Below are 130,343 nucleotides of genomic sequence, written 5' to 3'. Positions count from 1 at the left end.
GGGGAGAGCCTCCATTTTGTCGATTTCTAGAGCTAGGTCTTCACCCACCCTAATACAATAAACTGCACAATCAATTGAAAAACGATCAACACTTAGTTTCCATTAACGTAACCACTCGATGTTCATAAAACACGGAGGATCACCTTGCCGACTCTCAAGACGAGAGAAACCCGACGAACCCAAGAACAAGTTTTAAAGAATTGTTTATAAGATTATTCGATAAGATTGAAAACGAGCTAACAAGTGCTCATATAAACAGCTAAGATCCTCCAACGGCCTCTTGCTTCCAGCCAACCACGTGTTGAAGAATTGTACCACATAAACTATCACGTGGGAACCGCACGTGTGGACTCTGCAAAATATCTATCTGTATCATATCTCCCGCCTTTGCAGAGCTTTGTCCACAAGGGTCTCAAGCCTCAAAATCAGGGAACTTTCGCTTCAAGTCGAACATAAACTCCCAAGTAGCCTCCTCCACTGGTTGACCAACCCACTGAACCAAAACTTTTGATGCAGCCTGACCATGTCTGTTAACTGATATATCATGGTTTTTAGGTGTCTTTAGCCATGATATAAGTCTTATTTATAGAGTCTTTTTGGTATTTTTAGAATCTTTTGAGTCTTTATAGGATTTAGCATGGATGGGAGCATAATGGAGCTAAATAGGAATATTTGGAGCATAATCAAGCATTGAGGCTGATCAACGAAGGTCGGAGACGAGTTCAAGAGTATGCATCGGTCGATGCACCATTAAGCATCGATCGATGCAGTGCCCAAAAGCCGAATCGAAAGTTTTCTCCACAAGCTTTAGAAGATTTACAAAATTTGCCCAAGTTTCCCTTATTTGCAATTAAGGCCCAAGACGTGTTTTAGAATATATTTAGGTTTTTTATGGTCATTGTTAAGACCTAAGTTATTTTTTATCAAGCTTTATTTTTCCTGCAACTTTTGAGAGAAAATCCTGAGAGATTTTAGAGAGTTTTTGGAGAGAAGAATCAAAACTCCTTCGAGAGAAGATTCAGAACTCCTTTTCTACTTATTTTAATCTCTTAATGCAATTTATTCATTGATTATGTCTGAGTAGATCTGCTTGTTAGGTTTAGGATTTCTCATTAGAGATTTCATGGATTGTTAGATTGATTAATTGTTTGGATTCATTATCTTTCTTGTTCTTCACCATAGGTTGTTTTTAATGCTAGATCTTTGATTAGTCATCTGGATTTAGATCTTAGGATTATTGATTGATATGAGAATATAATTGATTTTCCTGATAAAAACCTTTGGTGGGCAAAATTACTTTTTACAAAGAGATTTGAATTATTGATTTTGTGAACTTATCTAAACTTGATTTTATTGCTGATTTTAAACCTAGAATTTTACAAAGAGATTTGGATTTTCTGGTTTTAAATTTAGATAATATTTACAGTGAGAACTGATTATTTTACAGTTGTGTTTAGAGTTCAAGAACAATGCTTAATTGTTGAATCCTGCTTGTTTAATTAATTGATCTAATTTCCATGATTTCCTGAGAATTTCCCTAGGCCTAACGTTAAATCCATCTGAATTTACATCTCTTTTATTTTCTGTTTAATCTTGCAATTTAATTACAATATTTTGGTTTAACATAATTAAAAGATTATTAAATCTATTGTGTGAATCTGAAGTCTTTGTGGATTTGATCCCTAAGTACTACAATTGATCTCTTAATTTGAGAGAGTAGCTCTAAGGTAAATTTAAGCATATCAAATTTTGGCGCCGTTGCCGGGGCTCTTTTGATTCACCATTAGATTAAAGTCTTTGATTTTGTCTAAATTTTTTCTTTTCTTATTTTACTCACACGCTTTTGTTTCTTTCTCTTGTGTGTTTCAGGTACATGCCTAAGCCTAGCACCAGGAAAAATCCTACTGGTCCAGTTGTTAAGCTTACAAACCAAGAGTTAGGACAACTAGAGCGTGAAAACACAAAAGCAGCCAAGTCAACAAAGATGGTCAAAACAATCATATTGAGACCTGATGAGGCTGGAGTTTTGAGGGATCAAGAGGGTCATGTGTACAACGAGCAAGGCCAAAAACTTGATGCTGAAGGACGAGTTATTCAGGAAGAACTCGTCGTGGTTAAGGCAGATGCACGCGGCGTCGAGCGACACAATGACAGCATCGATCGACGCAACCAAGACGGCATCGACCGACGCAACATTGGCGTCGATTGACGCAATGCCAAAGCTGGTGCGAATGGTGCGGATTTGGATGGTAACGACCAGCAGAACCTTCAGGGCAGAAGGGATAACAATGGAGAGCTTGTCAAGACTCTTGCGGACTTCAACATACCAGACTTGTTCTATGAGAACCGCTCTGCAATTGTCCCTCCTCCATTTCCCAGGAATGATTTTGAGTTGAAGCCTGCCTACGTCGCTCTTGTTTGACAAAGGCCATTTCAGAACTTGCCGCATGAGAAGCCTCTAGACCACATTGAGCATTTTGAGGATATAGTCACCAGCATTAAGGCTAATGGAGTCACAGAGGATTATCTCTATTGCAAGCTCTTCCCCTACTCTCTTGCTGGGGAAGCTTCTCATTGGCTAAGACAACTCAAACCAAGATCTCTAAAGACCTGGATTGATACCAAGGTGGCATTCCTCAACTGCTTCTATGATGATGCAATTTCCGATGAGCTGAGGATTAAGCTCTCCACCTTTAGACAAGGACCTGCTGAATCTTACAAAACTGCTTGGGTGAGGTTCAAAGCATACCAGAGATACTGTCCGCATCATGAGTTCTCAGAAGTGCAGTTGATTAGCATCTTTTTCAGCGGTATTGACTGGAGGTATCAGATGGCTTTGGATGCAGCTAGTGATGGGAACTTCAAGACAAGGTACCCGGATGAAGCTGAACAGTTGATAGAAAGGCTAGCCTCAAGCAACATCACTAAGAATGCAGACCTAGAACGGAAAAGAGCACATGAAGGCAATGGTCCAAATCAGTTTGCTGCGGTGAATGCTAAGTTGGATACAATGCACAATCTTCTTGTGGTAAAGAAGTCTGTCCATTTTGCTGAAGATGTTGAGACTTTTGAACCAAAGCCTGAAATTACAGAAGATGTCAACTATGTTTATGGAGTTGGGTATCAAAATCAAAGATTTGGTCAGAAGAATTCATTCTCAGGAAATCCAAACAACAAGTTCACTAGGAACTATGGTTCTTCTTCTTACCAACCCCTCCCTCCACCCAATTCAGAGAGCAAGATGGAATCAATGATTGGACAGATTTTGGAAGGTCAACAGAAGTTAACAGTAGACTTCAATGGGAAGATTGATTCTTTATACAAAGAACTCTTTCCAAAATCACTTGTGAATACTGCATCACGATCACTAACAATAGAAGTTTGACAACCATGATGTTTAAAGACATTATCCAAATAAGCTTGAGCAACCGTTAGAGCACTGTAAGGATGAGACAGAGCAATGAAGTGAGTAACCTTGCTCAACCTGTCCACCACTACCATAATCATTGACATGTTTGCTGATAGAGGAAGTCTTTCTATGAAATCCAAGGATACTTCACTCCAAAGAGCCTCCGGAATGGGTAAAGGTTGCAAAAGTCCTGGCGAGGCCGCATTGTCACTCTTGCATTGCTGACAGACCTGACAACTCCGAATGTAGGTCTGAATATCACTCGTCATACCTTGCCAATAAAAGACTCCTTTAACCCGTTGATAAGTAGCATCCCTCCCAAAGTGGCCACCAACACCAAAACAATGTAACCACTCCAAGATAGTATCACAAATCTTCACATCCTTCGGAACAACAATCTTATTCTTGCGTCTAAGAACTCCCTGCATCCACGAATAATGTTTCTTACCATCAGGTTCATCCTTAAGAATGGTGATAATCCCCTGTACCTCCACATCAATCGCATAAGCTGCCTGAATATCCTTTAATAAATCACATTCAACCACTGACAAAGCCATATGCAATGCTTCAGAACCCTTCATCCTTGATAATGCATCTGCGACCAAATTCTCATTTCCCTTCTTGTATTGAATTTCATAATCAAATTCCAACAATTTAGGCAACCACTATTGCTGAATAAGAGTGTTGAGACGCTGCTCCAGTAAATATTTCAAACTCCGCTGATCCGTTTAGATGATGAAATGGGCAGGAAGCAAATAGTGCCACCATTTATGGACAACAAAGATGACTGCCAACAGCTCCTTCTCGTAGATAGATAAGTGTAACTGCTTACCCTTGAGTTGTCGGCTTATATAAGACACCAGATGACCTTCCTCCATAAGAACATCACCAATTCCCAACCCACATGCATCAGTCTCAACCACAAATATCTTGGTAAACATCGGAGCAACACAAAGAGCCTCCTTTAAACTGTCAAAAGCATCCTGAGCCTCTGAATTCCATTCAAATGCATCAGTCTTTGTTAGAGCGTGTAATGGACTGGCAATGATCCTAAAATTTCTGACAAAACAGCGATAGTATCCAGCTAACCCTAAGAACCCTCGTAGTTGTTTAAGAGTGGTAGGTTTTGACCACTCAGCCACAACCCGTATCTTGGTCAGATCAGTAGAAACCCCTTTTGCACTGATGAAATGGCCCAGATACTCCACTCGATCCTCTGCGAATGCACACTTACTCATCTTCGCAAATAACTTCTCTTCACTCATCACCTCAAACACTTTGCGCAAATGTTGAACATGTTCTTCAATTGTGCTACTATAGATGAGAATATCATCGAAAAACACTAACACAAACTTCCGAAGAAAAGCTTTGAACACCGAGTTCATCAGACTTTGGAACGTAGTCGGAACATTCGTCAAGCCAAATGGCATCACCAAGTATTCATAATGTCCCCCATGTGTTTTGAAAGCAGTTTTTGGCATGTCTTCGACCTGCATCCTCACTTGATGGTACCCTGCACGCAAGTCAATCTTAGAGAAGACCATCGAACCCCCAAATTCATCCAGCAAATCCTCAATCAACGGTATTGGAAACCTGTCCTTGACAGTGACACCATTTAATTCACGGTAATCAACACATAATCTCCAAATGCCATCCTTTTTCTTCAGAAGAACCACTGGGGAAGCAAAAGGACTTGAACAAGGTTGGATAGTTCCACCAGTCAACATCTCCTCCACTATTTTTCTCTATTTCATTCTTCTAATGTATAGCATACCGATAGGTCCTCTGGTTCACCAGATTAGCTCCCTCCACCAACTGGATTTTGTGGTCATGGTTCTTTCGAAATGGTGGCAATTATTTTGGCTTAGCAAAGACATCTGGAAAACTCTGTACCAACTTATCAACTAGAGGACTAGCCTCAAAGACTTCAGTGATAGCACTCAATGATAACCCTTCGGAAGCAACAACATCGTCAGTCTCCTGCACATAAATCATAGAAACTTGCACATCTTCCTCATCCATTTTTCTTAACCTTTGAGCCTTCACATCTCTCACAGAGCCATTCTTTATGCCATATAACATCACCTTTCTCTTTTTTTTTTCCAGTAGAATGACATTTCCAACTCCTTGAAATCCCACGTAATAGGACCAAGAGTTGCTAGCCATTGAACTCCTAATACCGTATCACAACCTTGTAAAGGAATCAACATAACATCAGATTGGAAAAAAGTTTTCCTGACCCGCCATTGAAACTCATTAACCTTCCCTTGAACTGCTAATTTACGACCATCAACCACTGCAACACGCCTCAACCCCGAGACCTACACGTCACATCCCAGTTTAGCTGCTACTTTTGGATCCACAAAGTTGTGAGTGGACCTTGAGTCTAACAACACGTAAATGGGTCTCTTGCCAAACAATCCCTTCAATTGCATTATCTTATGGTCCGATATACCAGAAACGCATTGAATGATACTCGAGGTAAGTTTTCGTCATCCAACTCTGTATCCTCCAAATAATCCAGTTCACTCCCAATTCCTTCTTCCATCTCCATGGAAAACAGTTGAGTTTTCTTATGTTGTTGGTAATGCTCGGGTGTGAATTTCTCATCACACCAATAACATAACCCCTTGGCCCTGCGATCACTCATCTCTTCACGAGACAGGAACTTCTTAGGTGCTAGTTCAGTCGTCTTAGCAGTATTGCGGAAACCCTGCTGACCACTCTCTTTAGCCATACCTCCACGTCCACCTTGACCAGTATTACCACCCTTATTAATCACCCCAAATTGAGGATTCTGTTTCCTAGGGTGAGCTCTCTCGTATAACCTCCCCAACAACAAACAATGACGCACTGTACGGGGTTGAAACATCTTGACATGCATTTGAGTATACAGTCTCAAACCCGCTAAGTACAAGCTCACCAAATATTATTCTGAGAGATTCACCCTTGTCTTGATAAAATTAAACTTTTGGTGATAATCAACAATACCATCTGTTTCTTGCAATGCCTTAAGCTCCGCCATTGGATAATCACACTCATCTTCGAACCTCTCCTTGAGTAACTTCACATAACCATCCCAATCATAAAACACCTCAAGGCCTATTCCTGATTGCACAAACGAGAAATGCCAAGTTGCAGCATGTGCGGCCATCTTCACCCTCATTTCCCTAGGAGTATAATCAACACCAAAAAATTCTTCCACCTTAAACAACCATTCTTTGATTTGACTCCCATCAAACCTGGGGAAATCGATCTTACCCAGCCGAGTGAGATTACCGTAGTGATAGTGAGCATAAGGTCTAATCGGATCAGATCTAACCACCTTAGGAGGATCCATGTGATTTAATCGAACCTTTTGAGACGAGGAAGCCCTCGGATCAGTCCGATCGTTGCTGAATTCACTCCGATCATACCAAGATTCTTCCCGATCAGTGTTTCCTTCTGAATTTCTTTGCCTTGATTTGCTGTGGTGCGACTCAAAGCTTCAAACATTCCATTAACGTAACCATTCGATGTTCATAAAACACGGAGGATCACCTTGCCGGCTCTCGAGACGAGAGAAACCTGACGAACCCAAAAACAAGTTTTAGAGAATTGTTTACAAGATTATTCGATAAGATTGAAAAAGAGCTAACAAGTGCTCATATAAACAACTAAGATCCTCCAACGACCTCTTGCTTCCAGCCAACCACGTGTCGAAGAATTGTACCACATGTGGGAACCGCAGTGTGGACTCTGCAAAATATCTATCTGTATCACACCCACTTTTGACGCTTTATATCTCGTCTAGGGTTACCTCTTTGATTTCTGTCCAGTTTCCTCAATTGTGAAGCTAAGTAGCACTCAAACGGGTACGGAGTCAGGAAACAGGGATGGGAACGAGGACCAAAAACGACAAACATAAAATTTATGGATACGGAGATGGCATGGGTATATCAATAAAAATACCTATAGGATACAAATATATAAGAAACCACACATATATAAAACTCTACATAAAAAAATACAAGTATATATTACTATCCTCTATACTTGTGTACATGCCCAAGACTGATTCTAGCTTAAGTTTCATGGTTATCCATCAAACACTAAACTTGAAACATATTCGAAGTAAAAGAGATGAGGACTAAACAGAGGATATAGGAAAATGAACTTGTATAGTAATGATATTTCCTATTCTTTTATGTTTTATTTGGAAGAAAAATAAGTGAATAAGTCGAAACGTTTCTGAAACCCTATTACCGCCGTCCCCAAAACTGCAGCCGTCCCTGCCCTGTTAGAAACGTCTCAGAGACGTTTTTTTGGCCGTTTCCGTGAAGTCTCCGTACCCGGGACGTTTCCGATACGGGAGACGTCATCAAACTGCCGTCCCCGTGCATCATAGTTGTGAAGGCCATGGGAGATCCATCGGCAATCGTTGAGTGGCCATCGAAGAGAGTAAGAGATACTTATATCAATTTGTTCCTCACAAGGATCCAACGCTTCTCTTCACTAATGCTGGTACGAAAAGTCGGCGGCCAAAGTCTGCTTTTTTTTTTTTTTTTTTTTTGCTCTCTTCGTCTAAGTTGAAAATTGTCAGTTAAATATGCACTGATCTCTCACAAGTCACAAGGGATGATGCTATTGATATTTTCTTTGGGTGAAAGGGTTTACTATGTTTTCTTGAATTGAAATTGGTATTTTTAGCTAAATTGTTTAGTGTTTCAGATCTCCTAGTTATTATGTATTCTAGCATTCTTTTTTTTTTCGTGAAGCTTATTGGCATATCTGGTAAAAGGTTGAAACTTGTTATGTAATTTTCTGTATTTCAAGGAATGAACCAGTTTAAACCAATATTTTTGGAGATGGCTGACCCAAATACCGAGCTTGGCAAGTTAAGGCGTGCATGTAACACCCAGAAGTGTATTCGTGCCGGTGGAAAACATAACGATCTTGACGACGTGGGGAAAGATACTTACCATCACACTTTTTTTGAAATGTTGGGCAAGATTTCAAGAAGGAAGCCATCGAATGGGCTTGGGAGCTTTTAACCGAGGTAAATAAAATAGCTCTACTGCAACCTTTTCTTTTTCTTTTTTTTTTTTTTTTTTTTTTTTTTGTATATACAGTGAAGCATTTTTCTCATTGTGTCACAATCCTATAGAGTTATTCTTCTCTTTTCATTGCCTTGGATATTATTTCATTGAGAGCTGATCAAATAGGCCTCCCTGTTTTTTCTGCCTCAGGTCTATGGGCTACCAACTGATCGAATTTACGCTACCTATTTTGAGGGTGATGAGAAAGCTGGCCTTCAACCTGATTACGAGGCTAGAGATATATGGCTGCGATTTCTCCCATCTAAACGTGTCCTGCCTTTTGGTTGCAAAGTCTGTTTGCTTCCTCCTTACTGTTTTTACGAAATTGCTTCCTTTTCTCAATGATCCGATCCATTTGTTCTTGTTTTGACTTTTTTAACCTCTGCAGTTGTCGTTTTCTAAATGCTAGCCTTCCTTGTCATTTCAATTTGCAGGACAACTTCTGGGAAATGGGAGACACAGGTCCATGTGGACCTTGTACTGAGATACATTACGATCGTGTTGGTAACCGTGATGCCGCATCCTTAGTTAACAAGGACGATCCAACTTGTTTAGAATTATGGAATCTTGTCTTTATTCAGGTACAAACTCTCTCTCTCTGTCTCTTTTTTTCATAACATAGATCATGTAACTGCAGCTCTATATTACCTCGTCCGCTACTTGGAGCTTTTCTCTTGGCCTCTTATGTGTATTTCCCAAATAGTTCAACAGAGAAAAAAAAGCTGGCCCACTGAAACCTCTGCCTTCTAAGCATGTCGATACTGGTATGGGTTTCGAGAGATTGACATCTGTTCTTCAGAATAAAATGAGCAACTATGATACAGATGTCTTCTTGCCTATCTTCGATGACATCCAAAAGGTAATTTGAGGGAACCTTTTATGACATTCTGTTTGTATATTACGGCTGTGCAAGTCCCAGAGATCATTCTGGTCTATCTTTTATCCTCTGGTTTATGGGTCTTGGTAATCCTGTGAATTTGATTGATAGTCTCTGGTTCTTTCCTCTGTGATAGAATACAGTTTATTCTGAAATTTTTGTAGTAACATGGTTACGGCTTTATTGTATGCGTTTCCTGGAGATCAATTCCTTACTAACAGTATCAATTTTCATGCCTTTTTCTCTGTATAAGAATTATAATTCTCTAGACTGGTCCTTTCCCTAATTATTCTGAATCTTAACTTGTGGTTTTTAGGCCACGGGAGCTAGGCCATACTCTGGAAAAGTTGGTCAGGACGACGTTGACAGAGTTGACACAGCATATAGAGTTGTCGCTGATCATATTAGGACTTTATCAATTGCTATTGCTGATGGATCTCGTCCTGGTACTACGTTTTTTTCATCTCTCATTTCTAACATTTTTCTTTTTGCCCCTTCAACGTTTGGCATTTTTATTATTTGTTTTGAGTTCAGACCTCTACTCAAACTTAGCTGATCACTCTACATTCTTAGGAGAAAGTGTTTTTGATTCGTTTCTAAGTTGCGCATAATGATTTTCTTAAAATTTTCTTACTATCTTAGTCAATGTGTTCAAACAAAGATTAAAATGCTTTCTTGTTGTTTAGCGAATATTTCCTAGTATAACACCCTCTTGCAGGTAATGAGGGCCGTGAGCATGTTCTGAAGAGTATTCTTCGTCGAGCAGTTCGCTTTGGAAAAGAGATTTTAAAAGCTGAGGAAGGGTTTTTCAACAGGTAAGAATTTAATACATTAAATTGTTGGTATATTGTTCAAGTATTATTGTTTATGGGCTGGAACATGTTTATTTCGGTCCTGTAATTATGTAAATGCAACTTATATGTCCTTACACATCTCAACTTCTTATGTATGACTGTGTCTGTCACTGATCAGTTTTGTGCTTAACTTGTAGACTTGTTGGTTCTGTTATTCGGGTGATGGGTGATGTCTTTATCGAGCTGAAGGAGCATGAAAAGAAGATCACAGAGATAATAGAAGAAGAAGAAACAAGCTTTTGCAAGACCTTGGAAAAGGTGCATTGATGTTTTGGAAACAACTCCTACCTCCAATTTATCTCTTTGTATAACATTTCATATTCCAACATCACTCTGTTTAATGGGTGTTTGGACATGGGTTAACAAACACTCTTTGTTGGACAAGTGAGTGCATGAACAGTTTCAGATAATTGACTTTTCAAATTCTCACTGCAGGGAATTGGAAAGTTTCGTAAAGCTGCTCAAGCAGCTCAGGGGAATATACTGAGTGGAGAGGCATGCTTCTTAAGAATTCTATTCTTTTTCATTTTGAATGTTGCAGTAAACAGAAAACTCATTGCCTTCTCAACATACTCGTTTTGTTGTTACAGATTGCTTTTGACTTGTGGGCTACATATGGTTTCCCAATAGATTTGACTCAGGTATTTTAAATCATTCGTAGTTCTTTGTGACAATTGTATGTGCTCTTTCTTAAACCTCGTTCCTGTGTATCAGTTGATGGCTGACGAGATAGGATTGATGGTTGATATTGACGCTTTCAATAAAGACATGAAAGAGTTCAAGGATAGATCCAAAAGTGCCCAGAAAAATGTATTCCAATTATATGTGCTCTTTTCACATTTTTTCCTTTCTATGACTGTTTGATTAGCCACTGACGATGTCAATAATGTTGCACCAAGCTGGTGTTGAATCGTCATGGATGTTAATGCTACATCAACGTTGCTCAAAATTGGCGTTACCGCAACAGATGATTCTTTTAAATACATTTGGTTTAAGGTTTGTCTTATTTAAACTAAACTGTTATAGTTTTGTTTAGAAGGGAGAAAGAAGATGCTAGGGCGTGAAGTGTTAAATAACCCTTCCTGATTTTTGGTACAGGATCACGAGACCGAAGTAAAAGCTATCTACACTGGCTCTCTCTTACTGGAAAGTTTTGCTAGTGGGGATGATGTGGGGCTTATATTAGCATCTACTAGTTTTTATCCTGAGCAGGGTGGTCACGTAGATACTTGTTATGTTATTCAGTTTGATACATGTTTTTCATTTCCAATCACATAAATGTAAGCATTAAACTGTTGTGCCGATCATGTTAATCTTGAGTGGACTGCATTATTTCATAATTTTATATTTTGGCTTTATGTATTGGTCCGTAAATGCTGAGATGTTGTTATTTTGCCGGATTTGCTTTCTAATTTATGAAGGTTTTGTTGACAGCTAGCTGTGCATATACTAACTATGGTTCTTTAACCAATTTATATGAACTTGGTTTTGATACATTTTCCATGATTTATCTGTATATGGAATCTGTGCACCTTACATTTTACTCTGGCAAATAGATTTTTGATACAGGTCTTATAGAAGGCTCATTTGGTACATTCAAAGTATGCAAAGTGAAAACAGTTAAAGGCTTTGTTCTGCATATTGGTTGTCTCTCTACCAAAACTGGAAAGTTATCGGTGGGGGATAAAGTGACCTGCAAGGTAAACAGTTCGCCTCATACGGTGGTTTGTCTCTTTTTTACTTTTACACGGTATTATCTAAAATATAAAAGTTTAGTGTTTTCCTTATCTCTGATTTCTAATGCGTGCAGGTTAACTATGAGAGACGTAAGCTGATTGCTCCAAATCATACCTGTACACATATGTTGAATTTTGCCTTGAAGGTATGTATGCGTTAGCTAATACAATGTTACCAAAAAGTTACATTAATTTTCGAATGGTTCTTACAACTATGTATTTCTCATGAATCCAGACAGTGTTTGGGGATCACATTGAACAGAAGGGATCAATAGTTCTACCTGAAAAATTTCGATTTGATTTTTCGCATGGTACAGTATATATTAATAAAATTTTGATGTTGATTGTCTATTTCGAGAGTCTAATGGATTGCGTGATTGTCGGTAGGCAAGCCAATTGAGCCTAATGATTTGAGAAAGATCGAATCTATAGTAAATAAGCAGATCAAGGACAAACTCGATGTATTTACCAAGAAAGCAGTGCTTTCTGAAGCCAAGCGAATCAAGGGTCTAAGAGAAGTATTGGGGGAAGTAAGTTAAATAAATTCTCTTGCTAGGCTTTTTTAGTTTGTTTTTACTAATTCTTATAGCATCTTCTCTTGGCTCATCTTTTTCAGGCCTCCTACGATCCTGTCAGAGTGGTGGCAATTGGGAGACCGGTAGATGATCTCTTGGCTGATGCTGAAAACAATGAATGGTTATCAATTTCCTCTGAGTTTTGTGGAGGTGGGTTTGCATTGGTGGTTGTGACCAAGATATCACTTCTCTGGAAATAAATATTGAGTATGGCTATTTTGACAAACTATTCCAGGAACCCATATAACAAACACTGGTGAAGCCAAAGCGTTTGTTATTGTATCGGAGGAGGGAGTGGCCACAGGTACTCGTAGGATAACTGCTCTGACCGGTGAGTGTGCTCTTGATGCGATGAATGTGGCGTCCTTGCTTGAAAAAGAAGTAAATGATGCATTTAAAGTGGACGGGAGTGCATTGGAAGAGAAAATTAAGTCTTTGAAAAGACACTGTGATGAGGCAGTTATCCCAGCTGCTAGAAAGGCAGATATTAAGGCAAAGCTTGCTCTGCTTCAGGTGATGCCTTTTTTTTCACCCCTGCAGTTCATAAATTTGTCTACTCTTCGATCAACAGAATACTAAAATGGTGGTTTTCTTTTTTTTTTCTCCTTGCAGAGTAAAGTGCGAAAAGCTCAAAAGAAAATTGCAGAGCAAAACCTGAAGAAAGCTGTCAACATAGCAACAGAGGTAGCCGCGTCCGCAAAATCAGATGGGAAGACCTTCTGCACTGTCCAGCTTGATGTGGGTTTGGATTTAGTAGCTGTGCGAGAGGCCGCTTTAGTAGTCATGGAAAAAAAGGCACCCCTACTCTCTTAACGTTTCACTTTTCACTTTTAATAGTTATACATGGAAACTAGTAATAGTATGCTAAATAAGGTTTTGGTGAATCTGGCAGCGGATGGCTGTAGTGGTTTGCAGCACAGATGAAACCATGAACAAGGTGGTTGTGTGTGCGGGAGTTCCAGACAAGATGGATCATTTCAAGCAATTGGACGTTATTGAATGGTTGAAAACTGTCATGGTCCCTCTAAACGGGAGATGCGGGCAACGGAAAGGAAAAGATGGTCTTGCATCAGGACAGGTATGACTATTTGTGAACATGTCTTTTGTCTTTCGTTTCCTGTGGGTCTTATTAAGACCCTGGCATCCTTAGCAGCAAACAGTCACATTAAGCCAATTTTTATTTTGTTTTTGCGTGTCAGATTCTTTTACTTTGACATAAAATTATATGTAGATAAAACAGGTGTCATGCCCAAAGTTATATTGTTTGTACTTGCTTTAAAGTTGTCCAGTCTGAACATTATCCTTTAACTGTATTAGAGAGTTTTGCCCATTATCCGGAATTAGATTTAAGACAATCCTATTAGAGGTCGAACTGCCATAGTAATTGTAAAGTCTCTGATTTGGCTAAGGCATCTACGGATTTGTATTAATTTGCAAAGTTTATTGAGTATAGGCCCTGACTACTCGAGTTTCTCAATGTAGTTTTTCTTGGGATCTAGTACAGTTCACGGATGTTGTAGATTTCAGCTTGGTCTCGAATTTGACAATGGCACCCTGACACTAGTTTTGTCTTACAATCTTCAATGTGTTTTGGTTTCAGGGAACGGATGCTTCTCAAGTCGAAGTGGCTTTGGATCTGGCTGCATCCTTTGCATCGTTGAAACTGAAAACTTAACCGACTGGTGAAGACATGATAATTTATTGGTTTTGAGGATTAATCTCTATATCTATACTATTAACTAGGATCTATTAACTAGGGCAATTCTTTTTATTTTCTTTTCTTTTAAAATTGTCAAATTTAGTTAATTTAGTGAAGTTTTAGTTATTATTTTGTAGTTTTGAAGAATAGAGCTATTAGGGTGCTATCTACACATTGTTGTATTTGCAAAACTTTCAAATTCTTTTGTATTGTTTGATTAGACTAACTATATATATTTGCAAAAGCTCAGTTTGGTAGAACTATATATATATATATATATATATATATATATATATATATATATATATATATATATATATATATGAGATGGTATACATAAACTCAGAATTGTAGATAAAGTCTACAATTCTATAGTGCTATATATATAATTGTTATAGTGCTGATTTTTAATTTAAATAATATATATATATATATATATTCATTTAAATGTTATTTATTTAGTACTATTTACTGGGTCTATCTTCATTCATTTTTTAAAATTGAGAATTTAATTTCTGATTGTAAATATTATTGTTTTTAATATTAGATATATATATATATATATATATATATATTGAACTACAATACATTATAGATTTTTGTTTTTTTATTTTTTCCTAACATATTTCTTTTCCATATTTATGTGGCTTTATTTAATTAATTTTAAACAATTAAATTTCTTGTTTTTGTAATACACTAAATATAATATTTGGAATGCTATTTTTTAATTTTTTACGAATACAAAATATAATGCGTCAATTTTCTATATATTTGTCACTATAGTTTAGATCAAATGAAATTTAGTGTATTACAAAAACACATTTTAAGAAAACAATGATTGTTGAGTTTAAATATATTTTTTTTTTGACTAAAGAAATATTATTTAATTTTAAATAAATAACAATTCAAAATTTTAAATATTTAGAGTGATTATTTTTTGAAGTTTACAAAACATCAATTTTTGTAGGATAAAAAAAAATATTTCAAAACATCAATGTTTGTTAGACTGAGGAAATATATGGAAGATGTATTATAGTAAAGATTAGTCAAGGTAAATATATAATGTTACCGTAAAAAAAGAATTAATAATACAGATAATATTTTAATCGAGTATGTGGAATGTTTGATGTTGTTTCAATTCCGATTCATTCCCAACGAATCGCTCTACAATTTTGATAAATTAAGAATCGATGTATGAAAAAGCTTTCTGTGTGTTATTAGATCTGTTGAGATCGAGCATATATACTGTTGTACAAAACTTAGTGCACAAGTTCTAAGTCTAATTGAATGGAAACTATACAATATACACAAATCTGAAATATACCATAAACTAGAATTACCGCCTCCCACGCTGGAGCATGGAGATTTAAAATGCCTAGCTTGGACTGAAATGAACTGAATTCCCGTTCTTCCAAAAACTTGGTAAAAATATCTGCGAGTTAGACTTTTGTAGAGATGTAATCAGTTGTGATGACGTGATCTTTTTCTGAATAAAATGACAATTTTTTTCGATGTGTTTAGTTCTCTCATGGAAAACAGGATTTGCACTGATATGCAAAGCAGTTGATACTAAGATTTTTGTGTCTCTATCCTAGCAGGTTCAATTAACCTTATGCAGTTGTAATACTTAAGGTGTCAATCCAGTTGGAAAACTTTACTAACAATTAAGATGCAATCAAGAAATCACAAGTCAAGCCGATTCAAAGAGAGTGTTTGTCTAACAGTCCTAGAACGATGGCAATGCAAAACGAAAATGAGTCACAGAACTAGAAACGAGAATGCATGACAAGAAGCGAAAATGAATAAAAACATAAACGAGTCTAAGCATGAACTAAAAAGGCAGGAAACAAAATAGTCTCAGGAATGTAATAAAAATCAGAAAGAAAGAGGTCCTAAGGATGGGAGTAATTGATGCCGATGGAGTATCCTAGTCCATAGAGTATTTAACATGCCACAAGCAAATCATCCCTAAACAATGAACATCACTTCTTAACTAATCCAATCTCTTGACAGAAGCTACTCAAACTCAACCACTTCCAAACCTAGCTCTCGCTAGAGAAACATGATCAAGCATGGCATGAAAAACAAGTTCATTCACGTCAACAAACATCCTAGACAACTAATCTCTTAGGATAGGAACGTAAGTTTCTGGCACTAGTTGGTCAGCCATTTCATCGAACACCTTTTGGGTGCGGAAATGTCTAAAACCTAGTTCCAATTGATCAGAGAGAAACAAGTATTTCTAACTCTAGTCCATAAGGGAATCATACAAATCAAAGCTTAAACACTCTACATCCTAAGATCCTCCACCTAATCTATCCCATCCTCAAGAACTACCACACTACTCAGATCCAAAAATCATCATCAATGATGCAAACATAGAAAACATTGAAACAAGCATTATTAGGTAGATAAAAATAAGATGAACAACTTTGTAGAAGGAATCCAATGCAAAAACTGAATAATCTCAAAGATATCGGAATACAAAGTCTCAGAACGTATTTGGTGGCTAGGTTAACCTTAAGGAAAAGAAAACAATACGATCTAAAAGATAAGATGTCTCAGCAAAGACTTAACAAAATATATATATAGTGGTCCAACATGGAAGGCACTAAAACTTAAAACGACAAGGTCAAGCGTCGGTTCGGTGATCTCTTGAAGCGTGTGAAACCAAACGTCTTTCTTCCTCACATGTGTGATCGAGTCCGTGCGCGTCGAATGTAATCCTGGCTCAACCTGGGTGGCTTGAGTGAAGTGGGGCATGACTAGAACGGAGGCGACTCGATCGAGTGTGAGTGAGGATGGCTCGATCGACGGTGAGTGAGACTGGCTCGATCAAACAGCTCGGAGGAGGTGCTCGGAGGTTGACTCGATCGACGGTTCGAGTAACGTGTTCCCGACGTCTCCTAGATACTTGAAATAATCCGAAATGCACAATGCATGCTAGGATGATGCAAGAACTACCTAGACATGCAAAATGTATAGAAAAGACTAGAAAATGATGTAAAACAATTAGTTATCCTAGCTAAATGCATGATAAATATATGCTAAAGAGAGACAAAATATAGACTTATCAACTCCCCCAAACTTATTCTTTGCTTGCCCTCAAGCAAACGATCAAGAACAAAATATGGAGAAGAGGTGTGAAGATGGGGTCTCAGAACCTAAAACATGCTGAATAGAGTAGTTAGAATCAAGGTCCTTGTTTTCATTTCTATGATGTATGGTGAAAGAACTTTATTTCTTTAATCTACGCATGCAATCCTATCAATCATTCCCCATAACATTCATTAACAGAGAACCATGAGTCAAGCTAAGCAATGTCATTGAACTCATTTGGCTAGGGTAAAAGGTCAGAGACATAGATGGTCTCCTTCTCAAGTGGTTTTATCAATACAGAACAAAGTTCTCTCACGAAAAGGAGTTGAGCTTAAGAGAAGGCTAAAGGTTGAAACCAACTGATACATACAAGAGCAACGCCCTGTCTACCCAAAGAACATTCCAAACCGAAGTTGGTCCTATCTCTACCCTTCATCAGAAACTTCATCTCAAACTCATTCTTTCATTCTTTAGACTTGGTCTTAGGAGGAGTTCACTTCTTATCATTCTAGCGGATTGGGAAATCTTTATTATCAGTAAGGTTCTTTTTTCTTTTCTTCTAAGGACTCTAGACATCTTAAACATTTTACTTTCTTTTCTTTGTCTAATCTTTTCATATTATGCCCAGAACCAGTAACTCATTATTTTGCCCAACCCAAATCTTTTACTAGACTTGTAAACTTTGAAAACACATCCCCCTCCTAAAGAATTTCTACCCTTTACTTTCTTTTTTACTCTTCACTTTTCTGCACAAATCCATACCCAATGCCCAAAATCGAGTTCTCACCTAGTCCTACTAGTCTGGATAACGCGAACTAGAACTACATAGGATCATACTCTTGTCGGTTAGAACCTAACACTTTCTAACAAGCTCAACTCGGAAAAAGGCCTGACACTCAAGAATACAATTGACTTGAAAGAAGGGTTGGTTAAGGGTGCGGGGAACTGTTCCAAAGATGGGAATCAACTACTTGGATTAACAAGGGTGGTAAAAAGGAGAAAGATAATCAAAGTATGTATGTGGTATCCATGAGTTCAATTTCTATGCATAACAGGATAATTGCAAGTCAGGATTAGGTTCAGGTAGATAGGAAATGATATCAATTCAAAACATTCTTCAATCTTACAATTTCAAGTTCAATCAACAAGCATCAAAGAACTAATAACAAGGGCCTTGATCCTATCCTATTGAATCTAACATGATAAGAAGGTTACAATCATCATCAGCCCTATGCTAAATGCAATAACCCTATATGAATAAACCTAGACTCAATCCTAATATGCAAGTGTAAACTACATGAACACTCTGTTTTTTTGGAAATTTTCGAGTTTTTTTTTCAAATTTTTTTAGTTTTTCTATGCAAATAGATGCATGCAAACTCAAACATGATATGATGAAAAAAATTGAAATAAGAATCACATAACACAACATCAGATACATCATCTCAAACCCTCCCCCAAACTTAAATTACACAGTCTCCTGTGTAAGAAAAATTTGCAGGAGGATTTAAGAATCACAACAGAAACAATGCATGAATGAAATGGTATGTACAAAGGGAAGGTCGGAGTACCTCAGTAGTAGAAGAAGGAGTCTGTGCTTGCCCACGGAGGGGCGTGAAACTGACTCTGTCCTTCGCCTTGTTTGGGATCCACGGGTGTGACCTCAGCTGGTTGGTCGACTTGCTGCTCAACCGCTTGCGTGTTCTGATACATGTTTGGCTGCTCGTCACACTCCATGTCATCGACTCTGGACTCACCATGGTCCGATTCTAGCACAACTACCTTGGTAGGTGGATAATCGCCTTGATGTTTGACCTGCTGCTCAACCTCTTGCTTACCTTGAGCTGCAGAACGACGCGTTGAACGACGACTGGAGGAGGCTCTGGAACCTCGCAAACTGCGTCTCTGTCTCTCCCTAGACTCGTGTGAAGAGTGGCGTGAAGGAGCGGGTGAGGGTTGACGCTCCCGAGGCACATATGAAGATTGACGTGCTGGAGATGGAATCGGGGAAGGTGTTCGCTCTAGGGTTGCGGAAGGACGTCCTGGCATTGGTCTGGTGTCCTCGGGGATAGACCTAGGGATGGTGGTTGTAGAAGTCGAGCAGCTAAACTTTTGCATGAAGTTCTTGATAGTCTTGGTGAAGCTGCTGAGCGCCTTGTCTCTGGCCTTCCCCCATCGCTGAAGCTGGTTGAGGCGTTGATGAGCTGCTTTGACCCCCTTCGCCATTCTTGGGTCTGAGTACTCCTCGAAGTAGAACTTCTTTGGGCGGTACTCCTCGGTGTCTTCCTCCATTGGCTCGACTTCTGCTTCCGCAACGCCTATATGTTCCTCCTCAGCGTCAGACGGCATGGTGCACAAACTTGTAGAGCAACCGTCCATGCTTCAAACCCCAATCCAAAGTGCGTAGCTGTCGTAAGTTACTGATGTATATCCAACGTGGTGGGTGCGACTCAGAGTGTAGGGGAACGCCATCAGCCTCAAGAAACCAAGTCACTACGCGTACCATGCACATCACTCCGAGAGTGTGGTTGCTGCTGAGCCTCGAGACACAATTCTTGTATAACATCATGTAGTTGATAAGGTAGAGCGAGGCGGAAGTGTTGGATATGTCACCTTGCAGCGCGGTGCAATCCATGGCAGTGAATGAGAGTCCCTTAAGCGCCAGATCAATCATCTCAAGCTCGCCGTTCGTCATGTATCCCTTAATCTCTTTGGCGTAAAATGCATTGGAAACCGCCTTCTGGAAGTAATGCAACACTGGGCTTCGCAGGTTCAACGCTTTTGTCTTCGATGAAGTGAATGTGGGCGCGCTCCCAATTGTTGCCCAGAGTGCAGATATCTCATTTCGATCAAACTGCAGCGTAGTCCCCGTTCCGCTGGGAAATCCAAACATCTCTTCGACGGTTCTGAAGGTGAGAGTGTAGAATTGGCCGTGAACGCGAAATGTAATGTAGCGCAGACCTCCATCAGATATCATTTCTGGCTCATCCGCATATAGGTGCATCTCCAGAGTACAGAGGAACTGAATTGTCTCCTCCCTATATCCATTCTTGGGTGTGTTCAAGATTCTCTCCAGATGGCACCGCCTAAACAGATACTGAACATCCTCCGCAATCACGAGTTTCTACCCTTTACTTTCTTTTTTACTCTTCACTTTTCTGCACAAATCCATACCCAATGCCCAAAATCGAGTTCTCACCTAGTCATACTAGTCTGGATAACGTGAACTAGAACTACACATGATCCTACTCTTCTCGGTTAGAACCTAACACTTTCTAACAAGCTCAACTCAGAAAAAGGCCTGACACTCAAGAATACAATTGACTTGAAAGAAGATTTGGTTAAAGGTGCGGGGAACTGTTCCAAAGATGGGAATCAGCTACTTGGATTAACAAGGGTGGTAAAAAGGAGAAAGATAAGCCAAGTATGTATGTGGTACCCATGAGTTCAATTTCAATGCATAACAGGATAATTGCAAGTTAGGATTAGGTTAAGGTAGATAGGGAATGATATCAATTCAAAACATGCTTCAATCTTACGATTTCAAGTTCAATCAACAAGCATCAAAGAACTAATAACAAGGGCCTTGATCCTATCCTATTGAATCTAACATGCTAACAAGGTTACAATCATCATCAACCCCTATGCTAAATGAAACAACCCTATATGAATAAACCTAGACTCAATCCTAATATGCAAGTGCAAACTACATGAACACTCTGTTTTTTTGGAAATTTTCGTGTTTTTTTTTCAAATTCTTTTGGTTTTTCTATGCAAATAGATGGATGCAAACTCAAACATGATATGATGAAAAAAATTGAAATAAGAATCACATAACACAACATCATATACATCATCTCAAACCCTCCCCCAAACTTAAATTACACAGTCTCCTGTGTAAGAAAAATTTGCAGGAGGATTTAAGAATCACAACAGAAACAATGCAGGAATGAAATGGTATGTACAAAGGAAATGTCGGAGTACCTCAGTAGTAGAAGAAGGAGTCTGTGCTCGCCCAAAGAGGGGCGTGAAACTGACTCTGTCCTTTGCCTTGTTTGGGATCCGCGGGTGTGACCTCAGCTGGTTGGTCGACTTGCTGCTCAACCGCTTGCATGTTCTGATACATGTTCGGCTGCTCGTCACAGTCCATGTCATCGACTCTGGACTCACCATGGTCCGATTCTAGCACAACTACCTTGGTAGGCGGATAATCGCCTTGATGTTCGACCTGCTGCTCAACCTCTTGCTTACCTTGAGCTGCAGAACGACGACTGGAGGAGGCTCTGGAACCTCGCGAACCGCGTCTCCGTCTCTCCCTAGACTCGTGTGAAGAGTGGCATGAAGGTGAGGGTGAGGGTTGTCTCTCCCGAGGCACATATGAAGATTGATGTGCTGGAGAGGGAATCGGGGAAGGTGTTCGCTCTAGGGTTGCGGAAGGACGTCCTGGCATTGGTCTGGTGTCCTCGGGGATAGACCTAGGGATGGCGGTTGTGGAAGTCTAGCAGCTAAACTTACGCATGAAGTTCTTGATAGTCTTGGTGAAGCTACTGAGCGCCTTGTCTCTAGCCTTCCCCCATCGCTGAAGCTGGTTAAGGCGTTGAAGAGCTGCTCTGACCCCCTTCGCCATTCTTGGGTCTGAGTACTCCTCGAAGTAGAACTTCTCTGGGCGGTACTCCTCGGTGCCTTCCTCCATTGGCTCGACTTCTGCTTTCGCAATGCCTATATGTTCCTCCTCAGCGTCAGAATTGTATAGGGTGTCCACGGGAGGGATGCACTCGATTTGCTCACCTCCTAAGATTGTAGTCAACTCGATGCAAGGGAGGAGTAATCTCGAGGGACAGACGACAGGGTGCACAAACTTGTAGAGCAACCGTCCATGCCTCAAACCCCAATCCAAAGTGCGTAGCTGTCGCAAGTTACTGATGTACATCCAACGTGGTGGGTGCGACTCAGAGTGTAGGGAAACGCCAACAGCCTCAAGAAACCTAGTCATTAAGCCTCCCATGCACATCACTCCGGGAGTGTGGTTGCTGCTGAGCCTCGAGACCCAATTCTTGTATGACATCATGTAGTTGATAAGGTAGAGCGAGACGGAAGTGTTGGATATGTCACCTTGCAGCGCGGTGCAATCCATGACAGTGAATGAGAGTCCCTTAAGCGCCAGATCAATCATCTCAAGCTCTCTGTTCGTCATGTATCCCTTAATCTCTTTGGCGTAAAATGCATTGGAAACCGCCTTCTGGAAGTAACGCAACACTAGGCTTTGCAGGTTCAGCGCTTTGTCTTCGATGAAGTGAATGTGGGCGCACTCCCAATCGTTGCCCAGAGTGCAGATATCTCATTTCGATCAAACTGCAGCGTAGTCCCCGTTCCGCTGAGAAATCCAAACATCTCTTCGTCGGTTCTGAAGGTGAGAGTGTAGAATTGGTCGTGAACGCGAAATGTAATGTAGCCCAGACCTCCATCAGATATCATTCCCGGCTCATCCGCATATAGGTGCATCTCTAGAGTACAGAGGAACTGAATTGTCTCCTCCCTATATCCATTCTTGGGTGTGTTCATGATTCTCTCCAGATGGCACCACCTAAACAGATACTGAACATCCTCCGCAATCACGAGTTTCTACCCGAGTTGCTGCATCATCTCAACATGGGGATATCTTGTTCCAGCGAACTCCAACTGCTGGAACAGCTCGTAGTATTCCTTGGGAGTTAGTTTCGTCTCAGCGCTCTTCCGTCTGACCGATTTTCTGGGAGCTTGTTCTGAGCGCAACACAGGTTCCTCTTGTTCGAAATCACTCCCTTCCTCCTTGGAGTTTGAAGCTCGTGCTGGTCTCTTCCTGCGGCTCTTGCTCTTGGAGAGCGGTTTGTCTGGTCTGCTTGACCCCGCTGCCTATGCTGAACCCCCAACAACTTCGTCAACCATGTTCTTCATTTTCAGAAAACGCTTTGCCATGGATTCAGGTGATGAGCGTTCTCCACCAACACAACCATACGCTTCTCTCATCTCATGTATAAGCTCAGTACTTTTTCTGTTTCTCTGAGACATGGTGAACTCAAAACTTAACTTCAATATGTTAGTGAGCAACTTATAAAAACAAGTAACAAACTTGGTACTTAGTACGCTAAGAGATGAGTGTATCAAACCGCAAAGACGAGTATGGGGCACGCTGGTGTACGTACGACTTGAGAGAGGCGGTCGAGCGGTGTCGTGATGATCTTCTCCGCCGGTAGCGCATGTGAGTGGCTCGATCGGATTTTTGAAAGTGGCTCGAGGGAGGTAGCAACACAGCAGTGGTTCGATCGGATTTGAGTGGCTCGATGGTGACAGTGGCTCGATCGGATTTGTGCGGAAATGGCTCGATCGAGAGTAGATTGCAGGATGGCTCGATTGACAGGTTCACGGGAATGACTCGATGGACGGGAGTGCTTCGTTGGCGCGAGTGGAGGTGAGTCTCGGTTTCGGTTTTAACTAAGGCTCAAACGGAACAGGTGAGTGCGTAGACGTACGTGGCTTGACCGGGGTGCTTGAAGACGGCTCGAACGGGGGTGGAGGAGATGACGGTGAGAATCATGGGTGAGTGGCAGTTACTGTGCTTGGGTTTAATCGGAATTGCTTCTATGGCTTGAACGGAACAACACCAGGAGTTCGGCAGGAGGCAGAAACGGCTCGATCGGGAGTGGCTCGAGACTCCAGTGCACAGCTCGATCGGTGATTTCTGATGGTTGCCTCGAGCGAGAAACAGAAGTGGCTCGATGGAGTGGTGAGACCGTGGGTCGAGAGTCAGTGAATCGCAGGACAGCTCGATCAGGAGTGTGGCTCGATGGAGGCAGCAGTGCGGCGGTTCGAGCGGTGGAGTTGTGCTTTGCGGGCTCGAACGGTGACTGGCTCAAGAGGGCTCGAGCGGGACGACAATGACGGTGACAGGAATGGCTTGAACAGTGGACAAATAGCAGCTGGTCTCGGACTGAGCAAAGGAGAGAGAGTGGAGTTGAGTGTCTTGGTTGGTGGGTGTAGAGGATGAAGGGAGGAGGTAGGTGTAATTATAGGGGGAGTGTGCTTGAGTAAGGAGAGGAAAAAAAGAGGGGTAGTGGAGTGATGACGGTGGAGTGATGTGGGAGGATGAGACACAAAGTGATGTGTTTGTTGGGAGGGAACAAGAAAGGAAGAGGTTTAGGTGATGTGTGAGAGAGTTCACGTGGGGGGAGGTGAAAAGGAGGTGAAAAGGAGTGGGTGAGGATTAAATGGAGAGGAAATGAGTTGATTTCGTGGATAGGGAGAAAGAAAAAGGGAGTGGGGTTGCAAACACTGAAGATTCCCTCTCTAGATTTTTTTTTTCTGTTCCCACATAAAACCAGTACACTCTGACTTTTCTTTCCCATTATTTCCTTTGTATCCTCTACCTCTTATGTAGAATTCACCATACTCGGTTTTTAACTGCTACCCCTTATATATATATATATATATATATATATATATATATATATATTTTCGTTGCTCTCCCTTCTGTAGATTCCTGAACACAAGAAAACCAAAAACAAAAATTAAAAACACAAGGGTCCTAAAAAAAATATTTATAGTGATACCTTTGGGACTTCCTCCCAAGTGAGCTTGTTTAAAGTCTCTAGCTTGATTTTTTCAGCTTTTTATGCTTTTTGGGGTTCATAAAGGGGCACAGAAAACCCCTCTGGTCGGACTTGATCAACTAAATATTTCTTGACTCTCTGACCATTTACAGTGAATTCACTACCATCCTTGTTCAGAAGAGTGATGGCTCCGAATGGTAGAACTGTCTTGACGTCAAAAGGTCCGGACCACCTAGACTTAAGCTTTCCAGGAAATAACTTAAGTTTGGAGTTGAAGAGCAAAACCTGATCTCCCGCCTTGAGTTCCTTGACAACAATTTTCTTATCATGAAAGTTTTTTGTTCTTTCCTTGTAAATCTTTGAGCTCTCATGAAAGGCGCTTTGGGCTATCAAGTCTGATTTCGTCCAACTCATGTAGATCAAGAGTCCTCTTAGCCTGAGCTGTATCAATATCCAAGTTCAGCAACTTGATAGCCCAAAGCGCCTTGTACTCAACCTCCACAGGGAGATGACATGCTTTACCATATACCAACTGAAATGGTGTTCTGCCTATTGGCGTCTTGAACGCTGTCCTGTACGTCCAGAGAGTCTCGTCCAACTTGACAGACCAATCTTTCTTCGAAACCCCAACAATCCTTGACAAGATACTTTTGATCTGCTTATTCGAGACTTCAACCTGTCCGCTGGTCTGAGGGTGATTAGCAGTAAACACCTTGTGCTTGACCCCATATTTTCTCAGCATACTCTCAAACACCTTGTTGACGAAGTGTGTTCCACCATCACTGATCACCGCTCGGGGTATCCCATACCTTGGAAAAATTATACTTTTGAACAACTTCAAAACAACCTTGTGATCATTGGTAGGACTGGCAATGACTTCGACCCACTTAGATACATAATCAACTGCCACTAGAATATAGACATTACCATTTGATGGACGGTTGAAAGGTCCCATGAAGTCTATACCCCAAACATCAAATATCTCCACTTCCAGGATCGGATTCTGGGGCATCTCGTTCCTCCTTGTGATGTTGCCCATCCTCTGATAAGCGTCACACTTGGTGATGAAGCTGTGAGCATCCTTGAACAAGGTTGGCCACCAGAGATCTGCTTGAAGAACCTTATGGGCTGTCTTGAATGTGGCGAAGTGACCTCCATAGGTGGAGCCGTGACAGTGCTCAAGCACTCCCTGCACTTCCCTTTCTGCTATGCATCTCCTGAACAGACCGTCAAAACCTCTTTTGTACAAATAGGGTTCATCCCAGAAGTAGTGGTTGACCTCCCTGAAAAACCTTTTCTTCCTGTAGGGATCCATGTAATTCACGACATATGCATACCATGGTGCAGTCTCAGAAGTGATCGCCATGCATCTGATTCTGAGATTGTCAAGCTCTGTGTCATGCATCTGCTCACAAACCTGGGCGACCAGAAGTTGTTCCTCATGCATTGAATCATCTATGGGTACAACATCTTCAATCCTCATTCTTGACAGATGGTCCGCAACTCCATTTTCTATGTCTTTCTTGTCAACAATTTTCATGTCAAACTCCTGAAGAAGCAGAATCCATCTTAACAATCTTGGTTTGGTATCCTTCTTCGAGTAGATGTGTCTCAGAGCAACATGATCGATATACACTATGACCTTCGAACCCACAAGATAACTCCTGAATATTTCAAATGCAAAGACAACTGCTAGGAGTTCCTTCTCTGTGGTAGCGTACCTCCCTTGAGTCTCGTCTAAGGTGCTAATTGCGTAGTAGATGACATGAAGCTTCTTGTCAATACGCTGTCCCAGAACGGCTCCAACTGCGAAGTCTGAAGCATCACACATAATCTCAAACGGATGATCCCAATTTGGAGCTTGCACTATGGGTGCTGAAACCAAGGCCTCCTTGATCTTGCTGAAAGCTTCTAGACATGATGCATCGAATTCGAACTCAACCTCCTTGCACAACAACCTTGTTAATGGTCTTGCAATTTTTGAGAAGTCCTTGATGAATCTTCTGTAAAACCCAGCATGCCCCAAAAAACTTCTGATGTCCTTCACTGTCTTAGGCGGTTGAAGCTGAACCATGACCTCAATCTTAGCCTTGTCAACCTCACTTCCTTTCTTAGAAATCTTGTGTCGTAGAACGATCCCTTCTTCAACCATGAAGTGGCACTTCTCCCAGTTCAGCACCAGGTTCGTCTCCTCACATCGCGTCAATACCCTGCACAGATTCAACAAACAGGAGGAGAAAGTGGAACCGTATACAGAGAAATTGTCCATAAACACTTCCACTGACTCCTCAATCAGATCCGAAAAATTGACGTCATGCACCTTTGAAAGGTAGCAGGAGCGTTGCACAAATCAAATGGCATGCGTCTGTAGGCAAAAGTGCCATAAGGACAAGTGAAGGTTGTCTTTTCCTGATCATTTAGGTAGATAGGGATTTGGAAGAATCCACTATACCCATCAAGGAAACAATATTAGGGGTGACTAGCTAATCTTGCCAACATTTGATCAATGAAGGGCAGAGGAAAATGATCCTTCCTAGAAACGGCATTCAACTTCCTATAACCAATGCACATCCTATGTCCTGTGATGGTTCTAGTTGGGATTAACTCATTTTTTTCATCTTTGATCACAGTTATGCCTCCCTTCTTAGGTACACAGTGCACTGGAGATACCCAAGTACTATCAGAGATAGGATAGATAACTCCAGCATCAAGCAGTTTTAAGATTTCTTTCTTTACTACTTCCTTCAGGTTAGGATTCAATCTCCTTTGGGGTTCAATGCTAGCATAAGACTCATTTTCAAGATTGAACCTATGTGTACAAACACTAGGCGAGATTCCCTTGATATCATCTAAAGAATAACCTATGGCTCTTCTATACTTCTTAAGCTCAGTTACAAACCAATTCAATTCATCATCACTCAACCTAGTATTCACTATGACATGATAAGTAGAATTGGTTCCCAGAAAAACGTACCTGAGTCCGGAAGGGAAAGTTTTGAGTTCTACCTTTGGAGCCTTCAGTTCCGACCAGTCGTCAGCATGAGAGTCAGGAGTGGTCACGGTCGAGTGGAGGGTGTGTGGCTCGATCGGTGGCTCGATCGAGTGGGACGTTGGTGTCCCAAGTCGGGTACTAACGTCCATCGAGCGGGAGATCTCATGTTTTGAAGTTTCTGCCTCAACTGCTCATACATCTTCTGCGTCAGATAGCTGTTCGAACTCCTCTTGTCCATCTGTTTCTCTGTGGGTGTCTAGCAGATTCTTGTAACAAGTGGTCTCCTCATGCAGGAACCCTTCTTCACTATCCTTGGTTAGAGCAGTTTTGAGATGATCCTCCTAAGCTAGTTCCTCCAACAACTCATCAGCCAACTTATCCATCTCTTCAATGTAGAAGACTTGTCCTCTTATTGTTGGCTTCTTTAAAGTATATTTGATGTCAAACTTCATAATGAAGTCGTCGCCAATATTAAGATCAATCTTGCCATTTCTGACATCAATGATGGCTCCAACAGTCGCCAGGAACGGGCTTCCTAAGATCAGAGGATATTTTGGTTCTTCATCCATCTCCAGAACCACAAAGTCGGTTGGCACTTCCACGTCTATGATCCTGACAGGTAAGTCCTCTAAAATACCATGTGGGAGTCTCACTGATCTATCTGCAAGGATGAGGGAGATGTCACAACCCTTAAACCTTGTGAAACCCAACCTCTTAGCCATAGAGAATGGCATCAGATTAACTGAAGCGCCAAAATCACATAAGCACCTATCAAAAGACATAGGTCCAATGGAGCAGGGTAGATTGAATGATCCAGGATCTTTCAGATTCTTGGGTACAACCTTCCTCTGGATGATTCCACTGCACTCAAGACTTAGTACCACCATGCCTTGAACTTCTTTTGATCTCTCCATCACTAAGTCCTTGAGGAATTTCTAGTAGTGAGGAACAAGTGCGAATGCATCCAACAATGGCATCATCAACTCAATCTCCTTGACTTGTTTTTCAAACAAGGCTTTGTACTTCTCAGTAAGCTGCTTCTTAAACCTCACTGGGAATGGTAGAGGAGGCTTATACGGTGGAGGGATGAATCTCGCAGGTTTGTCATCAGGAACAACAGGTTCCTTAACAACTTTAGGTTCGGACTGCTTCATTGGCTTGATTGGATCTTTGACTGCTTTGACTGGGTTCTCCATCTGAGCTTCATCTTGAACAAAATCCTCCCCATCTAATTCCGCACTATCCTCAGTGACGTCTGGTACTCCTTGTCTGGGAGGCAATGTTTTCCCACTTTTCAGCGTAATGGCATTGGCAAACTCCTTGGGATTCTGAACAGCCTTTCCTGGGAAATTGGCCAGGCTTTGGTGCAGAAGTAGAAGCGGATTGGCCTTCCATATATCTTATCTTCGAATTAAGAGCTTCAAATTTGACGTTCAGATCATTGTAGGAACATTCCATCCTCTGACTAAGGTCAGCAAACTTCTTAGCATTATCCATAGATCCGCTAGCTTGACCCTGAAGAAGTTGTTGCATCATTTGCTTCATTTCTTGATCTGGGGCTGTAGTAGGCTGAACTGGTTGAGGACGGAATCCTGGCGGTGGTCCTGATGGAGCTTGGTAACCTTGCTGGAACTGTTGCTTGGGTACAAATCCCTGATTGTAAGGCACAAAAGGTTTTTGCTGACCTTGTTGGTGCTGCTGAGGAGGGTACACCTGATCTTGTGGATTTGCAACGTTGGTGCTCCGGTAAGACAAATTGGGGTTTGTCTTATAGGGGTTGTATCCTTTGTTGTAACCACCGTGATTCTAGACGTAGTTGATCTCCTCAGACTGCTCACCCTCCCCATCCTTAACTTGGAAAGGATCATCCTCAGCTACAAAATGGACAGGCTGCTGCTGACTTAGCAAGAGGCGGTCAAGCTTGTCATTGACATTCTTAAGGTCCCTCTTGTACTTCTACTCAGACCCAGCTTTGCCGCGAACTGTGCGGTCATAATCTTTATTGTAGTTGCCATCAGACTGGGCGAGATTCTCAACCAGTTGCCATCCTTCATCAACGTCTTTGTTGAGGAAATTACAGTTAGAAGCAGTGTCAAGAAGCATGCAAATTTTTGGAAGTACACCACGGTCTAGAGTGCTTAGCAGTGACTCGGTGCTGAAACCATGGTGTGGAAACTGGCTGTGGTAATCCTTGAAACGCGCCCAGACTTCACAAAATGATTCAGAGCTTTTCTGAGTAAAGCTAGAAATCTCATTCCTGAGACGTGCTGTTCTGGAGTTGGAGAAGAACTTGGCCAAGAATGCTTTCTTGCAACCGTCCCAAGTGGTGATTGATCCCTTGGGAATGTTTTTCTCCCATTGATGAGCTTTGTCTTCTAGGGAGAATGGGAAGAGGCGCAACTTGTAACCATCCTCACTCACGCCGTTGATCTTGGTGAGACTGCACAGACGGTCGAACTCGTCCAAGTGGTCGAGTGGATCCTCCATAGGCAACCTGTGAAACTTGTTTCCCTGGATCATGGAGAGCAGACCACTTTTGATTTCGAAGTTGTTGTTCTGCACGGCGGGAGGGACGATTCCAGCACGCTGAGTATGAGTGTTCGGTGCATCCCCAGCACTAATGTTTTGCGGTCCCGGATGTTGTCCATTCGGTTGTTCCATAGTGACGGGTGCAGGATGATCAGTGAGTTTACGAGCTTGTCATGGTCTTTGTAATCGATTGATGTCGTCGATAGCAGGAAGGAGATTCTGGTGTCCTCTTGATCTGGTGTGCATGCAACGTTGCAATCAACAAGTTCCTGAGATGCAAAACAAACAAGCAGACAACCAAAACAAGTCAGTACTCATAATGATAGGTCTAATAGAACTTATGCAATACTTGAAATCTTAAATGTAGCAGATCGAATCCCAAATGGCAACGACGACAAATTGATACTAAGATTTTTGTGTCTCTATCCTAGCAGGTTCAATTAACCTTATGCAGTTGTAATACTTAAGGTGTTAATCCAGTTGGGAAACTTTACTAACAATTAAGATGCAATCAAGAAATCACAAGTCAAGCTAATTCAAAGAGAGTGCTTGTCTAACAGTCCTAGAATGATGAAAATACAAAACGAAAATGAGTCACAGAACTAGAAACGAGAATGCATGACAAGAAGCGAAAATGAATAAAAACATAAACGAGTCTAAGCATGAACTAAAAAGGCAGGAAACAAAACAGTCTCAGGAATGTAATAAAAATCAGAAAGAAAGAGGTCCTAAGGATGAGAGTAATTGATGTCGATGGAGTATCCTAGTCCATAGAGTGTTTAACATGCCACAAACAAACCATCCCTAAAAAATGAACATCACTTCTTAGCTAATCCAATCTCTTGACACAAGCTACTCAAACTCAACCACTTCCAAACCTAGCTCTCGCTAGAGAAACATAATCAAGCATGGCATGAAAAACAAGTTCATTCACGTCAACAAACATCCTAGACAACTAATCTCTCAGGCTAGGAACGTAAGTCTCTGGCAATAGTTGGTCAAACATTTCATCGAACACCTTTTGGGTGCGGAAATGTCTAAAACCTAGTTCCAATTGATCAAAGAGAAACAAGTATTTCTAACTCTAGTCCAGAAGGGAATCATACAAATCAAAGCTTAATCACTCTACATCCTAAGATCCTCCACCTAATCTATCTCATCCTCAAGAACTACCACACTACTCAGATCTGAAAATCATCATCAAGGATGCAAACATAGAAAACATTGAAACAAGCATTATTAGGTAAATAAAAATAAGATGAACAACTTTGTAGAAGGAATCCAATGCAAAAACTGAATAATCTCAAAGATATCGGAATACAAAGTCTCAGAATGTATTTGGTGGCTAGGTTAACCTTAAGGAAAAGAAAACAATACGATCTAAAAGATAAGATGTCTCAGCAAAGACTTAACAAAATATATATATATATATAGTGGTTCAACATGGAAGGCCCTAAAACTTAAAACGACAAGGTAAAGCGTCGGTTTGGTGATCTCCTGAAGTGTGTGAAACCAAACGTCTTTCTTCCTGACATGTGCGATCAAGTCCGTGCGCGTCGAATGGAATGCAATGTCATCATGGCTCGACCTGGGTGGCTCAAGTGAAGTGGGCCGTGACTCGAACGGAGGCGACTCGATCGAGTGTGAGTGAGGATGGCTCGATCGACGGTGAGTGAGAGTGGCTCGATCAAACGGCTCGAAGGAGGTGCTCGGAGGTTGGCTCGATCGACGGTTCGAGTAATGTGTTCCTGACGTCTCCTAGATACCTTAAATACTCCAAAATGCACAATGTATGCTAGGATGATGCAAGAACTACCTAGACATGCAAAGTGTATAGAAAAGACTAGAAAATGATGTAAAATAATTAGTTATCCTAGCTAAATGCATGATAAATATATGCTAAGGAGAGACAATATATAGACATATCAGCAGCTTTATTATCGCAGAAAAGTTGTATTCGCTGTTTCAAAATGACTCCCAGATCCTGAAGTAATGCTTTGAGCCAAATAAGTTTTTTTTGTTGTCCAATCCATAGCTCGGTATTCAGCCTCTGCTGAAGACATGCTAACAACTTTTTGCTTCTTCGTCTTCCAGGGAATTGGAGACGTGCCAAGTTGGATAAACCAACCATGAGTAGATCGTCGAGTTAAATTACAACCAGCGTAATCGGAATCGCACCATGCATATATCTTAAGGTCGGAGTCCGCACGAAATAAGACTCCTTGTCCTGGAGTCCCTTTAAGATATTGAACAACACGCAATGATGCTGTCCAATGTTCCTCTCGAGGCGCTTTCATAAACTGCAACAGTGTATGAACAGAGTAGGCCAAATCGGGTCGTGTTACACCTAGATAAATCAACCTACCAACCAAACGCCGATAAGTTTCAGGATCAGAAAGAAAAGGACCTGACGCTAAACCCAGTCGATGGTGTTGCTCGAGAGGAAACACAGCTGGTCGTGAACCAAGTAAACCCGTTTCTGATAAGATATCGAGAGTGTAGTTTCGTTGGCTTATGTAAATACCTTCCGGACTGCGAGACACTTCAATGCCCAAAAAATATTTCAACACTCCGAGATCTTTCATATAAAAGCAAGTACTCAAATATGCTTTGAATTTTTCGATCGCTCTAATCGTGTTTCCTGTAATGACCAAGTCATCAACATGCACAAGAACTCTTATCTCTACCTCGTCTTTCTCAAAAACAAACAAAGAATAATCGGAGAAGGATTGTTCAAATCCATATTTTTCAAATGAGGAAGCAAGTTTGGAAAACCAGCAGCGTGGTGCTTGCTTTAAGCCATACAGAGACTTTCTCAAACGACAAACTTTGCCGTCGGTGCGTTTAGGAAATCCTGGAGGCAACCGCATATACACTTCTTCATCTAAATCACCGTGAAGAAATGCATTGTGAACGTCCATTTGATGGACTTCCCAATTTCGAGCTGATACAACAACTAAAAAGGATCGAACCGTGGTCATCTTCAAAACGGGAGCAAAAGTCTTGCCATAATCTACTCCTTCGATTTGTCGATTTCCCAAAACCACTAACCTCGCCTTATATCGTTCAATCGAACCATCCGAACAATGTTTGATGCGAAAAACCCATTGACAACCAATTGCCTGTTTTCCTTCGGGCAAGTATTCAAGTGTCCAAGTTTCATTTTCTTCCAGTGAACCAATTTCATTACCGACTTCTTTTGTCCAACGCTTATCCTTCATAGCTCCAACAAAATTTTTTGGTTCTTTTGCACTAGTTATGGCAACAAGAAAAACTTTGTGATTCACAGAGAATCTATCATTTGTCAAGACATCTGAAATGGGATACAAGCTAGTAGAGCCATCACAGATCAAGGTTGTATCATAGTTAACAAGATATCTCGGAGCATCACGTTTTCTTACTTGATTACGGAGGGCAATCGGTGAGTCCACTAAGTCGGGTTCAAGATCATCAGCGACAACACCATCATTCTCTAGACTATCTGTTTCGCTTGTCAGTTCATCATCGTGATCAATCAACTCTGCAGCTGTGGTAGGCAAGCATTGTGGTTGGACATGAGTTTCATTTGCCGAGACTGCAACAAGAATTGCAGGTTGTCGAGATTCCAACGACAATGTCAGGTCGGAGCGAGTGTGCAACAGGGGACAATCATCTTCCAACATAGGTTGTGAAGACTCGGTTTTATGATAAGGAAATGTGTCTTCACGAAAGATGACATCACGAGAAACACAAAATATTTCTTTTTCAAGATCGAAAACTCTCCATCCTTTCTTCCTATGAGGATAACCCACAAACACACATTTCTGACTATGGCTTGCGAATTTATCCCCTTTGTGATCTTGATTATGGATGTAGCACAAACAACCCACAACTCGAAGATGATCATAGGACGGTTTCTCACTGTAAAGAACCTCATATGGAGTTTTTCCATGTAAAATTTGTGACGGTGTCCTGTTAATGAGATACGCAGCAGAAAGAGCACATTCTCCCCAAAATTCTACAGGTAAGTGACCTTCAAACATGACTGCTTTAGCCACATTAAGCAAGTGTCGATGTTTTCGTTCCACACGCCCATTCTGTTGTGGCGTTCCTACACAAGACGTCTCATGATGAATTCCTTTTTCTAAAAAGAATGTCGTCAATGACAAGAATTCACTTCCATTGTCACTTCATATCGTTTGAATTTGCTTCCCAAATTGTTGTTCTACGTGAGCAAGAAAATATCGAAGTTTTGTTGGTGTCTCACTTTTCGCATTCATCAAATAAACCCAAGTTCCACGAGAAAAGTCATCTACAATGGTGAGAAAGTATCTCGCTCCCAAAAATGATGGAACTCGATATGGTCCCCATATGTCACAGTGAATCATCTCAAAAATCTCTGAAGTCTTATTAATACTTAAAGGAAAAGAACAACGAGTTTGTTTGGCCTGGACTCAATTCTCACATGCCTTATTCATGAAATCACTACTACTAGTAAAACTGAAATCTGAGAGCGACTCTACTATTTTCGGTGATGGATGCCCCAACCGTCGATGCCACAATTCCAAAGATTGATTCGAAAAATGCTTTGCATCTGCAACAACCTCCAAATTCCAAAAATAGACCAAGCCACCAGCTGGTTTACCTATGCCAATCAGCATTCTCGTAGTGAGGTCCTGAAGAACACTAAACAGAACAAACATTTGTATCACAAAATTATTTTCTTCCATCAATTGTGTTACTAATATCAAATCAAAACCCAAATCCTCGATGTAGAAGACTTCAATTAAACTAAAGTGTGGACTCAACACCACTGTACCAACTGTTTCGCCTCTTACAACCCTACCATCAGCCAACATAATTTGAGTAGGAGAAGATTTTCTTATATTTCTAAGAATTCCTTTCCTACATGTTAAATGATGAGTAGCCCCTGAATCCAAAATCCAAGAAGGAGAAGATATCTTACCCGACATATGTTCGCTTGTACCACCACTAGAAGCATTCATCACATGTTTCACACTGAGCCATTGTTCGTCAATTAGCCCAATGACTGCATCTCTATCCGCATCCGTAACAGCCACATTAGCGACTCCCACTTCAGGTTTTTCAACCAATCGGGCCACATTTACACAAGCTGCTCCCCCTCGACCTCGTGTACCACTTCCAGAAGATGGAGTTCCCCTTCCACGTCCAACACGATTCCTTGGTTTATCACCCCACCATTCCGGAAATCCCAGTATCTGAAACAAGTTTCAGCCCGATGTCCAGTTCGCCCGCAATTCAAACACACCACATTTGTTTCTCTATCATCATACCTGAATCGAGGTCGCTGTTGTGCTACAAACACCATGTTTTCAGGTTTATCTTCACGATTTTTCTTCTTGGAACGAGTGTCTTCATCTTGAGTAACTTTTAGATAAGCATACTCCAAGCTTGGTAACGGTTCTTGAGAAAGCAAGTTCGATCTCACCATCCCATAAACCTCTTCATCAAGTCCCATTAAGAAATCGTGGACCTTGTCTTCTTCCCTTCGCTTTTCATCTTCGGTGCTGAAATTACACGTGCACTTTCCACACATGCACGTTAGTGGAGGTCGATAGCAGTTCAAACAATCCCACAATTTTGTAAGCTTTCCATAGTATGCTTTGATACTTAGTCCAACTTGTTGAAAATTGGCGAGATCTTTGCGCAAATTCTGAATCCTTGGTCCGTTCGTCACACGGTACCTCTTTCGGATGTGTTCCCACAGATCTCTAGCGATTGGCTTATGAGATATGTTGGACAACAATTTCGGTTCGATCGTCATCTTGATCCATGAGACTATGAGTGCGTTGATTGGTTTCCAATCCTCATAGTCTTGAGTTCCTTCGCTTGGAGCCTTGATAGATCCATCAAGAAATCCAAACTTCTTCCGAGAATAAAGAGTTGTTTCCAGGTTCACGGCCCACTCTTCATAGTTATCTCCTCGCAGCAAGGGACGAGATATGATACTTCAAGGATTGTCGTTGGAGGTCAAGTTATAAGGAGATATCGTTCGTAGTTGAATCTCCATCGTTGTCGATTTCGCGTGAACTATCGTTTTGTTTTCTTCAGCCATTGTCACAGAAGCTTCGAGACAAGATCAAGAGGATTCAAAGCTTGTAAAACAAAGACAAACAATCAAAAGAATCGAGTCCTGCTCTGATACCATGATAAATTAAGAATCGATGTATGAAAAAGCTTTTTGTGTGTTATTAAATCTGTTGAGATCGAGCATATATAGTGTTGTACAAAACTTAGTGCCCAAGTTCTAAGTTTAACTGAATGGAAACTATACAATATACACAAATCTGAAATATACCATAAACTAGAATATACATATATGTGTATATTCTATTAAATTTCGTCTCTCTTCTTGAAATCGGAGTATTTGCATCTGTGATTTTGTCTTACGAACCTTGATTTTTCTAGTCATTGAACTTGTCTGCACTCCAATGGGGGATTTATTGAAGGTGCTGAACTCATTCTCTTTACCCAGGTTTGTTCACGTTCTTAATTTTTTTTTTTTGAAACAGTAGATTATTAGTATTGTTAATTCAGTTAACTCTACCGCTTATAATTTAAGGGAGCTACATAAGACATTGGTTCTGATTGATGACCACGTTTCACCGAGGCGGTTAGAAAATTTTGAGTGGTTGAAAAGAAGGCGGTTAAAAAAAAAGTGGTTAAATATAGGAGATAGAAAAGCTGGTATGGTAGAAGAGAGTGGTTGAATATTTTGCTTGATTGGTAGCATTATAGCGGTTGAATAGTATATATTATATTAAATTATAAAAAAATAAATTAATTTAAGTCAATAATAAAACTTAATAACCAATAAATTATAAAAATCTTATGCAATAATAAATATATTTTAAAATTCCTAATTTGAAATATTAATGGTTGTTTTGATGATATCTAAAACATTTCAAACATACAATTGTAATTTAGTTCCACAATTAGGCTAATTATAAGTTCTTACAAGTGAATCTGTCATTAAATTAAAATTATGTATATATTTTTAAAGTCTAAATTAATAACGAAACATAAAAGTTTATCGGGCTAATTTGAAAATCCAATCAAATTTAACTTCTTCACATGTATTACTATAGACACATTAATATTTTTCACTTTTTAAAAAAACCACATTATGAACAAATATCTAATAAAAAAAAATTGTTTAATTTTCTTTGTTTCCAACCGAAGTTGCCAAACACTCATATTTGGTGGTTGGTTTTCATCTTTTCAACCGCTCAAAATCACTTCCAACCACTCACTCTTTCCATCGACTCCAACCGCTCATCCCAAACACCATCTCCAACCGACATGATGATTGGTAGCCATTTGAACATCTCGTTTCCAAAAGAGGCGATTGAGTGCTACCAATCAAAGCCATTGATGTTATATACTTATCACATGGTCCAATTCTATTTCTTGGTGAAGAAAGACCCATATGCAGATTGCTGAAGACATAGTCTTCTTAGAGATAAAGGTAATTTTGATTTCATCTTTTTTTTATTAGTGTTTTTTTTTCCAAACTTGGTAATTTTGTTTTGGGTGATGAAAAATGAATAGCTCTGTAAAATAAAGTCTTTGAATTAATACCAAAGACAAAACGCATAGTTATTGTCCACTGCTAAAAGAAAAGAGGAAAACAACTGTGAATCAGAATCTTAGTGTAGAAAACAACTGTGAATCAGAATCAGAATCAGAATCAAACTTTTCTGAAAACTCTTCTAATCGAGCTATTCATGACCCTCGTTATATATCACTTTCGTTGCTATAAAACAACCTGCATACAACAAAAATCAAAAATATATTAAGTACTTTAGTGGACTTTAATCCTCTACTATTTCTCATAGGAATATATAATTGTTCCACCGGTTGAGATAACAATCTTCTATAATTTGTTGTTGTCTGTAGGTGCAAATTTAAAAGGAAAGCAAGTCAGGACCAGCAAGTGCAATGACTTAACTATGCCATGAATAGAGAACTTTACTATGCCATGAATGGAGAACTTCCACCCTGAACCCTCTAAGCAGTTCTGTAACGACGGACGTCCGTCTCTGAAGTAGGCAAATGAAGCATCAATGTCAGATTATAGTAGGTGTGGGATTTAGTAAGATCATGTGATTTTCAATTGGGTGTACGTAGTAGTGCTTTTAGTGGGCGGTGAATAGCAGATATATATACTGTTTAAGGTTGTACTTTGTAGGTAGAGTTTTTTCATATTGAGTCGTAAAAAGCTTTGATTCGCAAGTTGAAAAGATATTTTTACGGTTTTGTTTGTTTTGATTTAGGAAAGATTGTAGGCATATATTCTTATAATTACTTCGATTATATTTAAGGTAAATCAAGGTTTAAAATTTATAGAAAGTTGGTATTTGGATTAATACATCACATTAAACGCTAATGAGATATTACCATATATGTAATAGTCTATTTTACGCGAATTAAATCTTACCTAACATGTAACCGTCTTTATAAGAATTTGATTGCGTTGCTATATTTTAGGGATGTAAATAAGTCGACTATAATTAAGATAGATTCATCTAATTAAGAGGATCAGATTTGCCGAAAGAAAATCATATATATAAATATTAGGAAGGATCCGATTTGTGCAATCGGTTTCTAAGTTTGCGATTAAAACCGACCCGACACAAATATAGGATGACACAAATTTGTATTTCAAAAATGTTAAGATAGATTGGGAGACAATTTTTGGGGGTGAACCTCTCTTATTCACCCCTCTTAATTAAGGAAACAAATTATTAATTAAAGAAACAAAATCTGTTTATAATTCAATTTTAATTATAAACATTATATTATAGTTTTTAGTTATAATATCTAAATCTAAATTACATTTTTATAAACCTTAACCAAGATATAATTTTGTTTAATTGTGTAATTTAAACCCTAACCACTAAATCCAAATTGAAACAATTTTGTTTAATTGTAAAAACTAAACCCTAACCACTCTTTTATAAACCCAAACCGACATATAATTTTTTTAATTATAAAATCTAAACCCTAACCACTATTTTATAAATCCAAACCCATATATAATTTTTTTTTTGATTGTAAAATTTAAACCCTAAACCCTAATCACTCTTTTGTAAACCCAAACCGACATATAATTTCGTTTAATTATAAAATCTAAACCCTAAACCCTAACCACTCTTTTGTAAACTCAAAACGACATATAATTCGTCTAATTATAAAATCTAAACCCTAACTACTATTTTGTAAATCCAAACCGACATATAATTTCGTTTAATTGTAAAATCTAAACTTTAATCATTATTTTGTAAACTCAAACTGACATATAATTTTGTTTAATTGTAAAAACCACTCTCTAATCATTCATTTATAAACCAAACCGACATAATTTCCTTATTAAAAAATCTACAGAATTTGTTTCCTTAATTTGTTTTGTCTTTTTATTTTAATTTTGTTTTATTTTATAAATATGATATGATATGGCGTTTTGTTGTATTTTGACTGGTTAATTAATAGGAGATGAATAAATTAGGTTCACCCCTCCCAATAATTTTTCTGTATTGGGTAGCACACTTAGGCATTAAAAAAAATAAACAAAACAGAATTCCATAAAATGCCCCTATTATAAAGGATGTATCCAAACAGTCATCTATAGCCAAACACTAAAATTAATATCTAAATTTATTTGGATTACGGATAAACAATTCAGATTAAGATTAATGGGACGTGGACCCTATATTAAATTAAAAAAATTCGATTTTATATTTTTGCAAATATTAAGTTTTTTTCCCTCTTATCGTTAAGTCGTTTGTTTCCTATTATTTAGATATTATCTTTAGATAATATTTAATTTCCTTATCATTGTTACAAATCAATTTGTAAAATAAATTGATATTACCTAACATACAAAACTGAATAGATTTTATATATAATTAAAATTACGATTTTCCTTTCCTAAAATATATATCTCAAACCGAAATGAAAAAGTCTTAAATAATTACAAACATTTTTTTTTGTTAATATCTTGAAATATTTTGTGTTAGGAAACCCTAACTAATCTTATCTCTATATAAGATGTGTCAAACTCTTTTCTTTTTATTCATTCACAAAAATGTTTTCGAGCATCAAAATTTTGAGTTTATGAGTTTTCTAACTTTTATTTTTCATTTTGTTTTATTAGTGTTTCAGATTTGAAACTCTTAAAAACATGTGAAACATAAAAGCCAAAACTTTAAACTTTTAAAATGTTGGTATTGGTGAAACAATCAGATAGTTCTAATCGATTTTCTCTTATTAATTATTGTTTTTTTTTTTTTTTATATGTTAGCACAATACATTAACTGTAAATGTAATAGTGTTTTATTTTCTTGCTCCATGATTATATTGTTATAGGTGGCCTATTGGGTGATTTCAAAAGAAGGATCTTGAAGCAGGTCATACTTGATATGAAGTAATCTATCGAGGAACACTGATATTCATATCAATCATTAAAGGTGTACAAAGCAATAGAAGGAGAAGCTATAATCTATTGATTATTTTTATTTTCAGTTTCAAGAGTCTCAGACAACGTAATTAGTGTGAGTTATATGTTTCTAATATGGACCTCTATTTCTGTAGCATTTAAAGTGGAAAAAGTTTATAAAAAAAAATTCAAGAGTTAATATCTTCAAGAATTAATTCTTGGTTCACAAAATTGATTAGTATACTTTGAAAGGAAAAGGTTTGAGAATGGTGCTAATTTTATAATTAGAATGATCGAAAATTAGTTATCTTTTGTGAACTTTGTTTTAATTAGGATGTTAGCTTTTTTCATTACTTGAAAATTGTAAAGAAATTTTGAGACACCAAAAATGATATTTGACTTATATATTCTGCCTTTACATTCTCTTTCTATTTTTTTCTGTTATAAATTTCTCACATGTTTCTTAAACAATATTTAAAAATATTTAGAAATTATGCCCACAAATTTATTTACGAAAAACAAAAAACAATTATATGAAAAATAATCTTCCCGATGGATCCATTTGCTCTTATATGTTAGTAAACAACATATCTGAGTCTTCTGGTAAGACCCCTTTTTGGTGTGCAATTTGATATCTCTCACCATAATTGCAGTCTTAAAAATTGAATTCAGTAAAGTCAATGCATAAGATTATCCTACAAAAAATTTAATACTCTATCTCCTATGCCACATGCTAAATTCAATTTCAACATCTTTCACTAAATTTAATTAAATTTGAATAATAGATATGAAAATATCATAATTTTATTTTAAAGAAGAATATATTTTTTGTCTTTCTACCGACTGCTCTGACTTAGTGAAGATGGTGTCTTCGCCTTCCGAGTGGCCAGCTTTTACGCCTTATTTGGAGGACATTCAGGCGGATAAAGGGGAGTTTACTTATTTTTCCTTAGTCTATGTTCCTTTCTCTCAGAATGGTAAAGCGGATAATTTAGCGCGACGAGTTTCCACAGTTCCGCACTTAGTTACCTATATAAACAGTGTTCCTTCGTATTGGCTTGATTAAGCCAATCTTGTACCATGTTGTCAAAAAAAAAACAGATTTTTAAATCCTTATATATATATATATATATATATATATGTATTTCCTAATATATAGGACTACCATATATAAAAGATTTATCTATTAGAGATCGACATAACCAAGAATTCCCAAAAATGAAAATAACCACAATGCTCCTTACCAATTAGAATTTTTAAAGCTAAAGACATTCTAGCATATGTAATCCATTGAATATAAAACACATAAACATAATAAATTAAATTTTTATCCATATGAAATATAATAACTTCAGAAGCTTTGAGAAATTTATATAAGATAGGACGGTTGGTAATATGTTAAAAAAAAAATCATTGATCTATTTATGTCAAATATCATGACAAGTAAATTAGGTATGAGACAGAAACATGTAATTTAGAAAATAGAATAACCCATTATATATAAAACACATAGACATAATAAATTAAATTTTTTAACCATATGAAATATAATAACTTTCAGAAGCTTTGAGAAATATATATATAAGATAAGACAGATTGGTAATATATTCGAAAACTTTCATTGACCTATTTATGTCAAATATCTAAAATATTATAATATAATAAAATGGGTAGGAGACAGAAACAGGTAATTTAGGAAATAGAATAACATCATCTAAACTATTATGAGAAAATACGATACAACATAGCACCTTTCTATTACTATTTTCGTCTCGGAATAGACATGCCACATTTCTGTTACTATTTTTATTAACATAGTTGTCTTTACATACAATAAAAATAAATTGAATAATTCTTTTAGTCTAGTCCGACTAAAACACAAATTGAATACTAAACTGGTATGAGATTAAATTATGAATGTTAACATTCCTAAAAAATATTTTTACAAACATAATCTTACACATAGGTAATATATTATAAATCTAATAACAAATTTGGTTTTTGAAATCAACTCCGTACGTGCGGGTCCGAACCTAGTACTTATTTAAATGGTGTTAGCAAAATAGGTATATTACAGAAAATGTCATTGTATTTTTATACAAAAAAGACTTATGAAAAAAATAGATTGTATAGTTGTAACAAGAAAATTCTAACCCACTTAAATAGCAGTTAACCTGAGAAAAAAAAAGACTTAAATCAAATTATAAATACATATGACTAGAGTTTATACAAAGCCCATTGAAACAATTACTATTAATCCATTTTGAGTTTTGACCCCAAAAAAAAAAATGACATTTTGAAAAGCCAAATAAAATCAAATATATATATTTTCACCTGTTCGATAGCACCATTTTCCCACCAAAGTCATATTTTCAACTATAACAAATACCTCCCTGCAATATCACAATAACATCACAAATTTAGTTTCAATATCTCAAACAAATGAGATCCTGCTCTTTACATTACGATAATACTGAATTGATAATCCCTTAAATACACAATTAACATGTTTTCTGAATTTTATATACCAATTTTAGAATTATTTTGTCAAACAAGGGTTCATACGTTGATTCTAGAAACAAAATATTTGCTTAGAACCATACTTGCCACATGAAACTCTTTCACTCATTTCGTTCCACCACTTCACCATCCTCGACGGTCTTCACATCATTTGAAAACATCCTGTTTTTATAACACAAATCAAAATATAATTTCAGAAACAGAGCTTACAAAATAGTATACATTTTAAAAATACACAAAAAAGTTTATCAGTAATAGGTATCTTCAAAAATGTGTCCTACATGAAACGACTCATTTCAAATTCTGAAAAACTTCCTTGAATACGACGTTCATTGTTTCCTTCTGTGGTTTTCCTTCTTTATCTACAATCAAAACCTTCAATCCTTTTTTATTAGTAACTCTTGAAACTACCACATAAAGCTGACCATGTGAAAAACATGGCCTTGGCAGATACAACCCAACATAATCCAAAGACTGTCCCTGACTTTTGTTAATAGTCATTGCAAAAGCAACAACTAATGGTAACTGTCTTCGCCGCATTTTGAATGGTAGTTTAGTATCTGAAGGAGTGAGCAATATCCTTGGAATGAGTACTTTGTCGCCCACTCTGTCTCCTGTAATCACAATAGCTTCCAAAACAAACTCAGCTAATTGTGTGATCTGCAACCTTGTTCCATTCATTAGCCCTCCTCTTGGATCTATATTCCTCAACAACATTACTGGACAACCCACCTTCAATCTAATTTTATGATTTGGAACTCCAGATACCTTTAGGCTATTTAAGAAATCGGGTGTAAGCACTGGATTATTTTCAAAACGTTTATCAGCTGGATCAATAGAATCAGAACTTAGGTATGTTCTTTCCTCACCTACTAAGTAAATTGAAAGATAATAAAGTGTTTGTATATATATTAGATCTTTGATAAAACATAACATGTTTTTGAAATATGAATATTAAAAAACAAATATTACTAACCTTCAAGCTGATCAAGCATATACTCATTGATTATCCCAACATCCTCATTGGTCGGACATAAGATTGCTCTTTCTTGAAAAAAATTAGGATCATCATTATCTTTCAAACATTTAGGATCTCCATAAACCTCTCTGCTTATTACCTCAATAGGATCATCTGCAGTTGTGATTAAAAACTCTTCAGGGATATCTATCATCACTTCACCATCATTAGGTTCAGAAATCTTTCCATCACTAACTTTTAGTATCCATTCTGAGAAATCCTTTATATCTTGAGCTGCTGTAGGACTCAAATTATTCGCAAGAAGCCTCATATTCTTGGTCAACTTCAATACTTTACAATGCTTCCATAGATAAGAAGCATTTAGTGCACTCATACATATTTCTGCTCTTCCTGCATTTGGGATGATGGGTAACACTTGCCTGAAATCTCCACCAAATACAACAACTTTTCCACCAAAAGGTCGATTACCAGCTCCTTTTATAATATCCGACAAACTTCTATCTAACGATTCAAAACAATGTTTGCTCATCATTGGAGCTTTGTCCCATATTATCAAAGATGCTTCTTCCACCAGTTGTGCTTGATCTGAACCCGGAATCATTGTACAAACACTACTTTCATGCGGATTTATTGAAATTCCGAACCTAGACTGTGCTGTCCTTCCACCTGCTAACAATAGAGAAGCAATGCCACTGGACGATACGTTTAAGACGATTTCTCCTCTCGCTCTTAATTCTGCTGATAGAGTTTTATATAGGAAGGTTTTACCAGTTCCACCAAATCCATAGACAAAGAACACACCACCCATGTTGTTATCCACTGCTTCCATGATCTCTCTATATATGTTTTTTTTGCTCATTTGTCATTTTTTGCTCATTTGTCATAGACTTTAACCATGAATCATGTTTTTCTTGCTGCTCTTTCCAGTCATAGTCCCTCTCATCAACAATCAACACAATCAATCAAGTGTAGGCTTTGTGGCAAAGGCTGACAACCTTGTTCCATTGCTCTTTAATATGCTGTCTATATCTTGTAAGCCAAATCTCTGCTTAGCGTCATCGGATATAATAAGATCTTCACAAAATCCAAAAGAAATTTCAAAATCAGACCTAGATTATAACTCGCACATAATAGACACTAATGATTATAAAGATTGATGTTTTACCTGGTCGGTTAAAGTATTCTCTCCGTCTCATCTCTATATCTTCAGTTAAATGAGACCAAGTTTTTTCCCAAACAACTTCTGGTTGAGATAAACTAAAAGATTGAAGCATTACAGCGAATAGACGACGTAAGTAGTTTCCAGTACTCCAAAAACTTGTTCGGACTATATCATCTATATATTCTTGATCGTTGTCTAGCAACCCCAAAGCAAAACATGCCTCTTTGTAAGTTCCATAGACAACTCCTTCCACAGTTTTAATGTCATCAAAGCACTCAGGTCCTGTGACACTATTGAGACGTACTCGTAGATAATATCCATCTTCGAAACCAATTGGAACATAGTTAATCCTTCCAATCGTCGTACCTAGTCTCTTTCTTAAATTAAACTTCTTTTTATTCCCATCCCATGTGAAAAACTCAGGGATTTGCGCATATGTTTTTGTTTTCGCCAATGAGCTAACCTTGTTCAACTCAAACCAAGCGAGAAACATAGAATTAACTAACTCCCCCCTATCCAAAAATGTTGCTACTTCATCATCACCCTTGAAATATATTAGGTGCTTCCCTTCTAGGTGAAAAGACAACCTTTGAACTGATGTAGATCTGTAAGTTATAGGATTTTTTAATATTCTCCAACCAGCTTCGCAAGCTGAAACATACCTGCCATTTTAAAATTCGTTAATCATGTGCTAAAGTTTTTGTCAAATTTCTGCTCTGATTAGGTATGATCAAATAATACAGATAATCTAAATACTTACCTGCCATCAAAGTAATCTTTTATTTCATCAACATTACCACTACCTTCAGTATTTTGAACCGGAGTCTCCTTTCTTACCTTTTTAGCTTTTTTGTTCTGTACTTTTTCTGTCGAAGATGGCTCAACAACTATTGAGACACGATCATGCCCTTTAATAATGTACTTAAATAAATATTTGATAGAACCTGTTTGGTTGCACCACTCAACATTAAGATGAGCCCGATATCTGAGTAACAAAACTTTGTTATATGGTATAACATAGCGATTGTCACACTTAAAACCATTCTTCTTAACAAAATGATTTGTTTTCCGTCTTCTGTAAACTGGAAATCCTTCTTTATCAACTGTTGTCTGATCAACATGTTTTTTGGGGAAAAACTTTGTACATTTCCCTTCGTCCATACATGGTGAATTCATATTGGCTGCCCCACATGGTCCGTTGAATCATCATTTCCTTAACCATCTCATATAGCTTGGGCTCTCTATGCTTGTCTGGGATTTCAGCTGATATTATCTTGTCGATGTCTTCTGATTTTGGCAACTTAGAATCTGGGTGCATCCATAACAAAATGTGCGCATGGAGAAGTCCTCTCTTCTGGAACTCAATGTTATACATTGCTAAAAAACACGGAACAAATCCATATTAAAAGAACATCCGCAAATTTAGAAAAATGTATAAACACAAATAGTTTCATTCGGAGACTTACATGAGACTGTCCGTCCTAACATATGTTTTTTGGTTAGATCATCCATTAAAGAGTTGAGCTTCATCTTGAACACTCTGCTAATAATCTCAGGCCTATCATCAATATTCAATTTTCTTGCTTCACAAAATCGAATCAGCTCAGGCCATTTAGGGTTGCAAGTGAATGTAATGAATAGATCAGGAAATCCATAATACTTACAAACTGCCATTGCATCTAGATACATATTCCTCATATTTCTAGGTCCACCAACAAAAGAAGCTGGCAAGTAGCATTTTGTCCCTTGCTCATTCAAATCTGTGTTGCCTTGATTAGCAGCATCCTTCACCAAATTATAATTAGCAGCCCTCAAATTTGACTGATTTAGCTTGAGGAAAGTTAACTTGTTTGTCTCTATAGTCGTATAAGCATCCACTAAGAATTGCTGGAACAATCTTTTGGACATTAACAAACAATGTGATTTGTTCTTCCTCTCCTGTATACGGAATGCAAACCATTGGCGCATACTGATGCACTTCTTCTCTTTCTCTGTTTCTCTATTTTTTTGATTTTTTTTTGCAACCACTAGGTCCTTTTAGTATTCATGGTCTATAACCATCCTCACCCTTAGGAAACAACAAAGGATATTGTAGAGCAAGATAGGCTGGACTTTATGTTCATGTCTTAACTTCTGTTTCTTTTTATATTTTCCTGAATTTTTTGCTTTACTGAAAAATAAAACACACAATCAAACATGCATTTAATAATAGTATAAATTTATATTAGGCATTGGTGTTTAACATACCTCAGAAGGCCAGCTCTGTTTTCAACCTCATTCTCTGTATCTACGATACACAATTGTGAAAACTTTGGAAAATCACCGTCTGTTGGCTTCAAAGAACCAAGTAGATGGTAGGTCTCTCCTTGTATCTGGAACATATTAGGACCACGACCTTTCACAACTGAGTTTTCGCAACACCCACCAAGTGAGGTGAATGAAAAAATCATGTTGTATGCTCTGATATTTTCTCTGAAATGTCTACTCAATTCGTCATCATTTGTTAACAAAGCAAATAACAACTCAGGCTTATTATGTAGAAAAGGAAGTTTAACAGATCCTTGCAAACAATATTGTGTGAAAGTAGGATTTTTATCCCTCTTGTGCCTATTAATCCGCTCCCCATACCACATAATAGCTCCACAATATGAACATGAATAATCAGGGTCGCCATGGTCAAGATACTCTACATATAGTATTAAAAATTTGTTAATATTAGAAAAACTAACAACTTGGGCATCTTGAAAATAATAATAACACTTAAACAGATGATATCTACCTGTCGATTTTTTTCTTAGCTTTAGGTTTAGGAGTCTTTTTTGATTTCGATCCAAATGCTTTTTTCAAACTTTCATCTAATATGTCCAAAATCTGATATCCTTTCATAACATCAGCAGGAACATCTTCAACCCCATTTTCGCCTTCTGAGTCTACTGAATCACCATCGTCCGAACTGCTACTGCATGGTATGTTTGTTGCTCTTTGTTTCCATTAGCATCTTTATTTTCCATTTTCAAATGAAGTTTGTATTAAAAATAAACTTGCAACCACGTAAAATGAATATTTCACATTGAATAAACATATGACTTCTTACTCGTGTTCAATCCTCTTTGTATTTGTTGGTTGTAGATCACATCATCTCCTTCTGCGAAATATTCATTTGGTTTCTTTTGCCTAGCAAGGAATTTTGCAAGACGGAACTGTGTTTTTGGTCGAGTAAGTAATACTCCTTTTGATGCTATAACAGGGACAGATTAGTTAATAATTATAGTAAAGTACTCCACCTACTAAGTCAACAGTCATTTACACTACAAAATCAATACTGTTGATAATAATTATATGTAGTACCTTGTTTGCTATTTACTGATTGAGGACTAAGTTGTTTAAATATCCTGCTGGATTGTCTTTGTTTGTTAGGTGGAGTATCTTCCACAATTTGTGAATGGTTGGACAAGGTAATATCATGAGCAACATCATGCAATGATGTGATCCCAGAAGCTTCAATCGTTCCTGAATACGATTAACAGTTAGGTTTAACTATTAGATGCTAGCTTGTATATTGATTGATGTTATGAACTAACATGAACCTTGTTTAGTCTTTGCAGTTTCAAGCTTCCCATCTTTGATACTTTGGTGAGAAGCTTTCCGTTTTGTTGCTACCACACGTTTGTCACGGTTGGGACCATCAAGCAGGTTTGTAACATCTGACAACACTGGTCTTGATTTAGCTGTATTCCTAGTTGTAGATCCTATTTAAATATACAGTTTTTGATTAGATGTTTGAATAAATACTAAATAACTTTAAACATATCTACTATGGTCATACCAGATTCGAAGCTAAGCACATGTGGGAGATGAGAAACCTTGTTTGCATTATCAGGTTTGTGATTCAAACTATCGATAACTCTTTTGAAAACTGATTCAACTTGAATGACTTCCCCTTGATTACTGACTGTATTAGGATTGAAGTTTTCATCGTTGAATTGTGACTTCATTCTTTTTGGAAAACTGATTTCTGTGTTCTCTTGAGATCCACATTAGAGATCATTTTTTCTCTTCTTCATGGTCACAATGTTAAAATGATTTTGTTTCCAATGGTATACTTAATATATAAACTTTAGTTTATTAAAACCTTAGAATCTGAAAAATTGGTTATGGCATATCAATTTAGTTGTTTAGAAACCATCTTAATTTCTGAATTGATTTATTCCCATAATTAGTGATATAGAAATAAATTCCTCTTATCCGCCATAATATTCTGTGATCACAGTTAATATTGTTTTACTCGTAATCTACTCGGTTAGGGAAGAATTCATCTGTGATGATTTTATTTTAAACAATGTCGACACTTCCTAAGTAATTATTAACAATTTTTAATTATTGTTTGTTTTATGTGTTTAGTTAGGAATTTTTCTTTCGTTTCTGTTCGATGTGCTACTTGGTTAAGTATGCTTAAGGATTTTAAATTATTTACTTTAAACTTGTTCCTCTATGTAGGATTATCAGTTCTTCGCAAAGATCTTGGTACAATCAGGCACTGTATTTTTCCCCCTCCAACAGGTATGTTTTTCTAGACTACAATCATTTGTTTTTTTGACTAATGTTAATAATACCCATATTTGGTTAAAAATAAACATAATGTTTTTTTAATTTTATTAAAAATCAATATGACAACGAAAACTTAGAAATATCTAGCATGGAAAAAAGCTTAAACTAAGCCTATTCGAAACGAATATGCTAAGTTAAAACTAAAAAAAAACATCCTAGTTTATTATCTTTAAAAAAAAACCAACTAACAATTAAAAGACTTCACGATCCGCAACAATACTTAAGGCTCCGCGACTTCCTTTCCTTGAATCTTTTCTTTTTCTTCTTCTATTGCCTGATTAATTGATGGTAGACACATCTTCTTTGATGTTGAAGATTGTGCTATGGCATCATCATTGGACTCATCTTTACGTTTTGATGAAGGTGTGGTCACAGATGTCTCGATACCACTACTATTCGTCTGATCCTGAAATTTGAAATGTTGAAATTAACGAACATGTCTTATTGTTTTTGGAAAAAACTTACAGAAAACTTTTTCTACTTGAACTTCATTAGAGATCACATCCCTAGGATCAATTTGTATGTCCGACTCTTCAATATTATCAACACCTCTACTGTTGTCACCCATCTCAACGTATGACACCTTATAAGTCTTTTTACCACCAACAATGTTAGAGGTTTCAACAGAAGCTAGAAATAAGAATGTCTTTCCTACCAAAGCTTGCAAAGCAGGCGGCACAATAGTAGGATCTTGAATCTGGAAATTTATTGATAGTAAATTCTGTTTGAATTGGCAATATCATGAGATCAAAATGGTTATTTGAAAGCTACATAACAATCAGTTACCTCATCATATTGACCACCAAGTACATCTATCGCAGTTTGATTGACTAACTTGATAGCATTGTTGTCAAAAAGAATAATCTTTGTCTCACCACTGCTATCCATGACATCAAGCACCAGTTTATACCTAGCATAGGCCAAATCAATAACCAAAGGATTAATAAACAATTCTTAAGTAATATTAACACATCCATAAAAAAAAAATATATGCGGAATCAAGTACCTGCATAAAACCTTCGACACATCTTGGTTGCAACTTTTGCACTCAAAGAGACTTTTTTGTTTTTGGTTATGATTTCATTCTCTTTTTTCGGTATTAGAAGGCATGTTCCCTTACACTTAACACGGGTAAAGTAATACCACCCGAACTCCATATCGATGTGGTAGATACTACAATAGATTTTGAATTTCCCCTCCTATAACACAGAATAGCAAATCAGAAATGTTTGAAATCAGAACTACACATAGTTATTAAGCTATCATAATTACCATAGTAGCTACAAGCATATCTGATATAGTGCTTCGTGGGAACTGATTCACGTAATCATCATTCTCATGTTTAGACTTTAGACAATCACAGTTCCTTTCCCCGAAAGTAATCTTTAAATCATCTTGTGGCAGCCTGTTTAGTAGTCAGTCAACAATTGCATAAACAGTGATTTTAGTTTATGTATTACATATAGTACATTCATGGAATTGTATAAATTAGGGGATATGAAATAGTACTGGATAACAAAATCTTGAACAGCAGGATAGTCTGCATTGATGAGCAGCAACGACATATCAAAGGCATTTGAAATTGTTCTATCTCCTACACATATTATTGAGACAACATTAAGAAACCTACACATAACAATGTAAATACGAAATACAACTCGTTAAATACATACCATTGTATGTGTTAATCTTCCCACATCGGATCAAATAGGTGATTATTCCCTGATTTGCCTCATGACATGCTGTCCACATTTTGTCAGCAAACTTACCCCAAAGAGTGCATGACAATCGCTGGTCACTGTAATACAACAAAATAAATACACACGTTAGTGCTTAATATGTGGTTAGTCAATGAGCTGATTAGTTAGTAGACAAATGAGCTCATTACCTTGTATCTCGCAGGATGACCTCTAATCTCTTTTTCGGTTTGTCGTTTAGCTCAGATGTTTTCATTTCGCCAATGGAAACAACCTGTCCAAGAACACCTAAAATAGGGGGAAATTATGTTATGCAGTCAATAACATAGAATACAAATTCAAACTATTTATATAAAAACAAACAATATATTGGCGTACCAATCAAAATATTTTCATTCAAACCATCTTCAGCGAGTATGTTCTCGTATGAAGATAGATCCAAATAAAAATCGTTTGAAACACAAGCACATCGGGTTATGATTGTTGAGTTCATGATGGTCATCTTGTATTGATGTTTGGTTGCCCGAAACTTCCCTGTTGATCTTGACAGTTGAAAGTTCTCAATAATTCGCCACTCACCAAAAACAATAAGCCTTTGGAATTTGTTCAACTGCTGCTTCTTAATAGTAGCATGAATGAGAGAACCCTATAATAACACAATAAACATATTAATTAAAACTTTGGTAGACTTTCTTGTATGAAGTAAATATGTTTATAAGTTATAAGGAGAATAATCTAAACTTACTTCAAAATCAGCCAAAATCATCAATGCAATGAATATAATATATTCTCTTGTTGATTTGATTTTGGGGTTTATACGATATACTATATTAAGAACCGGGATTCGATCCAACTGTTTCTTTTTTTTTGTTCTAATGATTGATATACGCCATTAAATACCGAAGAACAAAAGGTAATCTATACTAAATGGTTGTTGTGATTTTTTGAAAAGAGAATATTTGTGATAAATTGTTAATATTTGTAGTTAATGTTTTGATATGATTTTGATGATTGATCTATTACGGTAGAGAATAATAAGGGATTGCATATGATTAGTTGGTATTTATTTAGTAGTTGCAGTTTTTAATTTCGTTTGTAATTAATACAGGTTTAAGGGAAGGCAAAGATAGTGTTTGGATAAACATCTTTTATATCTAGGATCCGAATGGAATAATACCAAACCATAAGGATCTGCGTCCCATAACCAAATATAATGACTTCGTTGCCTTTTTTTTTTTTCCTCTTCTTCCTTGCTTAATCCGTAGGGGTATATTATGGAATTTTTTGCAATGTCTTTTTTTTTGCTTTTGTACTCCCCAATTAATATAGATATAAACAACTCATTAGCAACATTCTACAAACCATCAACACAAATTACGCAACCAGTTATCCTACTTATCAAGCAACAGAGTTACTCAAAATGAATGGTCTAATGTCTATGACTTACTTCGCTGATGTCAAACCTTACAAAAACACTTGGCGGATACAGGTTAAGGTCCTCCATACATGAAAGCAGTATACTGCCTAATCTGAAAAAACAATAGAGATGGTGTTGGCTGATCAGAGGGTAAGTTTTTATAAATACGTAATTTATAATAGTAAATATTCAATAATAAATGAGCAACAAATAAGCAATTTTTTAACTGGTATGTTTGTTTTTAATTACTATCATAACCATGGTGGCAAGATTCATACTTCCATCAAGAAAGGACTTGTGAGCAAGTTCGAGAGGCATGTAGCAAAAGGTGAGCGGCGGGTTATAGAAAAATTCAGACTAACTCACTCATTTAACCCCCTGTTGGGGGATCTTAATGGCGAGAGGCATGTAGCAAAAGGTGAGCGACTACTTTGATACCTTTTTTGGTAGTCACATAATAGAGACTGAGTTATGACGATTTGTTTGGTTGTAGATTTGCAACGTTCTGGTCTCAGAATAGGGTCACAAATTAGCAACCAATATGCAACTTTTTATATTCTGCTTACTAATGTTCATGGTCACAAAAGGGTGAGTTTATATCATCTGTTTTGTTACTGTTTTGTAGAATTTTTTTTTTTTTAAACTAAAATTAAATACTAAATCCGATTTAGATTAGGATTATACCCCAAACAATTGTACCAAAAAACCTGCAAACATCTATAAAATATCCTAACAAAAAACCATATATGATTAACAAACAAGTTATGAAAGTTTTCTAAAGCAACTAAAAGGTTGAAGAAGTGTTGGAAAATGGTGAAGTGGCTGGTCCGTGGACAGTTGCGTTAGCTGCTGTGGCATGTTGTTGATGAGGTGGTGTTGTTGCATTAGCCATAAAGTCGTTGAATCCAGGATAAGTGTTTTTTTTAAGTAAGAGACAACCATCTCCAAGCTTGTTAGTCTTAAAAACATAATTAAAAATAAGAATACATCATCCTCCTAACAAAACATAATTAAAAAAAAAAGTAACTTATCCTAAAATGAAGAGAAGGACACACAAGTTCTTTACGTTGTTCAGGAGCCCAAGCTCGAGCTATTTGGAAATCTTCAATAAGAGGCTTATCTAGTAAGAACAACAAGAGATTTATTATGTTTATTGGTTTCAAACATAATTAAGTTCAATTTTTTATAGAAACTCACATTCCAAGTAAAGTTTACACGAGTGAAATGTCGTAGACCAGGCACAACCTCTAGCAGAGAAACAATAGGAGTAAAAGTCATGTTGATAATGTCTGGAGCTGCTGGTACTGTCTCAGCCCATCGAGCATGGCTTTGCTCTAGATCGTCGCCTCCTCTTCGCCTAAATATCACTGTTATATCCTACAGGAGAGAGCTTTTCAGTTAAAATCTTCGATTACCATAGTTAGAGGGAATGAATTTCGTCAACCAGGGTAATCTCGTTGTGGCCTGTGACGTCGTACTAACCTTGTCTTTGTATTTTAGGGGGTCGTTAATAGATTGACTCTCTGCTTCATGAGACATGTGCTCCATCATGTCATTCACGTAGATTTTGATTTCAGATACTGGTAAAGGAGAAGACCGATGTTTTCTAATGTAAACTACGTCTCTTCCACCAATGGTCACCGAAGTTACAATATGTGTGCCGTAATTTTCAATAAAGTTGTACCAAATGAGTAAACAAGTGGGGAAACCACATAAGAATTATGAAATGTCATCAAGAATCACATCAAGTGTAGATTTCACGAATTTAAAACTGCAGAAAGAGGAAAAGTTATCCGAATAATCTTTTATTAAATACAACACTCAGCAAAGCTTGTTTTTCACCAGAACTTTTAATATCTTTTCTTTCATTTAAACTATGTGTTCGGTCAAGACAACAAGAGGAAACTCACTGACTCTAAATTAGTTCTTAAACATTCCACCGGTGTGAATTAAGAGACTATAAACATCTAGACCAGAGAGACCAGAACATGCAGAACAGCAGAGAACATTGCGTATTAAAAGAGAGGAATATACCTAGCTAAGGAAGTGGGATCCCATGAGGAAGGAACATCGCGTCTGATCTTGTTGCGCAAAACCAATGTAAGCTTCGCCAATTTGACTTCATAAAGCGGAATAAAATATCCAACCAGTGCAAGAGATTTTGTGGATGTTGCATCGACTTGCCAAGAACCTGTGTAATTGAACATCGCGTTTAAAGCATCCTAGTGGCATGTTTCCTTTTACACCTGCTCTCTCATTGAAATTTTTTTTTGCCATCTGCCAAAAAAAGGTATATCTAATGAATAACCAGAAGCAAGACAATATATTTTCTACTGAGACACCTAAAGTTCAATACTCATTTTGACCCCCACAGACCAATCTTTACTAGAAAACCAAATAAACCAAGAACTCGATATGGCTACTAATATTGAATTAGACCTACTTATAATATTTATGAGATTTGATTTGATTGGTTTTACTAAGGGCATCTCAGATCCCACACTATTTTAGAGTCAAAACTCTATTATAGAGCAACATTTGTTCCAGATTGCTCTATATAGAGCAACTCTATTTTCACATCTATTTTTTACACTAACTTAATGCTCTATTTTAGAGAAAAAAAATAGAGATATACATTGGAGATGGTCTAATACTGACACTAATTCATTTGTTACATTAGAAAGTGATGATATTGCAGCCATAAGAACTGTCAAAAAATGTCAATAGATACATTCTATGATTATAATCACAAGAAATCACCATTATACCTTTGTGCAATAATACTTTCTAAATGTTCAAAGAGAATCATAAATCAATATGTATGGTCTACTCAAACAAAACAACTGCATACCTTCTTCAATTGCATAATGAAACCGACTCAGAAGCTCTTGCAATTAAGAAGACAAACTCAGCCTGACTTCTCATAGAGATAAATTTGTGATCTGAAGATGCAGTATTTGAACAAGAGGATCAACTACTTCAGAAGGACAGAACACTAATACAAGGACAGAATATCAAGTTATTCATTTCGGCGCTTAACAAGGAAAGATCTAGAAGCAGGAGGCTGAGGCTTCTTTGTGACTTAGAAGACACTAGAAGCATCTAGAAGATCAAAGAGCTTCATGTTTACAATGGGAATGTAAACTGTTAGACACCATATATAGAATATGTCGATTGTGTAAATATTCTGTGAGATACGCTTAGATATTCTCTAGAACATTCCATTGTACCATATATATAGTTTACCTAATGAATGATAGACGACACGGAGTTTACCTCTCTTACATGGTACCAGACGTTTAACCCTAGCCACCAAGCTAAGCGTTTTACGATCCAAGTCTCCGCTCTTCTTCTTTGCTCTGTTTTCATTCCTTCTTTCTCTTTTCTGTTCTTCCGTTCAACTCTCCTCTTCTTCTCTCTATCTCCATCATGGCTGCTTCTCCCATCTCCAATGACAAACCCTTTGGAATTGCGCAGATCAAAGCGTATATTCCGATCTCTCTTGACATGAGGAAACTCAAATACGACAAGTGGCGTGAACTCTTTGAAACCCACTGTCTCAGTTTCGGTGTCCTTGGACATCTCGATGGCTCCTCCTCTTCAACTCCGGCGACTGCTAAAGAGTGGAAGGAGCGTGATGGTCTTGTGAAGATGTGGATCTACGGCACCATCTCCGAGTCCATCCTTGATACCGTTCTTAAAAAGAACGCCTCTGCTCATGAGTTTTGGCTCTCCAACTTGAAAGTGATCTCCGTACGACGGTGATTGGTGACCTTTCTGTTCATGACTACTTCCAAAAACTGAAGACCACTGCCGATCTCCTTGCCAACATTGATTCTCCCGTGACAGATCGTGTTTTGGTTATGCATCTCTTGAATGGCTTGTCTGACAAGTTTGATTCCATCATCAATGTTATCAAACACAGGACCCCATTCCCCGGTTTCCTTGAAGCCCGATCCATGCTGCATATGGAGGAAGACCGTCTCTCCAAGATGGTGAAGTCGTCTCCGAGTCACCATGACACCCCATCTTCTTCCACAATTCTCTACACCAACTCCGATGGCTCATCTCGTTCGTCCAGCAACAACACCAACAACTTTGGTCGTGGTAGCAGGCATCGTAACCGTGGTGGCGGTCGCTCTCGTGGTCGAGGCCGATTCAACAACAATTGGCCGCCCAACAGTTACGCTTCCTCGTGGTACTAAAATCAGCCACCGCCGTATTACACTGCTGCTCCGCCACACGCTGCTGCTCCGCCAAACCAGCTGTATTCACCGTCTTTTGCTCCACCATATTTGGCTCCGTCTTCCAACTCGACACACTCTGGTATATTAGGCTCCTACCCTGCTCGCCTCGCTCATGCCGCGCATATGGCCTATTCGCCTGATCTGTCTATGTTGACGCCTCTTCCTTCTGCAATCACTCATGCTTTCAACAAGATGTCGCTTCAAGGACCCGACACTCCATGGGTCATGGACACCGGTGCCACAAATCACGTTGCTTCCAACACAGGTAATCTCCATTCTCTTTTTAGTACGAGCACCATGCCTTATGTCACGGTTGGCAACGGTTCTTTAGTTGCTGTTAAAACAATTGGTCATGGTAACATTCCTTCCCCATCTCGTTCCTTTCATCTCAAAAAAGTTTTGGTGTGCCCTAATATCATCAAAAATCTCGTCTCTGTCCGTAAGTTTGTCACTGATAACTCTTGTACCGTTGAATTTTACCCCTTTGGTTTTTGTGTTAAGGATCTCCGAACCCGGAACAAACTCCTCCGGTGTGATAGCCCGGGTCCTCTCTACTTAGTGACACCCTCATCCCCCGTTCATGCTCTCTCCACTTCGTCACTGGATAGCTCTGTTTGGCACAACCGTCTTGGTCATCCCATCCATTCCACTTTGTCTCGTCTTTTGTCGATGTTTTCTATTTCTAGCCCTAAGACTGACTTGACTACTCTGTGTCAAGCATGTCAACTTGGCAAGCATACTTGTTCTCCGTTTTTTGATTCTCAACTCTAGTTAATTCTCCTTTTGAAGTTGTTCACTCTGATATTTGGACATCTCCGATTCAAAGCATTAGTGGGATCAAATACTATCTTATTTTTCTTGATCAATACTCACATTTTCTTTGGGTTTATCCTCTTCATCGCAAAAGTGAAATATTTGGCAAATACTTACATTTTTCTGCTTATGTACAGCGCCAATTCCAATGTCACATCAAATCTCTTCAATGCGACAATGGCGGAGAGTATGATAATCGTCTCTTCAAGGAACATTTTGCGGCAACCGGTACATGCTTTCGTTTCTCCTGCCCTCATACGTCCCAACAGAACGGCCGCGCTGAACGCATGTTACGTACCATTAACAATATGGTCCGTGCTTTGTTGTTTCAAGCTTCTCTTCCGGGTGAGTATTGGGTCGAAGCTCTTCACATGATGTCACACCTACTCAATATCCTTCCCTCCAAAGCAATCAACAATGATGTCCCATTCACGCATTTGTTCAAACAAGCTCCCACATATCATCATCTCCGCACGTTTGGCTGCCTTTGCTACCCCAATCTCCTACCGACGTCTACGCACAAAATTGACAAGCGCTCTACGCCATGTGTTTTTCTCGGCTACCCCACCGATCATCGTGGTTACCGCTGTCTTGACCTCAACACCAGACGCATCATACTCTCCCGCCATGTCGTCTTTGATGAGAAGACTTTTCCCTTCACCACTCTTTCTTCCTCTCCTCCGTCCTCTCCTCCTCCTATTATGCCTTCACCGCCGCCCATTCCTTGGCCTATCTCTTCTCACGTTTCTCTTCCTCCCGTTCCCGCTCCTCTTGCCTCTATTCCTCCTTTTCAAACTGTTCCTACCACTCAAAATGCCACCCCATGATCACTCGAGGTAAAAGCGGTATCGTTAAACCGTGAACTCCATTGTTTCTTCATATTGATGCCACAATTTCTCCATTACCCTTGACTCATGTTCAGGCAGCTAAGGATCCGTTTTGGAACAATTCGATGAATGTGGAATATGATTCTCTTATTAAAAAGAGAATGTGGGATCTTGTGCCACATCCCAAGCATACTAACATTATGCGCTCTTTGTGGTTGTTTAAACATAATTTCAATGCAGATGGAACTCTTAGTCACTACAAGTTGCGTCTTGTTGCCAACGGACGCTCATAACAGCTCGGCATTGATTGTGACGAAACCTTTAGTCCAATCGTTAAACCGGCCACAATACGTGCGGTTCTCCATGTCGCATTGGCTCGTGATTGGCCTCTTCATCAACTAGACGTCAAGAACGTCTTCCTCAACAGTGATCTTGAGGAAACTGTCTACATGCACCAACCTCATGGTTTTGTGGATAAAACTAAGCCGGATTACGTTTGTCGTCTAAACCATTCTCTTTATGGTTTGAAGCAGGCCCCTCGTGCGTGGAACACTTGTTTCGCTACTTTTGTCCGTCGCCCTGGCTTTACGCAGAGTCTCTCGGATCTCTCCTTGTTTGTGTTATCTCACGGCTCTGAGTTTGCGTATTTCCTCCTCTATGTTGATGATATCATTCTCATCGCTTCTTCGTCTCACTTGCTACAACGGATCATCACCAGCCTTAGCAACGAATTTGAAATGTCAGATGACGGTCCTCTTAATCACTTCCTTGGCATCACCGTTCAATGTGATGCTTCTGGTCTTTGGCTCCATCAACAGAAATACGCGGCTGACATCCTTCATCGTGCTAACATGGCTGACTGCAACCCGTGTCTCACTCCAGTTGATACCAAACAGAAGCTTGCTCCCGATGGTAGTCCACCGGTGTCTGATCCTACGCTCTACCGCAGCTTAGCCGGTGCTCTTCAATACTTGACAATTACACGTCCTGACATCTCCTATGCCGTCCAACAGATTTGTCTCTTCATGCATGATCCCCGGGAGTCTCATTTTCAGGCTTTCAAACGCATTCTCCGCTACATCAAGGGTACTATCTCCCACGACATTCGTATGACGAAATTTTCCTCTCTCTCACTTACGGCGTACTCTGACGCTGATTGGGCTGGTTGTCCTGCTGGTCGTCACTCCACCTCTGGCTATTGTGTGTTTCTTGGCAATAACTTGATATCTTGGTCCTCTAAGCGGCAAAACACAGTCTCCCGTTCTAGTGCCGAGGCTAAGTACCGTGGTGTAGCCAACGATGTGGCAGAGGCAACTTGGCTCCATACTCTTCTTCTTGAAATGAAAATTCCGTTGTCTCGAGCTACAATAGTCTATTGTGACAATGTCAGTGCCATCTATCTTGCCTCTAATCGGGTTCATCATCAACGGACTAAACCCATTGAGATCGATATCCATTTCGTCCGGGAGAAGATTGCGAGGGGTCAAATTCGTGTACTGCATGTTCCTTCCCCTTACCAGTACGCCGACATCTTCACCAAAGGCCTTCCATCCCCATTATTTCTTGATTTTCGGAACAGTCTCACCGTCCAGTCTCCACCACCAACGCTTCGACTGCGGGGGAGTGTTAGACACCATATATAGAATATGTCGATTGTGTAAATATTCTGTGAGATACGCTTAGATATTCTCTAGAACATTCCATTGTACCATATACATATAGTTTACCTAATGAATGATAGACGACACGGAGTTTACCTCTCTTATATAAACATGAAGAAAAAAGATAATTTCCTAATCCATAAAGAAAAAAGAAATTGTCTAAATCCTATTAGAATTAGAATAGGTATTTTGCTAATTGAATAGCCGATACCTAGTTCTATAAATAGGGGTGCTAAGGTTAGGTTTAGCTTTAGCACAAATAAGAGAGAGTTTATCTAGCTACTAAGTTTTAGTCTTTGAAGAAAGAAAAGAGTTAAGAACTTAGAGAGAGCTTAGGATTTCTTTAAGAGTTTTGAGTGAATAGAAAATTGTTTAGAACAAACTTGTAAACAAATTTTCTATTAATCAAAAGAGTATGTGAAGAAATCTTTATTTCCTTGTTCAGATCATTAGTTCTCACACTTTCAATTGGTATCAGAGCAGCACTTGTTCGGATTACTACATGTGAGATTCTGCGGAGAAGATGGAGAGCTACAGAGATCTAATCAACAACAATAAAGTCGTTTTGGATGATGGGAACTATAGGTTTTGGAAGTCGAGAATCAAATCCATAATAGGAGGTATTGATCGCCTTGCTTGGAAGACTGTTCTGGAAAAGTGGGAGGAACCAACGATCAAGGATGAATCAGGCAAGTATATACCTAAACCCGAGGCATAATGGACTGATGAAGAACAAAAGAAATCTAAGTACAATTCTAGAGCTTTAAGCGCTATCCATTGCAGTTTTGGGAGGAAAAAGTTCGAATTAATTCAGGGATGTGAAACTGCCAAAGAAGCATGGGATATTCTCCAAATTCAATACGAAGGTACCACAAAAGTGCAGAGTTCGAGAAAAGATATGTTGGCTTCCAGATTCGAGAATCTAAGGATGGAGGAACATGAATCAATTTCAGACTTTAGTTCAAAGTTAAGTGCTCAGGCTCAAGAAGCTTTAACTCTTGGTAAAACCTATAAGGATCAGAAGTTAGTCAAAAAGTTTCTAAGGTGTCTTCCATCAAGATTCATGGGATACAAGACAGATTTATCTATGTCTCACGACTTAGACAGTCTCAGCTATGGCGAAGTGGTTGGAATGCTTCAAGTACACAAGATGAAACTGAACAGAATTAAGAAACCAAAAGGGATAGCTATAGTTGTTAGCAAAGACATAACTGATCAAGGAGAAGAAGATGTTGTGAGCTTATTGGTAAGAAGATTTGATCGTGCATTGAGAAGGATAGAACAAGGTCAAGGTCAAAAGAAGACTAGTTCATTCAAAAAAACCGGTGAAGACAAAAAGGCTGATATGCATTGTCATGAATGTAAGGGATTTGGACATTTTATCCGTGAGTGTCCTACGATCAAGTTACGAGATGCCAAGTGTACAATCTGCAAAGGTACTGGACACACACATGATGATTGTGTAAGTAATCGTCAAGGTAAGAAGGAGAAATCTATGATCAGTATCGAGGACAAATCAGAATGTGATAGCAGCAGTGAGGAAGACCTCATAAATTTAGTGGCTATGGTGGGAATCACTGAGTTTGAGAATGGAGAAGAATTAACAGACTCAGAATCAGAGTGTGAAGAAGTTCTTGATATTGTTCAAAACTAAAAAGAAGTACGAGAAACACTTATCGCACTAGGAAAGGAAAATCAAGGATTGATAAAAGAGAAACTTCGGCTTGAAGCATTAGTAATATCCTTACAGAATGAGTTGGTGGATGAGAAAAAGATTGCTAAAGACTCGTTGGATCTAATGAAAGAAAAGTGGTTTTGTCTGCAAAAGCAGATAAGCTTGAAGAAGAGCTGTGTAAAGAAAAGAAGAAATCTTCAGAATTACAATCTGAATTAGATCAGCAGCACAGGAAGATTCATATGTTCGCTGGCACAAAACAACTTGACAAGATCTTGAGCTATGGGAGAACTGAGAAAACTCATAGAGTTTTAGGCTTTACAGAAAGCAGAGACACTGAACCAAAGTTCACCAAGTTTGTATCTGCTGGAATGCATAATTATAAGAGAGAAGCATCTACAACTGTCTCTAATAAGTCTTTTAGCTGCTATTTTTGTGGAAAAATTGGGCACTACAAACGGTATTGCTACAAATTTTGGGCTAAAGTGAGTAATTTGAATCATCAAGGAAGCTTTTTCTGGAATGGAGTTAGGAAACAAATTTGGATGAAGAAAGCTGATCTATATCAATCAGGACCAACAATGGCTTCTGGATCGGGATTTAGATGCCATATGGCCATGATTACCGAAGAGCAAGAAGACTCGGAGCCTTGGTTCTTTGATAGTGGGTGCTCTAGACACATGACTGGAACCAAGAGTAATCTACAAATATTAAGAAATTGAAAGGAGGTACAGTAACGTTTGGAGATGGGAGTCATGGTTTCATACAAGGAGAAAGTACAAAACGTGATACTGAGCTTCCACAACTTGTGAATGTCTATCTGGTTCAAGGATTTCGCGCTAATTTGATAAGTATTAGTCAACTCTGTGACGAAGGATTGTCAGTTTTGTTCACAAAAATGGATTGCAAAGCACTGGATGAATCAGTTAATGTCAAGTTGTATGGTGTGAGATCAGGAAACAATTGTTACATGTGGGAGAAGAATGCAATTAAATGCTACAATGCACATGGAAGCATAGATCTCTGACATCCACGACTTGGTCATTACAACGCTTGTGAATAAAGAGATAATTCGAGGAGTACCCAAGCTCAAAGGAGAAGACAATATGGTGTGTGGACCGTATAAATAGGGAAGTCAAAATTCAACACAAAAAGGTTCCTGATGTACAGTCAAAGTCAGTTTTGGATCTGATTCACATGGATTTGATGGGACCAATGCAGGTAGAAAGCTTAGCAGGGAAGAAATATGTGTTTGTGCTAGTTGATGACTACTCCAGATACACTTGGTTCGCTTTATTCGTGAGAATTCGGATACAGTAGACAGTTTCAATATTTTAGCCTTACAATTACTTAATGAACGAGGTGGAATCAAGAAAATACGAAGTGATCATGGTGGAGAATTTCAAAATGAGGCTATGAAGGAGTTTTGTGAACAACATGGGATTGCACATCAATTCTTGGCACCAAGAACACCACAGCAGAATGGAGTGGTAGAAAGAAAGAACAGAACTCTTCAGGAAATGGAAAGTGCTATGATTCATGGGAACCAGGTTCCTAAGAAATTTTGGGCTGAAACACTGAACACCGCATGCTACGTAGTCAATAGAGTCTATGTATGTAGGGATACGACAAAGACGCCTTATGAGTTGTGGAAAGGCAAAACACCAATCCTGAGCTAATTCCATGTATTTGGATGCAAATGCTACATATTAAATGACAAGGATTATCTTGGTAAATTTGATTCCAGAAGTGATGGGGGTATGTTTTTGGGATATGCTGAGAGTAGTACAACATTTAGAGTCTACAACAGACGTACAGGTCTTATTATGGAATCTGTCAATATGGTGTTTGATGATCAGTCTGTTGCAGTACGAGATGATGATTCAGACAGTGATGCAGAACCAGTAATTATTTCAGAAACACACTATGTTAATTCTGAATTAAACACTTTTGCTCTTGTTCCAAAACCAGAAGAGCAAGTACATAAGAATCATTCGATCTCTGATGTTATTGGAGATTTGAACGAGAAGATGAAGACTCGAGGGGTTAAGATAGACTTTAAGAAGATGACAAGTCACTTTACAACTCTAGAACCAGTTTTCTGTGAGTGTTTTCTGTCACTGATTGAACCAAAGAATCATATAGAAGTTGTTCAAGATGATTTTTGGATTATCACTATGAAAGAAGAACTGGAACAGTTTGAGCGTAATGATGTTTGGGAGCTGATTCGTAGACCAATTGATGTGAATATCATTGGGAATAAATGGATTTTCAAGAACAAGATTGATGAGAGTGGAGTTGTGGTTTGCAATAAAGCAAGGTTAGTTGCACAAGGTTATACTCAGATTGAAGGAGTGGATTTTGAAGAAACTTTTGCTCCAGTGGCAAGACTAGAATCTATAAGATTGTTTCTAAGAATGGCTTGTATTCTGAACTTCAAGGTATTCTAGATGGATGTCAAAAGTGCCTTCTTGAATGGGACTCTTCAAGAAGAGGTGTATGTTGAACAACCCAAAGGTTTTGAAGATCCAATTAGGCCTGATTATGTATACAAATTAAAGAAAGCTCTTTATGGTTTGAAGCAAGCCCCAAGAGCTTGGTATGAAATGCTGACTAGTTTTCTTATGGAATAGAACTATAACAGAGGTATTGTGGACAAGACTCTGCTTATCGTAGAACAAGATGATGATATCATGATGGTTAAAATTTATGTTGATGACATTATCTTTGGAAGTATTTCAAAGGAGTTGGTGGATAGGTTTGTGAGTAGCATGACACAAGAATTTGAGATGAGTCTGGTTGGAGAGCTAAAGTATTTTCTTGGGTTGCAGATTACACAGTCAGATCAAGGAATTTTTATTTCTCAAAGCACCTATGCTAGACAACTTCTTAAAAAGTTTCAGATGGATAAATGCAAAGAAGCAATGATACCTATAAGTACTTCGTTGAAACTATCAAAAGATATTGATGGTAAGGATGTCGATGTCAAGCAATATAGAGGAATGATTGGCAGTTTGTTATATCTTACTGCTAATAGGCCAGATTTGAGTTTCAGTGTGGGTATGTGTGCAAGGTATCAGTCAAACCCAAAAAAGTCTCATCTTGAAGCAGTCAAGCGAATTATCAAGTATGTCAAAGGAACTGTTGATTTTGTAATTTGGTATTCTAAAGGTTCAAACAAAGGTTTGGTTGGTTATTGTGATGCAGATTATGCAGGGAGTGTAACAGATCGAAAAAGCACAAGTGGGGGTTGTTTCTTTCTAGGTAACAATCTAATAGCCTGGTTGAGTAAGAAACAAAATTCAGTGTCTTTATCTACAGCTGAATCAGAATATTTAGCAATGAGGAGTTGTTGTACTCAGTTATTATGGATGAAGCAGATGTCAGCAAACTATGGTATGGATTCAGGGGTACTACAAGTGTACTGTGACAATAAGAGTGCAATTGATATTTCTAAAAATCCTATTCAACACTCAAGAACAAAGCACATTGATGTGAGACATCACTGTATCAGAGAACTGGTTGAAAGAAAACAAGTTTTGATTGAGCATGTTGATACTGAGGAACAATTAGCTGATATATTCACAAAAGCCCTCGATTTTAATCGATTCTCAACCTTGAGAAATTCGATTGGTGTTTGTGAGATGTGAATTATTCGCAAGGCAGGAGCTGGTACAGGAGGAGATAGGGTTGGAAAATGTGGTACGGCTCAAAATCTAATCATGAAGGTGGTTGAGTTATTAATTATGGTTGTGGTTTAGTGAAAACCGAGTTGAATGGCTGGGATATTGGAAAAGATATTCTCGAGATATGAGCGAATATTGTGATTTTTGAATTCTCCAAAAGTTGAAAAACAAAATATTTTGTTGAGATATGCAAATATAAAAAAATTGAAGAGTCTCTCCAACTTTGGTTGTGTCGAAAAAGATTTTCTGAAAAACCCTAGTAAACGATGGTGAGGGCAACTCGAAGTGGTTTGGTGCAAAGAGGAAGAAGTCAGGAGATGTCTCGAGGTGATGGTGTTGTCAATCGACCCCAGTTAGTTGATGAGTCAAGTGATGCTGAAGAAGTTCACCCAAGGATTGTGTCGTATGGATCTGACAGTGATGATGATTCATCTAAGAGTGAGTCGAGGAAGAATCAAGTAGATCAAGGAGAGGATGATCTCGAAGAAGAAAATCCAATTGATGATGGGGTAAAATTTATTGGTAAAAGAAAAGGGAAGGATCTCGTTTCGGAGTCTGATGAAGAGATTGGATTTGAGGAGATCTCTGTACAAGAGCAGTTTGAGCAACACACACAGAAGCAGAGGAGCAAGAAACAGAGAGCAGTTGCGTCTGTTAACAAGAAGAAGTCTGGTTCTAAATCGAAACGACCATGATCCTCAGAACCAAGTGCTAGAAATGTTAGAGCAAAATCTGGGATTCAATCTGATGTGTTCGTCTCCAAGGCAGTGAAGTTGAGGTATGCTCAGTTCTTCTCTAGGAACTTTACGGCTGAACGACAGTTGGATATGTCTCAATCTGATGAATTTGGTTTCATTAGTAAGATTGTGTCTTTAGGACTTCAAGCTACAATTCATGACACCTCTATTTATGTGAAAGAGGTTGTTTGTGAATTTTATGCAAATTTGCCAAATGAGAAAGCAAGGAATGGTGTTCAAGTGTTTGTGAGGGGACATTGGTATAATTTTTCTCTTAGAGCAATTAATCAAGCTTTTAGTATTGCACCTTTGACTAAAGCTGAGAAGAAAACTGATGTAGCAGTAGATAAGCTGAGTAAGGATGAACTTGCAAAAGTTCTAAGTGACAGAGACAGGTTGGCTTGGACTAATTTGAAAGTTAGGGATCTCCCTGGAGAAAGTGCAGCTCTCTTAATGTTGGCAGCATATAATTGGGTTCCCTCGGTTCACAGGAATCATCCTTTATTCAGGCGAGCTCAGGTAGTATACAAGATTGTTAAGAGCATCCGGTTTGATCTAGGGCATTTGATTTATGATCAGATTATGGACATGAGTTGGAATGATGCTACTCGCTATGTGATTTTTCTAAGAACAATCTTTGAAACTCTTAGAGTTCAAGAAGGTCCACTCGAATGGTCAGATGAAGAGGAAGCTGTGTATGCTGAGTGTTATACTAAGGATGTTAGAACAGGATATGCATATGGTGTTAAGCATAAACTGATTCTAGAGAATGAAGAACCGACGCCAGTTCCTCCAGTTAGCAGGCAAACAGATGAGGGAGCTTCTTCTACTTATGAGGTAATTCAGTTAGGTAGCATTCGTATGCCACATATTGGTCAAGAAAGTGTTGAGATCTCGTATGAAGCATTGGTTGATACTGCACAAGCTCTACAGCGACTTACAGGTGTAGTACATAGGCTCATTCAGAATCATCCACTGTCCAAGATGCTTTAGGTGTTTTTAAATGTTGTGTTCTCAAGCAGGGGGAGAAGGAGCAGAGATTCTGGAGGAGCTATTGTAAGCAGGTCAGAGATTCTGGGGTAGTTGTTTATTTTCAATCTACTTTCAACAATCGTATTTGAGTTGGTTCTTTGTGTTTGAATTAGTCTGACTCATGGTTCTTGTTTTGAATGGGATTATGTTTTAAGACTTTATTTGAAGTTATTTGTTTAAGTTTCTTGAGGATGTTTGTGTTTTTAAACATAAGTGACTGATGCTTGAGAAGCACAAAGTTAAAAAGGGGGAGATTGAAGATGCAGTATTTGAACAAGAGGATGAACTACTTCCGAAGGACAAAACACTAATACAAGAACAGAGTATCAAGTTATTCATGTCGGCACTTAACAAGGAAAAATCTAGAAGCAGGAGGCTTCACGGTGACTTAGAAGACACTAGAAGCATCTAGAAGATCAAAGAGCTTCATGTTTACAATGGGAATGTAAACATGAAGAAAAATGATAATATCCTAATCCATAAAGAAAAATGAAATTGTCTAAATCCTATTAGAATTAGAATAGGTAGTTTGCTACCTAAATAGCCGATACCTAGTTCTATAAATAGGGGTGCTAAGGTTAGATTTAGCTTTAGCACAAATAAGAGAGAGTTTATCTAGCTACTAAGTTTTAGTCTTTGAAAAAAGAAGCTAATAACTTAGAGAGAGAGCTTAGGATTTCTTTAAGAGTTTTGAGTAAATAGAAAATTGTTTAGAACAAACTTGTAAACAGATTTTCTATTAATGAAAAGAGTATTTGAAGAAATGTTTATTTCCTTGTTCAGATAATTAGTTCTCACACTTTCAGTGATCTTGTTGTTGTTCAGAATCATAAGCCCTCTTGTCCAACTTCTTGACAGCAAACAACAGTAAAAGACAACATTAAGGGATGTTCGAAGAAATCAAACGAAATCAAAATCAAAATCAGAAACCAAAGAGAATAGAACAGTATAATTAAGGGATGCGAAATAAATCGCCGAGGAGAAGTTTGAAGAAATCAAACAAAAAATCAAGATCGAAATCAGAAAACCAAACTGAGTTACTCAATCGTGTTAAACGATGGAACATAAAACCATTGCAAAAAAGACATGTAAGCAACAATTGTGCTAATTTGTATTAATTGTTTTAATTTGATTGGCTAGCCATTTTAACTGATTGAATTGAAGTATACGTTTAAAAAATAGTTGGAAAATCCATTTTACAAATTTACAAATATTAGTTAATTACGTTATTTAATGTTTATAACTTTAGTGAGTGACCTTGGAGAGTCAAAACTAAAAGTATGTGTTTATAAATAATTTTGTAATTGCAATTGAGGCAAAATCAATCTCATAACAGTAACAAAAAGTGTTATGTACATAAGTGAAACCGCCAATAATTGTGCTAATAATATTAGTTAGATATAATAAATCTGTTTGATGTTATGTTTTATTATAAATTGTGTATAGTATATTTTTAGCTTAATTTATTACAAAATTGTTTGATGTTAAATCTATTATGTATTTTAGTTACTAAAATGACATTACAAAATAGTTTTATAATACAATGTCTTGTAAAATATTTAGAGGTGTTTGCTTGTTGTCTTTTGATAACAAATTAAATATATGTTATTTATGTAGATAATACACATTTAAATATATTAATTGGTTGGTCAACCATAAAGTATGTCATGGTGTTTTTTTTTTTTATTGTTGTATGATATATTTATTTTTTTAATTAGTTATTTAAAATATAATAATATATTTAAATTTAGTTAATAATAGATATTAGTGTATTTAAATTTAAAGAAAAATACATATGTATTAATATATTATTCAAGGTGTTAAGTAGTTTTGTGAATTTTTGATAGGTGTCAAAGCTCTCATATGACATGTGTCATTCTCTCTTATTTGAAAGTTTTAGAGAAACTCTACTGTATTATATAAGATGACTAGAATTTGTACCCGTGCATGAGTAGGATTTTGATTTAAAATATTTATAATCAATAGAAATTGTTGAGCTCAAATATAATCATTCTAACTTTTGAGTATAAATCTATATAAATACTAAACTTACTTTACTTAGTGATATACAACATATATATTTTTGAAGATAATATTTCTTTGTTATATCTATTTGCGATTTTACGTGGAATTTTAGCTAAATTTTTTATCAATAAGAATTATTGAATATAAATATAATTTGAAGATTAAAAGATAAATCTATATAAATGCCTTACTTATTTTACTAATCTATATATAACATATATTGTCTAGTGTCGCAATAATTTTGTCGACAATCTTCTGACCTTTTATCTTTAAAAGAGTTCGTTTCATATTCATATCTCATGAAAACATACTTTTAAAAATTCTGACGTCAATGTCGATCGTTGACCTAATTATAGAGACCATTTAAACATATCGATATTCTACATTAAATGCAAATATACAAAGTTTTATGAACAGTTTTAATGCTATGTCGCTACAATGAGGTTGTCCAAATGCATCATCTGCCATAATAAAATTTTTGACTACGTCAAGAATGCTTAAATGATGAAATGTTTAAACCCCATAATGAATATCTATTCACTAATCCAAGTTACATATTTTTCTAAAATCTCATATGTTATTTGCAGATGTTAATTTTGTGATGCAAATCCGAGCTTCGTCTTCTCAAAAAAAAAATATAGTGTACTTTAAATATGTTGTTTTTACCAATGTTTTGGGTTAAAAGCATTTGATAATATATATATATATATATATGTTATATTTTTATATATGTTTTATATCATTCTATAAAATTGTAGATCTAGTTGATAATATACCTTATGAGATATGCTACACAAATCACATGCCACTTTTTGTAACAGCTTACATATCACTTTTTCTATATTTTCTGACCTTTGATTTTTGTTTTTATAGGTATATTATTTTTTCAAAATTCTTTTTCATACTTTTCCCAAAAAAAAGTGTGCCCCTTACAATGTCTTTGTTTTAGATCAAAACTTTTAAGTTAAGTTAAGTTAAGTAATTAATTTTTCTTTCTTATAAGTAAAATTTAATAATAAATCTTTATGGTAGATGTTTCTTAGAAACTAATGTTTCACTTCAATTTTATTTTCATGTTTAGATTTTTATAAATACAATTACATAACTTGCTTTTTTTACTCCACCATGCATTAAAATCTTACTTACATTCTAAAACTCATTAACACATTCTAAATTTTGGAATATAATCATTTTTTTGATTATAATTTTAATAATAACATTAGTACTAAAACAACTTTATTATGAGAAGAGAACACTGTGCTTTGTGCATTCCTAAAACTCATGTTAACATGGCAAAGCCAAAATCATTTTCAAGAAAATTAAATTAAAAAACTAAAACTTTAGCTGCAGAAATTAAGAACAAATAATTAAGAAACAATTCCAATTCTTTGAATGACCAACTAAATCCACAACAGTGGTCTAACGCAATATTATGCAATTTAAGCAATAATAAGGAATAAAACTAATACCAAACAAAATAGGAACAATAGTCTGACTCTGATCAGTACACTAAGAATATGAGATTTGCTTTAATAGGCTGTGTAAACATCATCCAGAGATCACTCTTATCTCTCAATGACAAATCCAGATCAATCTTCCATCATCAAACTCTTCTTTTGAAAGCCCTCTGACCTGAAAATATATAATTTCTTATCATGAGATGTAAGAAAACCAATCAACAATACAGAAGTAACAAATCACCAGGTTTTTAAAATATATCCTTTTGATATAAAATTAGGTCACGAAAAAAAAAATCTATTTGAGAGCAATCTTTTGAAGTTTTGGAATTTCTTCAAGTACTCAAGATTTGGTTCTTTAAATCTCTGCGTTCATTGCCGCAATTGTCGCCTCCTTTTTTTTTTAATGTTCCTCACAATAAAAAGCAAATTCACAAAAATAAAACAAAATCGGATAAATGAAACTGAAGAACAGTTGTAAGAAACCGTCTTCTTGCCTTATTGGTTGCCATGGTGTTACCCATGAAATTTAATAGGAGTTTACCATTCATCAAAGCACATTTGAAGCAGTATTCTCTTAACATTGATAATGTTATCATAACTGCAAGATAACAAAACATCCGTAGTGGATTAAAAGGAGACGAAAACTAAAAAAAAAAAGTTTTATTCTTTTGTGTCGGATACTGCAGAAGCTTGAACTAAATGCTTCACTATGAGAGTTTTCGGGGACCAAGCACGACGGTCGACGAAGTTGCTGCCGCGTATGTTCGGTGGCGCGTCCTTATTTTTTGGAACTTAAGTCAAATGCCCTCATTTATGGCTCGTGGCATTTCTCTACATATTCACATATTAATAATTTTATACAACTACATGAAATACACCAAACCAAATCGATCCATGCGAAAAGTTCAAGTTTAGCATTTGATTTATTCTTATGTGCCAACTAACTTCGGCTATTTAGATTCAAACTTGGTTTGCTAAATATATTTTAACTGAACCGATTAACTCTTATAGATTTTGTAACATTTTATTTCTTAAGGTCTTTAATAGAAGGGTTTTTAGTAATAAAACCCCTCAACTAAAGATAAATAGTAATAAAACACCTCAATTATATATCTAATGAAAACACTCCTCAACTTAAAATCCGTTAATGAAAAATCCCTTCCACCCTCATTTTTGTTAAATTTGGATGATCACGGTTAAGACATAGTTAAGTTATAACGTTGCATTCTAAGGAAACTAAAAAAACGACATGTTTTTAATTAGTTAATAACTTTGATAGAGAACCAAAAATCTCATTACAAATCTGAGTCTTTAAACCTATTGAAACATTAAAAAAATTATGAAAACACGATTAGCATCAAAATTAAACATGTTGCAACATCAAAATCCAAAAAAGCAAGACTTCATATGACAAGCTAAGTTCAATGGGTGGTCGTTTGTCTCTTTGAAGGTCTTCCTGAAGGCAAATTGGGTGGTTTAAACACTGACATGCAATCGAAAGAAAAGTGTCATGTACAATTATAGTTGGTTAAAAGACTAATCCAAAATCTCAATACAACTACTGATACGAAGTGTTGTGTAAATGTGATATAAAATCACTCGTCTTAAATGTCACATAGATTTCACGTAGATGTTAGGCTTAGGGAGATCAAATATGTACTTTGATAATACAAATTTCCATATGTATGATTAAATTGCATTTCGTTTGCTGTTATCTATCCAATCCAACATAGAAAAAAAAAATAGAAAATACAAAAGATGCTTCCTAAATCCTAATAGTTATCGAGAAGGAGGAATCAAATTATAGTACTCTCTCATTAAATATTTACGAAGTTACACTCATCCTAAACTGAACCAGTGGCGGATCCAGGAGAGTTTTGAACCTGGGACACATATTATTAATATATCTAAAAATTAATACATAAGTATATTATATGATAAAAAAATATGCAGCAAAAAGGTCAAAAATCGGTACATGGTGGCATCGAACACCCGAACTGCCGTTTCAACTAACAATAATCACTACCAACTGATCCAACAGATAATTATTGGGCAAACTTACTAAATAATACATAATAATCAGTGTGGGTCACGTGCCCCACCTACTTATACTATAGATCCGCCACTGAACTGAACTATAGAAAAAAGAACCAACCTTCCCATGATTTTCGGTTTCTCAAAGCTGAAATCAAGAAGAAGAGGAGAACGAACAAAACACTCAATATGATAAAAGTTTTCCCTATTCACCAGCTTATCTCTCAAAACTGAAAGAATCGATAGAAGCAATCACTCTTATTATCTCCTAATCGACTTCGACACCACACAGACTTCAAGGAATCTCATTTTAATAAATTAGGGTTCGTCAATTTTAGATGAAACTGGAGATTTATATTTTGGTAGAAGAACATTATGTTGTTGTATTTCTTTATATTTCGTGTTGTTTTAGTTATATTGTCATTTTTTCTTTTTCTCTAAACCGCTGTGTTTTGATTTATTGATTTAACTGTGAGCATCCATAAATGATTATTATTGGAATAGAATGATGAGGTGTATTAATTAAAATATTTTCATTAGTTACCTGTTTTAATTGATGTGTCAGAATGCATCACAATACTGATGTGTATGCTGATGTGTCATGCAAAAAAAAAATATAAAGAGTTATCTTCAGAATGCATCACAATGCTGATATGTCAGACAAAAAAAAAACTGATGTGTATTAATATTATAATTTGATAGGTTAAAAATTTTAACTGAGTTGTCAACACCACCTTCAATGTTGAAGTTGATGTTCAAGATAAAGAGAGAAACACATTTTAGTTTTATTGTATCCATATATATATAGATTTTAACTAATTATGATGCATGTTACGACTATCAAACTCAACCCTTTATATTTTAGTCATATAGCTCGCTAGCCAAATTAGGAGGTGGCAGTTTGCCGTTTAAAGGCATTGGCGGAAGAAAGATAAGAAGTAACTACATTTTTATTTTTTTGGTCAAAAGAAGTAACTACATTATTAAGCTGATTATAAACCTTAAATCAAATCTTGAAATAAGAACTTACAAAATAAATTATTGATCATTATGAATCTGAAGGAAATGGAAAACCAGCGATCTTGAAAGCAGTCATGCCACCGTCCACGACCAAGTTATGTCCAGTAACGTATTTACAATCGTCGGATACCAAACACAAAGCAGCTTTAGCTACGTCAGCTTCTTCACACTCGGCTCCTTTCAGCTCACCCATTCCGTTCACTGTCTCACGCAGCTTTTCCTCCGTCACCTTCGGAAACACTTTCTGAAGGTAACGGAGAGTGAGCGGTGTCGCCACAGCACTCGGCGAGATGCAGTTGATACGCACACCATGTTCGCAGAGCTCGCTAGCCACAGACTTGACGATTCGGGGAATTTTGAACTTTGAGATTGTGTATGAATGTGGTGCCAATCCTCCGGTCACGCCTACATTATTTGGACCAAAACAAAAGTCAAATTTGAGCGTTGACCGTTTTAATAATGTCTTTGATAATTGTTATTTATACAACTAGTATTCTAACAAATTTGAAACTTTGATTAATGTTTTAATACCTGCAACGCTTGATGTGCACAAAATGCATCCTGACCTAGCCGGAATCATAAACTTAGCGGCGTGTTTGATGCCAGAGACAACCCCAAAGACGTTAATCCTCATCACTCTCTCGAACTCCATCATATCAAGCTCCGATATGCTAGCCGGAGTCATGGGTCCAACAATCCCAGCGTTGTTGTACATCACGTCTAGCTTCCCATACCGCTCCACCGTCATTTCCACGGCCTCGGCGATATCCCCCTCCACCGTGACATCACACCGCACAAACTCTACCGCCGAGCCTAGCTCCTTAGCGGCTTTAACCCCGGTTTCCGCATCTAAGTCGGCGATCACAACTCGGGCACCGTGCCGAAGAAACTCGCCGGCCGTGGCTTTACCGAGCCCGCTTGCACCGCCGGTTATGAGAGCTACTTTGCCTTCTAGCTTCTTGCTGCACAAAAATTATTACTGCTTGTAACATAGTAATATACAGTACAAATATGTGTAATGTTGTTGACATTTTATAAACTTGACTAGATTAGGACTTAGAGTACGGATTAAAATTTCTTTTATTTATATTGTAGTTTTTCTATAAAATATAATTTATGTGATTGTTTTTAGAAGTTGTTGTAAATAAAAGTTAAAAACCGGACTGAAATTTAGGACCGGGGTTAAAAGTGATTGTTTTTAAAAGTTATTGTGAATAATATTAATTTTTGAGATTTTGTTGCCTATAAATAGTTACTTAAATATTCAGTGGAGATTTTATTTTATTTTTTGGAATATCTTTTCTAAGAGGATCTCAAGTCGAAATTTAACTAATGGTTAAAACCCATATAACATATAACCTATCGAATAATCAAATAATTAATCTTATAACTCATATTATATAGTCTACATCAAAAAGTTGTGTACTTCCGTTTTATTATATAGAGAATTTTAAATCTAATATACATATGCCAAATTGTAAATTGAAAAAAAAAAAGAAAAAAAAAAAGAAAAAAACAATAAAACTTGTTATCAACCGCTTGTAAGTTGTAACATAGTTTATAAACTTGCTTCCGCTATACAGTTTTTTTTTTTTTGGGCAAATCAAATATATTATATCATAAAAAGTTTTAGATTATACATGAACCACTCATATATAACCAATGACACAAATAAAGGAAATTAAAAACAATTTCGATGAAGAAGTCGAAATGACCCTGCTTTGCAATCGAAAGCCTTACAAGCTAACAGAAAAAATCTGTTACGTCCCCTCTTCCCATACTGGTAATTGACTACCATCTTATAGATGAAACTCCAAAATACTTTTTACAATTACTTTTGTTAAATAAAAAATTTGAAATGTTGCTTGAAGTGATTCTGATTCTTGTCTTTGAAAACTCAATATAACATGCTCGAAACGCCAAATGCATTGAAGTCGGTTAGTTGCCACAATTTTCCTTGTCATAGAAGCAGAATTTCTCGACCAAAGAAAAAAGAGAACAACACCATCACCACTAGTCGCCGTTATCCTTCCCATCACGACCATGACTTGTGTTAGATTATACCAAAAGCTAATCCCATGAATATAACGATGAACTCGTTCCGGTAAAAAGAAAGCTTCCGCCCAAGGAATTTTGTCACCATCATCATAAAAGTTCTTCATCTTAACTTTAAAACCATATACTCCACAGCCCATGCAATCGATCGATAAGATGAAATACTCCAAACATGGCAATGGGAAAACATCACCATTGGAAAATGTTAAGGTCACAAGAAGTCCGTTGCTTTGTTCAGAAGAGTACTCAACCCAAAAATGTACACAAATAACCAGAAATCAAAGGATAGAACTTAATCCCAAATCAATTCGAGAAACATACCCCGTTCGATCTCTGCTGTTAATTATGTCCACCGGTTTGATTCCTCCATTGATTCCAGGATCAAAAACCCAAGTGTAACCTTCATACCCTCGGGTAAGAGGACAAACACCGGTTAATAACCGGAAAATACACCGGAAACAATAGAAAGCGCCGGAAACAAACCTTCTACGCCGGAGAAGTCGACGCCGGCCGGAAATAGAGAAGAAAAACGAACGGTTACTTTGCCTCATTGATATCGCTCAAGAGAGAGAAAAGACGAAACCGCTTTGACTTTCCCGGTTCTTCCGCTATATATGTTATAACTTATAATCCATATTCAATATTTAACATTTTCTGTTTATCAAAAAACATATTTAATATTTATATGTGTGAGTTACTGAGTTGTAGATATGTATGATCTACCGAATTGAGTTGACTTACGATCAAGATCAAGATCAAGATCAAGATCAATTGATTTAAATGTGAATTTATAAGAATGATATCTTTTATATTAATACTATGAGATGGATTCGGTCCGTACAAAATCATGAGAAAGACAGAGGCAGAAAATTACCTCGTACAAGTACAACCACCACCACCACCTGTCGAGTAAGTGGCTGAGGCCGTGGTGGCTGGCCGTTTAAAATTTCTGACGAAAGAAAGAGCACAAATAAACTAAAATAATCAAGCTGATTTAAATCCTTTTTAGTAAACGAAATTAGTAAATTAGTAATTGAGATATGATGATCTGAAGTTAACCTGACGATGGATCTGATCAGTGTGGCCGCCATGGATGACTACTTTCTTGAGATCCAAAGAGGTTCTAGTCTTGGTTTTGGTTATATCCTGATGATGACACACTAGTGATTAACCTATTAGCTACAACATTTTAATATTCAATATTTGGAATGGAGTTAAAAAAGAACTATATAACGTGGATGCTTCTAGGGACTAGGATAAAACTAATCTTTCAATATATATCTACGTACACTACATCACCCATCTTTCAATCGTAACTTTTAGTGTTGATTTAGGTAAAGCCAAGCTGAAGGCATTTGTGTGCTTCTATGATTTTAATTAAAAGTTCTTCAAAAAATTGTTTACGGTCTTTAGAATCGAGTCATTTTGCTTCTTTATGTTCGTACCTCACTTGTTTAATTTATAGTTTTGTACATCTTGGAACTGTCTTAAATTTTTTTGTCTTTCTTTCTTAACCGCTTCACATTGTTCTCTGAATTGATCTTTTACTAGATATGTAAGGTTGGCAAATTTATTCTAAAATACTAAAATTTCATAATGTAAGATGTGTTAACACAATCATTTTAGACTAACACATCTTATTGTGTAATTATCATTTTAAAAGAAAAGAAAATGAATTACTTACACAGTTACACAATCATTATCTAGGGAATTTCAAAAATACCTCTTTTGTAATACTATTTTTCAAAAATACCCCATCTTTCAAACTAAACCAAAAAAGCCACTAAAAATTGCAAATTTTCAAGATTTGTGTGTAAAGTTATAAATATATACACAAATTATATTTATATGTGTGTAGACTTTTTTATATATTTTATAAATACAGTATAAATACCTTTTAAAAACATTTTAAAAACTGTTTAAAAATATTTTAAAAACCTTTTAAACCTTTTAAAAACTTTGTAAATACCTTTTAAAATGTTTTAAAACTTTATAAATATTTAGATCGAGTCTAGAGGTAATAGTTATTATCTAAAAGTACCTTGTGAACTATATAAAAACTTTATAAATTTTCATATTTAAAAAGAGATATTTTTGAAAATGTATAGATGAAAAATGTATTTTTGAAAAGGGTACACCAAAAGGGGTATTTCTAAAAAATTCTCATCTTATCTCTATAAACTCCAAAAGGCTAAATCTATAATTCCAAGTCCATCAATATCATATCCCATAGATTACAAAAGATTACATCAATAATGACCCAAAACACTCATAACAACAACCATATTGAAAAACTAATAAAGAAAGACATTAATCAACTTGAGTAATTAACTAAGCAGAAGGGAGATTAAGAGACTTGAAACAAGTAAACCCACCATCAACAACGAGGTTATGCCCCGTTACAAACTTAGCATCATCCGATGCCAAATACAAAGCCGCTTTGGCCACATCTATCTCCTCACACTTCTCTCCCTTTAGCTCTCCCGTCGCGTTCACAATCGCCAAAAGCTGTTCCTCCGGAATGCTGTGACCCGCACCCGCAAACGCCTCACGAAACATCCTCAGCGTTAGAGGTGTGGGGATGCCTGCGGGAGATATACAATTGATTCTCAATCCATGCTTACACAAATCACTAGCAACCGTCTTGACCACACCCGGGATTGTGAATTTAGAGATGGAGTATGCGTGTGGGCCTAGACCCCCCATCAAGCCGCTGATGCTAGAGAGGCAAAGGATGGAGCCCGAGCCAGCAGGGATCATGGCTCGAGCCGCGTGCTTTATCCCTAAGACAGTACCTCGAACGTTGAGACGCATCACTTTATCGTAAGTGTCCATGTCTATGTCCGCTATGCTTGGTGGTGATATGGAGCCTGCATTGAATATATGAGCATGTATTATTTTATAGTGATATTTGATTGGCAAACTATTTTTAACTAATCTTAAAGAATGTTAAAACAAAAACCAAATTTGCCGCCTAAAAATTCATCACAACAAAATAAAAAAAATTCATATATGTATGATTTTTTTTTTTTTTCCATAGATGTATGATGTATTAGTATTAAGTATATTTTTTCAAAATAAATTCAATTGTAATTCTTTTATATTTTTCTTACCAGATATTCCAGCACTACTGAGCATTATATCGAGCTTCCCATGACGAGACACGGCGGTTTCCACGGCCTTAGCGACTTGCTCCTCCTCAGTGACATCACATCTAACGAAATGTGCAGCTGAGCCAAGTTCGGCCGCGACCGTATGACCAGCCTCTTCATCTATATCTACGATAATCACTTGCGCACCTTGGGTCACAAATTCTTCTGCCGTGGCCTTCCCTAGGCCGCTTGCACCACCGGTTATGACCGCTACTTTTCCTTCTAACTTTCTATATATACATATATTCGAAGCAAACAAAAGTTAAGAGGGGGTTTGTGTGTTTTAACTAAGATTTCAAGATAGAATCTCATTAGTACATATATAAAGAGGATCGACCTTGAAGAAGTTGAATACAGGAGAGTAGAGTTAACTGGCGTGGAGATCAAACCATTTGGTACGAAGAGTTTGAAGTTTCTGCAAAGGGAAGCCACGGAGAAAAAAATTGAAATGAAGACTAACCTGTTAATTAGGTAATCAAAGAAGAGATTAAAAGCATGTATTGTGAGTGTTTTACCTTGTGAATGACCTCAACATTTTATTCTTCTGCCTCTTCTTAGTTACTATACTATGTGAACGTGAAGTGGAGATCTTTTTGGTGCAAGAGCCTTAAAGCTTTTTATATCATAGGAAACAACGACAGAAAAGGTGGGAGAGAAGAAGTTTAGATTATATCAAGATCCCAATTTACTAATAAAAAAGAGAGTAATTTATTTTCTAATTATTTTACATTCTTTAATCTTTAAAGTATATATCATTCCACTTTCCACATAGCGAGCTATATATACGCATGTTTTTTAAATATGATTTGGAAGGGAAAAAGTGGATTTTGATTTGTAAAGTTTCACTTAATTTTATAATATCATATACTTTATCATACTGTATAAGTCTTTCTCAATGTAAGGCTTCTTTTTTTTTTTTTCGACTGAATGATTCCGATTATATTGATTTTCAAAGGTTTTACACAAAAACACAAAAAGGAACCAGAACAATCACATACAGGGAGCCAAAGCAACTAAAGATAGCTTTGGTCAGACACAAAAACTCGGGTAGCCCTGAGCTACATATGATTGTAATCGTTCATCCCTTGTGACGCTCTTTGCAATCAAGAAAGCTCCAAGATTAGCTTTTCTCTGTTCTAAAACAACTTTCCAATCAGCACAAAGCGATAAAGTCTCAAGCAACTTACTTGAGAAAAACTTAAAATTTGGCCACGCCTGAGGTCTGTTTATCGCCCCAACTAATTCTTGTTGTTCCACCGCAAACACTACTCTAGGGATATGTAAGCTTTTTATGCTCTCCATAGCCCACAAACAACTCTGAAACCCCGCTTCCTCTTTACTGATAATCGAACCTAAGGAGATTCGACTATGAAGCAGAACCCTTCCCACTGAATTCCTCAAAACCCAGGCCGCCCCTCCTGTGGCTTTATCTTTGTCCCATGCGGCCGCTACATTACACTTTAACCACGGTCTGCTTGGAGGTTTCCACTTCTGAGATTTCACACTATGCCTCTCTTCATTCAGGTCAAGTTCTTGAGCTAGAAACCATTCTTCCTTATCCTCCTTGATCTTGTTTACTAACTCCGAGATCAAAAAGACAGAGCCATCAAAGACCAAATGGTTCCTGTTTTTCCATAATGCCCATAAAATCCAAGGAAGGCATCTTCTTGTCGAAAGGGGAACTGTAACTTCCTTTGCAAAGGTGAGGACTAAATGGAGGTTCTGGTATATGGAATGTAGATCAAACCCATTCTCTGGTAACGGAAAACCTGTTACCGCCCAAACCTGTCTCGCAAAAGGACACTGAAACAACAAGTGGTTGATAGATTCACCTTCGAAACCACATGTTGCACAACGAGGATCCAAGTTCATCCCTCTGGAGTTAAGTCTTTCAGCAACAGCTAAGGCTCCACTAGCCGCCTTCCAAATGAAAAGTTTAATCTTGGAAGGGGCTAAAAGTTTCCAGATCTGATCTTTAATCCCATTAAATGAAGGAAGCATTGTGGCCAGAGTGATCTCCTCCTTTCTAAATAACTGACAGGCCAACCAATAACCTGACCGGACAGTATATTCTCCACTTTTGTTATGTTTCCACGTCATGAAATCCGGACTGGATAGCACCGGTTTGGACTTTGTGATTAAATCCACATCTCTTGGATAAAACAACTCCTGTAAAACAACCGGATTCCAATCTCTAGTTCTCTGATCAATCAGATCATTAACTGAAAGCTCCAAGTCTACCAGGATATTTTTCATAAGAGGTGGTCTCATCCTATCATCTTCCAGCCATGGAGTAGTCCAAACTTTTATCGAGACTCCATTTCCCACTCGTTGTTTTAGACCCTTTTTCCAGTAAATCTCTACCATGAAGGAGGCTTCTCCAGGCGAATGACGGCCTACTTCCACAAACAGCCGATAGAAAGGTGGTGTCATTGAAGTACCTGCTCTTCATGAACCGGGAGAACAAACAATGGGGAACTTGAAAAATTCTCCAGGCTTGCTTTGCCAGTAAAGCTTGATTGAAAAGCTCGATATCTTGGAAGCCCAAACCACCTTGATCCCTTGCCAGACAAAGTCTATCCCATGAAATCCAATGAATTTTCCTATGATTTTCCACTGCACTCCACCAAAAGGCTGCCATTGCACTCGCTAAGGACTCACACGTTGATTTTGGTAACTTAAAGCAGGACATGGCAAACACTGGCATTGCCATAGCAACACTTTTCAACATGATCTCCTTACCACCCGGCGATAGAGATCTTGCAAACCAGCCTGATAACTTGTTCTTGAGCCTTTCATGGATATACTCTAGCATGTCTTTCTTTGATCCACTGAAACATTCAGGCAAGCCCAAATAAGTTTCCGTACCTCCTTCATTGTCGATCCCGAGGATTACTTTTAACCTCTCCTTAACACCCTCTACCACTTTATCCCCAAAAGTGACTGAAGACTTGTCTAAATTTATTGTCTGTCCTGTTGCTTCACTATATATCTTCAAAATAACTTTTATAACCTCACATTGAGATTCTTCTGCCTTGCAGATGAATAGAGTATCATCCGCAAACAACAGATGGTGAATTGAAGGTCCATCATCCGCGAAACTGACCCCAGTCAATAAACTTGATGTTCAGCTTTGTTGAGGAGGTGGGTAAGTCCTTCAGTGCATAAGACAAATAAGAAGGGTGAGAGGGGATCACCTTGTCTCAACCCTCTTTGAGGAACCACCAGCCCATGCGCCTGACCATTTATCAAAACCGTGAAGGTCACTGATGTTACGCATTTCATCAAGAGATCAACCCAGGAAGCATGGAAACCTAAAGCGATGAGCAAAGACTGCAGGTAACTCCATTCTACTCTGTCAAAGGCTTTTGACATGTCCGTCTTGATAGCCATGAACTCCTTTGATGTTCTCTCGTGAGTTCGAAGACTATGAACGACTTCATGAGCAATGAGTATATTATCAGAGATCAGCCTATACTCCACAAAAGCCGACTGATTTGGTGAAACCAACTCCAACAGAAGAGGTTGAAGTCTTGACACCATGATATTGAAGATAACCTTATACAAGACCGAACAGAGGCTGATCGGACGCAAGTCTTTCATTTGAACTGAACTCACCTTCTTAGGGATCAGATTTAACTGAGTAAAATTCCATTCTTCTGGAAAAACACCCTCATCAAAGAACCTAAGAACTTCCAAAGTAAGTTGATCCCCAACAATATCCCAATATTGCTGATAAAACAACCCTGTCATACCATCAGCCCCAGGAGCACTCTCAGGTTTAATGGAAAAAACCGCAAATTTAACCTCTTCTTTTGATACCTTGGCCATTAGTTGATCATTCATAACCTCGGTGACCCTAGGTTGAAGCCCTTCGAAGAGATAAGACTGGTCATTCGGGTAAGACGAAGTAAAAAGCTTGCGGAAATAAGAGGCTGCCACTTCTCCTTTCGACGCTTCTTCTCGATGAACTACACCATTCTCATCCATTAGAGCATCTAGCCCATTCTTTGATCGATCTGCTTTAACTGATGCATGGAAGAACTTGGTGTTCTTATCTCCAGAGTTATGCCATTTCCTTCTGCTCTTTTGTTTCCAAAAACTCTCCTCTTCCATATGCGCCACCACCATTTGTCTCTAGAGTAGTGCCATTCTATCAAAAGAGGGAGCCAGAGAAGCATGCTCAATTTCTATGTCCCTTTGAATACAATTGATCTTTTCTTTTGCATTCGTATCATTTGTCCTTTTCCACATACTTAAGGCCCTTCTGCATCTTCGTAATCTTTCTGACAAGGAGTGACCAAACAGGGAGGTAGACGCTTGCCAAGCTTGCTTAATTGTTTCAAACACCAAAGGTTGATGAAGCATTCGTTTGTCGAACCTGAAGGATCCTCTGTAGGTTTCTTGAGAAGAGAACAGGTTAAGCAAGACTGGCCGATGGTCAAACCCTTCCTTCTCCAGAAACCGCTGATTAGCCACAGGAAAACTCTCGAACCAGGCTTTATTCCCAAAGCACCTATCTAACTTACACTGAATCCATAGGTCACCTCGTCTGCCACCCCAAGTATAGCTATTCCCAGAACTCTGATGTTCAAGCATACCGCAAGCCACCAGCATATTTGAGAAATCATCAAAAGAACTCACGCATCTCCGAGGACCTCCCAGCTTTTCTCCATTATGTAGGATCTCATTGAAGTCTCCGATCAAGCACCAATTATCCTTTCTTTGAATGCCAATTCTGGTGATTTTCTCCCAAACGATATGCTTGAGTTCACTTCTTGGATTACCGTATATACGCGAAACAAAAAACTTTCTGTTCCCAAACTCAACTCCAAGGTCAATAACATTCTTATCAGCCTGAAGGAACTCCAAAGTGATGCTTTTCTTCCAAAAAACCGCCAAGCCACCACATCTGCCAATAGGATCCATCGTATAAACACGATCGTAGTTTAACCAAACTTGAATATCTACAAGTACATTTCTTATGTTCATCGTTTCCATGAGAAACAAAATCTCAGGGAAATGTTTTTTACGCATTTCCATGACACGCTGAACTGTCAGATCTTGAGGCCGCCCCAATCCTTGACAGTTCCAGCTCAGAATGCTCATTAGATACTGGACGGTCCCTCATTTGGGACCACCTCTTGTTTTTTGCGCCTTGCGACTTGTTGACCTTCCATACTACTCATCGGACCCTTTCTCTTCTCAAGAGAGACCACTGATAACGCCTGAGCCGAACCAACTTCAAATAAGTCTTGCTCAGAGCTTTTTGGCTTTGGCTTCCGCTTACTGACGTAAGGACGTTTCCTCCCCTTCCCTTTGGAAGTCTTTGTCCCGGAAGAGCTAGCTTCATTGAAGCCAGCCACATAAGCCGTTGGACAAGACTGGAAACCATAGGAAGAAAAGGCAAAGTCTTCTGATCCCTGAGAAACCAAACGATTTCTTTCAGACTGGACTGCACCCACCATTAACTTCCCGATAGCATCTTGTTTAGGGGGATCCGGTTTAGCCGCAACAGGAGAATCAAACCCAAACACCAAGCCTTTCCCTCTGCTAAAGTCGGAAGAGATAATAGGAGCAGGCTCCATACGAAGGATCGTTTTCTGAGCTATCGGATCCTGTTCGACTTCTGCCACAGATTTTCTGACTTTCTCTTTTTTGAGAGCTAAGTCCTCTTCAGTAGCTAACCTCAGATACTGTCTCATTCCTTCCAAAACATCTGATGCTATTCTTGGCCTTCCTAACAACGGATGTAACCCAACCTGATCTTCCCTGAGAACCCCATAAAGAGGATCATCTTCTTTAATCACCAAATCTTTTTTGACCTTTTCCACCTTACGGCCCATCTTTCTATCTAAGAGTTTATCTTCAAGGAGTTTAAGAACCAGAGGACAATCCTCATCCACATGAGTGAGTCTTTGGCAGTTGTAACATCTTTTCTGAACCCGTTCATAAAAGAAGAACACCTTTGTAGATAAACCCTTCGGTAGGTTGATTACCTTTGATCGAAGTAACGACTTCGAGACATCAAATCGAACCAGAACCCTAACAAAGTCTTTATTTTGATACAAAGTAGGATCAAAGACCACCTCTAGAACTTGCCCCACTAATTCACCAAGAAGAGTTATCGCTTCCTTAGTATAATAATTCATTGGGATGTTCTTGATCTGCACCCAAAGAGAGACAAACTGCAGAGAATCGGATGGAGGATTAGCAGACCAACGTTCCATAACTAGACCCCATTGATCGTAGGATTGAAATCCCTTTTCCAGAACCTCAATTAGGTCAAACTCATGCTTGAAGATAAACTGAAAACGTTCCTTGGATAGGGCCACCCCACGGACCCTGCCTATCTTCTGCCACTTCCTTGGCATGTTAAAAATCAGACTGGACATGCTCTGACATTTTGGGTTCAGAAGTCTACCTATTAAACTCAAAACATTTTGATCTCCTGAGCTGAACTGAGGCAGATCCGGCATCTCGAAGGGTACATCTTCTTCTGATAGCGACATCGCTGTCATCGCCTTGTCCATGGCCGCCGACATACTGAGAAACCACACTTACTGATACACAGAACTCTACTTGCTGATACAGAAACACCCACTCACAACTTCTTCAAACACACTCTCTTAATTTCCAAAACAAGACAATCGAAAAAGCAAGAGGACCAGAAATGCGATCTCGAAAATTAAGAACTGATAAGAACAAACCCTAGCCTCCACGATATGATTCCCAAAAAACCTATCTTTTAACTTGAAAACGGTGAGTTTCGAACAAAGGAAAAGTGTTTTTCCAGCCAATTCTCTATTTTCTAAAGAGAGATAGACTCTATTAGAAAAAGAGGGTACTAAACCCAAAAGAGGGATTTCTGATTGATTACAACTGAAGGCTTGGTAAGGCTTATATTATGGTAACTCGGTTAAAATATTACTTAACAGAAAATGATGTTATATAGTTTACTCATAATTTTCATACATACCAATGTAATACGAAAATTAAGCCAATCGTAATTTTTTTTTGGGGAAAAATGTCTTCCTGAAATTGAAAGCTTAGGTTAAATATACACCAACTGAAATAAAACTTTTTAATATGTCGTTTTAACATAATTTCTTGTTTGTTAAAAAAAAAACATGTTCTTGTCACTGGACTAAATTTTGTAATTGTAATACATATGTGTTAATTTTGCAGATTCGGTGAGATGTTCACACATTCTTCTCTAAACAAATTTAATTCTGCTTTAGTACAAAGCATAGTCTACGTTGAACTAAAATAATGATACTAACTCCATCAATTCATCCAACCAATGTACTCTCAACAAAGACCCCATCTAGTAGATAAGAATTGAAAAACCAAAAAAAAAAAAGATTAAAGAAGAGAAGAATCTTGGATAAGACAGAGATTCCAAGAAAAGCAAAATCCACTGAAGAAGAGTGGTTGACCAAAAAAAAACCGAAAGATGAAAAAAATGAATTAAAAAAATAATTCATGTTAGTGGCCACTAACTTGGGTTGGGTAGGTTTGTGTAATCATGTAATAAAAACATAGAGTTTTGTCTATAGTTCTAGCGACAATAAAGGCAATTACAACACAGTTTTACAGGCTTTACTTCTCCACAGTCCACACACACAACTCACAAACCCCTCTTTCTCGATGAGTTTAATTTACGAGTAAGATAACTAATCAGTGTGAAATTATTAGGTAACCAGTACAGTAAACTATGATTAAAAATCCTGGAAATAACATTAAAAAATCAAAACCACTTTCGTTTTTGTCATTTTACGTATGGAAGGAGACACACTTTGGACAAAGCAAGCTCTATAACTCTGTCTCTGTATAGGCTTTTTGTCTCGTTTTACTAGAGCAACAGTATCTCTAACTTTTGTTTGTCACGTGGGTACACATGTTTTTTGATTCCATCACGGGCCTTTGACGTATTAGGCTTTTGCATGCCCAAATATATATTCTACTTGGGCTAATCTTATTATCTTAATTAGAGGTGTCAGTATCAGAACAAAAAAAAATTAGCGTATTAAAATATGGATATTCAAAAGTATCGATGCGACCTAAATACTAAAGTCGATACTCTAATATCAATGGTTTAAATCAATCTAGTATGATATGTATGAGAAGGCAAACTGATTTTAAACCGAATCAAAGGAGAAGTGAGTAGAAAAAAGAAGAAGATAAATTTAAGTTTTAACTTGAATACAGATTGGAACTAAACCGCATTAAACCATTTATAATATATATTTTATATTAGTTTGGATACTATAATATTTATACTAAAAATACGATAATTTTTAAAAACTGAACTGGAATCGAACCAAAATTAGATTAAATATTCATGATAAAATACTTCCAACAAAATACATGAAAATTTTAGGAAATGAGACAATTTTAAGAAATTTGGATGACTAAAACCACTATCCTAACGTAAAATAGTGTGGTTAGTGTGAATTTTAAGAAAATTATACTGTGAGTTTTTGGATAAATTCTTAAAACAATTCATATAATAATAATATGTATATTAGAAGTTGTCATTATGATTTTGTGACAATGAATCTTATGAATTGTTGTATAAAATCATACATTTCTTCGTCGAAGAAAAATGTTTCTGCTCTAAAACTTTACTTAAAAGCAAGCGGTAAATTAATGATCAAATAGACCAAATATTTGTAGTTAGTTTTTTTTGTTGAAAACTTGAAAACCCCATCTAATTATGATAAAATCATGACAATCTATTATGATTTATTAATAACCAATATTTATGTTAACCTCCAGTAAAAGAATTTTTAATAATGTACATGGACTTTGTTTTCCTTAAATAAAACATATCTACCTTATGCATTTATGGCCCAATTCAGTTAATTAAAAATAATAATTGACATACAACATAACCAAATATTTAAACTTAAGGCCAGTTAACTAGATGTTGTTGTTGTGTCTGTCCTTTCATGGTTGATCTGGTTGAACCAGTTGATGTAATTTGTGGCATTGCCAACAATATCCGTCAGTGTAGACGTCTTAGTCTGTGCCAAGCTCACATTCAAATTTTGCTGAGCCCTCTCCACAATTTGGACTGATCTGATGGGCTGTAACTGTCAACCGTATCGTCTAACTACCTCAACGACACTACAAAAATTTTGCAAAACAAAAATTAGCTCTAAATGGTTTTTTTTTTTTGGGTCGAACACCTAAATAATTTTTTATAGGAGAATAATCTAGCAGGATTAGTAAAGATTCAAGACAAAATACAAAGTCCATGAATTTGTAATTATTTTATTTTTTTTTGTGGAAAACTTGAAAAACTTGGAAACCCTATCTAATTATGATAAAATCGATTTATGAAATTCAGATAAATAAAATAAATCCAAACTTTCAATGATTTGGTAAGAGTTAATTTAAGAAAAATATTTCGGATAATTGGGAAATTTCAGAAATTTTTGAACTTCTTGATAACTTCCAAACAACATTTTTAAAAGTCTAAATTTAAATAATCAAATATGCAATTCTTATAACATGTTTATGCTATTAATAGAGTAATTTATCCGCATACCTGAAAATAATATGTTTTGATATTTAAATTATGTTAAAGTAAATTTATATATTTAACTAAATATTTAGTGTTATTGAAAATTATTAATAAACCAATATATATATATATATATATATATATATATATTATGAATAATATTATTTATAAAATTTATCCTAGGTTGAAACTGATTATAAACATTATAAAATGCTTAAAAATGATTTGAACGAAAACATGTACAGTACATGTATAGATGAATATGGATCAAATCTTTAGTGTACATGTACATGTAAAGAATAATATGTTTTGATGTTTAAATTATGTTAAGTACATTTATATATTTAACTAAATCTATAGTGTTAATGAAAATAATTAATAAACCAATAAATATAATAAGATATATATATATATATATATATATATTTACTATGAATAAGATTATTTTTGAAATTTATCCTAGGTTAAAAATGATTATAAACATTATATAACTCTTAAAAATGATTTGAATGAAAACTTGAGTTCTTCGATTTGCCCTTTCCGGCTGCAGGGCTCCATGTCGGAGTTGTGGGAGGGTGTAGATCTTAGTTTCGCTTCTTAGTCTTTGTTTTCTTTGGTCTATTTCAGTGTTGTATCTCTTGTTGTCAGAATCCCCTTTGAAGCGAAGAAAGATTGAAGGAGGGGAAGCCATCAGCGGTGAGATTTGGTTGTGGTAGAGATGGATTTGTTTGCTAATGGGTTAGTCTAGGTTATGGCTCGGTTTTGGTGGTTCTCCTATGGCTGGTGGTTTGAAGGAGATGAACACACGTGGTTTCCTGAACTGGTATGGTACCTCTCTCGTTTCTCTCTTCTTTGGACAGTGGATTTTTTAACAAGGCTGTGTTGTTTGTGTTAGTATGGCTATAACTGATGGTTTCAAGTTGCAAAGAGAAGTTTGTGGTTTATGTCTTCTCTCAAACTTTTTTTCTATGTTGGTTTGTACTCAATCCTTAGTTCTACTGCTCTATTTGGTCTCCTAGCTAGTCAGTGTTTGCGCTATATTCTAGGTTTCGTTCCTTTTGCTTGTCATCCAGATGGTATTTTGTTGCTAGCCATCTACTAGCTCTCTTCTGCGGCTCGTTTGAACTGTGGTTTTGGGTTTTAGGCATAGTAGTGGAATCGTATATCATTTGTTCTCTTGTGAGGAGGTCACCAGTTTTGATTATGTTGATGGTTAAAGCTGGGTCGAAGAGGGTCTGCGTGTAAGAGCTGTTAGTCCTCTTTGGCTTGTCTCAGGTCGAATCTCAAGGTTATCTTCTTTGTCCTTAGTTTGGCTCGCCTTCTTCCAACTGGTTTTGCGCGACTGGGTGGTTGTGGTTTCTGTTTCTCCGATATCGTTCGAGCTTGCTTTCATTCCTGCCGGTGCTGATGATGGTTTGTCGACGGTGTGCTATCATGGTTTATAGTATTTTCGGTCTAATTGGTACTCTCCGGCGTTTACAGGTTCTATAAGAAAGCTTAGTGAGGTTCTTTCTGGATCAGCTGGGCAGTTCTAGTGCTTTGGTTTTTGTTCTTTTCTTAGTAACTTGGTTTCTAAATTGTTAGTCTTTGTATCTTTGCTTCTGGAAGTGTCTAACTTGCCGGTTTATGTCTCTGAAAGTGTTTAATTTGTCAGCTTATGTTTCTCTTGTTTGGGCTTAGTTTTAGGCGATTTTGTTGTTTTCAACTTTTTTTACTCAGCAGATGTAATCTGTTCAGTTCTAATATAAATTCAGATGACAAAAAAAAAAAAAAAAGATAGGGATCAAATCTGATCGGATCGGATCGGGTCGGGTCGGGTCGGTTTGAAATCTGGTCAAATCATAATCGTAAATAAATAAAATCGAAAAAAGTCGAAAACAGAGCAATTTTTCAATGGAGCAAAACCCTAAAACCCAGAAGAGGTCATGGCGATACACATGGCAAGCTCAATCTCATTCTCCGAATCTTCGTCTCTTTCTTTTCGATTCCACAACAAACCCTAAGACCCATTGCAAAAGCCTCAATGTTTCAACCATCCTCGAAAAATCTCAACTTCTCGTCACATGGACCAATGACGACGAAGACGAAGCCACAAGCAAAGAAGAGATTGTTTCTCTTCGTGTTCCTATCCCTAGAGTTTTGCTCGATGCTGAATCCCCTGTAAATTTCAAAGCTTTAGACGATCACATCGAGGTTAGACTTGTTCTGTTACTCCCCATTGATCATCCTTTAGTCTCAGACTTGAATTTGGGGATCGATTCTAGAGAAAAGTCGGAGCCTTTAGTGATGGGTTATGATCTCAAGACTCTATCTTTAATGGGAGGAGTTCATATTTACTGTAGAAACTGCTCAAATAGGTTGACAAAGAAGGAACTTTTCGATTTCTCAGAAATGCCGTCTATTAATTGGCGTGAATCTGCTGATAACTGGTTTGGTACTTGTTGTTGTTCGTTTGGTGGGATTAGTGAGAAGATGGTAGTTAAGTACACTAATTCGTATACTTGCTCTAGTGGGTTGTGTTTGATTAGTGCTACTACTGTTTTGCTTAGTAAAGATGATCTTGTAGAGTGTAATTTGTCTAATGGAATTGAATCGAGTTTAGCTCTGAGTTTTGATGTTGGTGGAGGTGAACCGGGTTCTAGAAGTAGTGAAGAAATTTCTGATGAGAGCCATGAGAATGGAGGTGAGAGTGTTTGTGGTAAAGTTGATGACTTGATGCTGGGTTGTAAAGATAAGGCATCAATGCCTGGGTGCTGTGTACATGACTCACATGATTCTAACGAGAGTTTTGAGATGGAGCAGCAGCTTACACTTGATAAGAAGTTGCTTCTTGATGGGTTTCTCGAGGATGTTTTTATGGCGAAAGCATCGAATGTGTCAAAGAATGTTGACTGGATCGAATTCGCTTGCCCTGAGTGTTCATCTCCTCTTGGAGCCTATCCTTGTGGCGTTGGGAGCAACGGTGAACCCATAGATGGTGGAGTTAGACTCTTCAAATGCTATATTTCTACATCATCATCGGTGGCCGGTGAATCCTCTGATGTTTTCAGGAAATACACATTGGAAAGAATGTTTACCAATCAGCTAGTGGAATGCGCCAAAGAAGAGTTGTCATTTCATGTTTTGGTCAAAGATCTGACAACTAAATCGCCTCTGTTCAACATCGTTATTCTGAACCCAAACTCTTGGTCCTCGACTGGTCTTTGCTCTAACCTAGACGAACCCGTTTCTACATTAGAGTTAAGCCCTGTTGTGAAGGTTCTGTTTTCTGATTGCAAGAGGTCGGTAGTGAAGAAGATTGATGAAGAAGTCTACATTTTGAAGGGACAAGGAGAGGAGTTGATAGAGTTGATAACAAATGCGAGCAAATGTCTTCCGTCTTCGTGTTCATATCTTCAAGGCTCACACGTCTCATCGATGCATCTATGATAATGAGAATCTTGTTTTTCACTTTTTTTTAGAGTTTTGCTTTTGGTTTTCCTCCAACTCGATACGGCTGCCCGGGCTACGCTTGTTTGTTTGATACCATATAAACTGTGTTGTCCCGCTTAAACGATTGTAATCGTTCTAATTCAAAGTTTGATACTCTTGAGCCTCGAGTGTTTGCTGTGGGGAAATTGGCATATTCCACTATTACCAAATCAGTCTAGCATGACCACGGAGAGAAGTATTATTGTAAACAATTTTTTTATAATAAATCTAAAACAGATAACTAGTGAAAAAGTACTTAAAATGATGTATATTGTGTTAACCTTTTTTAATTCCTTACCATATATCTTAGACAAAAAACATGATTCAAAATTTATTTGATTAATGTAGGCTGTTTTTTTTCGGCATCCTACATTAGTTAATCGTAAAATCAGGTACAGATTTTTAAAATAGAATGTTTGTATACGACACATGAATGAGATAATACAGAATTGAATACAGTAACACACATTTCGAAGGTAGATATATCTATACAAACACCCATCAACAAAATTATAGTAATAAATATGTATGTTGAAATTGGTGAAATTAATTCTTCACCCATTTCATGATGATCAAATTTCCAATTTTTTAAAATATTACTTTTCGTATGTATATATATATTCTCTAGTAATTGATTAAAGTTAATGTATGTATAAAATTGAAAATATCCATGCAAGGTATTTAAATAGTAGAAGAAATTAGTTGATATATAACAATTGCGAAGTGTTTAGTATCGAAAATCAAGCATATAAGATTATCAAAAACAAAAGAAAGTGTGCAAAACTCAAAACCAAATTCACAAAACGGGTAAAATGCATGTTTTTTTAACTCATGCATTAAAATTAGGCATGATCACGGTTACGGTTATTACGGTTATGATTTATTAACTACTGGTTATAGTTAGAAATTTTGTTGAACCTTAACCATAATCGTTTAATAAACGGTTACGGTTAAATACGGTTCCGGTTGAAACGGTTATAGTTATATACGATTACAATTATTTGATAATATGATACAGTTGATATTATTTAATGATATAATATAATTGATATTATTTATTTATAATTAATATGTTTTTCTATTGTACTCATATTTCTATATATCATATGATTTATATAAAATAAATGATTATTAGTACATTTTATTATTATTAACCATATATTTACGGTTAACGGTTACGATTAATAAATATTTTATACAGTTACGGTCTGGTTATGGTTCGAATATGGTCTGGTTACGGTTTAGTTTTGGTCATGCCTAATTAGAATCAATCATTAAATCATTTTTAAATTCAAAAAAAATTCTTACAAAATCAAGAAAAAATATATTTTAATAATACTATATATGCTAATACTTAGGGTGTGAATGGTTGTAGATTTTGGAGCGGACAAATCCTTCTGCGGACTGAACCGCTTTTTATTTACCATTCAGTAAATGTGGTCCGCAGTGGTGCGGTCCAAATAAAGCAGAGACAAGACCGCATCGGACCAACTACAAACCACTATTGCATACAAATAGAGTTGGTCCGCAACGGTCTGTAATCCGCCTTAAAAATGGAGCGGTCCAGACCGCAGATAGACTTAGCCGTCCTGACTACAGTTACCATTCAAACCCTTAATATTATTATTATTATTATTATTATTATTATTATTAATATTATTAAGAATAAGAGAGTGTAAAACCAAATTCATAAAAACGAGTAAAATGCATGTTCTTAAACTGATGCATTAGAGCATCTCCAATGGTCCTCTATTTTTACTTTTATAATAGAGGAATTCTACCATCTACAATGGTTTTCTCTATTTTTTTCCTCTTAAACTCACTTCTATTATAGAATTTCTCTATTATAAAAAAAAAAATAGGAAAAACCATTTCGAGATGGTTTTGGAAACTAAATTAAAAAATTATTCTTCTTGCCAAAAAGACAAGAAAAGCAAAGATTTTAATAACATTAAATGAACTTTAACTATGTCCTTAAAAACTTTGATTGAATCATAATTAGGTAATACTCTAATAGTATCAGTTAAAGAAAGTGCATGGAAGACCCGCGTTGCATGAATAATCCCTAGTTAGACCCTCACTAATCATCATCATTAGCTTTTTTTGTTTCTTTTTAACTCTCTCCACATAAAGACAGAGACAGTGACACAGAGAGAGAGAGAGAGAGAAGAGAGATAAGCTTAAGCTAAAAATCAGCAAAGATGAAAGAGAGTAGAAGTGACGGTGAGATACGGTAAACGAAGCAAAGCAAAGAGAGTCACGAGAAATCTCGGGTTTGTGTTGAATGATAAAGCAATTTCATGGTGGGCGTTTCCACAAAATTGAATCCCAAAAAAAAAGTTTCAATTTTTTTTTGAAGTCTATAAGAAATGAATCTATCATTCTCTCTCTCTCTATCTTCCTTTTCAGATTTCGCTTCTTCAATTCATGAAATACTCGTGATTCTACTTTAATGCTTCTCTTTATACTTTTTTTAAGTCTCTGAAAATTCAAAGTTACTATCTTTCGTTTCAAACTTTTGCAGAATTTGTTAAAAAGGTCTCAGCTTTGTAGAATCGTCTTTTGGGGGGGGGGGGGGGGGGGGGGGGGGTAAAGGTCTCAGCTTTGGAGATGGTTCTTGACGGAAACAACAACGGTGGTGCGGTTTGGTTAGGTGGTGGTGGAGAAAGGGAAGAGAACGAGGAAGGTGGTTCGTGGGGAAGGAATCAAGAAGATGGTTCTCAGTTTAAACCTATGCTTGAAGGTGACTGGTTTAGTAACCCACCACATCCACAAGATCTTCAGATGTTACAGAGTCAGCAAGATTTCAGATTTCTCGGTGGTTTCCCTTTTAATCCTAGTGACAATCTCCTTCTTCAGCACTCGATTGATTCGTCTTCTTCTTGTTCTCCTTCTCAAGCCTTTAGCCTTGACCCTTCTCAGCAAAACCAGTTCTTGTCGTCCACTAACAACAAGTCTTGTCTCATCAATGTTCCTTCTTCTGCAAACCCTTTTGACAATGCTTTTGAATTCGGCTCTGAATCTGGTTTCCTTGGCCAAATCCATGCTCCCATGTCCATGGGTTTTGGTTCTTTGACACAATTGGGGAACCGTGATTTGAGTTCTGTTCCTGATTTCTTGTCTGCAAGGTCGCTTCTTGGACAGGATCACAACAACAACAGTGCAATGTTATGTGGCGGTGGAGGAGGAGGTGGTGGGTTCACAGCTCCATTGGAGTTGGAAGGTTTTGGGAGTCCTGCGAATGGTGGTTTTGTCGGGAACAGAGCTAAAGTTCTGAAGCCTCTAGAGGTGTTAGCATCGTCTGGTGCACAGCCTACTCTGTTCCAGAAACGTGCAGCTATGCGTCAGAGCTCTGGAAGCAAAATGGGAAACTCGGAGAGCTCAGGAATGAGGAGGTTGAGTGATGATGGGGATATGGATGAGACTGGGATTGAGGTTTCCGGGTTGCATTATGAGTCTGATGAGCTAAACGAGAGCGGGAAAGCTGCTGAGAGTGTTCAGATTGGAGGAGGAAAGGGTAAGAAGAAAGGCATGCCTGCTAAGAATCTGATGGCTGAGAGGAGAAGGAGGAAGAAGCTTAATGATAGGCTTTATATGCTTAGATCAGTCGTCCCCAAGATCAGCAAAGTAAAAATTACTTCTCTTGTATCTCCTTTTTAAGGTCTTTGTCTTAATCATTTACTTATTGCTCTCTCTCAGTTAACAGAGTATTGTTGTCCTGTAGCTTTTGTAGGGTTTGAAGTAAGAATTCTAGCATGGCCTTTGTTGTTGTCAAACTTTTGAATGTAGTTGCTTTACTCTTTTGAGGAAGAAGCTTGTGATTTATGAATTCTTGATGAATTGCAGATGGATAGAGCATCAATACTTGGAGATGCAATTGATTATCTGAAGGAGCTTTTACAAAGGATCAATGATCTTCACAACGAACTTGAGTCAACTCCTCCTGGAACTTTGCCTCCAACTTCATCAAGCTTCCATCCATTAACGCCTACACCGCAGACTCTTTCTTGTCGTGTCAAGGAAGAGTTATGTCCCTCTTCTTTGCCAAGTCCTAAAGGCCAGCAAGCAAGAGTAAGGACTATATATATATATTTCCATATAAGTTTTGCTTAGACGAGAAAGGAGAAATCAAGGATTCATGTTTGATACATCATTAACTCTGCTTCTTTTTCGCAGGTTGAAGTTAGATTAAGGGAAGGGAGAGCAGTGAACATTCATATGTTCTGTGGTCGTAGACCAGGTCTTTTACTTGCTACCATGAAAGCTTTGGATAATCTTGGATTAGATGTTCAGCAAGCCGTGATTAGCTGTTTCAACGGGTTTGCCTTGGATGTTTTCCGCGCTGAGGTAAGCATCTTCAACTTTTAGTTAAACAGTTGAGGATTGGTAGTAACATGTTCTCTTATCTCTTTATCTATCAGCAATGTCAAGAAGGACAGGAGATATTACCTGATCAAATCAAAGCAGTGCTTTTCGATACAGCAGGCTATGCTGGTATGATCTGATCGAGTCCATTGAGCATCTGTTGAACCGAAGCTAGAAGAACTAAAAATCTGTTGAACCGAAGCTAGAAGAACTAAAAGTCCCTTTTAAATCTGCAATTTTCATCTCAGTATTTTTTTTCTTTTTCTTTTTCTTTTTCTTCTTAACTTCAGTTTAAGCATGTAATGCAATTGCAAATGAGAGTTGTTTTAATTTAAGCTTTTGTGAACTCAATTTCTTTTTAGCAATGTTAACTTACAGTTATGTTTCATCTAAATTAGATCAGTAATTTATTAAATTTCTATTAAACTTTGTTCATGAGTGTGAACTTCTCAAAGAAGACAGACAAAACAGTTAGGTAAGAGCCTTTTGCACATATACGGTTTCAGACAAAAGTATTAGGCTGATGAAAAATTTTGGAGCTTTTTTAAATGATGTGAGAATGAAGAACACACACTTAGAAAAGAATAGTAAAAGGAAAAGGCAGAGCAAGAGAATAGTCCCTACCAGTTTTTTTTTTTTGTTTTTTTCTGCTTTATAATTAATGTTTTAAAGAACTTTTATATCCGTTGTATGCATCCGTACAAAATAAAAGATTTTTGAGACACAGAAAGAGAGAGAGAGAGGAGACAGAGTTAATGGCGGTTAGAGACAGAAGAGAGAAGAGAGTCACGAGAACGTAGAGGATGTGATGAAGTATGATGAAGAGAAAAGTTAAAGTAGTAGGGCCTTTCAAGAACCTAACATGTTACTATAATTTTTCCTATAGGGCTTTTTTTAGCTTCTATGATTATCTCTTGTAGTAGTAGTAGTAGTAATGAAGTCCTCGTGATGATTCAAGCCGTTTCGTACTCTCTCTTGTTTTTCAAGATGTTTTCTCTGTGAATCTCTCTCTCTCTCTTTTTAGAAGGATTCAAACATTACAATCTTGTCTAGTAAAAAAAAACTCTTTACTATTTTACCTCGAATCTTCTGTCTTTTACTATCAAGACTTACGAATCCATGAGCTAATGCTAATATATAGGCTTTCAGATCAGTTTTAAGAGAGGAAGAAGATGATGAAAACATGTTTTAAGATAGTAATATATACTTCTAGAGTTTATAATCAAAAGTTTAGGTGGAACTCTAATTAAGCTCTTAATCATAGTTTCACCTGAAATTTTGATAAACACAAGAAGTATATATATATATCAAATACGTTTAGAAAAATACTTAGATTCACCCCTAGGAGTGAACCTTGTATTCACCCCTCCCCTCTCAACCAATCAAAATGTTTTATCTAATATTATATTTAAAAAATAAATCAAAATTAAATAAAAAGCAAAACAAAATAAGAAAACAAATTCTGTATATTTTTATTTAAAGAAAATTAAATATTGGCCTGGTTTAGATTTTACAATTAAACGAGGTTATATATCGGTTTAGGTTTACAAATGAGGTGGTTAGGATTTAGATTTTACAATTAGAACAAAATTATATGTCGGTTTGGGTTTACAAATGAGATTGTTAGGGTTTAGATTTTACAATTAGAACGAAATTATATGTCGGTTTGGGTTTACAAATGAGATGGTTAGGGTTTAGATTTTACAATTAGAACAAAATTATATATCGATTTGCGTTTACAAATGAGATGGTTAGGGTTTAGATTTTACAATTATAACAAAATTATATATCAATTTAGGTTTATAAAAGAGCGGTTTAAGTTTTTAATTTTATAATAATATATATAGATTTTATTTTCTTATTTTATAAGGGGGTGAATGCAAAAAGTTCAGTAGAAGTGAACCTAAGTATTGCTCATATGTTTATCAGCTTTTTCCTCTTTTAGATTAATTAAACTAGCCAATTCGGAAATTAAAGTATCCGCTATAATTGGTCCCCAAGAGAGTAAGTAACCTTCAACTTAAGCAATTCTACACAGAATAATAAAATAAGAACCACTTCATTTTTGCAATCAAGATCTGCCATATATTCATAAACACTTTAAACTTCAAAACATCGAAAACTAATCTTAAAGTGTGTAAAGAGTGCAAAGCCAACCGAAGATATAAAATCTTATTGTCATTTGGATTTTCCTTTGATAACTTTTGAAGATGTATTGGTTTGTCTAAACTAGTGTCTGTGTGATTTAAGACTGATACATGTTGTTGTCTTATGTATGTGAGAAGTTTCTAGAAGGTTTGAGAAGGCAATATTGAAGGACGGTTTGAGGATGAATTGAAGAGGAAAACTACTATTGCTTTGGTTAATTAAATTGGAGTTTTACAAGGAAAAGGAAAATAGCAAAAAGGAAAAAGGTATTTTCTTATGAAATTTAGAAATCTTTTCCTATGGTGATTAAGAAGTCTTGATGGGTATATAAGGAGGTGTTGGGCACGTCATAGAAAGGTAAGAGAGCTGAGACATAAAAGTTAGAACCCTAGAGAACTTTATGTTTGTGTGCGGCTTAGTTTCGCGGTTTGGTGCTTGTGTTGTTCAAGCTTCTTTGTTCGTCAGTGTGACGTGTGTGTGAAAGTTTGTGACAATCCGTCCCGTAGACCCCACTAGCCTACCCGCTAACTGGCCTCCATAGGCCCCAAGCTGGCCCTGCAGGACATCGATCCTAATCTACTGGTGGATTTGGATGTGAGTTCCTTTCCACGGTGAGGGGTTAGGATCGATGCCCTGCAGGGCCAGCTTGGGGCCTATGGAGGCAAGCTAGCGGGAGGCTAGTGGGGTCCATGGGATGGGTTGTTACAATAAAAATCGATCCTAACCCATCATTGTGGATATCCAAATCCACCAGTAGGTTATTGGTGCGCCAAACGTTCCTCGAACCCTGGTCCCCACCCTTTAACAACCTTCCCACAGGACAAGCTGTCACAGGGCAGTGATGGGTTAGGATTGATGCCCTGCAGGGCCAGCTTGGGGCTTACGGGGGCAAGCTAGCGGGAGCCTAGTGGGGTACACGGGACGGGTTGTTACAATGTTGCTCAAGAGAGTTGAAGATCTGAAGTCCAGGCTCAGGGGGAATTTAGCCCAATGTTAGGTTATCTTGGTTTAAATCTAGGCTTGGTGTGAGTTTAGTTAAGAGTAGATTTATCCTTAAGATTTCATGTTATATAACGGAGCGGTGAATTAAGAGGGTTGTGCTTAATTTACGCGTTTGCGAATAGGTTGTATTTGTTTTCTTGTTCTAGTGAAATCGAAATCTGGACATGGTCTCGGGGAGAAGGAAAAACCGAACCTCGTTAACAAAGTTCTTGTCTTGTTTACTTTCTGCACTTTATTATTGCCTCATCCGCATTTACAATTTTCACTTCACTCCATGTCTTATACTTGGCCTAAGTGAAAGGGGAATGAGAGAAAGGCTTGAACTTTCATATTTATGCTTTCACCATGTCTGTATAGAAAGTCTCAAAGAATCTAGAGAATTGGGCTTTATACGAGACACAGGGGAAGAACATAATACAAGAATGGTAAGGCATCTAAAAGAAAACTTAACTTAAGAAATCTTGCATTAGCATCAATTATAAGACATCAAAATGATGAAATGAGCATGATCAGAGGCATAGAAGATCTAAATGATAAAAAGAAGAAGATTTCTATATGTTCCTAGGGAAACCTTATAGACGAATTCACACAAACCTCAAAGAATTAAAAACTACTATAAGTACGTACCTTGGACGACTCAACTCGCAAGAGATCTTCCTCCAAATGAGCCACACCACCTTTACAAACCTAATCAGACATTTACTCTATCAATAGTAGTAACGTTTCAGCAAATAAGTTTAAACGAAAACATGATTCACCTTTGTGTTCACACATCACACTCAATAAGTCAGCCAGATACAAGAACTCATTCCCATAAGGTCAACACTCAACAAATAAAATAAAAGATCCAATATACGATTCCAATCGATACATGAATAATTAAAGGGAATCTATATATGTTGATTTGGATATATATATATATATATATATATATATATATATTATCACACAATGAAGATGAAAAATAAATATTTGGATTTATAAAAGATAAAAAAATTGTTGACAAAAGAGTCAGGGTTCTGAAAAAAATGGTAACGCAATTGAAAGGGGAATGAGAGAAAGGGATTTATATATATAAACAAAAAATTAAAAATGAATGAAATTATGAGTAAAATAAATTTGATGTAGCAGACGATAAACTTTTGATTTATTAGTGTGAAGAAAAGAAGAAAGAAAGAAAGAAAGAAAAAAACCTCAATTTATAGCATTTTGGAATTTTGACGTTATTTTCAAGGCAAAGTTTTTCTAATATATGTTGTTCACATTTTTTTTTTTTGGTCAACGTTTTCCTTTGTATTTTATATTATATATTAGCTTTTTACCAATTTTATTAACATTATTACTAATTTATAACATTTTGGAATCAATTTGACGTTATTTTCAAGGCAAATTTTTTTATATATATTGTTCACATTTTTTGTGTTTTTTTATCGGGTCAACGTTTGACATTTTCCATTGTATTATATACTATCTATTAGCTTTTTACCAGTTTTACTAATATTATTACTAATTTATAACATTTTGGAATCAATTTGACGTTATTTTCAAAGAATCAATTTGACGTAAGGCAAAGTTTTTCTAATATATGTTGTTCACATTTTTTGTCTTTTTATCGGCTCAACGTTTCCCATTGTATTTTATACTATCTATTACTCGCTCCGTTTTTTTATTACTTGTCTTTCTAGAGGTTTTCAAACAAATTAAGAAAATAGAAAAAAATTCTAGTATATCCTTGTTTGACTATTAGAATTATAAAGGATTTAAATTTTTATTCATTTAATAAGGGGTCTATAGGATACATTTTTAGTAAAAATGACATTGGAAAGCGAGAACGACAACTAAATTGAAACAAAAAATTAGGCCTAGAATGACAACTATTTTAAAATGGAGGGAGTAGCTTTTTACCAATTTTATTAACATTATTACTAATTTATAGCATTTTGGAACCAATTTGACGTTATTTTCAAGGCAAAGTTTTTCATATATGTTGTTCACATTTTTTTGTATTTTTTATCAGGTCAACGTTTGACGTTTCCCATTGTATTTTATACTATCTATTAACTTTTTACCAATTTTATTAATATTATTACTAATTTATAGCATTTTGGAATCAATTTGACATTATTTTCAAGGCAAAGTTTTTCATATGTTGTTCACAATTTTTTGTATTTTTTATCGGGTCAATGTTTGACGTTTTCCATTGTATTTTATACTATCTATTAGGTTTTTACCAATTTTATTAACATTATTACTAATTTATAGGATTTTAGAATCATTTTGATGTTATTTTCAAGGCGAAGTTTTTCTAATATATGTTGTTCACATTTTTTTTGTTTTCTTTATCATGTAAACGTTTCCTATTGTATTTTATACTATTTATTAGCTTTTTACCAATTTTATTAACATTGTTACTAATTTATGGCATTTTAAAATCAATTTGACGTTATTTTCAAGGTAAAGTTTTTTTTAATATATGTTGTTCACATTTTTTTTGTTTTTTTATTGGGTCAACGTTTCCCATTGTATTTTATACTATCTATTAGGTTTTTACCAATTTTATTAACACTATTACTAATTTATAGGATTTTAGAATCATTTTGACGTTATTTTCAAGGCAAAGTTTTTCTAATATATGTTGTTCACATTTTTTTTGTTTTCTTTATCATGTAAACGTTTCCTATTGTATTTTATACTATTTATTAGCTTTTACCAATTTTATTAACATTGTTACTAATTTATAACATTTTAAAATCAATTTGACGTTATTTTCAAGGCAATTTTTTTAATATATGTTGTTCACATTTTTTTGTTTTTTTATTGGATCAACGTTTCCCATTGTATTTTATACTATATATTAGCTTTTTACTAACTTTATTAACATTATTACTAATTTATAGCATTTTAGAATCAATTTAATATTATTTTCAAGGCAAAAGTTTTTTAATATATGTTGTTCACATTTTTTTGTTTTTTTATCGGGTGAGTCCTCTAAACATGTAAAAAATGTAAATTAGGTTAAAACTGGTAAAAAGCTAATAGAAATAAGGTTAAATTAGTAATAATGTTAACATGTTTAGAGGAGTATTTTTTTTACATGTTTACATATTATTATTTACCTATTTTCACTAAAATTATTACCAATTTGCCACTATTTTTCAAAACTGGTAAAAAGCTAATAGAAATAAGGTTAAACTATTTGAAAAGTTTTCTAATATGCCGTTCACGTTTCAAGTTTTTTAAAACACATGTAGATTTTGTTTTTTTTTTTGTTTTTTTTTGTCAACGTTTCTTATTTGTTGTATTTACATTATCTATTATTATTATTTTTACTAATTTTCATTAATATTATTACTAATTTGACGTTATTTTCAAGGTAACTATAGAGCTGAGCTTTGATCTAGATATCAAGTATTCACACGTTTACTGTTTGATGTAAGTTTGAGAACTCTGGTCCCTGATTCGTAAGAAGCTAGGTTTCATAAATTAAGGGGGTGGTTACGGAGAATTTGTAAAGATATAAAACACATATTCACAACATCACATAAAAAAAATCTTGTTTCTTCTAGTTGGCATCTTTTTGATAGTCAGGTTCACAGAATTCTCCACCAAGATCATCGCAGGCCTCTTCGCGGAAGACGCTAAGTTGTCACAAAAACACACACAAAATCAGAAGTTTAAAAAATTTAAACTGAGAATTTTAGAGGTTAAGAAAATGAAAAGGGTTTTGAAAAAAGTGAAGTTTTACGTTTTGGTGTTGTTATACTCTTCGTATTCTCTGTCAACAGGCTCTGAAACCACGGGACGTGAGACGGGCTTTGATTCAAGCTTGACTTCAGGGTAAATGTCAGCAGAACAAGCGTATCCGCTGATTACTTCGCATGCTTCAGCTGGGAAAACACTAAGTACAATAAAGATGTTAACGAGTCAGTAGTAGAGATGAGAAGAGGGGGGAAGTGGTGATATAAGGACTTACGAAAGGATGGAGGAGTTGTAGTCGACGGTGTTAGGATCAGATGTTGAAGGAGATGATGATGTGTTGTTTGATCTTAGAGATGAGAGTCTTGAAGCTTTAGTTGCGTGAGGAAGAAGAAGACTGAGCTTTGGAGAAGAAACTGAAGAAGAAGGAAGAGGAAGAAGAATGGTTGGTTTGATGTAAAGCGCTCCCTGCATTTTCTTTCTTTGTAATCTGTTTGATCTTTTGAGTAAAAAAGATTGGTTTAGTTGTGATTTTTAGATATTTTGGTTCTGTTTTGGAACAGTTTATGTATTATTTATAGCCAAAAACAGAGCAGATTTGTTTTTTCTCTTTCACTTTGTTGGCCAAGTAGATTTACGTTTTATTGACTCAATAATTGATAATCCAACGGACTAAAATCACTCACTGGTCTAACAAAGAAGATAAAAAAAAGTTTGAAACAAAAGGAAGAGATATTAATGAAAGGATAAGGTTCAGGCTTTGTATGTAATATGTGAGAATGAAAATCACTGGATAGGTATCCACCACACCACTACCCTTGGAAGAAATTTTATCCAATCTTATTTTGGAATTTTGTGTGTGTGTGTGTGAGCAAGAATCATATGATTTGAGATTAAGCAATATACAATAGTAATGGTTTGGAGAGTCTGAAATGAAATAAGCATGATACATTCTTATTCGATTATTAAAGGTTTTAGTTCTGGGGTGGACAAGAGAATAAGCATATCTGTTTAGCGTCCGAATTGATTTTATTGTCCAACATTTAATCGTTTCTTTTCCCTTCTCATGGCAGCACCAACAATGAGACTAAAACCTTAATTTCTTTCAATACTAGATTATTTAGCGCGGGTATATATTTATTGATTGTTTTTAAATAGGTATATAATGTCATATAATATGCAACAATACTATAATGCTTTATCTTTTATTCTTTTTAAGACAAATATTATTAAATATATTTAAGTATCATTTATGTTTATTCAGAAAGAACAAAAAAATTCACTAAAAAAAAGAAGTAAAAATCATATATGGATAAAATAATCATAAAAATATTATTTCTACATATTGATGTTGATAATAATATACTTTTAACACATGACAAAAATAATAGTTTTAGTCTCTGAATTATTATTAAGGCAACTATTTTATTTCAAACACATTATTCACACACTATAATGTAAATCAATATATATATATATATTTATTAATAAAATATATAAACTTCTATTTATTCAAATAAACATCACAACTATATATCGATATTCAATATGCACTTTTCACATATCAACTACAATTCAAGTAATTAAGGAGAAGATTACAATATTGTTCCATGATATAATAATAAATCAAATTTTAAAGCAGTCCACTTAATACAATTGTGTTACACATAGATGGTCTAGAAGTGTGGAGAACGTCGTCACTGCTGGATTTGAGAGGCAGGTTGCATAAAACTACAGCAAGTCAGCAACTATTTTGAAGATAAATTGGTATGCTTAAACATTGATTTATTTAACATTGTGGATGGTCTTTTGTACTTTATAGTTCATTAAATATATATATATATATACACACATATAATTCATGCTATTAATATGTGAGTTCCACACATGGCCTTTAAGACGTTTGATTTTCCATGTCTCAATATTTCCAGTCACCGTTTACGAAAAGAGAACCACTCACTTGAAGTTCGTTGTGGTTGTCTTTGTCTTTTTGCCAAAATCATTTTGGGAAAACCTCTTCAAGATACTCACAACGGTCTTTTTGGTGTTCAATCCATACACACAACTGTGCCATTCTCCTTCTTCATCTCTACCACACACTTCTTCGCCATCAAAAGAATCTTCATCGCATCAATCACTCTTTCCACATAACTTTTCTGCTTGTCCTCATATTTTTCAGACAGGGATTGTAATCGGTTTAGTATTGTTGAACGCACTATCTTTGATCATACTCATACTTCGATATGTTTCATGTGTTACTGAGATCTTCTCTTTGAGTAAGGCTTGTTTCTCTAAATTCTTAGCTTCTTTCTCCATAAACACTTGTTCTGTTACTCTCAGTTTCTGGTTAGACAACGGAGTTTAACCTTGATGTTAGTCATTTTCTCCATCAAGCTCTCTATCTCCTCTCCTTTCATCTCTACTTCATTACGTAGTCTCTCTACCATCTTTTCCAGATTTACAATCGCAGATTCCCTCGATGCAACATCTTTAGCGCTGTCTTGCATTCTCTTCTCTGTCCCTCCGTACGTCTTGTACTCTTCCAAAATTTTTCGGGCTTAGTTTTAGTCATCTATTAGCTTCTTGATTATTGCTTCTCGTTCTTGGAACAAACCGTTGATCAGTTTATGCTCTTGGTTCATGCAGATAAATCTTCTCGACATCGGTGGTTGACACGACATCTAAATTTCGTGCATCGCTTCACAACGGTGCTTCCACACAACCTATAATTAAATACTATTAATGAATTAGTATGTATATTTAAACAAAAAGGTTGGCACGAACCAAAAAGAATCGATAGGTAGTTATAATCTTATTGTGAATAAAACACTTAGTATTTATAAGAACTAAGAGGCGTTCATGTTTTGGGGTTTTACATTTTTTACAATTTTCATCAACACATCAAAGAAGAAATTTATATTTTTAAAAGATACTACGGGCCATTATCACAACCTATATTCGTAAAATTACCTTTATTTTTGCGTAAAAAAATATACGTTATCTTCTATATATATATATATATATATATATGGTATTTTTTTCTTTTGTACAATTTTTTTAATAATGTTGAAAATGTTAATTAATTAGATGTCTATTTATAATTTACTTATATAATCTAAGAACCATATTAACATATAATCATAGGAAATTAGGCATTTTAAAATTGGGAACGTTTACAAAAACATTTATGATTTTTCTTTTTATGATTACATATATTAAGGAAAGAGTTTAATTGAGTAAATTTTAGTTTTACCAAAATTCTAACGCTCACATGAAAGTTGACATGTCGAATCTTGATTGGATGTTTTAAATCTTAGGTGGACAGACTTAGTAGCTTATAGCTTCTACTTTTATTTAGTATAGATTTCAATATTTGACAATTTCATAAAAGTATCAATTTCTATTTTTTGGTGTTTTCAATTTCTATTGGGAGATAGATAACTAGATATAGATTTGTGTAGATATCTAAACAAGACACATTTTCTCTTTATCTAATTTTATCCTTTTAGATTCTCTTCCTTCTAACCAAAAAACCAAACCCACTCCAAATTAAAAATTTGCTTTATTAATAAAAAAAACAACCCCAATATAAAACCCAAAAAAAAGAAAGAGCTTTTTTATGAGAATATCTGAGAAGCCACCTTTGGTCACTTTTCAAATTGACATGTATCTTTTATCTTTAAACACTATAATTTAATTAAACACCAGGATTAAACAACTTTTTAAAATATATTCTGTCCTTTTATCGTTATTCTCTATTTTTTTACTTTATTTAAAGATTCCTTCTTATGTGAATTTCTAATAATTCATAAGTTAAACCGAGGCTTAAACTGGAGATGTTTGTGATGAAAATAGTCATGAAATAGTTGTATGGATTGTGATGTATTTGTTTGTTCAGGTCTTTTCGGTACAACTCAAAAAATTAATATTTGTTTCTTATTCTGAAAATTCCTACATCAGTTTCTCATAACTTCTCTACGTTGATGCCAACTAATTCTGAGATATATAAAACCTCTACATGATGAAGTTTGATGAAAGGACTTTTACACTTGGCCAAGGGGATCAAACTCACATCCATATAAATAATGCACAGTGAAAAAAAGAAACAAATCCAAAGTTCAAATTTAACTTACTCACCACATCCACAACCTCTGGTTTTTTCTTTATTCAGTATTTGTTCTCAGATGAAAAGATTATTATACATACACAAATCCATAGCATTTTTAAATGCTATTCAGTAACGGCGTACACTTGTTGTCGACAAAAGTACCCGGCTCTGTTTCTTCCCTCTCTTCCCGGGTTCTTTGATTGTTGCGGCTGGTACGCTTGGTGTTGTTGTTCTTGATGTTACACTTGCGAATGATGTCATGTTTGTGGTTCTTGCACCTGAAAACATGTTTAGAGCTCATCAAACTATTCTATAAGAATCTGTAGAGCTAGAATCAGTGGTTTGGTTACCTGTGGTTGCATTAGCAACTTCACTACTGCTGCTGCTTTGAACATTTGTTGCATCGTTATTCAAGTTGGGGGAGTCATGGCCTGCTGCAAAACCGTGCCTTGTCACATGTGAAAAGGAATTTCTCTCTCTGATGTTTGGAGGGCTAGATGATATTGGGGCAGAGTTCCCAAGGGCTAAAAACGGACACAACACAAAAGCTTTCTGATTAGATCACTTAACCTCAAATCCAATTAACAGACTAGAGATTTCCTATTATTTACCTTCAAAGTCATCCAAGGAATATGGAGGAAAGTCATTATGAGACGACTGCCCAAAACTGGCCATCAATGGTACAACAAGCTCTGCAGCTGCAGCTACTTCAGCTTTAATTTTATCTTTCTGCTCCTGAAAAATGGACATAATATGAGTTGTTAGCCCTGATTTTTCCTTTTAACCATGGAATTTCGGAGAGAGTAAGACACAAAGCAGGATCATTTGCTATATGTAATCAAGTTAAAAATACTAACAAAAGTGAACAAACAAAGCCCCATGAGGTTGGAATCTGAAAGATTTTAGACAAAGAGACCATGGGTTGTGTATCATGGTTAAGAAAGAGGAATACCTTCCTAGCACGGTCTTTCCTCTGCTTCTCACGCTTCTTGATCTCATCTATAAATGGAGCAAAGGCATCAGGAGGCAAGGAATCCCTCATATCAATCTCACATATCTGAAAATATTACCAAACCGGGGATAACCTCATGAGAAAAACGTCAACACATAGCAACATTTGCTGAAGATAGAACCAAATGAATAACATGTGCGGAAGATAGGAGCAACCAATGGAAAATAAACCTGAAATGTAGTTGTTAAAGAAAAATGACTCAAGAAGCGGTAACGTCTCCTTATGGCTTCCGACTGGGTAACAGTCTCCATTTCCAGTATCTTTCCACTCACTCTGTCATTTCATGGATTGGAATCAGAACACAACTGGAATAACAAACTACAGAGGATAACTTTTTCGCTGAACAATTTTATTGATTTTCATACTGAATAACAACAATTCAATCTTTCTATCGATCACCAATGCCTGATTTCATAAAATAAGAAGCCATACATCATAGACTTTTGAATCAGTATCACAAATCCATGCAAAAAAGATTAGACAACAATAAACTTCCATTGCAACCTATTCCCTAGTCTTTGGCATACGAGAATTGTGATGCATAAAAGACATGGACTCTTACCTTGGTGGAAGAAAGTCATAGCTGCCATAGTGATGCAGAAGGCACTTCACATTTAAAGTGTGAAGGATAATGTGCTGACCATCAACAGACTGTATAGGTAAACAACCAGAGCACAAAGGTAAGACAACTTGAGCATCTTACAGATAAAACCACCACAATTACTTTTGATATCAACAAAACACCCTAGATTATTATTAACATTTATTTTCATATAAAAGAATCTGACTCTGTTATATTAAACGACCAGCCCATAGCAATGGAACAATGAACAATCCTCATGCAGCTCATTAGTACTTTATGCAAACACAACAGTATGCATCAGAAACTCATTACCTGATAAAAGTTGTATGCATCGTTGTCCTTCAGGTCTTTGGTGTTATTTTGGTGCGACAGGAAACCTTTGCTACCATTATATGAGGAAGATGATGGTGCGTCTTGGTCTTCTAGAGGACGACCATTATCCCAACTCTTTTCCAAACTAAATTGTGATTCCCCATCTGACTTATCTACTGAAGAATCTTCAATTGATTTCTCTTGATTGTTGGAACCGCTAGCTGTTGCTCCATGCGCCCAGCTTGGTGCTTGATAACCAACTCGAGAAACATCAGGAGGTGAAGATGATTGTGTCTGATTTCTAGCTGGTGTATTCAATTTGCTGTAATTAGAGAGCCTATGCTCATTCCAGTACATTTTTCTCTGCTCCAAACGATCCAAAGCAGCATTTACATATAGGTGCTTCTCCATGTCTTCGACGAGTCCAGGATCTGCCTTTGTAATCCAAGAATCTAACTCTGAAACTGCTTGTTTGACAGAAAGATCAACATCTTGGGTGAAAATGAACTTTGAAAACGGATCATATATCTCATTATCACCACTAGTAACAGTCGAGTCATACTCAACTTTTCGGGTGGGAGCAAAAGAATATTTCTTGCGGGTCAAAAGTACAAACTCGACGGGATCTCCTACAGAATACTGCTTAACGTTTTCAATATAAACAGTGTATAACTCTCTTGGAGAAATCATCACGAAGCACAATGGACACCTCTTGAAGCAATCTGCCTTGTGGTTATCCACACCCGTCAACAGATACTGTAGAATACACGGGAAACAGAAGATATGCCCACAGGAAGTTATCTGCGGACATAGAGGATACTCCAAGCAAATCGGACAGTGAACAGGAGACGGAGTAGAAAACCTGACACAAATAATATTATCCCACTGCAGCGTTTTGTCAGGATCCATAGAATCAGGAGAATGATCTCCAGTATCCAACACAACAAACTTGTAATTGGCCTTAAGAAACAAATCCTTGTTATAAGGCCTTCCCTTGTACTGTTGCTTTCTTTGAGGCGGAGGAGGACCCCTAGATTGTGGTGGCGAAATCGGATCATACTGAAAATTCAGTAAATGGTTCCCACTTATGATATTAGCTCTTCTACCAGTTGGATTATGATGCGTAACACCGCCTCTAGGAGAATTATAATGCCCGGTGTTATGCTGCAATTGAGAAGAAGAAGAACCAGCAGCTCCTCCAGTACCTCTTCCTCTAGACCTATTCCTTCGACCATCATATCGGAAATGGTCACGTTTATCAGCATTAGGTGGGGAAAAACTCTCCTTCCCTGCTCCAATTTGCGTCATCTGCAGAGCATAGAAACAACAACGAACCGACCATTCAACAAAAATGAAAAGCAGAGTAGACTTAAAAGACTCATCCTTTACTGAGAAAGCAACTAAAGTTTACCTCTTTGGAGGATCCACGGCTATGTCCCTCCTCAGCTGCAGCAATCGGCTCTACAGTTCAAAAAATTCAAAATTGAGACAAAGAAGTGAGATATTATTAAAAAGCTGAATTTTTTCAAAGAAACCCTAAAAACCCAAATCAAAACTCAACCAAATTAACTGCCTTTCAACGTACAAAAAAAACCCTAAAAACTCAACCAAATTAACGAGTTCAATGTAGAAAAAAACCCTAAAAATTTAGGGGTAAGGTGAGAGTTTATCAATCAATCTTCCTTACCGGAGAAATAAGGAGTGGGTTCAGAATGTCCGACGAATCGAGTTCCGGTGGAAGAGATCCGGGAAGGAGGAGAGGTGGGAAGAGGAGAGAGAGAAGAAGAGTTGTCGCCATGGTCAGAGCTAGGGTTTAGAGAGGAATCTGTATTAGAAGAAGACGAATTGTGACCTTGGTTATGCGGTGAAGGCAAGATGGACATGAAAATTTTAGGGATGAGAGATGAAACTTCGCCGGCTCAGAGCCACCGCTTCTTCTGCGTTTATGCGTACAGAGATTTTTTTTTTTTTTTTTTAACCAAAGGCCAAGAAACTCGTCGTCGTCTGTTTGATTTTTATTTTTTATGATTGCTCCGTGTAGTACCCGACCCGGATCCGTTAACCCGTAATATGATTCCTTTTGTTCGCGGGTGGATATACCGAATCTTTTTAAGACAGCAGTTTACTGTAATAAGTAATAACCATCGTTTGTACTTTTTGGTGTTCGGTTCTTTTTGTCATGTACTCCAGTTTAATAAAGTCTAATACCTACACAGTTTGAAAGTCCTTAACAAATTATTTTTAGAACCAATCTTAACAAGTCAGAATAATTGAAACCGTTTTATTCACGCGATGCTTAAAATTTTTACTGGTTAAACTTAAGCTAAACTAATGGTAGATCACAGTTGCAACTTGCAATCACCCGAAATACCGACCGACCACAGCTGATTCATTTATTTCATGGTGAGATTTTGACTCAAACTGAGACTTTTTGGTTAACCGTTTTGGTTCTCTCGGTTTAACCGATCAAAACATGTTTAATTTGGATTTGTTTGCTTTCGGTTCGGGGAATTGTTTTGATGTTTCACCAATACCTAATTTAACCGAATCAAATTAATCAATAATATCCAAATGTAACTAAAAATAATCGATTCTGAATTTTGGTTTTGACCCGAGAACCTTACGAGTTTCTTTTTGGCAACTATTTATTTAGAAATACTTTAACTAACCGATAACCAAACAAACCAGTTCAGTTAGGTTCGGTTATCACAAATCAAACAAACCCAGATGTTCGATTTCATAAGTAACGTGAAATTTTCTTTTTATGCTAACCAATACGTCACTCCTCCAGTATGGGCTTATTCCAAACCATGATGAAGGAATTTCTTGTGCTAGGCTGAGGCTCAATACTAGGGATGTTAAAAAGGATTTTTAAGCCCTGTCCAGTCCTAGCCCTATATAAACTCAGCCCTTCAAAACCTTGAATATGTAAAAAGCCTTGTAAAATCTATATTATGAAAGTTGCTCAACTCTCTCCATCATTCTGACACATCAGCACTTGAAAATATGTCATGTGGATAATCAAAATGTAATTAAACAATAGTCTGTTCCCTTCCTGATCATTGCCTTTCATCTTCATTATTTCACCCATTTCATTATCTTTAATGTCACTTCTCAATAAAATCACAATAAATCAGAAAAACATTTATTGTTCTCATTTTCTCATCTTCACAATCATAGGGCCATCACTTATAAAACTTGAGAAATGTTAATTTATCAAAGAAGAATACAATGACTACGGAAACTAGAAGCATTGTCAACAGTTAGGAATTGGATTTTTGGTTTTTAAAAGTTGAAAGCAAGATGCTTCTAATATTGGTTGCAGTAGAGAAAGAAAATGAATTGGGAATTGGTGAATGATGGACAAGAGAAGACGGTTTTGAAACTCCAACTCACATAGACACTACATGCATATTCAATTTATCTCCTCTCATACTAATACTTTTAAGGTTAGAAAATCTCAATTGTGTGCTCCAGATACAAAGTTTTGTGTGAATCATATCGGCTTGGTCACAATCCTCAATATAACTTTTTTTTTTTAATGTTTATGTGAAAATGAGAATCACACAAAACATGTTTGATCGACATATTGAGTAATAAATCACATTTTTTATGCATTGGCCATCATCGCTTCTCTCTGATGCTGTTTATTTTGATGTTGTGAGTAAAGGGTCAAGGCGTCACGTTATAGTTTTAGAGGCAGATTCTTGTTGAGATTCGTCTATAAGTAGGTGACCAGGCTTTGATCAAGTTAATTGGTCATATTGCTAAGAAAAATGGTATTGCAGAGAACATATATATATATCTACTAATTTGATGACTTTCAATCATCATTTTTTTGAATTTGGCTTACTTTTGATGTGTCATGTCATGTGTTTTTAATTTCGTATTCTCGTAAAAGTATGGTGAATGGTGCTATGGATAATACCTGCAACATATCATAAGCGAAGGTCATTAAGAAGATTTTCACATACTTAAATATGTATTTAGAAATATGAGTTTTAACAAATAGTTTCGAGATTGTCAGTGTTATCATATTTCGATAAATATTAACACGTTTTTCTAAACATTTTAATATATATTTCAGGTCCTATACATGCTTCGTTCTCGTCTTCGGGATGTTTGTAAATTGTAATTCCTCGTATGAACTTGGACTTGGCTATTACCACTAGAAGCAGCAACAATAGTAAGGTGCTCTCTCACATGATCTTCATCACTTTATATAACTCCATGTGAATGAATGAATGTATGTGCCTTTGTATTGATGCATTTGTGTATATGTGTGAACATTAGATTTGAGATAAAAAAAGCCTCACCATCTAAAACATAGTTGGGGCTGGTCCAAAAATTCTACAAAGCAACACACTTTCAAACTTTACAATTGATCTCATCCCAAAAAGTCACTTGGATGTATAACATATTCTACATAACTATTGGACGTTGGTTTTCTTGCTTCAGCTTTGTCAAAGGAATTCTCGATTATTATTTATAGTATTTAACTATTTATTCAAGTATTCATACATGGGTTAATAAATAATGTCATCATACTATCTATTTAACATTAAAGGATTCTTGTTGTATTAAAGGATTCTTATTATAGACTTTTGTTTCTTGCTTATTTGTTTAGCAAAAGTAAACATAAGTTTTGATATCTAACAATTTTTTGGCATGAGAATATACATATATATATATATTATCATACATATGTAAAGAAATAATTTTATTATAATTCGGTAGAAGAATATAATGGTGAAATACAGTTGCAAGAAACAAAACTCTTCCAAAAACTAAGCCGGCATTGAGAATCTAGATATTAACAGTCTAAGCATTTGAATTTGGAAAAAAAAAAAAATGACACTAAAACATATTATATATGTAAATCAAAACATTGTAGTTAAGTTTCTCAAAGCATTGTAGTTAAACTTCACAACTAAAGTCTATAATTTAAACAAAAAAACATGATTTTTTGAAAAAATTATATACAGTGGAAAAACCCGCAGCGTAGCGCGGGTATTCACCTAGTTAATATTAAAAGGCTGAACCTTATCCAGCCCTGACCCTGTAACTTTCTTTCATTTTATTTCAAAACTCAAATCTAACAGTTCTAAAAGGACAAAAATTCATCAATATCCAAAATTCATGCTATGTAAAACATTTCTAAAAATTCAAAACTCAAATATACTTCAAATAAAAACAAATCACAATCTGTTTATCATTGCTATTTAAAAGCCAAACATAGTAAAATAGTAAAATAAACTCAGTTTTGATCTCCTCGCCAAACATAGTAAAATAAGAAGCTCCGTTTCAGATTCTTCCATTTGCCCTTGAATTGATTAAGCTGAACAAAGAGACAAAGCGACGAGCTTTAGTAAAGTCCAAGTACCGAAACATACAAGAAGGTAATCCAAACATATATAGATGTTTGCTCTTATACGAACGAACCTATTCAATTGAAAAACTGAACAAATATACGATTTTTAGTAAAGTCCAAATACAGAGAGGCATAAAAGAGCAATCCAAACAACTTATAAGAACCTATTCAATTGAACACAAAACGAACTAGTGCCACTGTTAGACTAAACATTTGATAAAGTCTAAGATGAAGCTAATCAAAACCGTGTTCTGCAACATATAAAAGATGGAGAGAATCGCCAACCTCATCATGTGTTAGACTCTCCAACTCCCGCTATTTTTGTATCATTATTATCTTCATCATCAAAATAATCTTTTATGTCTCCTAAATATCATATAAGTTAGTCAAACAATTTAAAACATTCTCGCAAAGATGACTTGAACAACTTAAAACATTGAAATTTTACCTTCAAAATCAGCAAATCCACACAACCAGTTTCTAGTGCAAATTAATGCTTGAACATTTTTGGGAAGAAGTCTGTTTCTGTAAGGATTCAACACTCTACCTCCAACACTAAAAGATGACTCTGATGCTACAGTGGTGATTGGAATGCTGAGAATATCAGATGCCATGGAAGCTAAATCACCATATCGATGTTGATTATCTTTCCAAAAACTTAACACTTCCATGTCTGTAAAAGTCTTCATCTCTAGTCTAGGTTCATCCAAATAGATTTCCAAATTTGATTTGGGGTTTCCTGAATTAGACTTGAGGCCACTTTCAAGATTAAACAGATCCTATGATATGAAATACAAACAAATTAGTTACAAAGATGTTAGAGAGAAGCTTAGAAAGACATATAAAGATACTTACATCATTCAAATCATCCTCAAGTGGTGATTCAGAGAGAAGTTCATTTGGAGTAGGTGTTGTAAGACTTGGTACATACCAGATTGAGTATTATATTCTTCATAAATCAGAACCATATTCTTCCTAACCATATCAACTTTTTCCTTGGAAGTGCTTGAATCGACCTCGTCATAAGCTGACTCAAGTATTTGCAACTTCAATCTCGGATCCAAAGCTGCTCCCATAGCAAGAATGATATTGTATTGATTCCAATACTTTGCAAACTTCTTTCGCATCATTTGAGCCATTGCTCTCACATAAACATCATCACAAATAGAATATTTCTTCAGCAACAACTCAATTTTCCACACTTGAATGAAATAAAAATTGGTTGTTGGATACTTCACTCATGAAAAGTATGTGGTGATGGTATGAAATGGTTTAACATGTCACATATTTTTCTCACCTTGATCCCATTCTTCCTCTGATGGTAATGAATTGTAATCTCTCTCATACAAATTCAAAATACCAAACGCTTTTCTGAATTTTAAAGCTCTAGCCAACATCTCATATGTTGAGTTCCAACGAGTTGTAACATCCAAAGATAACCCAGCTCCACCTTTGATTCCTAAGCTCTCAACGCATGTTGCAAATGATTCTTTCCTCGACTCATATCCTTTTACAAATTTCACACTATTTCGAATATTCTCCAAAAGACTACTGACTACATCCAACCCTGCTTTAACTATCAAATTCAGAATATGCGCTTAACATCTCACATGCAAAAACTTTCCATCACACAACAGCCCATTACCAAGACGATGCTTAATAATCTACAGCATACTATACTTGGCTTTAGCATTATCTAGAGTGATAGAAAAAACCTTCTTTTCTAAACGCCAGATCTTTAAGCAATCATAAATTTTCTTAGCAATTTCTTCACCATTGTGTGGAGGTTTGAAATTGATATATAATGGTTTTTGTGGTTTTTAACCATGATATAAGGAGTCTTTTTGAGTATTTTGATTTGTTTTTAGGATGCTTTTGAGTCTTTTCAGGTTTTCTAGGATTTTGGCATGGATGGAGCAAAGTGAAGCAATTTGGATAATTTTTGGAACATTGAACCGAATAAATCAACTTGGAGCCGAGGAAGGATGAGAGTGTCGATCGACAGTGCCTTAGCATCGATCGACACCCTGTTTAGCCGAGAGAGAAGCAAGTTTTGGAAATTTACAAATTTGCCCAAAGTTTTCCATATTTGCATCATTAGTCCCTGGAAATGTTTTAGGACATACAATATATATATATTGTTTTTGGGTTTTAGAAACCCTTAAGTTTTATTCTAGCAATTTTATTTGCTGCAACCCTTGAGATTTTGAGAGCTTTTGGGAGAGAGAGATCTGAAATGCTTTGAGAGAAGAATTCATAAACTCCATCTTTACTCTTTTAATATCTATTGCATGTTATTCAGAATTATGATTTGTTCTTCATTGAATATGTCTAAGTAGTTTGCTTGTTAGGTTCAGGGTTTTTCACATGGATTTTATGATTTATTAGATCTGTTTATTTATGATTTATTATCTTTCTAGATCTTCATCATAGGTTGTTCTTCATATTAATTCCTGATTGATCACCAAGAATTAATAACTTATAAAAATAAATTGATATGAGAATATAATTGATAACTTTTGGTGAGCAAAATTACTTCTTGCAAAAGGATTTAATTTAGTAATTTTGTGAACAAACTAAACCTGTTTTCAAAGCTGTTTTTTAACCTAAAATTTTACAAAGAGATTTGGATTTTCTGGTTTTAAATTTAGATAATAATTGCAGCGAGGACTGATTTATTTTACAAAAGAGTTTAGAGTTCTAGATCTGATTTTAATTGCTTGAATCCTATTTAATTATTGATTTAATATTTTGTAGTTTTCTGAAAAATTCCCTAGACCTAACTTTTTAATCCCTTGCATTTTCACAAACTTTTATTTAATATTTTGCATTGTTATTTTAATTCAAATTAATTTGTTTAGCTTAATTATAAAATTCTATAATTTATTGTGTAGACTTGAGTCCTTGTGGAATTCGACCCTTAAATACTACAGTGACCTCTTAATTTGAGAGAGTAGCTCTAGGGTTTAATTTGAGCATATCAAATTTTGGCGCCGTTGTCGGGGACTCTTTGATCTACCATTAGATTTGAGTTTTTAATTTCGTCTAAATTTTTCTTTTTATTTTCTACTTACACGTTTTTGTTTTTCTTCTTTTCTGTGTTTCAGGTGTATGCCTCCTAGACCTAACACAAGGAGCAACAAGACTGGTCTTACTGTGAAGCTTTCAAACCAAGAATTGGAAAAACTTGAGCGTGAGAATCAAAAAACAGCCAAATCTTTGAAGATGGTTAATCCACTCATTCTAAGAGCTGATGAGGCTCAAAGACCTTTCTCAAACCTACCCCATGAGAAGCCTTTGGACCACATTGAGCATTTTGAGGATCTGGTGATAGTACCAAAGCTAATGGAGTGATTGAGGATTACATCTACTGCAAGCTCTTCTCATACTCACTTGCAGGAGAAGCATCTCAATGGTTGAAACAGTTGCCAGCTGGATCTTTGACATCTTGGCAACAAATTAAGGTGGTTTTCCTTAATTATTTTTATGATGATGCAATGTCTGATGAGCTGAGAGTCAAGCTGTCCTCCTTCAAGCAAAGACCATATGAAGCTTTCAAGGCAGCTTGGGTGAAATTCAAAGCCTATCAGAGGGACTGTCCACACCATGGTTTCTCAAGAGTTCAATTGCTGAGTATTTTCTTAAGAGGGTGTGATTGGGAGTATCAGTTAGCTTTGGATGCTGCAAGCCATAGGAATTTCAAGACAAGATATCCAGAAGAAGCTGAGAATTTGATTGAGAATTTGGCCTCCAATAATAGCACTAAAAGAGCAGATGCTGAAAGGAAGAGATTGCATGGAGGATTTGATTCAAAACAGCTAGCTTTTGTTAATGCCAAGCTGGATTCAGTTCACAATCTTCTAGTGGGTAAGAAGTCAGTCCAATTTGCTGCTGAGGTTGAGACATTTGAGCCAGAGCCATAGAATACAGAGGAGAATGTCAACTATGTGTATGGAGCTGGGTATCAGGGACAGAGATTCGGTAATCAACAAAGCAACAGGCCTTGCAGTGGGAACTCTTCAGGCTATACTTCTAAACCGGATTACCAGAAGCAGCAGCAAAACAATATTTATACTAGGACCTATGGAAACTCATCTTATCAGTCTCCTCCTCCATAGACTTCTTCTGAGAGTAGAATGGAAGCAATGCTTGAGCAACTTTTGCAAGGTCAGGAGCAGTTATCAGTGACATTCAATGGGAAGATTGATAATGTCTACACAGAGCTTACTGGAAGAATTGATGCAATGAATGTACATGTTAAGCAATTGGAGAGTCAAGTGGCATAGACTGATAGGTCTGTTAAAAGGCAAGAGGGTTTTCTTCCTGGAAGAACTGAGTCAAACCCCAAGCATGCTTGCAATGCCATATCAGTGAGAGATGGAGATGATGGTAAATGTGCTTTTGCAAAACTGGGAGAGCAATCGGCCGAACCCGAGACGGAAAAATCAACTCCAGATGATGGTGTCGATCGACACCACCTGGGTATCGGTCGACACTCATCTCAGACAGAACCCGAAGTTGCAAAATCTCAGGTTCCAGTTGCTGAGAGGGTGTACCAACCGAAGATTCCTTTTCCTAAGCCAAGAAGGTCCAAGCAGGAGCTTGAGGAAGCTAGATGCAAGGCAATGATGGATAAGGTAATGATTGAGTTACCTTTATTAGATGCAGTAAAGCTTTCACCGCCACTTAAGCGATATGTGAAGAGGATGGTCACTAATGGTTTGAGCCCTGAAGAAGGTGCACTGCTTACCAAGGATGTCAGTGCGATTCTTTTGAACCAGCCTTCACAGAGGAAGAAAGAGAAGAAGCAAGGGGTCGTTGTCTCTGAGAAAGTGAGTGCAATGATCCAGAAGGATTGCAAAGAAGTTACTCGATCCTGGAAGTTTTGTGTTAGATTGTTCTATCTCCACAGGAAGGTTTGCTCACTCACTTTGTGATCTTGGCTCTATCATCAACTTGATGCCACATTCTGTTGCTCTGAGACTTGGGATGACAGACTTTAAACCAACTCAGATATCTCTTATCTTAGCTGATCGATCCCGAAGAATCCCTGAAGGTGTTTTAGAGGATATTCCAATTAAGGTTGGAAACTTCATGATTCCCACTGAATTTGTGCTGTTGAAGTATGATAAAGAGCCTAGTGATCCTCTCATCTTGGGAAGATCTTTCTTGGCTACAGCTGGTGTCATCATAGATGTGAAGAAGGGTCACATAGCACTGAATGTGGAAGGTTTGGTTATGAACTTGGAGATGGATAAGCTGAGGAGAGCTCCTACCATTGATGGACAAACATTTTCTGTTGAGAAGATTGCTGAGATAAACTGCAAAGGAGCAAATACACAAGCATCATGCTCAGTGTCGGTCGACACCCCTCCACGACCGAGCCCACACTTGACCTGAACTAAGAGCTCGCAGGACATTCTTTATGCTTCAAGTCAGAAAGCTGTTCTAAGACAGAAAAGTCACCACTCCACACTCTAGAGTCCTCAGGTAAGGCCAAGGTATGCATTTTCTTCACCCAAACCCCCTCCTATCATCAACAAGACCTTCAAAGATACAAAAACTGTTTTGCAGTTAACCAAGCCACGAGATTATCGTAGAACGCTTGTTTTTTTCTGTTGATGATTTTGCAGGACATAAAAGAAGCAAACCCGTCCCTAAATCCCGCCCTGGCCATGTTCCTCACATCCTTGGCAGACCTCATGCACCTAAAGCTTATACACCACCTTGGATGAAGAGGACATTTCTCAGAGGCATTCGCTGCCACGTTCAGATTCACCCAATGCCTGAGCTTCAACACAGTCAAGCTAATGACTGAAAACAAGCGCTTAGTGGGAGGCAACCCACTTCTAGGTTTTTCTTTTCCTTTTGAGTCATTTTTCATTTTGCATTGGGTCAGTTTTTGTTTCAAATTTGTTTGAAATTATGAACTATCTATCTATCATGTTGCTTTTAACTTGTGTTTGAGTGTTTCTTAACAGCATTAACATCCAAGGATTGATCAAACAACTCATCAACACATCTAACTGCAACAAATTTTTGAGGAATTTCGGCCAAAAATCACCATTCGCCGAGGGTGTCGATCGACACTACAATGGTGTCAGTCGACACCAATGGGTAACCCGAGAACAATTCATCTTTTCTTTACAATTTCAACACATTTTTGTTTCTTTTCCTTTCCCTTGCTTGATAACACTGGGGACAATGTTGTTTAAGTCTGGGAGAGGTTAGTACTAACTAACTTAGTTTTTTGTTTTTATTGAGTCAAATTTTTCAAAACTATGATTTTTCTTTTTAGTCTACTGCCTTGGTTAATTAATGCTGCAGATTGAATCCACAAATCCGACTAATGAAAAATCCAATGGCTGACCGGTGAACCAGAGACATCCGAATTTCCAACAGAATCCATAAAAGCCTGAGGTAAATTTCTGCACTAATTCTTTTTACCTCATCAAGGAGATTGCTGTTCATAGAGCTTGACTCCTTGTTCATACCTGACAAGTAAGATTTCAAAAAAAAAAAAAAATGGTACTCCTCTCCCTTATTTAAGTTTGAAAGATTTTTTCTGAGAGCTTTGTTTTAAAAAAAAGAATAAAAGATGAGATGATTTTGATTAGATTAGAGAGGTAGGTAAATTACCTGTGACCTCATTATTCTACTCTTGAGTCAAATGATCACACAAAGCTTGGAAGCGAGGGTAGGTAAATTACCGATGACCCCATTATTCGCCTACATCTTTGAGAAAAAAACAAAGAAGATAAAAAAAACAACAAAGCAAAGCTCAAAGGAAAATAAAAATAGAATAAGTCTGGGGGAGAGAAAGAGTACCACATGAGGTAAAAGTTATATCTTGTTTGTTATGGTATAGTACGGGAATGAGTCTAGAAGGTTCTTGACATTGATTAAATTGATGACTCCCACCGATGAAGGCTTAATGGAGAAAGTAGTGGAATTTGGTTTGAATTTGGGATGCGATGAATGTCGACGGAGAAGTACATGGTGGTTCGACTTGGATTTATTTGCTAAGCATGAGGATTATGGTTTGAATGATCAAGGCTTTACCTTAGAAAGAAAATGAATTTATGTGTTTTCAAACCTCTTTCACAGGTCTAAGTTTCTGTTTTGCTTGAGGGAAAACAAAGGCTAAGTCTGGGGGAGTTGATATATCATGGTTTTTGTGGTTTTTAACCATGATATAAGGAGTCTTTTTGAGTCTTTTCAGGTTTACTAGGATTTTGGCATGGATGGAGCAAAGTGAAGCAATTTGGATCATTTTTGGAACATTGAACCGAAGAAATCAACTTGGAGCCGAGGAAGGATGAGAGTGTCGATCGACACTGCCTTAGCATCGATCGACACCCTGTTTAGCCGAGAGAGAAGCAAATTTTGGAAGTTTAAAAATTTGCCCGAAATTTTCCACATTTGCATCATTAGTCCCTGAAAGTGTTTTAGGACATACAATATATATATATATATATATATATATATATTGTTTTTGGGTTTTAGAAACCCTTAAGTTTTATTCTAGCAATTTTATTTGCTGCAACCCTTGAGATTTTGAGAGCTTTTGGGAGAGAGATATCTGAAATGCTTTGAGAGAAGAATTCATAAACTCCATCTTTACTCTTTTAATATCTATTGCATGTTATTCAGAATTATGATTTGTTCTTCATTGAATATGTCTGAGTAGTTTGCTTGTTAGGTTCAGGGTTTTTTACAGGGATTTTATGATTTATTAGATCTATTTATTTAGGATTCATTATCTTTCTAGATCTTCATCATATGTTGTTCTTCATATTAATTCCTGAATGATCACCTAGAATTAATAACTTAAGAAAATAAATTGATACGAGAATATAATTAATTTTCCTGATAAAACCTTTGGTGAGCAAAATTACTTCTTGCAAAGAGATTTGATTTAGTAATTTTGTGAACAATCTAAACCTGTTTTTTAACCTAGAATTTTACAAAGAGATTTGGATTTTCTGGTTTTAAATTTAGATAATAATTGCAGTAAGAACTTATTTATTTTACAAAAGAGTTTAGAGTTCTAGATCTGATTTTAATTGCTTGAGTCCTATTTAATTATTGATTTAATATTTTGTAATTTTCTGAGAAATTCCGTAGACATACCTTTTTAATCCTTTGAATTTTTACAAATTTTTATGTAATATTTTGCATTGTTATTTTAATTCAAATTAATTTGTTTAGCTTAATTATAAAACTCTATAATTTATTGTGTAGATTTGAGTTCTTGTGGAATTCGACCCCTAAGTACTACAGGATCTTTTAATTTGAGAGAGTGAGTTATTGGAAAAGAGGACATCAGATGAAGATACATCTTTGGAAAAAAGTGAAAGAGTGAGCACGAGGAAACATACGAAGAATTCATAGGTCCCCATATCCGTAGAGAAAAAAAAGAAAATTATTATACCCACTTAACCAAAAAACAAAAAAGAAGAGAGAGAAATAAAGAGTGTTTAGGGTTTTGTTATATAAAGAAGAAGAAGTTTGGCACAATATATATAGTAGAAACTAGAAACACTCTCATCTCTTCATAAAACAAAGAAACGTATACGTACTAAATTATGGTTTGATATCTTCAAAACAAATAGAGAATTTGTACTATCTTCAAAACGAGATACTTTTATAGACGACCAAACTTATAAGGTAATTTTTATACAACATCTTACATATTAAAGTAAGGTTTCCACAAAATCCAATATATGAGAAGCTGATATTTGTTTCAGTTTCATAATCTTTTGACATATTCCATTTTATTAAATTTTAATATATAAATTTTATTAGTTTCACTAAGGATCTATTTTGAGACATAAAACAATTATACAGTATAAAATACTATTCTAATTTCATATTTCTTAATCTTTTATTTTTATTAATAGAGTATTATATAATATATTAGATGTTTGAAAAGAAGATGAATAACCACGTGAAACTTGAAAACTTGTATTTAATTTTTATATGAAAATTTAATGAACTAATAAAATGCTAACATTGCAATAAAAAGATGGTACGACATCTAAAAGTCTATTTTATTTGTTATAAAAACACATATGTAAAAATATTTTACTTATGTTTTGTTTTTATTTTACATATGTTTTTTTTATATTTTACATATCTTTTTCTTATATTTTACATATGTTTTGCTTATTTTTTTAGTTAATTTACTTTTTCATATTATAAATATATGTAAGATGTTACGTAAATGCAAAATTTTATCAGTGAAATTAGTTAGAAAATATATAATTATATGTAATATGTGTTCAGTTTTATGATGTTAGAAACCGTTTGAGAATTTTTCTCGAGAACTGTGGTATTAGTTATATACTAAATATGTAAATTTTAATGGATATTTTTATGAATTTTTAGTAGCATGGAATTTGTTCTTTCAAAATGAAATATGTATATATTATTGTAGAAACTTTAATAACAATTTTTGTAGAATCAAGCTTTTAATTTGAAATCACCAAAAACAGTATTATAATTACCTCTTTGTGCTCTACTATTTCTCCGGCGAAATGAAAGGTATAGATATAAAGCAACGAAAAGGGAAGCACCAGCTACTGACGATGATACTACGATGGCTACTACAGTCGAAAGTTGATGATGTTTTTTTCTTCCTAGGTTCTTACCCTAGTTTGAAGTCTGTGAGGAAATGTTTGAAGCCACTCGGAGATAGAACGTGCTTCCCTCGCTTTTATTGGCATCGAGTTGATGCAGATTAAATACATCCTTTCTCCATATAAGACACTTGTTGCCATCAATGGCGTAGCCCTGGCAAGAGCAATCTTCCAGGCAAGTTGAGGCGCACGTACTAGTATTGAAACTTTCTGTCGGATCAGAGGCTAGACCCATGTTGTGCAGAGGAATAAACGTGTCGTTTGGATTGCCAGAATCAAGCTGGATGTCTCTAACACAACCACTCTCCACGCTTAACAATTTTTTAATATTCGTCTGATTATTTCGTGGAATGAAATTAGGAACACACTTGCAGCCCGTTCTCGTATCGCATATCCCAAAGGACCCACAGAAGCCATAAATCTTGCAATATATAGGTTCACTAATGATGGCCAGATCCACCTGCTTATTAGTATAAGATGCTTCGAACATCCCAATCTCAGCATACGAAACAGGATTCCGTCACGTACCAAATGTATGACTTAGTCACATTGACTTCAAAGCCCAGCTGTTCGATTTCATATTTCTCAAGTAACGTGAATTTTTTTTTGATGGTAACCAATACGTCACTCCTCTAGTAGGGCTTTGAATTATTCCAAACCATGATGAGGGAATTTCTTGTGCTAGGGTCAATACTGAGAGTGTATTGACCCGCTGATGGATCGGTTCTACTTCTCCAACTGGTGAAACGTGTGTTTGACAGGTTGTCGAAACTCTGCCACAATACATTTCTAAGTGAATCTTTCAGTACAAGATTCCTATTTCTGAGAAGAATTGCGTGAACTTCGCGGCTCCTTCTGCTTCCATTATAAGGAAGGCCGGTGGACCAAACGATCTGGTCTGTGTAATTATCACACAAGACTAAATTATCGTTTGATATCTTTATAACAATCAGAGAATGTATGCTAACTTCAAAAGGAGATACTTTTTGAGGCGACCATTGATATGTCTATATTTTGTCTTTCCTTAACATATATTTATCATTCATTTAGCTAGCATAATTCATTGGTTTGCATCATTTTCTAGTCTTTTCTTTGTATTTTGCATGTCTAGGTAGTTCTTGCATCATCCTTGCATACATTGTGCATTTCGGTTTATTTCAGGTATTGAGAAACGTTGGAAGCGCATCCGTCCGAGCCATGCTCCCCAGCGCGTCGGTCCGAGCCATGCTCCCCAGCGTCCGTCCGAGCCATGCTCCCCAGCGTCCGTCCGAGCCATGCTCCCCAGCGTCCGTCCGAGCCATGCTCCCCAGCGTCCGTCCGAGCCATGATGACATTGCATTCCATTCGACGCGCACGGACTCGATCGCACATGTCAGGAAGAAAGACGTTTGGTTTCACACGCTTCAGGAGATTACCGAACCGACGCTTTACCTCGTCGTTTTAAGTTTTAGGGCTTTCCATGTTGGACTACTATATATACATCTTGTTAAGTCTTTGCGGAGACATCTTATCTTTTATCCCGTATTGTTTCTTTTCCTTAAGGTTAACCTAGCCACCAAAAAACGTTCTGAGACTTGTAATCCAACACCTTTGAGTTTATTCAGTATTTTCATTTGATTTCTTCTACAAGTTGTTCTTCATTTTTTAATCTATCTAAGAATGATTGTTTCAATGTTTTCTGAGTTTGTATTGTTGATAATGATTTTCGTATCTGAGTAGTGTAGTAGTTCTTGAGGATGGGATAGATTAGGTGGAAGATCTTAGGATGTAGGATTTTAAGCTTTGATTTGTATGATTCCCTTCTGGACTAGTGTTAGAAATACTAGTTTCTCTCTGATCAATTGGAACTGGGTTTTAGACATTTCCGCATCCAAAAGGTGTTCGATGAAATGTCTGACCAACTAGTGCCAGAGACTTACGTTCCTAGCCTAAGAGATTAGTTGTCTAGGATGTTTGTTGACGTGAATGAATTTATTTTTCATGCCATGCTTTATCATGTTTCTCTAGCGAGAGTTAGGTTTGGAAGTGGTTGAGTTTGAGTAGCTTCTGTCAAGAGATTGGATTAGCTAAGAAGTGATGTTCATTGTTTAGGGATGGTTTGCTTGTGGCATGTTAAATACTCTATAGACTAGGATACTCCACCGACATCAATTACTCCCATCGTTAGGACCTCTTTCTTTCTGATTTGTATTACATTCGTGAGACTGTTTCGTTTCTTGCATTTTTAGTTCATGCTTAGACTCGTTTATGTTTTTATTCATTTTCGCTTCTTGTCATGCATTCTCGTTTCTAGTTATGTGACTCATTTTCGTTTTGTATTGTCATCATTCTAAGACTGTTAGACAAACACTCTCTTTGAATTGGCTTGACTTGTGATTTCTTGATTGCATCTTAATTGTTAGTAAAGTTTCCCAACTGAACTGACACCTTAAGTATTACAACTGCATAAGCTTAATTGAACCTGCTAAGACATACAAAAATCCTAGTATCAACCATACTATAGTATCAGGGTAATTTTTATACCATATGGCAATGTAGGATAGATAACTTTGTTTGTAGATACCCATTTCAAACAAGTTACCCCAAGAAATAATAGTGTCCTCAAGAGAAAGTGAGTTATTGGAAAAGAGTACATCAGATGAAGATGCATCTTTGGAAAAAAGTGAAAGTGCGAGCATGAGGAAACATACGAAGAATTCATAGGTCCCCATATCCGTAGAGAAAAAAAAAATTATTATACCCACTTAACCAAAAAACAAAAAATAAAAGAGAGAGAAATAAAGAGTGTTTAGGGTTTTGCTTTATAAAGAAGAAGAAGTTTGGCGCAATATATATAGTAGAAACTAGAAACACTCTCATCTCTTCATAAAACAAAGAAACGTATACGTATTATATGTTTAATCCCTGATTCCTGATTGACTGCTGTTTGGTAGAGAAATATTTGTTGAATGAGAAAGTTAAATATTTTGAATGTTTAGACTTCTAGTCTATATATTGCCTGGTTTGGTATATTAGTCCTAAGTTATAAATGGTGTTGTCCAATTAAATTAATATTTTTCACCAATCAAACATTATTTTGTATCGTTTATTTTTGAATAACCGCACTTATCCTGCAAATACATTTGTCCCGCACGTACCGCAGTTGAACCGTACCGTACTAACAAATTCTTTGTCCCGCACTACTAAATCCGCGGTTACTATTCGGACCCTAAGTTTCAAGTTACAATATGTGTTTAAATTAATATATATATATATATATATATATAAGTGATAAAAGATTGGTTTATCTTAATGTGCATAATTAAGAAATTGATATCACCATAATGGTTTTATCTTATAATGATTTGCACATAGAAAACCAAAATATTTAAATTTTGATATGTTTATGTATTAATTAGCTACCCACAGGTAGGCTATTGACATAAAACATGATCAATAATTTATTAGAATGTTTGTATATGAGTTAATTAAGTATATCCACAAATAGCTTAATTAATCTGATACATCATTCAAGAAATTTTTTCTGAAAGCTATGACATTAGGATATATTATAATGACTACCCACAGGAGCATTATAATTTGAAGTCATATGCATTCAATAATTTTTGTTAATGTGTTGTTTAAATTTTGAGCCTCAATTAAAGCTTGTTATATCTCTAAATCGCAACATCATTTCCTGCTAATTTGCCATCTATGGTCTCTACTGTTCCGATCCTCACTGGTACCAACTTCTCAGAATGGAAAGAGAAAGTTGAGTTCACATTAGGAGTACTAGATATGGATTTGACACTTCGTGAAGAAGAGCCAAATCCCTTAACTATAAATAGTACTGAGGAAGAAAAGGCTCTCCATAAAGCTTGGGAGAAAGCGAACAGATTAAGCATGATGTTTTTAAAAATGACCATAGCTAGCAATATTAAAACTTCCCTTCCAGATGTAGATAAAGCTATAGATTATCTAGCAACTATAGAAGAACGGTTTAAGACTGCAGACAAATACCTTGCAGGGAAACTTATGGCAGATCTTACAACCATTAAGTATGATGGGACAAGGTCTATGCATGAACATTGCATTGAAATGACCAACCTTGCGGCTAAACTAAAGAATTTAGGAATGAGTGTGGACGATTCATTTCTTGTCCAATTTATCCTAAATTCACTACCTCCTCAGTATGGACCCTTTCAGATCAATTATAATGCAATTGATGAAAGGTGGACATCTAATGAATTGGCTAATAAACTAGTCCAAGAGGAGGCTAGACTTGGTCGTGAAGGAATTAAAGTTTCCCATCATGTTCAAGGAGTTGGGCCTAAAGTTGGGTTTGGGCATAAAAAGAGCCATCAAAGAGCACAACCCACAATGAACGATTCCGATCAAGTTAATCCGAAGAAAAAGGCAAAGAAAGATTACAGGTGCAACTTTTGTAAAAAGGTTGGACACTTTCAGAAAGATTGCCCTAAAAGAAGAGAATGGTTCGAAAAGAAAGGTAATCCTATGGGTTCCGTCAGCTTTTTCGAATCAAATTTTACTTATGTTTCTTCCAAAACTTGGTGGATTGATAGCGGTGCTAATGTACATGTACCGAATTCCGTACAGGGATTCCTTACGATCCAGACCATAAATTCAAGTGAAAACTACTTACTGATGGGAAATCGAGACAAGGCACCAGTTGAAGCTGTTGGCACCTATCGTCTCATTTTAGATGGTGGATTTTGTCTAGATTTATATCAGACTCTTTATGTTCCATCTATTTCCCGTAATTTAGTTTCTGAAAGCAAACTTGATTTGGCTGGTTTAAAATCTACTCAAGGAGATGGTTGTTTTAATATATTTCTGAACTCTAAACGAATTGGTTCTGGAATATTAGTTGATGGTCTTTATATGTTAAAACTGGATGATCAACCTTATGAGACACATCTCTCCTTGTATTCTGAAAGTAGACTTAAAAATAAAACATGTACTGATGACTCATATTTCTTGTGGCATAAAAGATTAGGAGATATTTCTTATGAAAGAATTAAAAGATTGGTAAAAGATGGAGTCATTCCGAATCTTGATTTTACCAATAAGAAAATGTGTATAGATTGCATTAAAGGTAAGCAAACTAAACACACTAAGAAAGGAGCCACAAGAAGTACACAGCTTCTTGAAATCATACATACAGATATTTGTGGACCATTTGACGTTCCAACTTTTGGAGGTGAAAAGTACTTCATCACTTTTATTGATGATTATTCACGTTATTGTTATCTCTATTTATTGCATGAAAAATCTCAATCTGTGGATGATGTACAAGCATTCATTAATGAAGTTGAGAGGCAATTAGATAGAAAGGTGAAAATCATAAGGTCTGATAGAGGTGGTGAATTTTATGGCAGATATAATGAAACAGGACAACATCC

General features: G+C 36.5%; 14 protein-coding genes, 1 long non-coding RNA gene, 2 other non-coding genes and 3 pseudogenes across 24 annotated transcripts; 6 read left to right on the top strand and 14 right to left on the bottom strand.

Annotated features, from left to right (window-relative positions):
* Nucleotides 1-2,669: 2,669 nt before the first annotated feature.
* Nucleotides 2,670-2,775, bottom strand: LOC147945437 (small nucleolar RNA R71). Its single transcript, XR_015597942.1, has one exon. It is a non-coding gene; the product is annotated as a small nucleolar RNA R71 (small nucleolar RNA).
* A 4,509-nt stretch (nt 2,776-7,284) lies between these two features.
* LOC104783567 (alanine--tRNA ligase-like) lies at nt 7,285-14,477 on the top strand (annotated as a pseudogene). The gene is made up of 23 exons (XR_015596254.1): nt 7,285-7,342; nt 7,835-7,912; nt 8,225-8,447; nt 8,638-8,778; nt 8,922-9,068; nt 9,191-9,346; nt 9,681-9,810; nt 10,083-10,179; nt 10,356-10,476; nt 10,654-10,713; nt 10,809-10,859; nt 10,933-11,024; nt 11,109-11,214; nt 11,317-11,439; nt 11,775-11,918; nt 12,029-12,100; nt 12,190-12,265; nt 12,342-12,484; nt 12,571-12,679; nt 12,765-13,042; nt 13,142-13,324; nt 13,422-13,607; nt 14,130-14,477. The product of XR_015596254.1 is annotated as an alanine--tRNA ligase-like (transcript).
* A 15,586-nt stretch (nt 14,478-30,063) lies between these two features.
* On the top strand, nt 30,064-30,170 carry LOC147945436 (small nucleolar RNA R71). Its single transcript, XR_015597856.1, has one exon. It is a non-coding gene; the product is annotated as a small nucleolar RNA R71 (small nucleolar RNA).
* A 4,697-nt stretch (nt 30,171-34,867) lies between these two features.
* On the bottom strand, nt 34,868-36,510 carry LOC147945435 (uncharacterized; annotated as a pseudogene).
* A 7,194-nt stretch (nt 36,511-43,704) lies between these two features.
* Nucleotides 43,705-47,652, bottom strand: LOC104783566 (uncharacterized). The gene is made up of 7 exons (XM_087509253.1): nt 47,583-47,652; nt 47,142-47,545; nt 46,754-46,932; nt 46,311-46,656; nt 45,558-46,098; nt 44,390-45,466; nt 43,705-44,282 (listed from the first exon to the last, which is right to left on the bottom strand). Exons 6-7 carry the CDS (start codon nt 45,249-45,251, stop codon nt 43,705-43,707), a joined length of 1,440 nt encoding a protein of 479 aa, XP_087365379.1. The 5' UTR covers nt 45,252-45,466; nt 45,558-46,098; nt 46,311-46,656; nt 46,754-46,932; nt 47,142-47,545; nt 47,583-47,652.
* LOC147945434 (uncharacterized) lies at nt 45,351-48,187 on the bottom strand. The gene is made up of 8 exons (XM_087509252.1): nt 47,802-48,187; nt 47,613-47,724; nt 47,021-47,492; nt 46,774-46,931; nt 46,595-46,664; nt 46,315-46,498; nt 45,558-46,216; nt 45,351-45,466 (listed from the first exon to the last, which is right to left on the bottom strand). The coding sequence occupies exons 1-8, from the start codon at nt 48,185-48,187 to the stop codon at nt 45,351-45,353; spliced, it is 2,157 nt and encodes a 718-aa protein (XP_087365378.1).
* Nucleotides 48,188-50,382: 2,195 nt separating this feature from the next.
* LOC147945433 (uncharacterized) lies at nt 50,383-51,914 on the bottom strand. Its single transcript, XM_087509251.1, has 7 exons — nt 51,836-51,914; nt 51,672-51,756; nt 51,435-51,567; nt 51,180-51,361; nt 50,949-51,072; nt 50,644-50,859; nt 50,383-50,568 (listed from the first exon to the last, which is right to left on the bottom strand). Exons 1-7 carry the CDS (start codon nt 51,912-51,914, stop codon nt 50,383-50,385), a joined length of 1,005 nt encoding a protein of 334 aa, XP_087365377.1.
* A 132-nt stretch (nt 51,915-52,046) lies between these two features.
* On the bottom strand, nt 52,047-52,625 carry LOC147945432 (uncharacterized). The gene is made up of 3 exons (XM_087509624.1): nt 52,605-52,625; nt 52,238-52,505; nt 52,047-52,147 (listed from the first exon to the last, which is right to left on the bottom strand). Exons 1-3 carry the CDS (start codon nt 52,623-52,625, stop codon nt 52,047-52,049), a joined length of 390 nt encoding a protein of 129 aa, XP_087365750.1.
* A 1,661-nt stretch (nt 52,626-54,286) lies between these two features.
* On the bottom strand, nt 54,287-55,553 carry LOC147945431 (MACPF domain-containing protein CAD1-like; annotated as a pseudogene).
* A 5,794-nt stretch (nt 55,554-61,347) lies between these two features.
* On the top strand, nt 61,348-63,221 carry LOC147945430 (uncharacterized). The gene is made up of 3 exons (XM_087509250.1): nt 61,348-61,517; nt 61,608-62,446; nt 62,656-63,221. Exons 1-3 carry the CDS (start codon nt 61,348-61,350, stop codon nt 63,219-63,221), a joined length of 1,575 nt encoding a protein of 524 aa, XP_087365376.1.
* Nucleotides 63,222-74,403: 11,182 nt separating this feature from the next.
* LOC104779895 (momilactone A synthase-like) lies at nt 74,404-77,781 on the bottom strand. The gene is made up of 4 exons (XM_010504317.3): nt 77,608-77,781; nt 77,423-77,497; nt 75,025-75,455; nt 74,404-74,898 (listed from the first exon to the last, which is right to left on the bottom strand). Exons 1-4 carry the CDS (start codon nt 77,637-77,639, stop codon nt 74,522-74,524), a joined length of 915 nt encoding a protein of 304 aa, XP_010502619.1. The 5' UTR covers nt 77,640-77,781; the 3' UTR covers nt 74,404-74,521.
* LOC147945429 (uncharacterized) lies at nt 76,171-77,170 on the bottom strand. The gene is made up of 2 exons (XR_015596578.1): nt 77,032-77,170; nt 76,171-76,948 (listed from the first exon to the last, which is right to left on the bottom strand). It is a non-coding gene; the product is annotated as an uncharacterized LOC147945429 (long non-coding RNA).
* Nucleotides 77,782-78,748: 967 nt separating the features above from the next.
* On the bottom strand, nt 78,749-80,384 carry LOC104779891 (secoisolariciresinol dehydrogenase-like). Of its 2 annotated transcripts, none has more exons than XM_010504314.2 (4): nt 80,216-80,384; nt 80,038-80,115; nt 79,662-79,930; nt 78,749-79,418 (listed from the first exon to the last, which is right to left on the bottom strand). In XM_010504314.2, the coding sequence occupies exons 1-4, from the start codon at nt 80,233-80,235 to the stop codon at nt 78,880-78,882; spliced, it is 906 nt and encodes a 301-aa protein (XP_010502616.1). In that variant the 5' UTR covers nt 80,236-80,384; the 3' UTR covers nt 78,749-78,879. The 2 variants fall into 2 exon arrangements, with proteins under 2 accessions (XP_010502616.1, XP_010502617.1); XM_010504315.2 differs by having other exon boundaries at nt 80,228-80,347.
* A 345-nt stretch (nt 80,385-80,729) lies between these two features.
* Nucleotides 80,730-83,831, bottom strand: LOC147945428 (uncharacterized). The gene is made up of 3 exons (XM_087509249.1): nt 82,821-83,831; nt 82,254-82,734; nt 80,730-82,141 (listed from the first exon to the last, which is right to left on the bottom strand). The coding sequence occupies exons 1-3, from the start codon at nt 83,829-83,831 to the stop codon at nt 80,730-80,732; spliced, it is 2,904 nt and encodes a 967-aa protein (XP_087365375.1).
* A 977-nt stretch (nt 83,832-84,808) lies between these two features.
* On the bottom strand, nt 84,809-86,245 carry LOC147945427 (uncharacterized). The gene has a single exon (XM_087509248.1). The coding sequence runs from the start codon at nt 86,243-86,245 to the stop codon at nt 84,809-84,811; it is 1,437 nt and encodes a 478-aa protein (XP_087365374.1).
* Nucleotides 86,246-91,104: 4,859 nt separating this feature from the next.
* On the top strand, nt 91,105-92,827 carry LOC104779890 (uncharacterized). Its single transcript, XM_010504313.2, has one exon. The coding sequence runs from the start codon at nt 91,126-91,128 to the stop codon at nt 92,659-92,661; it is 1,536 nt and encodes a 511-aa protein (XP_010502615.1). The 5' UTR covers nt 91,105-91,125; the 3' UTR covers nt 92,662-92,827.
* A 1,880-nt stretch (nt 92,828-94,707) lies between these two features.
* Nucleotides 94,708-97,462, top strand: LOC104779889 (transcription factor ICE1). 6 transcript variants are annotated; one of them, XM_019244541.2, is made up of 5 exons: nt 94,708-95,006; nt 95,228-96,330; nt 96,550-96,774; nt 96,880-97,050; nt 97,125-97,462. In XM_019244541.2, exons 2-5 carry the CDS (start codon nt 95,314-95,316, stop codon nt 97,206-97,208), a joined length of 1,497 nt encoding a protein of 498 aa, XP_019100086.1. In that variant the 5' UTR covers nt 94,708-95,006; nt 95,228-95,313; the 3' UTR covers nt 97,209-97,462. The 6 variants fall into 6 exon arrangements, 3 of the variants coding, with proteins under 3 accessions (XP_019100086.1, XP_010502614.1, XP_087366045.1); XM_010504312.3 differs by having other exon boundaries at nt 94,790-94,976; XR_015596582.1 differs by having other exon boundaries at nt 94,833-95,006; nt 95,228-96,364.
* Nucleotides 97,463-103,676: 6,214 nt separating this feature from the next.
* LOC104779888 (light-regulated protein 1, chloroplastic) lies at nt 103,677-104,820 on the bottom strand. The gene is made up of 3 exons (XM_010504311.2): nt 104,192-104,820; nt 103,964-104,116; nt 103,677-103,856 (listed from the first exon to the last, which is right to left on the bottom strand). The coding sequence occupies exons 1-3, from the start codon at nt 104,386-104,388 to the stop codon at nt 103,781-103,783; spliced, it is 426 nt and encodes a 141-aa protein (XP_010502613.1). The 5' UTR covers nt 104,389-104,820; the 3' UTR covers nt 103,677-103,780.
* A 3,152-nt stretch (nt 104,821-107,972) lies between these two features.
* On the bottom strand, nt 107,973-112,095 carry LOC104779887 (uncharacterized). The gene is made up of 9 exons (XM_010504310.3): nt 111,617-112,095; nt 111,341-111,390; nt 109,930-111,237; nt 109,597-109,685; nt 109,205-109,307; nt 108,975-109,079; nt 108,634-108,757; nt 108,373-108,546; nt 107,973-108,300 (listed from the first exon to the last, which is right to left on the bottom strand). The coding sequence occupies exons 1-9, from the start codon at nt 111,810-111,812 to the stop codon at nt 108,149-108,151; spliced, it is 2,301 nt and encodes a 766-aa protein (XP_010502612.2). The 5' UTR covers nt 111,813-112,095; the 3' UTR covers nt 107,973-108,148.
* A 7,833-nt stretch (nt 112,096-119,928) lies between these two features.
* On the top strand, nt 119,929-129,618 carry LOC147945426 (uncharacterized). The gene is made up of 4 exons (XM_087509247.1): nt 119,929-120,132; nt 125,748-125,837; nt 128,602-129,427; nt 129,538-129,618. Exons 1-4 carry the CDS (start codon nt 119,929-119,931, stop codon nt 129,570-129,572), a joined length of 1,155 nt encoding a protein of 384 aa, XP_087365373.1. The 3' UTR covers nt 129,573-129,618.
* Nucleotides 129,619-130,343: the final 725 nt, after the last annotated feature.

The sequence above is a fragment of the Camelina sativa genome, chromosome 4, assembly GCF_030686135.1.
Source record: "Camelina sativa cultivar CO46 ecotype springtype chromosome 4, ASM3068613v1".
NCBI classification, from domain to species: Eukaryota; Viridiplantae; Streptophyta; class Magnoliopsida; order Brassicales; family Brassicaceae; genus Camelina; species Camelina sativa.
The sequence above is the reverse complement of the archived record's forward strand: the minus strand, read 5'-3'. Positions and strand labels throughout refer to the sequence as shown.

Coding starts and splice junctions, on each gene's coding strand:
- LOC147945426 (XM_087509247.1), top strand. CDS start 119,929: ATGGATAAGGTAATGATTGAGTTACCTTTATTAGATGCAGTAAAGCTT. Junction 125,838..128,601: donor CCGGTGGACCAAACGATCTG/GTCTGTGTAATT, acceptor TTATATCTCTAA/ATCGCAACATCATTTCCTGC. Junction 129,428..129,537: donor AGAATGGTTCGAAAAGAAAG/GTAATCCTATGG, acceptor AATTCCGTACAG/GGATTCCTTACGATCCAGAC.
- LOC147945428 (XM_087509249.1), bottom strand. CDS start 83,831: ATGGTGGTGGCGCATATGGAAGAGGAGAGTTTTTGGAAACAAAAGAGC. Junction 82,735..82,820: donor TCAACAAAGCTGAACATCAA/GTTTATTGACTG, acceptor TTCATCTGCAAG/GCAGAAGAATCTCAATGTGA. Junction 82,142..82,253: donor TTGTCTGGCAAGGGATCAAG/GTGGTTTGGGCT, acceptor CATGAAGAGCAG/GTACTTCAATGACACCACCT.
- LOC147945432 (XM_087509624.1), bottom strand. CDS start 52,625: ATGATTTTGGCTGATTTTGAA. Junction 52,506..52,604: donor TGATTTTGGCTGATTTTGAA/GTAAGTTTAGAT, acceptor GTGTTATTATAG/GGTTCTCTCATTCATGCTAC. Junction 52,148..52,237: donor GAATGAAAATATTTTGATTG/GTACGCCAATAT, acceptor CCCCTATTTTAG/GTGTTCTTGGACAGGTTGTT.
- LOC147945433 (XM_087509251.1), bottom strand. CDS start 51,914: ATGTGGACAGCATGTCATGAGGCAAATCAGGGAATAATCACCTATTTG. Junction 51,757..51,835: donor GAAGATTAACACATACAATG/GTATGTATTTAA, acceptor TAATATGTGTAG/GAGATAGAACAATTTCAAAT. Junction 51,362..51,434: donor ATATGCTTGTAGCTACTATG/GTAATTATGATA, acceptor TCTGTGTTATAG/GAGGGGAAATTCAAAATCTA.
- LOC104779890 (XM_010504313.2), top strand. CDS start 91,126: ATGGAGCAAAACCCTAAAACCCAGAAGAGGTCATGGCGATACACATGG.
- LOC104779895 (XM_010504317.3), bottom strand. CDS start 77,639: ATGGCGGCCACACTGATCAGATCCATCGTCAG. Junction 77,498..77,607: donor CTGATCAGATCCATCGTCAG/GTTAACTTCAGA, acceptor TTCTTTCGTCAG/AAATTTTAAACGGCCAGCCA. Junction 74,899..75,024: donor GTGCACATCAAGCGTTGCAG/GTATTAAAACAT, acceptor CAAATAATGTAG/GCGTGACCGGAGGATTGGCA.
- LOC147945434 (XM_087509252.1), bottom strand. CDS start 48,187: ATGTGGTATGGGGAGCGGATTAATAGGCACAAGAGGGATAAAAATCCT. Junction 47,493..47,612: donor GTTTCCTAAGGGTGAGGATG/GTTATAGACCAT, acceptor TTCCGTATACAG/GAGAGGAAGAACAAATCACA. Junction 46,665..46,773: donor AGCCCAAGCTATATGAGATG/GTTAAGGAAATG, acceptor CATGTTGATCAG/ACAACAGTTGATAAAGAAGG.
- LOC104779891 (XM_010504314.2), bottom strand. CDS start 80,235: ATGTTGAGGTCATTCACAAG. Junction 79,931..80,037: donor CTGTATTCAACTTCTTCAAG/GTCGATCCTCTT, acceptor ATGTATATATAG/AAAGTTAGAAGGAAAAGTAG. Junction 79,419..79,661: donor CAGTAGTGCTGGAATATCTG/GTAAGAAAAATA, acceptor TATTCAATGCAG/GCTCCATATCACCACCAAGC.
- LOC147945430 (XM_087509250.1), top strand. CDS start 61,348: ATGGAGAGCTACAGAGATCTAATCAACAACAATAAAGTCGTTTTGGAT. Junction 61,518..61,607: donor ATCAAGGATGAATCAGGCAA/GTATATACCTAA, acceptor TATCCATTGCAG/TTTTGGGAGGAAAAAGTTCG. Junction 62,447..62,655: donor AACAGACTCAGAATCAGAGT/GTGAAGAAGTTC, acceptor CTGCAAAAGCAG/ATAAGCTTGAAGAAGAGCTG.
- LOC147945427 (XM_087509248.1), bottom strand. CDS start 86,245: ATGTCGGCGGCCATGGACAAGGCGATGACAGCGATGTCGCTATCAGAA.
- LOC104779889 (XM_019244541.2), top strand. CDS start 95,314: ATGGTTCTTGACGGAAACAACAACGGTGGTGCGGTTTGGTTAGGTGGT. Junction 96,331..96,549: donor TCGTCCCCAAGATCAGCAAA/GTAAAAATTACT, acceptor GATGAATTGCAG/ATGGATAGAGCATCAATACT. Junction 96,775..96,879: donor CTAAAGGCCAGCAAGCAAGA/GTAAGGACTATA, acceptor TCTTTTTCGCAG/GTTGAAGTTAGATTAAGGGA.
- LOC104779887 (XM_010504310.3), bottom strand. CDS start 111,812: ATGTCCATCTTGCCTTCACCGCATAACCAAGGTCACAATTCGTCTTCT. Junction 109,686..109,929: donor ATGCATACAACTTTTATCAG/GTAATGAGTTTC, acceptor TTACCTATACAG/TCTGTTGATGGTCAGCACAT. Junction 109,308..109,596: donor TATGACTTTCTTCCACCAAG/GTAAGAGTCCAT, acceptor ATGAAATGACAG/AGTGAGTGGAAAGATACTGG.
- LOC104779888 (XM_010504311.2), bottom strand. CDS start 104,388: ATGCAGGGAGCGCTTTACATCAAACCAACCATTCTTCTTCCTCTTCCT. Junction 104,117..104,191: donor TACAACTCCTCCATCCTTTC/GTAAGTCCTTAT, acceptor TATTGTACTTAG/TGTTTTCCCAGCTGAAGCAT. Junction 103,857..103,963: donor GAGTATAACAACACCAAAAC/GTAAAACTTCAC, acceptor GTGACAACTTAG/CGTCTTCCGCGAAGAGGCCT.
- LOC104783566 (XM_087509253.1), bottom strand. CDS start 45,251: ATGAGCAAAAAAAACATATATAGAGAGATCATGGAAGCAGTGGATAAC. Junction 44,283..44,389: donor TATGCTTGATCAGCTTGAAG/GTTAGTAATATT, acceptor TTTACTTAGTAG/GTGAGGAAAGAACATACCTA.